Genomic DNA, 144,179 nt, shown 5'->3' with positions numbered 1-144,179 from the left:
CCGAGTCTATGTATACAGTACCCGTGCTGAGATTTGATTATCTGCATCTGGTATTCTCGTTCGAGCAGAGGAGAACGAGCCACACAAATCTTGTCACCAGTAAGAGCACCTGCTGACGCCGCCCGCCCGGTCGCCGTCGTCGCTCGCTCCGCCCGACCGCCATCGCCGCTCGCCCTTGTGCCCGCGCGCCACAGCCGCTCAGACTGGCTGCCTGCTCGGCGCTCGCGCCGCTCGTCGCGGTCTCGCCGCTCGGCTGGGATGAGGAGGCGGGAGGGCGCGTCCCAGGAGGATGAGGAGGCAGAGGGAGATGGGCGCGTGGCCATGGAAGGGTCGTTGTCGGCCTGCGGGAGTTTCTCTCGACGCTGGCACACAGATGTTTGCGTACATGTGTAGGAAAAGGGATACTGAAGCAACTCAGGAGTGCGTACATGTGTTCTTGTAGCAGAGAAATATAATTGTTTGAGATTGTTGTGTTAGCAGTTTAGGGATCAGGATTGTAGTTTCCACAGATTCCATACTCACATAATGAAGAGCTTTGTTAATGAACCGTGCAAGGAGAGATCAATAGCTACAGATTTTTGAACGAAGTAGATAGGCTCAATACGATACCGTCCAGAATCCATGCACGCGACGGCGAGATCGGCGGCACGCTGCCTATAGGTGATCAGCGGGACGTCGAGAAGATCGGCGGCACGGGACGTTGAGAAGATCGGCGGCATGCGACGTCTAAGCCATCTGCGGCACTCTGTGTCGGGGTATTCTCGGTGGCCGGTGTGATCTCGTATCAATTAGTATTAGTTAGAACGTGGATAGTACGTGTATAGAATCAGGGGTAGTTTAGTCTTTTTGTGCTTATAAATGGAAAAGGAAAAAGGAAAATCACTAAAAGGAGGTAAGTGGCATGGTAATCAAGGAGCCAACGAGCAGAATGGCAATTTTGCGAAGCCAATCTTGAAAGTGGCAATTTAGAGAAGCCACATATTCAAAGTGGCAAATACCCAATTTTCTCCCTGATAGCGGGGACCCACCGGACGGACCACCGTATTTCACGAAAAAAACGTTTCCCCCTAACTGCTGGGACCCACCAGCTACATATTCGCACGCAAGGAAGTGCCTGACAGTCGGGACCCACCTGGTCGAAGCGTACGTAGCGTTGTCATTCTAGTCGCGAGCGTGTACGTACATACTAGTCGATGTAGAGGCGTGCACGTGTCGTAGTAGAGGTGCGCACGTAGCATGTACACGTACGTACATCGTCCAGGGTGCAAGAAAGTAAATACGGACACGTACGTACATACGGGCGGGGTCTCGAACATCTGCTCGCGCGTACGTACGGCCAGGGCTCGTGTACATGGCTGGGTCGGAACGGAGAAACAACGTTGTCGTCGTGTTCATGGGGAGCCAACCGGCTGGGTCAAAACGGAATGCGTCGTCGTGTTCATCAGGAGGGCTTGGACAGAAGAGCCGATGGAAACAAGGCATGGCGTACCGCAGAACGGAGGAAACGGCCTTGTTTTCGACCGGCCACATTCGAAACAGGATCCTGTTCATCGGGAGGGGTCTGGCGTACCGCAAAATGGAGGAAATGGACCTCCTACGATCGAAACGGGGGTCCTATTGATCGGGAGGGGTGTGGCGTACCGCAAAACAGAGGAAACGGACTTGTGTTGGAGCGCTACGGTCGAAATGGGGGTCATGTTCATCGGGAGGGGTGTGGTGTACCGCAAAACGAGACTCCACGGGATACTGTTCATATCCACCGTTGACCCCCTCCAGCCTCCATGCGCTACTGTTCATCCACCGTCGACCTCCTCCGGCCTCCACCCGCGACTGTTCATCCACGGGCTCATGTTCATCCAGCCTCCACCGCGCGCTACTCCACCGGCTACTGTTCCACCAGCCCTCTCCACGGGCTCCTATTAAACCACCCCTCCACGGGCTACTGTTCATCCAGCCCTCCACCGTCCACTGTTCATCCTTCCCTCCACGGGGTCCTGTTCATCCAGCCCCAACCGGCTCGATCGATCGGGGTCATGTTCATCCAGAGGCAACACCACGGGGTCCTGTTCATTCACCCCCATCGGGAACTGTTCATCCAACCCCCCTCACTATTCATCCAGAGGCAGCATCGACCGGCTTCAGTTAGCAGTAGTAGCGAAGGAATCGCCAGATCGGGTTCAGTTAATAGCCATCGATCGATCGCTCGGGTTCAGTAACATGTAGCCTGCAGTGCAATCGCTCGGGTTCAGTTAGAGCCCAACGCCTCGCACCCACGTGCGTGCGTGTACGAGAGAAACGCGCATCGCTCGGCCCCGACCACCCACCGTAACCGGGAACACCCCAATATTTTCCTCGCCCTCGCTTCTACCACGGTTTTTTCCATCATGGACGGCCCAAAGAATGTCATGCAGCTGCGTCTCCGGCGCGCCTAGGACGAAAAGCCCATTTTGTGTCATGATTTTTTGTCATAGAAGTAGGACCCCACCACGTCTACGATGATACCGTGTTTTGTCACAATTATTGCCATAGAAGTTTCATAAGTATGACACAAAAAAATTTCGTTCAGCCCAAAATGTCACGGATGTGTCTTTTTTTGGTAGTGGATGTTATGATAAGAGAGACTTTGTTGCTAGGAAACACAGTAAAGAAAGAGAACCATGGGTTCAGAAACCCATGCCCTTTCCTCTGAAGCCATCCAAGAAAAAGGATGATGAGGATTTTGAGCGCTTTGGTGAAATGATTACACCTATCTTTTTGCATATGTGTTTGACTGATATGCTTAAAATGCCTCCTTATGCTAAGTACATGAAAGATATTGTTACTAATAAAAGAAAGATGCCAGAAGCTTAAATTTCCATTCTGCTTGCTAATTATACTTTTAAGGGTGGAATACCAAAGAAACTTGGAGATCCCGGAGTACCAACTATACTATGCTCCATTAAAAGAAACTATGTTAAAACTTCTTTATGTGATCTTGGAGCCGGTGTTAGTGTTATGCCTTTCTCTTTATATCGTAGAATTGAATTGAATAAGTTGACACCTACTGAAATTTCTTTGCAAATGGCTGATAAATCAACTGCTATAGGCATCGGTATTTGTGAGGATGTGCCTTTTGTGGTTGCAAACGTTACTACCTTAACGGACTTTGTTATTCTTGACATTCCCGAGGACGACAGTATGTCGATCATCCTTGGTAGACCCTTTTTGAATACTACAGGGGGTGTTATTGATTGCAACAAAGGTAATGTCACTTTTCATGTTAATGGTAATGAGCACACGGTACACTTTCCGAAGAAACAACCTCAAGTTCATATATCAATTCTATTGAAAAAATCAACTATCACTATTGGAGGTTTTGAATTTTCTCTTCCTACTTCCAAAAAGAAATATGATATTCTTGTTGTTGGGGACGTGCATATCCCGGTTGACGTAACCTAGTGTTATTCGAAAATTCTCTGGTTTCATGTGAAAGAACATGCGGTGCCCCCATGTTTGGTTTTGGTAATTGATGACAATCTCGATGGACTAATGGTTGCCTTGAGTTATATTTGAAGGTTTTGTCCATAGGCTTTTCTTGGAGTACATGTGTTGGTTTCAAGGAGAGTTTGTGTCGACCAAGGTGTTATTCAAGGAATTATCCAAAGATTGGTCATGTGAGAGTCGAGCTTATTGCAAGCATGTCTTGAAGAAGAAGATTGTGTGATCATTCATGTCTACCTTCAAGACATCATCCAAATGAAGAGAATTGGAAAGGTTCAAGGTTGATCAAGACTAAGTCAAGAGTGAATCAAGTTGATCAACTCACAAAGCGCAGAAGATGTACCGAGAGGGATCAAGTGATCCCGTGGTATGGTAAGCATTGTCAATTACGCTTTGTGTACTAACCCATGGTCTTCGTGAGAGTTCTGTGTGGGGTTAGGTTGTCGTGTGTAAGTTCAAGTGATGCATCACGAAGAGATCAAGTGCTTGAAGCTTGCCGTCCATTGTGGTGACAATGGACTTGTGAAGATGTGCAGAAGAGTTTCTCACCCATAGTGGAGTATGGGGGAGCAATCTACTAGTCTTCACCAAGCCAACGCAATCAAGAAAGGTGGTCCAACTTGAGGAAGTCAAGATCGACATCATCTAGCTCAAGTGGACTATGTGCAAGACAAAGGTTTGCCCTTGATAGGTTTTCTATTTTACCGGTCTCATAGTGGTAGTTGGGAGACCGGGTTATAGGATCGATTGTCGTACTATCAAGGGGGCTCTCGATGAGTAGCCTGATCGTATCGTTCATAGAGAGCTCAAACCATTGGATCCTTGCATCATCTTTATTGGTTCTTGTTTGGTTCTTCTCTTTGTGAGTTTTGGAGCTTATGGTCATATTGTTGACAAGCTCGAGTTCATCGAAAACGGAGTTCACTTGCATCTTCTATGATGTTTTCGATGTTGGAGGTTTTGCCGGTTCTTCTCGGTTGGAGGTTTCACTCCTCCTTTTGTCGTTGTTTTGATGCTACTCATCGTCTTGTATCCAACAAGCTTGAGTTTGCTCAATTTGGAGCTCATATGCAGAAGTTATGGCAGTTCTGGTTTTCCGTGGAGTTTACTTGCTTTCGTGGAAGTGGCATAAGGATGGCGCCAGCGGTAGTGCCGCTGGGCCGGAGCGGCAGTACCACTTATCGCCACAAGCGGTAGTACTGCCCATGGCCATAAGCGGTAGTACGGCTCCGGTTCCGCGCTGGTACCGCCTCGACTCGAGACATGGTTTTCTCGTGTTGGGTTAGCGACAGTAGGAGCGGTAGTACCGCTCATGTGCGGTAGTACCGCGGCTACCACCACCCCTAGTGCCGCTCAATGGCCCTCCTCTCTGTTCCTTCTCCCTGTGCTCATGGTAGGCATTGTGCGCGGTCCCAGCGGTAGTACCGCCGGGCTGGAGCGGCAGTACCGCTTATCGCCACAAGCGGTAGTACCGCTGTCCCAAGCGGCAGTACCGCTGCGGCCAACGGTAGTACCGCTGGCTCCAGCGGTAGTGCCGCTCATATGGCTCCGCCTCACACTCTGTTTCGCTCCGCTCTCCGTGTTCTACCTCCCGGGCGGTAGTACCGCTCCCCTGAGCGGTAGTACCGCTCATGCGCGGACTGAGCACATAACGGTTGGATTTGGGAGCTCCTATAAAAGGGGTCTTCTTCCCATTCAACCTTATCCTTTGAGCTCGTGTTCTTCCCCCATTGTTGACCTTCTTCGAGCTTGCTAACTCTCAATCCCTCCATGGATTCTTGCTAGTTTTTGAGGGAAAAGAGAGAGGAGATCTAGATCCACATTTCCACCAATCACTTTCTCCTCTATGTGAGGGGAACCCCTTGGATCTAGATCTTGGAGTTCTTGGTGTTCTCTTTCTTGTTCTTCCTCTCATTTTCCTCCCTAGCATTAGTTGCTTCAGTGGGATTTGAGAGAGAAGGACTTGGGCACTCCATGTGCCCTTGCCATTGCATTTGGTGCATCGGTTTGAGTTCTCCACGTGATACGAGGAAGTTACAAGTTGAGAAGCTTATTACTCTTGGGTGCTTGGTACCCTTGAGCTTGTTCCTCTTGGGTGCTTGGGCACCCTAGACGGTTGTTGGTGTTCGGAGCTCAATCATTGTGGTGCAAAGCTCCTGGCAAGCGTCGGGGTCTCCAATTAGGTTGTGGAGATCGCCCCGAGCAATTTGACAGGTACCGATGACCGCCCCCAAGGGTTGCCAAAGTGTACGGGTTCGGTGACCGCCCCCAAGGGTTTCCATTTGTACGGGTTCAGTGACCGCCCTCAAGGGTCCCTTAGTGGAATCACGGCATCTTGCATTGTGCGAGGGCGTGAGGAGATTACGGTGGCCCTAGTGGCTTCTTGGGGAGCATTGTGCCTCCACACCGCTCCAAACGGAGATTAGCATCCGCAAGGGTGTGAACTTCAGGATACATCGTCGTCTCCGCGTGCCTCGGTTATCTCTTACCCGAGCCCTTTACTTGAGCACTTTACTTTGTGATAGCCATATTTTTCTTCGTCATATATCTTGCTATCTCATAGTTGCTTATCTTGCTTAGCATTAGTTGTTGGTGCACATAGGTGAGTCTAGTTTATTTAGGTTTTGTGCTTGACAAATTAACCACTAGGTTTATTCCGCATTTGTTCAAGCCTAAATCGTAATTATTTTAAAATGCCTATTCACCCCCCTCTAGGTGACATCCACGATCTTCCATCATGTCATTCGGAAGAAGTTTGTTGATAAGACTTGATCAACCTTATTAATGAATTCTTTTTGATGAGCATGAGATGGATGAATTTAGAAAGCACAACTCATTGTACCCATTGATACGTCTCCAACGTATCTATAATTTTTGATTGTTCCATGCTGTTATATTATCATTCTTGGATGTTTTACAATCATTTTATAGTCATTTTATATCATTTTTTGGTACTAACCTACTGACATAGTGCCAAGTGCCAGTTACTGTTCTCTACATGTTTTTTACATCATAGGTAATCAATATCAAACGGAGTTCAAACGCAATGAAACTTTTTTGTGGATTTTTTTGGACCAGAAGACATCCAATGGGCCGGAGAAGCACCTGGGGGTGCTCTGAGGGGAGCACAACCCACCAAGGCGCGCCCTGGTGGGTTGTGCCCACCTCGGGTCCCCCCGGACCGCCTCTTTGCTCTATGAATACCCAATATTCCAAAAACCCTAGGTGAGTCGATGAAAATCAATTCCAGCCGCTGTAGAGTCCAGAACCACCAGATCCAATCTAGACACCATCACGAAGGGGTTCACCACTTCCATTGGTGCCTCTCCGATGATGCGTGAGTAGTTCTTTGTGAAGGAAATATGCCCTAGAGGCAATAATAAAGTTATTATTTATTTCCTTATTTCATGATAAATGTATATTATTCATGCTAGAATTGTATTAATCGGAAACTTAGTACATGTGTGAATACATAAACAAATAGAGTGTCACTAGTTTGCCTCTACTTGACTAGCTCGTTGAACCAATGATGGTTATGTTTCCTAACCATAGACATGAGTTGTCATTTGATTAACGGGGTCACATCATTAGATAATGATGTGATTGAGTTGACCCATCCGTTAGCTTATCACGATGATCGTTTAGTTTGTTGCTATTGCTTTCTTCATGACTTATACATGTTCCTATGACTATGAGATTATGCAACTCTCGAGTACTGGAGGAACACTTTGTGTGGTACCAAACGTCACAACATAACTGGGTGATTATAAAGGTGCTCTACAGGTGTCTCCGATGGTACTTGTTGAGTTGGCATAGATCGAGATTAGGATTTGTCACTCCAATTGTCAGAGACGTATCTATGGGCCCTCTTAGTAATCCACATCACTATAAGCCTTGCAAGCATTGTGACTAATGAGTTAGTTGCGGGATGATGCATTACAGAACGAGTAAAGAGACTTGCCGGTAACGAGATTGAACTAGGTATAAGGATACCGACGATCGAATCTCAGGCAAGTAACATACCGATGACAAAGGGAACAACGTATGTTGTTATGCGGTTTGACCGATAAAGATCTTCATAGAATATGTAGGAGCCAATATGAGCATCCAGGCTCCGCTATTAGTTATTGACCGGAGACGTGTCTTGGTCATGTCTACATAGTTCTCGAACCCGTAGGGTCCGCACGCTTAACGTTCGATGACGATTGGTATTATGAGTTTATGTGTTTTGATGTACCGAAGGTAGTTCGGAGTCCCAGATGAGATGGGGGACATGAAGAGGAGTCTCAAAATGGTCGAGACATAACGATCGATATATTGGACGACTATATTCGGACATCGGAAAGGTTCCGAGTGGTTCGAGTATTTTTCGGAGTACCGGGGAGTTACGGGAATACGGGGAAAGAAGTATTGGGCCCCATGGGCCAAGTGGTGGAAGAGAGGAGGTAGGACAAGGCAGGGCGTGCGCCCCCCTAGCCCAAACCGAATTGGACTAGGGGGCGTCCCCCCTTTCCTCCTTTCCTCCCTCTCCTTCCTTCTCCCTCCCTTCCTCTTGGTGGACTCCTACTAGGACTTGGAGTCCTAGTAGGACTCCACACTTGGGCGCGCCTCGAGGGCCGGCCGGCCTGCCCTCCTCTCCTCCTTTATATACTGAGGCAAGGGACACCCCATGGACACACAAGTTGATCAGTTGATCTTTTAGCCGTGTGCAGTGCCCCCCTCCACCATAATCCACCTCGGTCATATCGTAGCGGTGCTTAGGCGAAGCCCTGCGTTGGTAGCATCATCATCACCGTCATCATGTCGTCGTGCTGACAGAACTCTCCCTCGAAGCTCTACTGGATCGGAATTCGTGGGACGTCACTGAGCTGAACGTGTGCTGAACTCGGAGGTGCCGTACGTTCGGTACTTGGATCGATCAGATCGTGAAGATGTACGACTACATCAACCGCGTTCTCATAACGCTTCCGCTTACGGTCTATGAGGGTACGTGGACGACATTCTCCCCTCTCGTTGCTGCATGTGCGTAGGATTTTTTTTGAAATTACTACGTTCCCCAACATTTTGTAGACCTTCGGGTCCATAGTTAGTAGCTAGATGGCTTCCTCTCTCTCGTTTGATTCTCAATACAATGGTCTTTTGGAGATCCATATGATGTAACTCTTTTTGTGGTGTGTTTGTTGGGATCGGATGAACTTTGAGTTTATGATCAGATCTATCTCTTTTTATCCATGAAAGTTATTTGAGTTTCTTTGATCTCTTGTGTGCATGATTGCTTATAGCCACGTATTTCTTCTCCGATATTTGGGATTTGTTGGGCCAACTTGATCTATTTATCTTGCAATGGGAAGAGGTGCTTTGTAGTGGGTTCAATCTTACAGTGCTTGATCCTAGTGACATAAGGGGAACCGACACGTATGTAACGTTCCTACTAAGGATAAAATGATGTGGGTCTATTTGTACATAAATAGATCTTGTCTACATCATGTCATTGTTCTTATCGCATTACTCCATTTCTCCATGAACTTAATACACTAGATGCATGCTGGATAGCGGTCGATGTGTGGAGTAATATTAGTAGATGCAGGTAGGAGTCGGTCTACTAATCTTGGACGTGATGCCTATATAATGATCATTATCTGGATATCGTCATGATTGTTTGAAGTTTTATCAATTGCCCAATAGTAATTTGTTTACCCACCGTTTGCTATTTTTCTCGAGAGAAGCCACTAGTGAAACCTACGGCCCCCGGGTCTCCTTCTCATATCATTTGCCTTTGCGATCTATGTTCCTTTGCTTTTATTTTCAGATCTCTTAAACCAAAAATACAAAAATACCTTTCTGCAATTTATTCTCATTTATTTTATCTCGCGTTCCCGTGATCCAATCTATCATATTTTTATCACGTCCGTTTGCCAATTTCTAGCGCCGTTACCCGAAAGGGATTGACAACCCCTTTAATACGCCGGGTTGTGAGTATTTATTATTTGTGTGCAGGTGCTATTTACGTAGTGTTGCTTGGTTCTCCTACTGATTCGATAACCTTGGTTTCATCACTGAGGGAAATACCTATCATCGTTGTGCTGCATCATCCCTTCCTCTTTGGGGAAATACCGACATAGCTTCAAGTCGCATCACCCATCTTTTACTTTCTGTTAATTAGTTTAAATAAAGAAAAAATAGTATTTTCTGAATTATCCGTGCAATAAAAAAATGTCCCAAAAATAAAAGTTCTCCAAATGCCCTGGAAATTCAGTATGATTTTTTATGTAATATTTTAGAATTTCTGGCACTTAGAACACACCAGGGGGCATCATCAGCTAGCCACAAGGGTGGAGGGTGCTTCCACCCCCTGGGGCGCACCTCCCGACCTTGTGGGCCCCACATGCCCCCCTCCACTTATTCCAGCACCCATTCACTCCTTCTTCCTTCAGAAAAAATCACTCCATAGCTCAAACTCGTATTCTTGCTCATCTTGCTGCCATTTTTTATCACCTTGCTCAAAGCCCCATTCACAAAACTGCTTTGGGGGATTGTTCTTTGGTATGTGACTCCTCCAATGGTCCAATTAGTTTTTGTTCTAGTGTTTTATTTATTGCAAATTCTTGCTGCCTTGGTGACCCTGTTCTTGAGCTTGCATGTCAAATTTATATGGTCCAAAGTAGTTTTGATGCATGATATAGCCTCTAGGAACTTGTAGGAGTAGTTGCTATCAATCTTGTTGAGTTTGGTTCACTTTTATTTTGAGTCACTAAAAATTTCAGAAATTTTTTAGAGGAAGAAAAATGTCCAGGAAAATGTATCAAGGCGGTTCTTCGAGGAAACAAGGACCAAGGCATGCGATTCGTGAGCAGGACCTTGAACCACCAAGGGAAGCTCAAGTGAAGCCGTGTGAACGGTCGTCAGATGAATTTATGGTTGTGCAGGTTTCAAGGACGAATTCTATGCGTACATACTGAATGCTGGCCTCAAGGACTTCTTATCGGACAAGTGCCTACAATCTTATTATCTCACTGGTTCCTTCGTGCGGAGGTTTGGCTTTTTCTCCAAGCGTAATACTCATACTGTCCTGTTTGATCTTCATAATGAATCTTATACCATGGACCTAGAAAATTTTTGTGATGCATGCAAAATCCCACAATGGGGCAGTCTTAGTGAGCCTCATAAATCTGAATATGATGATTTCCTTGCTAGCATCACTGTTGGAGAAACTAGAAATATTACACAAGCAACCGTACATTATTTTGCTCTCTTTATCGGTAGGTGTATTAATGGTAAACATGAGCGTTGTCACATTTGTGTTCCAGATCTTAGTGTCCTCAAGTGTGCAGTGTTAGGTGATAAGCGATATAACTTGGGGGCCATTATTGCTAGAAGGCTACATCTTAATGCTAAAGATGGAGATTTATTTGGTGGGATTTATGCAACTCGTTTAGCTAACTATTTGGGTGTACCTATTAGGGGTTATGATATTGAGTTGCCACCTGCTTTTCTGGATTATGAGGCTATGATATGCTACCTATTTCTTAAGAGGAACGAACAGATCCTCCAGTACCGACCAATCTTTGATAGACGGCGCGCCGTCCTTGTTACTCTTCCTGCTCCTGCTCTTTTCAACTTTCAGGCAAATGGGCGATATTTTATAACTAGAGAGGAAGCAAACGAGTATGAGAGAACAACAGAGGCTGCTCATCTCCATGCTGCAGCATTTCAGGCAGTGGCTGACGCGTCTCAGTACAACCCCGACTACAACTTTGGATATCCGCCAGGCCAGTCGTGGGCTTAGACCAACTTAGGCCAAAAGTCTAAGCTTGGGGGAGTATGTATTTCTCACCGACATTACATTCATGTTCACACACTCATTCCAATTGTTGTTGCTCATACTCTTTCATTGTATTATCTATGCTAGTTTATTTCTCTTTCCCGCTTTCTTCTTGTGTGTTTGAAAAACCTTAAGAAAACCAAAAAAATTAGTTGTAGTTAGTATACTTTCTATGCATGCTTAGTAGTAAAAATTAAAAGAAAACCCAAAAAGATTTCCTGTTCTTGTTTTGCTTGTTGGGAGCTTTCCCGTGTAAATAGTTTTTCTTATTCTTGTTTTGCTTTCTTCAAAAAAATAAAAACTCTAAAAATATTTCAGTGTGTTTCTTTGAATTTTTTTATTTTTCTTTTGGGGTCGAGAGGAGAAGACCACGATGGACATGTTGAGTGGCTCTCACATGCATTATTGTTGATCTAACAAAGAGCCCATATTATCTTGTCTTCTCCTTTGAATAAATGTTTGCAGATTCCAGCTTAGTATGATGCCCTTACACTATTATTATTATCCACACAGTTCGGTCGTGCAAGTGAAAGACAATAATGACGATATATGATGAAATGGTCGAGATGAGGAAAAGCTAGTATGAACTCGACCTATTTTGTTTTCGTAAATATGATTAGCTCATCGTTCCTGATTCAGCCTATTATGAATGAAACATGTTTGCAATAACAATTAGAGATTATAGTTACTCATTTCATGCTTAATTTGCTACGAGTTTATAATGGTTTACCTTGCGTGCCAACATGGAAATTAAAATGGTTGTGATGTAGTATGATAGGATGGTATCCTCCTTTGAATGATTCGAGTGGCTTGACTTGGCACATGTTCACGCATGTAGTTGAAACAAAATCAACATAGCCTCCATGATATTTAAGTTTATGGTGATTTATATCCTACTCATGCTTGCACTAAATATTGGTTAATCTCAATGCATGTTTATGACCATTGTCGCTCTCTAGTTGGTCGCTTCCCAGTCTCTTTCTAGCCTTCACTTGTACTAAGCGGGAATACTGCTTGTGCATCCACTTCCATAAACCAAAAGTCGTTCCATATGAGTCCACCATACCTTCCTATATACGGTATTTACTTGCCGTTCCAAGTAATTTGCATGTGCCAAACTCTAAATTTTCAAATGATAATCTGTTTTGTATGCTCGAATCGCTCGTGTACCAACTAGGGTTGTTAATATCTTCCATGCTAGGTGGGTTATTCTCACGATGAGTGGACTCTGCTCATCATTCACGAGAAAATGGCTGGTAACCGGGATGCTCAGTCCCATGCTCAAAGCAAACCAACTCAAAATAATGGCAAACAAAACTCCCCCGGGACTATTGTTAGTTGGACGGTACCTGTTGTTTCGGACCAGCCGTGGAGTCTGCTTGTTGTTGGTGGGGGAGTATAAACTTTACCATTCTGTTTGGGAACCGCCTATAATGTATGTAGCATGGAAGATACCGAGATCTCTTAGTTGTTATGTTGACAATGATAGCATGCCGCTCAAAATATTATTTACCTCTATTTTAAAACTCGAGCTCTGGCACCTCTGTAAATCCATGCTTCCCTCTGAGAATGGCATATCTATTTACTTTTATGTTGAGTCATCATCCTCTTATAAAATGCACTAGTTAGAGAGCACCACTATCATTTGTATGCATTTTTATTAATTTATATTGAGTATGACTGTGACTGGATCACTTTTATCATGAATTACAATGTCTAGTCATTGATCTTCAGGGGTGCTCTACACCTATGTTTTGCGGTCTCAAAAAGGGCTAGCGAGATACCATCTTGTTATATCATATCATGATTGTTTTGAGAAAGTGTTGTCATTTGAGATTTATTATTATTGCTTGCTAGTTGATTATGTCATTGATATGAGTAAATGTGAGACCTAAATGTTATTGTGAATATGGTTAGTTCATAATCTTTGCTGAAAACTTGAATGCTGGCTTTACATATTTGCAACAACAAGATCAAACAGAGTTCGTAAAAGTTTTTCTATATCACTTTTAGTTTGTCAACTGGATTGCTTGAGGACAAGCAATGGGTTAAGCTTGGGGGAGTTGATACGTCTCCATCATATCTACTTTTCCAAACTCTTTTGCCCTTGGTTTGGACTTTAACTTGCATGATTTGAATGGAACTAACCTGAACTGACGCTGTTTTCAGCAGAATTGCCATGGTGTTATTTTTGTGCTGAATAAAAAGTTCTCGGAATGACCTGAAACTTCACGGAGATAACTTTTGGAATTAATAAAAAATATTGGCGAACGAATCAAGTGAAGGGGTCCCACACCCTGGTCACAAGGGTGGGGCGCGCCCTCCGACCTTGTGGGACCCCTGGACCTCCACCGATCTCAACTCCAACTCCATATATTCACTTTCGAGAAGAAAAAATCAGAGAGGAGGATTCATCGCGTTTTATGATATGGAGCCACCGCCAAGCCCTGTTCTTCCTTGGGAGGGAAGATCTGGAGTCCGTTTGGGGCTCCAGAGAGGGGAACCCGTCGTCATCGTCATCATCAACCATCCTCCATCACCAATTTCATGATGCTCACTGCCATGCGTGAGTAATTCCATCGTAGGCTTGCTGGACCGTGATGGGTTGGATGAGATTTACCATGTAATCGAGTTAGTTTTGTTAGGGTTTGATCTCTCGTATCCACTATGTTCTAAGATTGATGTTGACATGACTTTGCTATGCTTAATGCTTGTCACTAGGGCCCGAGTGCCACAATTTCAGATCTGAACCTATTATATTTCATGAATATATTTGTGTCCTTGATCCTATCTTGCAAGTTATAGTCACCTACTACGTGTTATAATCCGGCAACCCTGGAGTGACTATAGTCGGGACCACTCCCGGTGATGTCCGTAGTTTGAGGAGTTCATGTATTCACTAAGTATTAATGCTTTGGTCCGGTACTCTACTAAAAGGAGGCCTTAATATCTCTTATTTTCCAATATGACCCCACTACCATGGGAGGGTAGGACAAAAGATGTGATGCAAGTTCTTTTCCATAAGCACGTATAACTATATTCAGAATACATGCATACATTATATTGATGAATTGGGGCTAGTTCTGTCTCATCCTATGTTATAATTGTTGCATAATAAATACCATCTGACATAATTATCCATCATTGATCCATTGCCTATGAGTTCGTCTCATATCGATCTTTGTTCCGTTACTTTTCCGTTGCCATTGTTACGATTGCTGCAAAACTGCTATTGTTATTTTTGCCACTGTTACCATTACTTTCATATTAATTTGCTACTAAAAATTTGCTGCAGATATTAAGTCTTTTAGGTGTGGTTGAATTGACAACTTAGCAGCTAATACTTGAGAATATTCTTTGGCTCCCTTTGTGTCGAATCAATAAATTTGGGTTGAATACTCTACCCTCAAAAACTGTTGTGATCCTCTATACTTGTGGGTTATCACGATGTAGCAGCGCCGGCATGAGTCGAGGATGGCACGCCCACAACAACAAGCAGGGACGACATCGCAGCGTCAGCAGAGGCCGGGGACAAGAGACACCCAATCCGCGGCGGGGACCCAAGCCCTCCGTCCACCAGGCCAGGGGCATGACTTGAAGCAGCACGCGCTGCGTCCAGGGCGGACAATGTCACCACGCCGTGCGGGGGAGGCCGGGAGCTCGGCAGAGAGTGCATGCTCGATTGTGCCATCTTTGATGCTGCCGCATTCGATGTTGGCGGGAGTCCAGAGCGGGACAGGCGGCCACCAGCTACCGGGATCCATTGTGGGAACTTTTAAAAAATTGCATAATAATATATTACTAGTATAATCAGGGTTTTTTTTTAAAAAGAACCTTGATAAGTATCACACGTGTGACACGAACACATGACAACTCCGAACTTTTTTATGACAAATTTGTGACACGAGGTGGCAAGATTCAGTTTTTTTATTTGTTTTTTTACTTCAGATGACAATGTTAATTTAAAAAACAGTAAGATTGGATTGCTTAGTGTTACACATGTGACACTTATTCTTTGGATTAGAAAATGTCACTTCGCCTTAGATTTAGAGAGACGACCGTGGAATAATATACTGGATAATATACTGACTGACGCGTCCACATCACAAGACAGAGACAAGCCGATCAGAGCCAGCGTTAGGCCAACTCCATCGTACGACCCCAAACGGACGTACGTTTTGTCTGAATTTCGTCCGCTTGGAATGGCAATGGGGATGAAAACGGACATGTGTGTCCGGTTTGGGTTCGAGGTACCCATCGCGGCAGAGGGACCCCAACTTGTCCGTCTCAAGTACGCTCACCATGCCCCGGGCCCTGGCCACGCGCCTGCCGCTCCAGAGCCTGCGCCGCCTCGCCTGTCGCCGCCACTAACACCGTCTCACCGGCAGCAGCAGCACCCAACACTGCCCGCTCGCCGTGCCGCGTCCCGGCACCGGCCGCCGCGCGCTCGCCCCGTGCGCCCGCAGCGCTCGCGAGCTCCCGCGCCCGCGCACTGCCCAGCCTGCCTCGTCGCCCCCTGCGTGCGCGCCCGCGACCTGGCCGCCCCGCCGCCCGTCGCCCCCTGCGCGCGTCGCTCGGCCGCACCCGCGCCCGTCGCCTTGCACCGCCGCGCCCCGGCCCCACCCGCAGCGCTCCGCCTCGCCCCGCCTGCAGCAGCTTGCACCGCGCCCTTCGCCTCGCACTGCCGCGCCCCGGCACCGGTGACTGCGAGCTTGGCCAACCGCGCGCCCGCGCCCTCCGCCCCGTGCCCCCGCACCCTCTGCTGCAGCTCGCCCGCTTGCCTGCGCACCCGCTCGCCTGCGCGCTCGCTCGCCGCTGCCCGTGTACGCGCGCCCGCTCGCCCTCTGCTCTGCGCGCTCGCTGCCCGCTGCCCGCGCCCGCTTGCCCTCTGCCCTGCGCGCTCGCCCTGCGCGCCGCCCGCGCCCGCTCGCCTGCGCGCTCGCCCGCGCCCTGCACATGCTCGCCGGCCGCGGCGGCGGGGCCTCAACGACGGCGAGGCGGCCGGCCGATGGGGCGCCACCGCGCCGCGTGCTCCTCGGCGGCCACGGCTGTTTTGCCTCGTCGTGGTGTGCAGGGCGTGGTAGGCCAGGAAGAGAAAAAAGAGGAGAGAGAAAGGGATGGGTGGGTGGGTGTGTGGGCCAATGACAGCGGGCCAGGGTCACATGCAAAAGGACATGCCCCGGACGAGGACGACCCAGAGAGCGTCCGCTCGTGTCCGTTTCAGACCCAAAACCAGCCCAACTTTAGCCCCAGGATGGGGTGAAGCGGACAGAAAACGGGCGTCTTTTTAGAATGGGGTCGCGCGCTGGGTCGTCTGATATGTCCCTTTTACCTCAAACAGACAGGGCCGAGGGTCGCGCGGTGGAGTTGGCCTTACGTTTAAGCTGATTCGACCGTCCTCTGACGCCAGAATACATTTCCCCGAGAAAACAAACTCGATCAACTCTGCATGAAACATCCGGCATCTTTGATCTGACGCCTTGTAAATCTTTAAATAGCCGTCAGAACACGCTGACGTGCTCGCCGCCGATCTTCAACTGCCGCACCCTACGCAGGCTCGAACGTTGTTAAAGAAAACGCCAGATGTTGAGTAGGGCATTTTGAAGACCGAGCTTCATGGAGCTTTTTATTTAAAAAAATCAAAATTCACAAATTTCAGTTTAAAAATTATGAAAAAAAATTAGACATGTATGCAAGGATGTAAAGTGTATGTGTGAATTTTTTTAGAATGAAATACCTTGAATTGCGAGCTGCACAAAAAAACAAAATCATGGACTTTAAAGATGAACAGTACGTATGCTAAAAAGCCTCAGATTTGTTTTTTTTGTGTAGCTCACATTTTATTGTATTTCAAACTAAAAATTTGCACACATGTACATTATGTATCTAGGTATATGTGTATTTATTTTCAGAATTTTTTAAAACTGAAAAGTTTGAATTTTGAAGTTCTCAAATAAAGACATCCATGGAGCTCGGTCTCCGTTTGGCATTTTCGCCGGATGTTCTCATGTTCGGTATACACACGACGTGCTAGTACTGCTTTTTTTGCTCCCTGCACTGCATACGATCGGTTTCGGTACGTTCTTGGTTTTATTATATGCAAACCACGTATGTACTACTCCTTCCGTTCTGATTTAATTGTCGTGATTTTAGTTCAAATTACATACGTGCATGGGAATCGCTGCACGCTAGTCTAGGAAGAGGACATTGTGGCGCAAATGCATCCTCGTGCTCATGCAAAAATGTGTCTTGAAATAAGAGACACCCACATGCCTCGCGAGTCACGAGCACCGGTTGCCGGCTACAACGAAGTGTAGGGCAGTCCGATGATGGACGATGTGCGTGCGGCCGACAGGAGCACGGTGCACGGCCCCGTAATTCAACCCCGGCGCAGGAGAGGGAGCCCGCCACCGCCAGGGTTGTCCCACGTAAAGCGTACGTGCTGGCATGCATTGACATCGGCATGCATGCATGCATGCGTCTCGCCGCCCGTACGTGCGAAATCAACAGCCCGCGGATGCATTCACATCATCACGTCCTCCCTTCTACTCAAGATAGCTACCGTCGTGAGCACACGTACCGAAGAAGTTTAAGGATACAAATTTCAGAAATTTATAATCCGCAGAAACAGGCATGGTAGAAAGTAGGATGTATCTTACATTACAGGAATGTGAAAAAAAATGCAATAAGACTTCGCAAAGCCAACGAAATTTAATTTTCAGCACGGGCCAAAGTCGCGCCGCCGTTGATTGTCAAAGCAGAGCCATTTGACATTGTATTCTATGGTCGAAAAGCCGGCACGCTAAGGTCTAACTGAGCCGAGTCAATGTCCCCAAGGATAATCCATCATCATAGAAGCCTTGTGTAGATCAGAGATTTCGGAGCCGAATCATCTCCCTGAACAAAAAATGTGCTACATTTGCAACGACGGCGAAGAGAACGCCTTAGCGATGGGGGAGAAGCACGAACCACAAAAGAATGGTATGTTGCGTCAAGGAGAAACCCAGGGAGAGAAAAGAAGGCCATAACTTGTGCCACAAAAAAAATACTTGGGAACATTATCTCAACCCGCCAAAGCTGGTGTTCTGTTGGCTGCCCGCAACACCACCACCACAAAAAGCAGGAAGAAGAAGATCATTACCTTGGCACCAACATGAAGACACATGAAGCACCTGCACAGATCTCGAAGGATCTGAGACGAGTAGACAACGCCGCCCAGATCCAACACTGATCGCGGAGAGCCGCCGTTTCGATGGAGATAGTTCAGATCTTTTTTTGAATTAACTTGACTTTCTTTTGCACTAGTATATAAATTTTCACAAATAAAAAAAACAGTGTTGGCTTCAGGGCAATTTTTTTTTGCTATTGTAAGTCACTATTGACACTATTTTGAGCGATTTTTTATAAAAGTGAAAGGTTTTCTTATTTTTGTTGATTTTTTTACAAGAACGATAGAAGGTCAAGTTTATTTTAAAAAAATAATTTAGAATTATTTGAATTTTTAATGTTCAGTCTGTTTCCACATATAAGGTGTACATACACCCAGGAACCAAGCATAATTTAGAATTATTTGAATTATTCTCTTATGCTCTCGGTAAGAAAGTCTAACATATATGTAGGTCGACAGCGTAGAGTGATATGTGACAAAAGTGGTCATATCTTTCGTCCAAAATTTGCACCTCGACATTTACTCCCACAATTTAGATAGTATATTGAATTTCAGGATGCACCCTAATCAGACCATTTGCATCGCACACCATGACACCAAGGACATTTTTTTTATGTGACCACCAACTTCTCTGAAACACTGCTTCAAGACATGCGCAACTTACATTATTCTCCGCGAGCCAAATTAGACTTTTTCACAGATCAAACAAGCACTGCATCAAAGACCTATCATGCTGCCTTAATAATATTAATAACTCGAACAAGTTACAAAGAATGAAGCATTGCTCCTCCTTCTTCTTTTTTACTGGGAATTTTTTATACGTTTATATATGTCCCTCAACTGTTAAAGGGGAAAGGAGAGCATTGATATTCCTAGACCTACTGCAATTGCTGGTTTGCTAGTACCGGAAGAAGCGCTGCTGCATTTGCATTGGTAATGATGGGAGCAACAGGAGCAGTACGATGCATACATCTCCTGCATTTATTCATGAAACGAATCCACCTGCACGATTAGTTGCACGTTGCATCGCCGGCACTGTATCGTGGAAGCGCCAATACTGCGATAGACTGCTACTGTTCCAACTTGTTGCAATACATGGATCATCAGTCTCCACGGAGCCATGGTTTTAATTTTTACTAACTGGCCATGTATTCGCCTAATATCAGGGATCACGTTCAACAACCTCTATAGTGGTTTTACTATGAACAATTTTTACACCAGCAGAGCATTCTCCCCGGGCGGATCCCAATTGGAATCCGGGCCATCTTCTCCCCCATCGTCAATCCGGTAAATGTGCAGGCCAGCAGCACGCTCCGGCCACTGTTCCTCGCAGATTCACGAAGGTAAAAACGAACACACATCTACCCTACCCTACCCTACCCTACCCTACCCTCATCAGAAGGCTGAGGCTCAAGTGTTTTCTTCATTTCCCACACGTACCCAGGCTTCTCCTTGACCCTGATGTGCACACGGACGGATGACGGGCAGGACCAACTGTCAAGCGTACACACCGGCCCCGACGGCCCTTTTCCGCCCCTGCAAGAGGCCCTCTTTTCAGATCCGTGCCGTGCCGTGCCGTTCCTGGTACCCCCTACTCGCTATTAGTACCAGTAGTAGTAATTAGCAGCGCCTAATCAAGCTTGCCATCCTTTCTGGTGCGCTTCTTATATCTTGCTCCCCTCTCGCTTCTCCCACATTTGGGTTTCGCTCACCGTGGCCGTCCGCTCCGCTCTGCTCCGAGGAGAGTCTACCGCTCCCAGCTGCTTCACTGACCCTCCAGTGATCGATCTCCTACTCCAAGGTAGGTAGGCGGCCAACCTCAGCCGGAGGAGCGGAAATGGCCGGAGGCTTCTGGTTCTTGGCTGGTCGGAGCGGGGAATTGCGTTGATTTTGCACCTCTTTGGCCGCAGGGGAGAGGAGGAGGAGCAATGGGGGAGAGCGAGTACCGGTGCTGGGAGGAGCTTCTGCCGGACGCGCTGGGGCTCGTCTTCCGCAACCTGCCGCTGCAGGAGGTGCTGACGGTGGTGCCGCGGGTGTGCAAGTCCTGGGGGCGCGTCGTGGCCGGGCCCTACTGCTGGCAGGAGATCGACATCGAGGAGTGGAGCCAGCAGCGGCACAGCCGCCCGGACCACCTCGTCCGCATGCTCGACCTGCTCCTCCGCCGCAGCTCCGGCGCCTGCCGCCGCATCTGCGTCTCCGGCCTCCCCTGCGACCCGCTCTTCTCCTTCATCGGCGACCAGTAAGCATCAAGCATCTCACTCGCTCGCCCACCATCGCGGGCGCTCTGAGGGCTCACGAATTTTGTTTGCTTGGCTAGCGCGCGCGCTCTGAGGACGCTGGAGATCCCGCGGAGCGAGATCAGCGACGCCGTGGTGGAGGCGGTGGCGCCGGGGCTGCCCAACCTCACGTTCCTGGACGTCAGCAGCTGCACCAAGATCGGCGCGCGCGCGCTCGAGGCGTTCGGCCGCCACTGCCGGTCCCTGGCGGCGCTCCGGCGCGTGATGCACCCGATCGACGTGGCCGGGCGCAACGCGTGCGGGCAGCACGACGAGGCCCGCGCCATCGCGCGCACCATGCCGGCGCTCCGCCACCTGGAGGTTGGCTACATGCTGGTCACCACGGAGGCCATCCTGGAGGTGCTCTCCCGGTGCCGGGGCCTGGAGTTCGTCGACCTGCGCGGCTGCTGGGCCGTCGACGAGGCGCTGCTGCGGGAGCGCCACCCGCGGCTCAGCGTCCTCGGCCCGGGCGTCGACGACTGCTTCGAGAACAGCTACTGGGAGGAGTGCTCCGACGACGACGACGACGACGTCTACTCGTGGGAGCTCATGGACGACGACGAGTACTACGGCGTGGTCGGCAGCGACGACGACGACGAGGCGGTGTGGGGCGACGGGCCGGGCCTCGTGGAGAACCTCGAGGTGCGGTTCTACGGCGGCGGCTTCAGCGAGAGCTACGCTGGCTTCGACTGGCCAGCGTCGCCGTGACAGTCACACTCCCGGCCGTTCGTGCTCACCTTGACCGCAAAAGAAGTCAAGCATCTTTCTCGTTCTCGACGTTCCTACGGTCGTTGGCGTTCAGATATGCGTTTGTGTGCGTGCCAGTAGTAATCCGTGTGTGTGTGTGATGTAAACTTAATCTGGTGTCATGTTCAAAAAAACTTAATCTGATGTTTACTACGTACATGAAGCAAATCAAGATGGTGTTTACATGTACCAGCGTCAGTGTCAGTGTCAATGTCATTCTACCCTGGTGTACATTATTTGGCACGGGGAGCCAGTCTGCGACGTTGGTTGGAGCTTTGTGGTGTACCTTTTATTTATTCATTCATGTGGCGCGGTACAGACATGGACGGACGTACCGGCTTCTCCATGCACGCTCCTCGTCATGCATCCATCCATCTATCGGACGGGACGTGCAGCGACGTGCCGCAGCGGCGCCGAGACGGGCACCACGTCGCTCTGGTTTACAGTTTCACTTCATAGAAATTCCAGAAGATAGGATCCTTATAGAATTTTTTTCTTTAAAACCCTTTGATTTATAGAAATGAATTCCTATTCCTACATAGGATTGATTCCTATCCTTCACATTTCATAGGAAAATAAAAAAAAGACTAGACTTAATGAAAAAAATTTAGTGTCAATCAAATGACATCTTGTTTCCTATTCCTACTCATAAGATTTGAGATACATGTTATCTCATTTCCTACAAAATTTCTATTCCTATAATAATCCTATCCTATGAACCAAAAGAGGCCTACATGTCAACGCAACGTATGGTCAGTATGGTTAAAAGAGGCTCGGCTTTAAGGCCGGCCGGACCACGGTGACCACCGGAGCCAGATTTCGTCGAGATTTCGGGGTCCAAAATCACGGTGCCATCTTTTCAGAAAAGGGCGCAAGATCAATCAGCTTGGCGCTTGCAGCGCTCCCCCAATCAGTCAATCCTCACGCAGCAGACAGAGCATCAAACTTGGAGCTGCACGGCAAGGTTAGATTCTGCTTGGGCGGTAGCGACGGTGTCTGCAGCGAGCTTATTTACTGTAGCATCTGCGACGAGGCATGGTCGCTGGTCAGGTCTAGATGGATGGCGATACAACACCTCCGGCTCTGCCCACAAATATTCGATGCTCTGAGCTGCGATCCTCTGCTAACTTTGAGACGGTTTTTCTGAACCTGTACGATTCATTAGAAACAGCAGCCGAGATATGGCGCCGTGCCATGGCTACGAGACGATCTTTCTTGATCAGGGTGGCCTCGACAGACAGAAGGGATGAAGGAAGGGATAAACACTACTCTTTTGGCTGGCACTAATCGACAGCGAGCACCGGCATTAGGGATTGTTAATGCGATCCTCTGAACGGGATGTCTGTCCGCGGGCGCTCTCAGGCCACGTTCCCTATCACTTTCGGCTCTTTTCCATGCGCCCTCGCGCTCAGCTCAGCTGACCTCGTTTTGTCCCCTTGCTTTCTACCGCCAACTTTGCGAGATTCTTTCGTCGGAACTTGCGCTTGACAAATTCCGCTGGTCGCCCGAGCCTATCCGTCGCCCTGCCGGCCGCCGCTTCGGTAACACAAGCTAGCAGAGAGAGACCAGCGTAGCCAACCGGGACGGCCATGCCCATGCCCGTCACTGTAACCGACGAGGAACTTGGCGAGGCCGGCAATGGAGAAGACACCACCGGCGATAGATGGGTGATGCATGCATGCACACGGCGGCGACAACGGCGCCGTGTGTTGCGGATCCGGGGGAGCACGTAGCAGCGATGCAAACGGCGGCGGCACCGCCGCTGTTGCCTTTGCTTCGCTCTGCCAGTCAGTCGGGACCGTTGCGCAATCTGCAGGCCAGATTGGATCTAACCTACTACTACTGTGCTCATGGACCGCTGGCGATGGCGGGGACAAAGGCCTCGCCTGAAACAGAAGCGGCGGCACAGGAAGATTCCGGGCGGAGTCATGTGCTCCGACTGACCGCCGCAGCGGGCCGGCGTGACGCGGGCAGAGCCAGCCAGAAGATATGCTGTCTCTAGAGTCTTCAAGAATCGTAGTGTTTTCGTGCTGAATTTTGTGACCATCAGGAGCATTTAGGGGCGTGTTTGCCCAACCAGACCCACGTAGAAGGAAAACTGTCTGTTTAGCTGGCTGCATACACTGTTGGGTGGGCCTGCATGGCACGATGTTTAAAGTACTTCTTGACCTAACTTCCTGAAAACGATTGAATCGGCAATTTCTCTAGAGTCAGGCCCGAGCGGTGCACGTGGTTGGCGGCTGCACATGCGCAGCCACGCTCGAGAAGCTGCGTCTCTTCCCGAAGCGTCGGCAGTTATTAGCCTCACCGCCCCTCACCGCTCCCTCTTCCCACTCTCCCTCAGTCTCCCAACTCTCACCGGCGGCGGTGGATCGAAGGAGAGCAAGAAGACCACCGGACTCCATCACCGGCGAGCGGATCTTCACCTGGCCCGCGGCAATGGCGGTAAGCACTTTTCTGTTCGTCATGTACTACTTTCCCGTGTTCGATCCGGCGGTAGATTCGATCCACGATGGAGAGGGGAATGGGGAATAGAGGTAGATAAGCATGACAGTTCATAATAGTTCATACGAGTTCATACTAGTTCATGCAAGATCAGAACAGAGGTAGATTTGGATGGAGCTGAAGGGCGATTGAGGGATTGGGGGCACACAACAGACACTGGCTAACAGCGTCGGCAGTCACCGGCGTGCGGAGTGGCGGGTCGAGTGTCTGGCCTTTATCTTCTTGTCCATCGCCGCTGTGCGGCGGGTGGTCGTCGCTCTCGGAGGAGTCGAGGTCCATCTGCCAAGTACGACGGCCTCGCTCTGGCGCTCTCACTGGCATCTGCATCGGTTCTTCCTCCTCCTTAGGCTCCCCATCGATGACCACCGGCGGCACGATTGCCGTCTCCCAGTACACTGGGCCCTGCAGTGATCAGGAGCCCAGTAGTTCTTGTACTTGGACCACCTCTTCCTCTATTTAGCATCGTCGGAGACGGCCTTATTCATGGCCCAGCGAATGATGTCGACTGCCATCGCGTCCTTCGTTGGGTTAGGAATCAGCATCTTCAACTCTTGTGCAGTGGCCCTAATGAGCACTGCATCAGATTCCTTCTGCATGTCAGGCATGGAGCCGAAGTTCGAGCACACCTCCATGATGCTCTTGAAGGAAATATGCCCTAGAGGCAATAATAAAGTAGTTATTTATATTTCATTGTATTATAATAAATGTTTATTATTCATGCTAGAATTGTATTAACCGGAAACTCAGTACATATGTGAATACATAGACAAACAGAATGTCACTAGTATGCCTCTATTTGACTAGCTCGTTGAATCAATGATGGTTATGTTTCCTAACCATAGACATAATTGGCCTCTGCGGTTATGTTTCCAAACCGCAGAGGCCACAATTGGCCCAACCACGTCGCTCTAGCCGATCAGCGGTCCAAATCCTATCTTGCAACGCCAGCCAAGTGAAAATTTTGAATTTCAGGGGCCCTCACACCTTCCAGACCACGAAGTCCATTGGTGTGACGCCCGGATATTTAAGCTACAGTAAACCTCTACTAATGATGCCATGTCACCTCGATTACTGTTACTAATCTCGTGTTAGTTCAAAAAAACGATTCAAATTCAAATTCAAAATATGGCAAACAAAAGTTTTCAAACATTAAAACTAAAATGTTCGGAGTAAGCCAAATAATGCATAGTTAATTATGGTGGAGAAACCACACTTTTATAAAATGCTTAAATACTCTAAAATGAATAAAACAACGGCAAAACTATAATTTAAATGCTCTTAGAATAATAAGCAAATGCAAACTATTTAATGAATGTACCAACTTAATTATGGTAGTAGCCTAATTATAAATACTAATTTATGTACTAACATTATATTTTATAAAACTAAAAAGAAAACAGAAAGCAAAGAAAAGGTAAAAGAAAAATAGAAATGGAGAAAACCCCCTAGGCCTTAGCCACCGGCCGGCCCAGGTGGTCTAGCCTAGCCCACTTTCCCGCAGTCGTCCCCTTCCCCCTGTTCACCCGACCGAGGCGCGCGGTCGCCGCTCGACCACCTCGCCACACCGCGTCTCGTCGTCGCGGCGATAAGGCCGAGCCCCCTAGCCTCGTCAGCTTCCCCTCACCCCGAGCAGATATTTCCTTCCACTCCCCTGCTCACTCTTCCCCCTCCATCGAGCTCCCTCTCAATTTGGAGCTCGCCCGCCCGAGCCCGACGCCAACGCGTCGTCGATGCCGTGCTCCGGGGCCTCACCGAGCTGCGATGCGGCATCCAGGAGGACCGCCACACTCGTCTCCGTCCTTCTCGAGTGCCAGGATGAGCCGGACCGGCTCCGAAGCTCCGCCCCGACCTCGTCTTCGACCTCGGTGCCCCGAGCTAGCCGATGTCGATCCACTCCGCCCCGACTCCCTCCGGCTTCCCCGAGACCTCCTCGCGCTCCGCTGTGAGCTTCCCGTCATTTTCCTCTCCCCCCCTTGAATTTCCCCTGTAGTAGGCCGATCCACCCCCGCGCCCGGTGTCCCGACGAGCTCGCGGCCGCGGCCCCGTTGCTGTGCGCCCGCCGCGCTATGGCCCTCCTGCTCGCGCTCGCTGCACCCATGGACGCGGTCCCACTCGATCCGTACGCGCCTAGCCGCGTAGTCCCAGCCGCCGCGCGCACGCTCCTGCTCGCTGCTCGCGCCTGCTCCTACTGCCGCCTCCCGCTGCTTCTTCTACGGCCGCCACCGGCTGCGGTTTGCCTCGCACCGCGTGGCCCGCGCCTCTGCCGACCGCCGCCGTCCGCCCGCTGACCCGCCGCTCCTTGTCGAGGCCACCACAGCCGGACCTCCACCCGTAGTCGTCGCTGCCGCTGCTTGTTCTGCTGCTGCTGCAACTGCTTGCCTCGCCGGCGCCAGCTTCCGCGAGCTCCTGCTCGTCGCTCCCTGTGGCCGTGCACTCACGCAACGGTCTACCCCGTCTGCCGCTCACCGCGCCGGCCGTGCCGCGCTCCTGACCCACTCCCGCATGCCCCCGCCGTCCCGTTGCGCCCGTCGCCGCCTGCGCGTGTCGCCGCCGCGCCTCTCCCGTCGACGCCTGTGCGTGCCGCCGACGTGCCTCGCCCGTCCGCCACTCCCTCTGGCCGCTGCTGCCGCGCAGCCTGAGCCCCGCTTCTGCAGTTGCCGGCGCCCACCGCTACCTCCAGCAGCGGTTGCCCGGCATGGTCGCCGGCGCCTCGTCGGGTGCGCCCCGACTCTACGGCCTCGCCCATAGCCCGTTTGTCGCGCCCGTTTGGCCCTATGGGCCAATGACTAGTGGGGCCCGCCCCCTATTAAAACAAAAGAAAATTTATTTTAAATAAAGTTAACAATTAGTAAAAATAATTAATTAATAATTTAATTAATTAATTCTTAGTTAACTATCTTAATCACACTGCCATGCGGGTCCCACCAGACCAGTTGACTGGTCAACCGTGGACCAGTCAACTGCTGAGTCAGTGGTTGACTGGACCCACTAGTTAGCCTCACTGGTGCACTACACCGGGTGCACCTAGCATTTCACTCTTATTTTTGAATTATAATTAAAATCCAGAAAATTGTTTAAAACTTTGAAAAATCATATAAAATAAACCGTAACTCGGATGAAAAAACTTTGTACATGAAAGTTGCTTAGAACGACGAGACTAATCCGGATACGCAACCCGTTCGTCCGCCACACACCCCTAGCATAGCGAACACGCAACTTTCCCCTCCAATTCATTTGTCCGAAAACGCAAAACTCCGGGGATACTTTCCCGGATGTTTCCCCCCTTCGTCGGTATCACCTCATACCGCGTTAGGGCATACCTACCACCGTGTATTGCCTCATTATGTTTTGAGATTCTTTGTTTGCATTATATTTATTGTTTCTTTCCCCTCTTCTCTCGCTAGACACCGAGACCAACGCCGCTGTTACCCGGTACGAATATGGTGTTGACGACCCCTCTCTTGCCGGAGCAACCAGGCAAGCCCCCCTTGATCACCAGATATCGCCTATTCCTCTCTACTGCTTGCATTAGAGTAGTGTAGCATGTTACTGCTTTCGATTTATCCTATTCTACCGCATAGCCTATCATTGTTGCTACAATTGTTACCCTTACCTGCTATCCTACTCTTAGTATAGGATGCTAGTGCTCCATCAGTGGTCCTACACTCTTGTCCGTCTGCCATGCTATACTACTGGGTCGTGATCACTCGGGAGGTGATCACGGGCATACACTATATACTTTATACTGTTACATTATTTATGATACTGTTCGGAGATGGGGGCTGAAGGGGCAGGTGACTCCATCCCGGTAGAGGTGGGCCTGGGTTCCCGACGGCCCCCGACTGTTACTTTGAGGCGGAGCGACAGGGCAGGTTGAGACCTGTTGGGGAACGTTGCAGAAAACAAAAATTTTCCTACGGTTTCACCAAGATCCATCTATGAGTTCATCTAGCAACGAGTGATCGGATTGCATCTACATACCTTTGTAGATCACGCACGGAAGCGTTCAAAGAACGGGGATGAGGAAGTCGTACTCGACGTGATCCAAATCACTGGAGATCCTAGCGCCGAACGGACGACACCTCCGTGTTCAACACACGTACGGTCAGTGTGATGTCTCCTCCTTCTTGATCCAGCAAGGGGGGAGGAGAGGTTGATGAAGATCCAGCAGCACGACGGCATGGTGGTGGATGCAGGGCATCACCGCAGCAGGGCTTCGCCGTTAGACTGCGAGAGGGAGAGGTGTAGCAGGGGAGAGGGAGGCGCCAAGACACAAGGGTGCGACTGCCCCTCCCTCCCCCCCCTTTATATAGGCCCCCTATGGGGGGCGCCGGCCCTAGGAGATGGGAACTCCTAGGGGGGCGGCGGCCAAGGGGTGGAGTGCCCCCCAAGCCAGGTGGGGCGCCCCCCTCCCTATGGTTCCCAACCCTAGGCGCATGGGATGGGCCTAGGGGGGCGCACCAGCCCACTATGGGCTGGTTCCCCTCCCCACTTTGACCCATGGGGCCCTACGGGATGGGTGGCCCCACCCGGTGGACCCCCGGGACCCTTCCGGTGGTCCCGGTACAATACCGGTGACCCCCGAAACTATCCCGATGGCCGAAACTGCACTTCCTATATATAATTCTTCACCTCCGGACCATTCCGGAACTCCTCGTGACGTCCAGGATCTCATCCGGGACTCCAAACAACTTTTGGGTTACTGCATATTCATATCTCTACAACCCTAGCGTCACCGAACCTTAAGTGTGTAGACCCTACGGGTTCGGGAGACATGTAGACATGACCGAGACGGCTCTCCGGTCAATAACCAACAGCGAGATCTGGATACCCATGTTGGCTCCCACATGCTCCTCGATAATCTCGTCGGATGAACCACGATGTCGAGGATTCAAGCAACCCCGTATACAATTCCCTTTGTCAATCGGTACGTTACTTGCCCGAGATTCGATCGTCGGTATCCCAATACCTCGTTCAATCTCGTTACCGGCAAGTCACTTTACTCGTACCGTAATGCATGATCCCGTGACTAGACACTTAGTCAGTTTGAGCTCATTATGATGATGCATTACCGAGTGGGCCCAGAGATACCTCTCCGTCATACGGAGTGACAAATCCCAGTCTTGATCCGTGTCAACCCAACAGACACTTTCGGAGATACCCGTAGTACACCTTTATAGTCACCCAGTTACGTTGTGACGTTTGGTATACCCAGAGCACTCCTACGGTATCCGGGAGTTACACGATCTCATGGTCTAAGGAAAAGATACTTGACATTGGAAAAACTTTGGCAAACGAACTATACGATCTTGTGCTATGTTTAGGATTGGGTCTTGTCCATCACATCATTCTCCTAATGATGTGATCCCATTATCAATGACATCCTTATGTCCATAGCCAGGAAACCATGACTATCTGTTGATCAACGAGCTAGTCAACTAGAGGCTCACTAGGGACTCATTGTGGTCTATGTATTCACACATGTATTACGATTTCCGAATAATACTATTAGAGCATGAACAATAGACAATTATCATGAACAAGGAAATATAATAATCATTTTTTTATTGCCTCTAGGGCATATTTCCAACAGTCTCCCACTTGCACTAGAGTCAATCATCTAGTTACATTGTGATGAATCGAACACCCATGGAATTCTGGTGTTGATCATGTTTTGCTCTAGGGAGAGGTTTAGTCAGTGGATCTGCTACATTCAGGTCCGTATGTACTTTACAAATCTCTATGTCTCCATTTTGAACACTTTCACGAATGGAGTTGAAGCGACGCTTGATATGCCTGGTCTTCCTGTGAAACCTGGGCTCTTTGGCAAGGGCAATAGCTCCAGTGTTGTCACAGAAGAGAGTCATCGGGCCGACGCATTGGGTATGACTCCTAGGTCGGTAATGAACTCCTTCACCCAGACTGCTTCGTGTGCTGCCTCCGAGGCTGCCATGTACTCTGCTTCACATGTAGATCCCGGCACAATGCTTTGCTTGCAACTACACCAGCTTACTGCCCCACCATTCAAAATATACACGTATCCGGTTTGTGACTTAGAGTCATCCAGATCTGTGTCGAAGCTAGCGTCGACGTAACCCTTTACGACGAGCTCTTCATCACCTCCATAAACGAGAAACATTTCCTTAGTCCTTTTCAGGTACTTCAGGATATTCTTGACCGCTGTCCAGTGTTCCTTGCCGGGATTACTTTGGTACCTACCTACCAAACTTACGGCAAGGTTTACATCAGGTCTGGTACACAACATGGCATACATAATAGAACCTATGGCTGAGGCATAGGGGATGACACTCATCTCTTCTATATCTTCTGCCGTGGTCGGACATTGAGCTGAGCTCAATTTCACACCCTGCAACACAGGCAAGAACCCCTTCTTTGACTGATCCATATTGAACTTCTTCAATATCTTATCAAGGTATGTGCTTTGTGAAAGACCTATGAGGCGTCTTGATCTATCTCTATAGATCTTGATGCCTAATATATAAGCAGCTTCTCCAAGGTCCTTCATTGAAAAACTCTTATTCAAGTAGGCCTTAATGCTGTCCAAAAGCTCTATATCATTTCCCATCATAAGTATGTCATCCACATATAATATGAGAAATGCTACAGAGCTCCCACTCACTTTCTTGTAAACGCAGGCTTCTCCATAAGTCAGCATAAACCCAAACGCTTTGATCATCTCATCAAAGCGAATGTTCCAACTCCGAGATGCTTGCACCAGCCCATAAATCGAGTGTTGGAGCTTGCACACCTTGTCAGCATTCTTAGGATCGACAAAACCTTCCGGCTGCATCATATACAGTTCTTCCTTAAGATGACCGTTAAGGAATGCTGTTTTGACGTCCATTTGCCATATCTCATAATCATAGTATGCGGCAATAGCTAACATGATTCGGACGGACTTCAGCTTTGCTACGAGAGAGAATGTCTCATCGTAGTCAACCCCTTGAACTTGTCGATAACCCTTAGCGACAAGCCTAGCTTTATAGATGGTCACATTACCATCCGCTCTGTCTTCTTCTTAAAGATCCATTTATTTTCTATGGCTCGCCGATCATCGGGCAAGTCAGTCAAAGTCCATACTTCATTTTCATACATGGATCCTATCTCGGATTTCATGGCTTCCAGCCATTTGTCGGAATCCGGGCCCGCCATCGCTTCTTCATAGTTCGAAGGTTCACTGTTGTCTAACAACATGATTTCCAAGACAGGGTTGCCGTACCACTCTGGCGCGGAACGTGTCCTTGTGTACCTTCAAAGTTCAGTAGGAGCTTGATCAGAAGTATCTTGAGCATCATCATTAACTTCCTCTCTAATTGGTGCAGGCACCACAGGAACATTTTCCTGAGTTGCGCCACTTTCCGGTTCAAGAGGTAATACTTCATCAAGTTCTACTTTCCTCCCACTTACTTCTTTCGAGAGAAACTCCTTCTCTAGAAAGGATCCATTCTTGGCAACAAAGATCTTGCCTTCGGATCTGAGGTAGAAGGTATACCCAATAGTTTCTTTAGGGTATCCTATGAAGACGCATTTTTCTGACTTGGGTTCGAGCTTTTCAGGTTGAAGTTTCTTGACATAAGCATCGCATCCCCAAACTTTTAGAAACGACAGCTTAGGCTTCTTCCCAAACCATAATTCATACGGTGTCGTCTCAACGGATTTCGATGGAGCCCTATTTAAAGTGAATGCGGCAGTCTCTAAAGCATAGCCCCAAAATGACAGCGGTAAATCGATAAGAGACATCATAGATCACACCATATCCAATAGAGTGCGATTACGATGTTCGGACACACCATTACGCTGAGGTGTTCCAGGCGGCGCGAGTTGTGAAACTATTCCACATTTTCTTAAGTGTGTACCAAATTCGTGACTCAAGTATTCTCCTCCATGATCTGATCGCAAAAACTTGATTTTTCTGTCACGTTGATTCTCAACCTCACTCTGAAATTCCTTGAACTTTTCAAAGGTTTCAGACTTGTGTTTCATTAAGTAGATATACCCATATCTACTCAAGTCATCAGTGAGGGTGAGAACATAACGATAGCCACCACGAGCCTCAACACTCATTGGATCGCACACATCAGTATGTATGATTTCCAATAGGTTGGTTGCTCGCTCCATTGTTCCTGAGAGCGGAGTCTTGGTCATCTTACCCATGAGGCATGGTTCGCACGTGTCAAATGATTCGTAATCAAGAGACTCTAAAAGTCCATCAGCATGGAGCTTCTTCATGCGTTTGACACCTATGTGACCAAGACGACAGTGCCACAAGTATGTGGGACTATCATTATCAACCTTGCATCTTTTGGTATTCACACTATGAATATGTGTAGCATTACGCTCGAGATTCATTATGAATAAACCATTCACCATAGGAGCATGACCATAAAACATATCTCTCATATAAATAGAACAACCATTATTCTCGGATTTAAATGAGTAGCCATCTCGTATTAAACGAGATCCTGATACAATGTTCATGCTCAAACTTGGCACCAAATAACAATTATTGAGGTTCAAAACTAATCCCGTAGGTAAATGTAGAGGTAGTGTGCCGACGGCGATCACATCGACCTTGGAACCATTCCCGACGCACATCGTCACCTCGTCCTTCGCCAGTCTCCGTTTATTCCGCAGCTCCTGCTTTGAGTTACAAATGTGAGCAACTGCACCGGTATCAAATACCCAGGAGCTACTACGAGTGCTGGTAAGGTACACATCAATTACATGTATATCACATATACCTTTCGTTTTGTCGGCCTTCTTGTCCGCTAAGTATTTGGGGCAGTTCCGCTTCCAGTGACCACTTCCCTTGCAATAAAAACACTCAGTCTTGGGCTTGGGTCCATTCTTTGGCTTCTTCCCGGCAGCTTGCTTACCGGGCGCGGCAACTCCCTTGCCGTCCTTCTTGAAGTTCTTCTTACCCTTGCCTTTCTTGAACTTAGTGGTTTTATTCACCATCAACACTTGATGGTCCTTTTTGACTTCTACCTCTGCTGATTTCAGCATTGCAAATACTTCAGGAATGGTCTTTTCCATCCCCTGCATATTGAAGTTCATCACAAAGCTCTTGTAGCTTGGTGGAAGCGACTGGAGGATTCTGTCAATGACCACGTCATCCGGGAGATTAACTCCCAGCTGAGTCAAGCGGTTATGTAACCCAGACATAGTGAGTATGTGCTCACTGACAGAACTATTTTCCTCCATCTTACAGCTGAAGAACTTGTCGGAGACTTCACATCTCTCGACCCGGGCATGAGCTTGGAAAACCATTTCAGCTCTTCGAACATCGCATATGCTCCGTGTCGCTCAAAACACTTTTGGAGCCCCGGTTCTAAGCTGTAAAGCATGCCGCACTGAACGAGGGAGTAATCATCAGCACGTGTCTGCCAAGTGTTCATAACGTCTTGGTTCTGTGGGACGGGTGCGTCACCTAGCGGTGCTAGTAGGACATAATCTTTCTTGGCAGCTATGAGGATGATCCTCAGGTTCCGGACCCAGTCCGTATAGTTGCTGCCATCGTCTTTCAGCTTGGTTTTCTCTAGGAACACGTTGAAGTTGAGGACAATGTTGGCCATTTGACCTACAAGACATATTGTAAAGATTTTAGACTAAGTTCATGATAATTAAGTTCATCTAATCCAATTATATAATGAACTCCCACTTAGATAGACATCCCTCCAGTCATCTAAGTATAACATGATCCGAGTTAACTAGGCCGTGTCCGATCATCATGTGAGATGGACTAGTCAACATCGGTGAACATCTTCATGTTGATCATATCTTCTATACGACTCATGCTCGACCTTTCGGTCTTCTGTATTCTGAGGCCATGTCTGTACATGCTAGGCTCGTCAAGTCAACCTAAGTGTTTGCATGTGTAAAACTGTCTTACACCCGTTGTATGTGAACGTTGGAATCTATCACACCCGATCATCACGTGGTGCTTCGAAACAACGAACTGTCGCAACGGTGCACAGTTAGGGGGAACACTTTCTTGAAATTATTATGAGGGATCATCTTATTTACTACCGCCGTTCTAAGTAAACAAGATGCAAAAACATGATAAACATCACATGCAATCAAATAATAATAGTGACATGATATGGCCAATATCACATAGCTCCTTTGATCTCCATCTTGGGGCTCCATGATCATCTTGTCACCGGCATGACACCATGATCTCCATCATCGTGTCTCCATGAAGTTGCTCGCCAACTATTACTTCTACTACTATGGCTAACGCGTTTAGCAATAAAGTAAAGTAATTTATATGGCGTTTCTCAATGACACGCAGGTCATACAAAAAATAAAGACAACTCCTATGGCTCTTGCCGGTTGTCATACTCATCGACATGCAAGTCGTGATTCCTATTACAAGAACATGATCTCATACATCACATATATATCATTCATCATTCATCACAATTTTGGCCATATCACATCACAAATCACTTGCTGCAAAAACAAGTTAGACGTCCTCTAATTGTTGTTGCAAGTTTTACGTGGCTGCAAAAGGGTTCTAGCAAGAACGTTTTCTTACCTACGTAATAGCCACAACGTGATTTGTCAACTTCTATTTACCCTTCATAAGGACCCTTTTCATCGAATCCGCTCCAACTAAAGTGGGAGAGACAGACACCCGCTAGCCACCTTATGCAACTAGTGCATGTCAGTCGGTGGAACCAGTCTCATGTAAGCATACGTGTAAGGTCGGTCCGGGACGCTTCATCCCACAATACCGCTGAAGCAAGATAAGACTAGTAGCGGCAAGAAAGTTTACAACATCTACGCCCACAACAAATTGTGTTCTACTCGTGCAAGGAGAACTACGCATAGACCTAGCTCAGGATGCTTTCCCGGATGTTTCCCCCCTTCGTCGGTATCACCTCATACCGCGTTAGGGCATACCTAGCATCGTGTATTGCCTCATTATGTTTTGAGATTCTTTGTTTGCATTATATTTATTGTTTCTTTCCCATCTTCTCTCGCTAGACACCGAGACCAACACCGCTGTTACCCAGTACGACTACGGTGTTGACGACCCCTCTCTTGCCGGAGCAACCACGGAAGCCCCCCCTTGATCACCAGATATCGCCTATTCCTCTCTACTGCTTGCATTAGAGTAGTGTAGCATGTTACTGCTTTCGATTTATCCTATTCTACCGCATAGCCTGTCATTGTTGCTACAATTGTTACCCTTACCTGCTATCCTACTCTTAGTATAGGACGCTAGTGCTCCATCAGTGGTCCTACACTCTTGTCCGTCTGCCATGCTATACTACTGGGTCGTGATCACTCGGGAGGTGATCACGGGCATACACTATATACTTTATACTGTTACATTACTTATGATACTTTTTGGAGATGGGGGCTGAAGGGGCAGGTGGCTCCATCCCGGTAGAGGTGGGCCTGGGTTCCCGATGGCCCCCGACTGTTACTTTGAGGCGGAGCGACAGGGCAGGTTGAGACCTGTTGGGGAACATTGCAGAAAAAAAAATTCCTACGGTTTCACCAAGATCCATCTATGAGTTCATCTAGCAACGAGTGATCGGATTGCATCTACATACCTTTGTAGATCACGCGCGGAAGCGTTCAAAGAACGGGGATGAGGAAGTCGTACTCGACGTGATCCAAATCACCAGAGATCCTAGCGCCGAACGGACGGCACCTCCGTGTTCAACACACGTACGGTCAGTGTGACGTCTCCTCCTTCTTGATCCAGCAAGGGGGGAGGAGAGGTTGATGAAGATCCAGCAGCACGACGGCGTGGTGGTGGATGCAGGGCGTCACCGCAGCAGGGCTTCGCCGTTAGACTGCGAGAGGGAGAGGTGTAGCAGGGGAGAGGGAGGCGCCAAGACACAAGGGTGCGGCTGCCCCTCCCTCCCCCCCTTTATATAGGCCCCCTATGGGGGCGCCGGCCCTAGAAGATGGGAACTCCTAGGGGGGCGGCGGCCAAGGGGTGGAGTGCCCCCCAAGCCAGCTGGGGCGCCCCCCTCCCTAGGGTTCCCAACCCTGGGCGCATGGGATGGGCCTAGGGGGGCGCACCAGCCCACTATGGGCTGGTTCCCCTCCCCACTTTGGCCCATGGGGCCCTCCGGGATGGGTGGCCCACCCGGTGGACCCCCGGGACCCTTCCGGTGGTCCCGATACAATACCGGTGACCCCCGAAACTATCCCGATGGCCGAAACTGCACTTCCTATATATAATTCTTCACCTCCGGACCATTCCGGAACTCCTCGTGACGTCCAGGATATCATCCGGGACTCCGAACAACTTTCGGGTTACTGCATATTCATATCTCTACAACCCTAGCATCACCGAACCTTAAGTGTGTAGACCCTACGGGTTCGGGAGACATGTAGACATGACCGAGACGGCTCTCCAGTCAATAACCAACAGCGGGATCTGGATACCCATGTTGGCTCCCACATGCTCCTCGATAATCTCATCGGATGAACCACGATGTCGAGGATTCAAGCAACCCCGTATACAATTCCCTTTGTCAATCGGTATGTTACTTGCCCGAGATTCAATCGTCGGTATCCCAATACCTCGTTCAATCTCGTTACCGGCAAGTCACTTTACTCGTACCGTAATGCATGATCCCATGACCAGACACTTGGTCACTTTGAGCTCATTATGATGATGCATTACCGAGTGGGCCCAGAGATACCTCTCCGTCATACGGAGTGACAAATCCCAGTCTTGATCCGTGTCAACCCAACAGACACTTTCGGAGATACCCGTGGTACACCTTTATAGTCACCTAGTTACATTGTGACGTTTGGTATACCCAGAGCACTCCTACGGTATCCGAGAGTTACATGATCTCATGGTCTAAGGAAAAGATACTTGACATTAGAAAAACTTTGGCAAATGAACTATACGATCTTGTGCTATGTTTAGGATTGGGTCTTGTCCATCACATCATTCTCCTAATGATGTGATCCCGTTATCAATGACATCCTTATGTCCATAGCCAGGAAACCATGACTATCTGTTGATCAACGAGCTAGTCAACTAGAGGCTCACTAGGGACTCATTGTGGTCTATGTATTCACACATGTATTACGATTTCCGGATAATACAATTAGAGCATGAATAATAGACAATTATCATGAACAAGGAAATATAATAATCATTTTATTATTGCCTCTAGGGCATATTTCCAACAAGACCACCTAGGAGAGAGGTGGGCCTGGCCCTAGTCGGCGTTCGCGGATACTTAACACGTTTAACGAGATCTTGGTATTTGATCTGAGTCTGGCCACTGGCCTATACGCACTAACCATCTACGCGGGGACAGTTATGGGCACTCGACGTCGTGGTATCAGCCGAAGCGTTCGTGACGTCAGCGACTGAGCGGCGCGCGCCGGGTTGGACTGGAATGCCTGCTCCTGTATAAGGGAGGCTAGGTTTGCTCACCGGCCGCGTACGCAACGTGCAGGTGTGCAATGGGCCCAGACCCCTGCGCCATAGGATTTAGACCGGCATGCTGACCTCTCTGTTGTGCCTAGGTAGGGCTACAACGTGTTGATCTTCCGAGGCCGGGCATGACCCAGGAAAGTGTGTCCGGCCAAATGGGATCGAGCGTGTTAGGTTATGTGGTGCACCCCTGCAGGGAAGTTAATCTATTCGAATAGCCGTGATCTTCGGTAACAGGACGACTTGGAGTTGTACCTTGACCCTATGACAACTAGAACCGGATACTTAATAAAAACACACCCTTCCAAGTGCCAGATACACCCGGTGGTCGCTCTCTAACAGGGCGACGAGGAGAGGACCGCCGGGTAGGATTATGCTACACGTTGCTACTTGGTGAACTTACCATCTACTCTCTTCTCCTGCTGCAAGATGGAGGTTACCAGAAGTGTAGTATTTGATAGGACTAGCTATCCCCCTCTTATTCCGGCATTCTGCAGTTCAGTCCACATATGATATCCTTATTCCATTTGGTACCAATGCATACATATGTAGTGTAGCTCCTTGCTTGCGAGTACTTTGGATGAGTACTCATGGTTGCTTTGCTCCCTCTTTTCCCCCTTTCTGTACCCGATTGTTGTGACCAGACGTTGGAGCCCAGGAGCCAGGCGCCACCGTCGACGACTACTACTACTCGGGAGGTGCCTACTACTACGTGCAGCCCGCTGACGACGACCAGGAGTAGTTTAGGAGGATCCCAGGCAGGAGGCATGCGCCTCTTTTGATCTGTATCCCAGTTTGTGCTAGCCTTCTTAAGGCAAACTTGTTTAACTTATGTCTGTACTCAGATATTATTGCTTCCGCTGACTCGTCTATGATCGAGCTCTTGTATTCGAGCCCTCGAGGCCCCTGGCTTGTAATATGATGCTTGTATGACTTATTTTATTTGTAGAGTTGTGTTGTGATATCTTCCCATGAGTCCCTAATCTTGATCGCACACATTTGCGTGTATGATTAGTGTACGATTGAATCGGGGGCATCACAATTGGGGAGAGCGTCAAACCAAGGAATTGGGCCTTGTACGCGGTCGACGCCAAGTAAAGACCATCCGTAGAGTGTTTCCATATGATGTCATCTTCGGTGTGCTCATGGAACTGGAAGTCATGAATGAGCATCCAAAGAGTAAAAAATTCACGGACGTGGTGGCCAGTGATAACGGTGTCTCGACTGATCTTCAACATCCAAGCGTTCCCCTTGAGAGCGTCCCGCACCTTGCAGTTCTTTCTCCTTGAGGCGTCAAAAATGAGAGGCACAATTTCCTTGGGCTTGCGACCAAGTAACCAAGGTGAGTCTCAAAAAGGCGTTTTGGCTTCATTGCCGATGATGATAGTAGTGGAGGCGTAGAAGAAGTCGCGGTCCTCCTCAGTGCAAGGGTTTCCTAGACCCACCCATAGTTTGCTCGGCTCCTTCCATTCATACCAAAGCCATCTCAGCCGCAAGGCACGGGCAAAGTTATTGGTGTTGAGGACACCCAGGCCTCCATAGCTTGTAGGTCGACATACCACATCCCAGTTGACTTTGCATTTTGCATCGGTAGTTTTGTCTGAGCCAGACCAGAGAAAAGCCCGCTCAATCTTGTTGAGGTTGTTGAGGGAGCCTTGCGGGACAATGAGTGGGGTGATGGAGTACACGACCTGGGAGGTGATGACCGACCGAACTAGGGCCGTGCGCCCAATGGTGGTGATATTTTCCCGTCCCAGGTGACCAATTTTCCGGTCGCCTTGTCCTCAAGGTATTGGAAGTCAACTTTCCTCAGCTACCACACTCAAAGCGGAAGATCCAAATATTTGATTGGGAAGGACACCCTTGATGCCGGAATACTATGGAGGATGCGCGTTAAGTCAAGGTTTGCACACCGAATGGGCACCACTGAGCTTTTATGGAAATTAGTGCAGAGACCCGTCACATCACCAAATCCCTTTAAGATGGCCGCTAGGTTGTCAACATCTCTCTTTATTGGTGCCAAAAAATGGCGGCATCATCGGCGTATAGGGAGGTTCTAACCATGGCACCTCGCCCTCGGATCTTATGAAGGATACCCTTACGTGTTGCCGGTTCAAGGATCTTGTGCAGTGGGTCAATTGCAAGGACAAACAGAAGCGGCGAAATAGGGTCTCCTTGGCGAAACCCACGTCCATGCCTGATGGGGGAACCAGGCAGGCCGTTGAGGAGGAACCGCGAGGATGAAGAGTAGAGCAACGCAGCAATCCAATTCCGAAATTTATCTGGAAACCCCATGCGCTGCATTAGGTCCAACACATATTCCCATCTGACGGAGTCGAAGGCCTTTTCGGTGTCAAGCTTGAACAAGAGGGCCAGAGTCTTGCACTTGTGTAGACGGCGAGCGAAGTTCCGAACATACATGAAATTATCATGAATGCTCCTTGTGTTGGAGATCAGGGTGTCCATGTGTGGCGCAAGACGCAGAGATAAAATCTTGGCGATGGCATGAATGAGGCTAATGGACCTATAATCGGAGATGCCCTCGGCACCCTCCTTCTATAATCGGAGATGCTATCATGACGCCTAATGGGCCTATAATCGGAGATGCTATCATGACGCCTATTTTCTGCAACAATAATAATTTTGACTATGCATGGCGAGAGCAACTAGTTAACGAGCGCTCCTTCGGGAGCCTCGCAACGATCAGCGCCACTTGGCACACTCTCAGCCATTCGCCATGTGTCATGCTCTGGGCGCTTCCTTCAGATTTGTTTTTTTTTCGCACGCGTTTTCGGCTTTTTAAATGGTTTTTTTCTAGGTTTTTTTACGTATTGGTTTTCCACCGGTCTTCCTAAACTTTTCAACAAAAAAATTGAAAAAAAAAATTCACGCGAAAAAACACGTTTTTTTCCTTTCGTGAGAGGCACGGTTTTGCTTCCACGAGAGGCACGATTTTGCTTTCGCGAGAATCATGACCGTGCCTCTCGAAAACGAAAAATACACGTTTTCTGTTTTTTTTCTTTCGCAAGAGTCACGGTTTTGCTTCTACAAGAGGCACGATGTGCTTTCGCGAGAGTCACGGTCGTGCCTCTCGGAAACGAAAAAAACGCATTTTTTTCTTTCGCGAGAGTCACGGTTTTGCTTCCGCGAGAGGCATCGTTGTGCTTTCGCGAGAGCCACGGCCATGCCTCTCGGAAAGGAAAAAAATGCATTTTCTATTATTTTGTTCTTTCGTGAGAGTCACGGTTTTGCTTTCGCAAGAGTCACAGTTATGTTTTCACGAGAGTCACGGCCGTGCCTCCTCGGAAACGAAAAAAATGCACGTTTTCTTTTTCTTTTTTCCTTCCGCGAGAGTCACGGTTTTTGTTTCCGCGAAAGGCACGGTTGTGATTTCGTGAGAGGCATGGGCATGCCTCTTTCGAAAAGGGAAAAAACCTGTGCTCTCAGTTTGGTTTTTTCATGAAAAAAAGTTCGTCAAAACCTATCAACATGGGATCTAGGTTTGAAGATCTCGACATGAGGAATCCAATGGTGAAAGCGGTTCGAAATTTGGACGCACGGTTTGAGAGATAAAACGTTTTGAATAAACAGATCTATGAAAAAAAGAAAAACTCCCAGGTTGCGACAAGTGGCGCGCTGCATGGGCGTCACTTGTCGCAACCATTGGAATTGGAGTGATCTTTGCAACGGGTACTCCTCAATTAGTGATTTCGATGCATGGCGATGCTTCTATGCTTTGAGCGACAGAGTCCTTCGAAAGTACTCACTCTGTAAATGCTTTTATATTTCTTTACGAAGAGAGTATGTCTGCATGTAGTGATATTTGCCCGAACTGTGATAAAGCGACTTTATTTTACCAGTCCACTGAAAGAAATTTAGTCACGTGCCGCCAGTTCAATACAATTATACTTTGTGTATTCAAGAAGAAGAAGAACAGTTTATCTGATGCCACAGAAAGATCTTTGGCCACTATCAACGTCTTTCTCGCATCGGTTCTCCATCGGAGATGGTCATCACATTGAAGTGGAGCAAACTTACAAGCTCAAGGAAGAAAATAGGCATTATTGCAGGCAGCTGAAACACCCTACCAGTGCCGAATATCGACTAACAAATCTAAAAGTTGTTCCTGTGACAATGGAAGCCGGGCCTTAAGATACTTGTGCATATACCTCCATTCGTCTACATGTTCTATAGCAGACATAGGCCAACCAAACCTGGTTAGCGCCTCTGGCAGTCCTCCACAGGCTTGAGCCATCTGCGCATGATACGAAACTCAGTTAAGTCAAGTTGGTTCACAAAGCAAGCAACACTACCAGAATAACCTTATATGCCTACGGCCTTATCTATGCCGACGGCTGCCGTAGGCATATATGGAGCTATGCCGACGGCCTGGCGAACACCGTCGGCATAGAAAAGCCGTCGGCATAGCTCCAGCTATGCCTACGGCAGCCGTAGGCATAGTAAGGTCGTCGGCATACATCGATCTATGCCTATGGCAGCCGTAGGCATAGATAGGCCGTCGGCAAAGAGGTGGCCCGGGGACAGACGGCGGGCTGACACCGTCAAGTCTATGCCGACGGCCCTAACGGCGGTCGTCGGCATAAATATCATCTGTTTTTTTACTAGGAGCTACCACGTGGCAGAGCTATGCCGACGGCAAAGCCGTAGGCATAGTTTTCCATCTATGCCTACGGCAAGGCCATAGGCATAGCCCTGCCACGTGGCGCCTCCTGGTAGCCCCGAAAACTATGCCTACGGCATGGCCGTAGGCATAGATATCATCTGTTTTTTATTTTAAATTATTATTATTTTTTAAAAGTTAAAATTTGAATAATTTAAATCTAACTTTTCTAAAAAGTTAAACATACACAAATTTTACGTCGACTTGGGGTAGAATTTTCCATAGATTATGAATATACATTTTGTTTTTGTTTTTGAGTATGTTAGAAATGTGACCTCGTGTACTTTTGCATATAGGTCCTTATACTTTTGGGGGTACATTGGACCAGTTGACCAGGGTTATTGATACTTGGATCGATTTTGACAAATTTTATATGGTTTTTTTATCCAGTGGCGTAGATCTCCGAGTCAACTGGTCCAGGGTTACGCCGGTCGGGGCCTTTTGGGGGGTAGCAATGCCACGAGAGCATTGCCCCGGGTCCTCATACACGTCTTAAGGTGTGGTGGCATGTATGAAGAGGCAATACGCGGCTCCAGTGTGTGCCCCCCCCTAACGGATGGCAATGAAATCGAAGTAATCCCTCTGCGGTTTTGGCGTTGCATGAAATATTTCTAAACACTCGGAGTGTGATCAATTCATGAAATTTTTACACAGTGTAGACACATGTGATATAATAGGTGTGGCAATTTCTTAAATTTTTTAAAGATGCAAGAGTATGTGAAAAAAAACCCACTATGGATTGTTCTTCGCGTGTCTATGAGTGTGGTCAGGGGCCTTCGGGGGCTAGCTATGCCACCAAATATTGCGCTGGGTCCTCTTACATGTCTAGAAGTGTGGTGTCAGGTGCAAACACCCGTCATGCAGCTCTGGAGTGTGACCCCCTTCACAAAACCGGACACGTTCTCTCTCGATAACTAGATACTACCTTGGAGATGGTGTAGTTTACAAGCGGCCTCTAGTCAGGCTTCTGTGAAACATGCTCAAACTTTTACCACACCCTACAAGGGCCATATGACTACACCATGCCATGCCTCGAGGATTTCCGGCATCATATGATTTCCCGTGGATTTTAACGGCTAGATTCGGCATGCCGCTGAGGTACATTCACCCTACAGTGGTGGGGCCTGCCCCTCCTTTGGTTGCACCAGGCCTACACATACCGCAAAGACATCATATATGATTTGACAAACCACTTCTGGACATCATTTTAGGTGGCTGCCGTGCAGATCTGCAATTTCCCGCATTTAAACCCTATGGATGCAGTAAATGTGTCAAATATTGCAGGTGGGCTCGAAAAATGCCATGTACTGGCACGTGTCATGCAATGGCCCCCTTTGAGAGCACGAGAAGTTTCAAGGTCAACGGAGCAACGGACAACACACTTTCTTCACAAACCAGACACATTCTCTCTCGATAGCTAGATACTACCTCCGAGATGGTGCAGTTTCAAGCGACTTCCAGTCAGGCTTCTACGAAACGTGTTAAAACTTTCACCGTACCCTACAAGGGCCATATGATGACACTGTGCCAGGTCCCAAGGATTTCCGGCATCGTATGATTTTTGGTCGATTTTAACAGCTGGATCCGGCATGGCGCGGAGGTACATTCGCCTCCCGGTGGTGGGGCATGCCTCTCCTTGGGTTGTACTAGGCCTACACATACCGCAAAGACATCATATATGATTTGACAAACCATTTCTGGACATCATTTCAGGTGGCCGCCGTGTAGATATGCAATTCCCGCATTGAAACCCTACGGATGCAGTAAATGTCTCAAATATTGCAGACAGGCCCGAAAAATGCCATGTACTGACACGTGTCATGCAGTTGCCCCCTTTGAGAGCACGAGCAGTTTCGAGGTCAACGGAGCAATGGGCAACGCACTTCCTTCATAAACTGGACACGTTCTCTCTCGATAGCCAGATACTACCTCGGAGATGGTGCAGTTTACAAGCGACCTCTGGTCAGACTTCTACGAAACGCGCTAAAATTTTCATCACAGCCTACAAGGTCCATATGACGACACCGTGCCAGGTCCCGAGGATTTCCGGCATTGTATGACTTTTGGTCGATTTTAACGGCTGGATCCGGCATGCCGCCGAGGTACATTCGCCCCCCGGTGGTGGGGCATGTCCCTCCTTTGGTGTTGTCGTTCGATGGTGAGGGACGTCGCACGTGTCATCATCGACGGTGACGGGGAAAGCCGAAGAGATGTTCCGTGCGACTGTGCGTAGGTCCCCGTCCGGACTCATAGTCGTCATACCGAACGCACCATTCCCCGATCCATTCCCTCCCCACCTCACCAGACCATCTCCTCCTCGCCGCCCTTCTCTCCCCTCATGGATCGTCGACGGTCGGTGCAAGATGGTAGAAAAAATTAGAAGAAAAACAAAGGGAAAACACAATTGTATGAGCTTCGTTTCTATTGGTGGAAACTTTGTGCCACGGACCGATGACGTGGCGCATATCCATCCATCTATCCATCTGGCTGTCCACCCCACGACCATCCATCCATCCATCTAGAGAAAAGGAGAAAAAAGAAAAAGAAAAAAGAGCCCACCCAACCCCTACCTCGCTCTCTCCCCACGAACCTCTCTGTCTCTCGCGACTCCTCTCTCCCCCACGAGCCTCTCTCCCTCGCCGCCGCCACCACCCACGCCGGCCAGTTCCGGCGAGCTCCGGCGGCGCACAGCACGCCCCCGAGCTCCCCTAGGTCCGCTCCACCTCCCCCTCCGTCCAGAATCGGCGCTCCCGCCCTCCACCGTCCCCGTGGCTAGCTAGGGTTTCGGCCGCCACCCCTAACATCGCCAGGATCAGCCAGATCCGGTGACGGCGAGGCCAGAGCTCGACGGATCCATTACCGGCGTGTCGCAGGTATGTCCTTCCCCTCTTTCCTCGCCCGGATCCACCCTCCCCACCTCACCTTCTCCTTTCCTTCCCTTGTTGCAGGTCACCTTGGCGCGGTCTGGACGACGACGATGGCAGGAGGGCACCGTCCTTCCTACTGGCGCACCTAGCTGGCGGCCCTGTCCTGCTCGAGGAGGCGGGCTGCCTAGCTCAAGCACGGCCACGACGGCCCACCTCGGCAGGTAGCACCTCCATCTCCTCCGCCTCCTTCCTCTGCTCACTACTGCTGCTGCTAAGTAGAGGAATATGTGATGCAAATCCTCTTGTGTGAAGGAATTCTAGAGGGATTTGTATGAAGAAGTCCTTTATTTATTTATTTGTCTAGTTAGTACCAAACAGAGAGAGAAGATGAGTTTAGAATCCTGGTTCTTTAGTTAGATAGTACCAATAGGGATTGGTTAATTTTGCTGCTACAACTCGAACGGAGATGATGAGCGAGGTGGAGTACAAGGTGATGAAAGTTGACGCAACGCTGAGCCAAACCCACTCCTTGCCGAAGCAACCTAGCTGTGGTTCTCTTAAGTCACGAAGCTGGATATATCCTTCACCGGTAGCTAGTTTGATCTATCCTGATGGACAAGCTAACATACATAGCAGTAGTTGCTTTTTTTATCATTCCCCCACCGGCCAGAGCACAACGTACACACACAGAGAGAGGAAATCTCTAGTTAGCTTTTTTTAGTTTGTCCTCTAATTAGCAGAAACTACTCATTCTTACTCCCCGCAGGTGGCTGGCAGTATCATCCTTGATCTATATTTTTTGGATGGTTAGTCAAAGAGCATGTGATTAATAAATTAGTGGAAGTGCAGGTTACTTTGTTGTTTCCCCTAGATCTGTTCTGACGAACATGCATATGCATCACACTAATCTGCTTCATCATAATTATTAAATCCAAGCATGTAAGTCGCTATAGCATTTGCACATCAATCCAGATATGTTTCATTACTCCAGTTTCTACCTTTAGTTTTATATATGGGCTATCTACTACACAATTTAATTACTCTGCATATTTTGTATTACCTGAACATGGATAAATTGCATGTAAAATTTTGGTTCCCATAGATCTCTCGGTTGAGTCAAGGACTCTAGGTAGCAATTTTTTCTATCTCAATTTCATTTGCTATAGTCAGTTACTATTTCGCATTAATATGTTCAGATTCCCAGTTATGATTAATTGATCATATGTACCTTTGGATCTTCCAAAACAATCAACATTTTATCTGCGCTATTTTCTTTCACATTTGCCCTTTTGTTCATATCTATAGATCTATTTATATATATTCTTTTTTTGTTTCTGCCAAGCCACATATGCATCAATTTGAATGAACTTAAATTTGATCCTTTGTTCTATTTATATATATTATTTTTTTGTTTCTGCCAACCCACATATGCATCAATTTGAATGAACTTAAATCTGATCCTTTGTTTGGTATTACCTACATATAAATTGATTATCCATCTCTTCTTTGATGCACAGGTAGGTACCGCTTATGTACTGGAGCCTTGATCTTAATTTTTCTTCATTGGTAATAATATCATCTCTCAAGAAGTCCTTTACAGATATATGTAGTACAGCGGGTCATTATTTATTTGTTGCTGTGATGTCAAGCTCTGTTTTCTTTATTATGACAAGTTGCAAAATTAGTAGTGGGAAGTAAACTTTTGTTAACTTGTTGGCTGAACCAATGGAACTACTGTTATATTTGATTTGTTGCTCAACTAGTGCTGCAATGATGGAACCGATGATTGTGCATGGTGCATCCATCCATTCTATCGGAGTGGCTGTGTTTTTTTCTTCTTGTGCTAAGATTGATAGCATCACATATCCTATTATTTTGTTTCTCCAGTAGAGCCTTGTGAGTTGATGTGTCTGCCACCGTCCTCGAATGGTTGTGCAATAATAATGGTCCTAGCTAATTACTAGTATGTGCTGTTGCTAAAACAACTTGCTCCTCATTTAGCAACAACAACAACAACCACGCTTTGGTTCCCCAAAATTCAGATGGCACTTGCATCTCTACATACACACACATATGAATATGCACCTCGGTTTGGTTCAGTTTGCATGTTTACATTTGCTTATCTTGGTGGCACTTGCATTAATGGTGTGTTCTGCCCTTGTAGATGTCCTTGGAGAAGATGGCCATTGGAGTGTAGGGGAGGAACAACCTTGTCTTGCTCAAGGAGGAGGACCACCCGATCTCGACGACGGCACGGCAACAGGTAGCACTCGCCTCCCTCCCAAGGTGAAGGTCTGATCCGCCTGTTTACATGGTCTGCTCTTGTCTTATGCATGTGAGGGGAGAAGAAAGCCATTGGACTGAATTATATTTGCATGTGAGGGGAGCGGTCTTTTTGGTAGATGCAGAGTATAGATTCACAAAATTCACCACATGAGCGTACTACCTATATCCAAATTCTGGATAGCACTTGCATCTTTTGTATGTACACATGAAAAAGCATGACGTTTTGCTTCAGTTTGTATGTGTCCAATTGTTTTTTTACTTTGACTGAAACTATCTATCTTGGTGGCACTTGCATCTCCTGTACATACATACATATGAATCAGCACCACACTTCTCTTCAGTTTGTATGTGTCATTTTTTTTGGTTGAACTTTGACTGAAACCAACTGGATGGCACCTCAATTTGTACATGCACATGAATCAAACACCACCTTGGTTTAGTTTTGTATGTGTCCTTTTGTTTTTACTTTGACTAAAACCAACTCGATGAAACTTGCATCTTCTGTATATACATATGAGTCAGCACCACACTTCTCTTCAGTTTGTATGTGTCAATTTTTTGGTTGAACTTTGACTGAAACCAACTGGATGGCACCTCAATCTGTACATGCACATGAATCAACACCACTTTCATTTAGTTTTGTATGTGTCAATTTGTTTTTACTTTGACTAAAACCAACTCAATGGCACTTGCATCTTCTGTATATACATATGAATCAGCAGCACCACACTCTGGTTCAGTTTATATGCATCAATTTTTTGGTTTTACTTTGACTGAAAATTTATATGAGTAAGTATCATCAGTCACAAACAGAGACCAATTTCTTTCTCTTTGGAGCTCAATTTCTTTCTCTTTGGAGCTTGCCTTGAACAACTCATGCTTGATAGATACACCCAAAACTGGAGCATCTTCATGAAAGGCAATAATTTTCTGCCTTTTTAGTTGGATGCCCCTGTTCTAGGCGGGTTTCTTTTGGTAAATTCAGTGTATAGATTACATATTCATCCTCATATGTAGGATCTTCGGTTTGTTATACTGACTGTATGCCACCTCCATCGTTGCAGCCTTGTCTCCCCCACCAATGCCCCTCGGCCTCCTCTAATGCTGCTGTGGAGTCTTAGAATGGGAATGTTATGTACATAAAAAATATTCTATGGTCTGTGTTTGCAAATCCATGGTTGTTGAATCATGTCTGTATAAGCATTTGTAAATAGCTAGCCTTTTTGGCTAATCTTTTTTTTCGTTCTGGTGAGCAAGTATGCCGACGGCAATGCCGTAGGCATAGATGGCCCTCGTGATACCAGAAGCTGCCATGTGGTGTGTATGCCTACGGCAAAGCCGTCGGCATAGTTTTGCATCTATGCCTACGGCTAAGCCGTCGGCATAGCCTGCACCAGGAGCTACCAGAATGCGCCATGTGGCAGGGCTATGCCTATGGCTTAGCTGTAGGCATAGGTTTGAAGCTATGCCTACGGCTAAGCCGTCGGCATAGCCCTGCCACGTGGCGTCTCTTGTATGGGCAGCACTTGACGGCGGCAACAGCAATCACCGTTAGGCACGAAGCATTGCCGGCATAGATGTACGGACGCCGTCGGCATAGGCATCTATGCCGACGGCCATTCTATGCCGACAGGGACCTGGGGTACGCCGACGCATATGTTGCCGACGGCCTTATGCCGACGGGAGCCGTCGGCATAGGCCTATGCCGACGGGTATCAGGGCTATGCCGACGGCCTGGACCGTCGGCATAGGGGCTCAGTGTGGTAGTGCAAGAAGCAACTTCTATGAAAGTTGAAAGGAGCAGCTGAAGCGCTGCAACGATAAAGGAAGGATTTGCATGCATGATGAATCTACGTTACGTATTGTACATCTTTGGCAAGCGACCGAATCCGAGAATCTTGGAGGATTTTATCCCCAACGCAGTCTCTGAAGAGGCCCCACGCGTCGTCTTCCCCCATGCACCCGACCTCGACGACGTTGTCCGCGGCGCACCCCATGAGGGCGCACACGTCCGGGCTCCTCGTGGCCCCGACCACCTTCTGGCGCCGCCCGCCCTTCCCGAGCGGCGTCGGCAGTCGGCAGGCCGACCGCCGCCAGGTCGACGGGCGCCTCCAGCGGCCCGTCGATCAGCAGCAGGAAGCTTTTGCGCGAGAGTTCCGCGCGGATGAGGCAGGCCCGGCTCCGGTCGTCCGCCGACGACATCACGCCGGTCACCGACCACCCGCTGCCCACGTCCAAATAGAACACGCGGTCGAAGAGGGCGTGGTACGGGCTGGGCTGCCGGAGCGGCGTGAGGAGCGATGTCTTGCCGGCGCCCCGCCGGCCCCAGATCCCCAGCCGGTCGTCGCCGGGGAGGTCGCTCTCGAGGAAGTCGTGCATTCTGGTGAGGTGGCTGTACACGCCTCGCAGGTGGCGGCAGGCCGAGCGCAGCCGGTCGAGCCTCGCCGGACGGCCGTGGGCGCGCGCCGCCGCCTCCTCGAGCTTCGCGATGGCACCCTTGAACTTGATCATGTGGATGTGGTAGATGATCTTGATTAGGAGCCACATGGTGATGCGTACGTACGGGGTTCGACGATCGCGCACGAGAGAACCCCACGCAGCGAGAATCGACTCGACTAGCTATTGCGTACTACAACCTCAGAATATGTAGAATTCGTATCAGGAGGGGATCGTGTCCAACACGAACATGGCTTCAACTTCAACTTGTATCGCACATGACTTGAATTGCTCCTGAAGCCATGGTGAGTCGAACGCGTGGACGATCTGCCATATTAGGCGCTACTAGCCTGAAGAACTGAAGAGGGGAGAAATTCAGTCAAAATCACTCAGAGTAGCACACTTTGTGGGATGATTGCGAGGAATTTACGACGAATTAGGATATGCACTTAGGCCAACCAAAACATGTCGGCTAGGGTTTATAGGCTTTATAGGCTTGCATTTTTTAGAAAGTAAAAAGTAAAAAGTGCCCCAGTGCTGTTCTCGGATTTCAAACAGAGATAGGAAGACTAACATTAGCTGCGATGGAGGGCTGCAGTGCTTCGAGGCAGCTCAACGAAGCAGTAAGTTGCCGTTAGATGCAGATCCAACAGCCGGGAATGTTTGGTTTCTTCAGCTAAGCAGAACGGAGTGTCGATTTCTTCAGAGATCAAAGCGGTTGGGGCCTGACATATGCTATACTTCAGATTCAGAGGGTTATAGGCTCATCGCATACAGGTAAAGAATCACATTTTCTTTTAAATTTTGACATCAGAACATGGCATCATAACTTCATTCGGGCCAACATAATAACCACGACAGACAACACGACTACCAAGTACAGCAAACCAACTTCACCACATGACTGAATGCATACTGCAAGCCCACAGTACAACAGAGCTTAAGATGACACGATAGGGGCATTCGACCGTCGTCAGATTATGCCTACCAGTCAAACAATGTAACTGAAACAGCGGCAGCTAGATTATTCCGCAGTATGGCTACTGGCATTGCGTTGAGCTTCATGGAAGCCTCGTCCCCTCAGAAGTACGGCCTGTAGCGTGTCGGCCGGCGGAATCTGGGAACTCTCCTGAAAATAGCACAAAAAGATAAGATATCTGTTAGAACAGGCCATACAATTGAACATCCACGTTTTGCAAAAGCTGCGGAACTCACCCATATCCGTACGGTGGGAAATACGGTGCCCCGTATGATCTATAAGGGTAGGCATGGTAGGGATTGAATCCGCGTGGAGGACGCTGCTTCATCCCAGGGACGTTAGTCCTCTTTGGTGACACCTGTTGGGCACAACAGAATGAAGGTTGATTTTAAATTCAAAGACATTATTAAAGAGAGGTGGTACTGGAAACTCAATGTCTGAATGAAAAGCTGTTAATATGTCTGCACCTTGATCTGGCGACCATGCAACTCAGATTCATTCAGATTAAGAGCCTCCTGAACGGCTTCTTGTTCTAGAAATTCCACATAAGCAAAGCCTTTTGGCTGTCCAAACTTGTCGGTCAAGATTGTCACTCTGTTGACGGTTCCACAAGCTTGGAAATGCTGCTGTACTTCCTCTGGTGTACATGCATAATCAACCTGCAGTACATGATAATATCAGAAAAACAAATCTCAACTGGATGGAGATGAAAGATTAAAAAAATAGATTATTCAGCTAAGAATTTACTGACACAACAAGATTCTACTAGATACTGTGTCTACTTTGCACTTGAAGGGTAATCATATAGTTATAAACAGCTGCTTACAGCTGTATACTCCCTCCGTCCGGAAATACCTGCTGGAGAAATGGACGTAGATATTTCCGGACGGAGGAAGTATTAGTTAATGACGAATATAGATGGTCTTTGGCTTACTACACAAGCTCAAGATTAAAACAAATGCAAATGACATTGTAACCGAGGGAAGGTTAAATTAATATACAGCCAGAGAAAACTATCGCTGATATAGAGATTAGTCGATAATATTCAAGATCTAAATGGTTATTCCTCAAAAGTCAAAATTGAAGGTACAACAGAAACCTCGCTACCGTAAGTAGCGGTATCCAATAGGAACAATGAATGAGATTACATAATCCATAGGGAAGTAGATGAGAAGTCATTCAGTATGATTCGCAAGGAACATTTGTGGGACTATGCTTTTGTTGGGGGGTGGGGGGTGGGGTGGATGATAGTTAACAATCTGAGAACGGTAAAAGTAAAAGTCATGCATTGCATGACACATGGAGAAGTTGTAATTTACGGAACACATGTGAAGAAAAGCTTGAAAGCCTGCTAACAGCATAAACTTGCGTGTGGAAGATGCAACTTCTATATTCTTTTGCTCCCTACAGTCTATAATGCAAGCATTTCAAGAAAAGCAGTTCAAGAAAAGTTCTGTTAGTATCAACGTTTGGTTAATCTTCTATATAACTATACTCCCTTCAAGAATCTTAAGGTAGGAAGTACCTCAACAGCATTTAGTTAAAGTAAAGTTTTGTCTTCTGCAATTCCATATATAAACCCAGCTCTGTGGGAAGTACAGAATGTTGGGCAACTTTACTTGCATTTAGAGTTACATGTAATCCTCGTAAACCGTTAGAAACACTTTTATGCTAACGCAGAAGCAGACATCACGTTTAGAGAAAGATCAACGATAGACCATAAAGAGAGCGAAAAGGAGCAGCATGAATATGGGTTTTGGTAGCACATGGACAGTTCTGAAGTGAAAAGAGGGAGAGGAGCGATAAGCAAGCGCACATTCAGAGTGAGCAAAAGAACGGTCAACATAAGGCTCCATTCTGATGATACACTTACATGTCATACCTATCCACCGTTCAGGTGATTCTCACTGTACGAGTTGTTTAGAATCACACCACATCACACGCAGGTCCAAGTCTCAAGCGCCAAGAGCAGCAGATTTCTAGACTTCCTTTCTGTCTTCAGGGAGGTAACTTATCCTATACTATGTAAACTCGTTTTTCTTTTTTCTGCTTTTTTCTATCCATTTTTCCAGGATATATTTCTTCTTTTTTCCAGGGATTTTTCTCTTAATCTACTAATATATACTAAAACACGAGATGGTACTGAACCATCGGAAAGTTCTTGATATCAAAAGCCTACCCCTGCGACCATCATGTTGTGCAATTAATGCACCAGAGCATTAGAACAGGGGGACATTCCAATATAAAAACAATAGTATACATTTTCTGAGATTTTAGCATACTAGCAAATGATGGTGACAAAGGTTAACACTAATCTAAACAACACTGCAAAACTGCAAATGGAAATTATCCTTTGCTATGAGGAACGGCATTAAGCATGAACTACAATTAAGAGCAATAGCATATCAAAGAGTTATGAATTAGCTATATATTGCCTGCTGACAGCAACGGTAGGCAGGAACAGAGCAATTTCAGGATCCACTCCATATTATGCATTGAACATTTGAACATAAGAGAAGTGGAGAATAAATCAGACCTTTTGGCGTAAGTATCCCTTATCTAAGTTAAGTGCACCAAAGACATTTTCGACTAACTAGCAGTCAGTACCCAATATCTAATGAAGTCCATATATCCACACTTTTTATGCTACATAGCCAACAACTATACGAATACCTTGGCAACACAAGTGTACATCTATCATAATACAGACCCAACATTTGGCATGTGTGCGGCCACCAGCCATGCATGTGTGAGAGAGAGATTAGGAAATCTTACATTTCCAACATAAACAGAGCGGGCATCAACCTGTTCTTTTGCCTCAGCTGTAGACGCATTGGCATCTCCTCCTACAGAAGAAAATAGGTAAGTGCATAAGACAACTGGTAGCACGTAAAAGATGAGGCACCAAAACACTGATAAAAATAAATCACATTGTGTTAGAAAACTTTGCTGTAAGCACCAACGGATCCATCACAAATAAAAAGGCAGTAAACACTAAATCAAATGTCTAAAGCTCATCCAGATATATATTTAATGAGAAAATGTCCAAAATTAGCCCAAAAAGCAAGCATATGCATAACCATGGAAAATCATTTTGAAAGACAGCCATAACATTTATCCCACACTCGCTTGTTTTTACCACAAGACACGAATAAGTATTCATGCCAAAACAAAGATTAATACAAGGCATGCAACACAATCATGCCACTACTTCAACTACATAAGCAAGAAACCACGAGGCATATCTTCATTGCACAGACCTAAATTTACTGTTGGTGATATTATGAAAATATGAAGTAATCAGTACAAGGAGCAGAAAGATTGGAGAAGAGTGAGTATTATAGAGAGAGAAAAGAACAAGGGTCCCAATATGATATAAAATACTGAAAAATAAGGGAGGAACTCTGAAATATGGCGGCAGTTTAAAATTGAAACATTAGCACAAAATTATTCTTGAAGTGCATATCCTGGACATAGTCATATAGAAGAACCAGATCTCTAGGGCCTATGCCGGGATTACAAACAGCAAACCAGTCAACAAAAGTTCAGATTCATGTAACTCAATAGTGGTGCAGAAGGAACTTAAAACATACTGCTCGCGTGTGGTTACAAACTACACAACTCGGCACTATGTGCAGAAGGCACAATTCATCCGATTTATTTTACCACTCAACACTATAAAATGGGCCATAAAGTTACAAACAACACCTACAATAGCTGCAATTTCAGTGTAAACAAAAACAGTAATCTGGTCAGATTTATGAGTACCAATCTCATATTCATCAAATTGCCTGACAGCCTACTGCGCGTGGGATTACAAGACCATCACGAGGCATCCCCAAATAGATCAAAAGCGGCTAGAAGCAACCTAAGCAAATCGCAACAAGTACAAGGAGGCGCATCTAGAAAGACAACCTTGCATCTCCTTGGCGACCTTGGCCTGCATGTCGCGCAGGGCGGCGGCCTCCTCCTCCATCTCCTTGAGCCTACGCTTCATCTCGTCGAGCTCCTGCAGCGGGCGAGAAAGCGCGCGGTCAGAACTAAACTAGGTTTAGGGTTTAGCGCGCAGACAGGGAGCCGAGGGATGGGGATGGGGGTGGGGGCAGGGGTGGACCTTCGCTGCGTCGTCTCCGGCGGCGGCCATGTCGACGTCGGCGCCTTCCATGTCGCCGTCCACGGGGATCTCCTGGCCGTACACCTCGTGCTCCTCCTCGTCCATGGCCGTCTCTCCCCGATCTAAACCCAATTCGGTGGATTTTTTTTTTTTTGGAGTTGATCCGGTTCGGTGGATTTGGGGTCGGAAGCGAAGATGGAGCGGGTGGGCTCGGTCGGTACTCCGCGTATGCTTCAGTTGGGCTTATGGGCCTCGTACTATCATCGCTGCTCTTGGGTTTTGGGCTTATAATGGACTATACGCCCGTTGGGCCTGGGCCTGGGCCTTGTAGGTGGGTCCAGACATCGCGGGGAAAGGTGCCGGACGCATTCCCGTGCCTTCTGGACTGTTCGGAGCGCAGCTGCGCGGCGGGGCATTCGCGAAGCTTCTAAATCCTTCCCCAAGCCACATCGCGGATATAAATCTCCACAGTCCCCGGCGATCCGCGTCGTGCTCATCGCAGTAAAATCCAGAAACATCCGACGAACACAGGCAGGGAGAGAAGGGAGAGCGTGGACAATGGCATCACGGGTGGTGTTCTCCAACAGGATCCCGCTGGTGCGCGCCATGGAGAACCTCCTGGCCGCGTCCTCCGGGTCGGCTCTCAGGCCGGCTGCCGTCGCCGGCGGCGTCCGCGGGTACAACGCCGGCGCGCCCCTCCGGAGCTACGACCGGGACGAGGCGGTCGAGCGCAGCCCCCGCAGCGGCGCGCGCGAGCGCGACGTCGGCGTGCCCAGCTTCTTCTCAGGTAGTCGTCATTCCGCACAATGCTTGTCACTCCAACGCGTTGGATTCATCTCTCCGCTGCGCGATCTGAACCAGATTCCAACTCCGGCAGCGTGCGTGACAGAGTTTTGTGCTGACTGTTCTTGTGCAGATGTGTTCCGTGACCCGTTCAGCGCGCCGCAGAGCCTGGGCCGGCTGCTGAGCATGCTGGACGACGTGGCGGCGGCGTCCCCCGACGGCGCGGCGCGGGCGGCGCCGCTCCGGCGCGGGTGGAACGCGAGGGAGGACGCGGACGCGCTGCGGCTGAGGGTGGACATGCCGGGGCTGGGCAAGGAGCACGTGAAGGTGTGGGCGGAGCAGAACAGCCTGGTGATCAAGGGCGAGGGCGAGAAGGAATCGGACCGGGAGGGCGCCGACGCGCCGAGGTACAGCGGCCGGCTCGAGCTCGCCGGGGACGTGTACCGGATGGACCAGATCAAGGCCGAGATGAAGAACGGCGTGCTCCGGGTGGTCGTGCCCAAGGTCAAGGAGGAGGAGCGCAAGGACGTCTTCGAGGTCAAAGTGGACTAGGCACTAGGCAGGATCACGCCAAGTTTCGCGTCACGGAATAGCCGAGTCGTCTCGTGTGAGCCGAGTAATAATAACTAAAAATAACTCAAGCTTTTTTGTTTGTCGTGTTGGGTCTGGATGTTTTGGTCTCGTGTTAAGTGCCTGTACGAGTATGAATCGATCAAACAATAGATCCGTTTTTCTTGGTCTTTCTTCTGAAGCAAATTTTACATATCGTATAAGAGGGCCACGGCCCGAGAATATAGAGCACGACGCAAATGATTTCAAATCCCTGAAATACTTTCTCTCAACCGTGATGCGGACGGCTGGCGTTTGTTGCCGTTATCCACCATTGTGCAAAAACCTTCCTTCCCATTCCCTCACGTCAGCCGGCCGCCTCCGGCCCAACCTGCGCCGGCGGCGGCGCCAATTTCGGTGGCCACCGCGACATACCCATCGGAGCAGCGACATGAGAAGGAGAAGGACTAGGCATGTGAGGTCAAGGTGCTCGCCGGCAGTGACCGACATGGTCGCCGCTCTTGACCTGCATCCTCGCGAAACTGTGGCGCGAGCAATAACTACCGTCCTCCGCGGTGTGACCGCAAAAGGAGCAACAATAACAGCGAATGAACGATAAGGATGCCCTCCGTCTCAACCGCGCACGAGCAAAGCAGTGTTGTTAGAAGTAGCAGCAAACGAATCGATTGATTCGTAGCCATAAACGATGATAACCTTATATTCTGTAAATTACCATCTCGTAATTTTTGAAAATTATAAGACTTACACAACCATATTTATAGAATTGCACATTGACCATCAGGTAGTTGGTCAGGTGGCAGCAGAACTTACACATCATACTGGAAGGGCTAGTTCAGGGATGCCATCGGTGAAAACTGCACGTCAATGGGTAGGGAAAAGGTTGTACACTCTCGTCAGCGTGGTAGTTCACGCACGGCCGCGGAGTTCCATACTCTTGTCGACATAGTTGCACACGTGCCTCCTTGGAGTTGCACACTCTTATCGACATGTCCCATAGTCTCATCGGTATTATTGCACACCCGTAGTTACGGAGTTGCATACTTTCGTCTCCATTGTTGCACACGCAAGACCGCGGAGTTGCACGCTCTCGTAAACATAGTGGCATATGTGTGTCCGCGAAGTTGCACACTCTTGTCTGCACAGTGGCACACGTCCGGCTGCGAGAGATGCTCATGTACATCGGTGGGGTTGCACACTCTCGTCGGTATAGTCGCACATGCGTGGCCGGAGTTTCACACTCTTATCCGCATAATTGCACACACACGGCTGCCAAAGGTGCTTACGGACAGTTGCGGGGTTACACAATCTCGTTCGCATAGTTGCACATGGCAGCGGCAGAGTTGCACATTCTTGTCGGCATAGTCGCACATGCGTGGCTGCGAAGTTGCATACTCTCGTCTGCATGGTCGCACACGCACGGCTACAGGAGGGGCTCAAGGACGGTTGCGGAGTTGCACAGTCACGCCACAGAGTTGCATGCTCATGCCGTGGAATTGCACGCGTTCATCTACATATTCGCACATGCACGACCACAAAGTTGCACACTCTCGTCGCCATAGTTGCACATAGGTGGCCACGGAGGTGCACACTCTCATCTGCATAGTCGCACACGCATGGGGTGCAGGAGATGCTCACGCACAGGTGCGGGAGATACTCACGCACGACTGTCAAGTTGAAGATTCTCCTTGTGTAGTCCCACATGCGTGGTCACGAGGGGTGCACACTCTGGCCTGCATAGTCGCACGCGCATGGCTACGGGAGGTGCTCATGCACGACCGTGGAGTTGCACACTCTCATCTGTATAGTCACATAGTTGCACACGCACAACCGCGAAGTTGCACACTCTCATCGGCGTAATCGCACGCCGCGGAGTTGAAGACCCTAGTCCGCAGTCGCACACATACTGTTGTGGCAGGTGCTCACACACGGATGTGGAGTTGCACACTCTCGCCTGCAGAATCGTACATGTGTGACCACGGAGTTGCACAATCTCGTCCGCATAGCCGCACATGAATTCATGTGGGAGGTGCTCACGCCCAGCCTTAGAGTTGCACACTCCAGTTCAACATAGTCGCACATGCATGGTCACAGAGTTAGCCGGGGCACCGGGTAAAATTGCATATTTCATTGTTAGAGAGTAGTATGGGGCGATGTTTTTAGTGAAAATTGCATGTCCACAGTTAGAGGAAAAAGTTGCATATCGACTGACAACTAGTTGCACATCGACAACTAAACAGTTGCACCAAACGGAGACTAAATTGCACACATAAAAGTTCGTCAAAACATACCAATACGGGATATAGTTTGAAGAGCACGCCGCGAGAGTTCCAACAATGAAAACGAATCTTAATTCCAGCGCGTGGTTTAAAAGTTATGACTTTTACACGAATGCTTTTGTAATACTTTTCTGTTACATGATACTTTTTCTAATATATGGATCAAAATTGTTTTTTATATCAATTAGAGGGGACGATAAATTACCCTTTATAGATTAGGGGATCAAAAATTTCTATTTTAGGCCGGCCGCTCGCGAAAGGCCAGCGAGCAGCCGGCCGCTACCTAGACTCGTCCTTTGACCTTTAGATTGATCCAAACATGGGGATTTCTACCTGGCGGCGCCTGGCTTGCTCTGCAGGCTCCCGCACCCTGCGCATGCCCTATATGTATGTCACTGTCGTCTATCGTTTGAACCTGCCGCCGGCGACCTCGAGCACGCATGTGGGAGCAACTTCAACAGGCGATAATGCGCCACCGCCATAGTGCAAGGCCAGCCATCAAGCTGGTGCCAAAGCCTCCGGCCGCCGCCACTCGAGAAGAGGAGGCTCGGGCACCGCTTGGCGTCCGATGGTGCGTCCATGACGGTGCAGCTCCTTACGGAGGCTCGTCACAGTCTACGGGTGCCCCAGCGTAGCACTGTTGGCTCGCGCGCCGGCGATGACCATGGCCGTCTAAACCCGACTTGAAGACAGTGTGCATGCGCACCTTAGGCTCCAGCCGTTCGGCCCCCCAGGGCGCCTAAATAGAGTGGCCTGGGGGCGTGCCGGCGCTAGTTCGGCCCCTGGGGGCGACCTAGCTCCCAGTCACGCCCCCAAGCGCCGGCCCCAGGATGCGGGAAATTTGAACTAGGTCGTTCCCGCTCATAAAAGACGCCACAAATCCGGCGATCGGACATAGTCTGACGTTACAAAAAACAGAGCGCCGCACGCCGCAAGTTCGCGTGCGTAACGAATCACTCGGTGGGGTCGGCTCCAGGCGTTGGCGGAGTCGGCATGCGCGGGCTCGGCGGTGTCGGAGCTGCTTCGATGCTGGGCTGTGTCGGCGCGGCTTCGGTACTGCTGGGCGGCGATGTAGAGGCGTCGTTCGGGCTTGGCGTCTGTGTGGCCGTGGGCGCGGGAGCTGGCGTTGTCGGCGTCGTTAGTGTCGCCGAGGTGCGAGAAGGGCAACGGTCCACGGCGGAGATGGGGCGTCGGTGTGGACGCGTAGGCGGGCAGCGAGTAGTTGTATGGAGGGTACTGCACGCCGACGAAGGCGGGCGAGGGTGTGCGCGTCGCGGGGTGGCCATGGGGGAAGGTCACGTTTGGGTTGAACCCACCGTGCGCGTCGCCGTCGGCGTAGCCGGGCGACGACGATCCCCATGGAGATCCGACGCCTTGCTGTCCTCAGGGCGCGTACTGGGCGTGGCTGACGACGGGTGGATTCATCATCCCCGCGTTGTCGATCGATGAGGAGGACGCCGCCGCGCGCGCCGCGTTGTCGCGGGCCTTCTTGGCGATGGCCCTGTTCCGCCGGTCGGCGGTGACTGCGTCGCGTCGCTGAACTTCCACCCTCCACTCGACGTTCGACATGCCCGGTGGTTTCAATGGCGGCGCCCTCGGCTTCCTCTGCTTCGGCTGGGCCACGGTGCCAGTCGTGGTTGCCGCCGCGCGCGGCATGGCGTACTTCTTCGGCGGCATGGCGGCGACTGGAAAGCCAGCGAGAGGGGGTTTGGCGGAAGAAAGGGAGGGAATGGCGGGAGGAAGGCAAGCGAGCAGGAGGGATGCGAGGGAAAAGCGTCAAGAAACGGCGGGAAAAGGCCCTCGGGTCGCCGCCAGGGCGGACCCACGCGCCTTTTTCGCTTGTGCCGGCTCCCCAAGCGCCCCCCAGGGCGCCGGGTTCGGCCTGGGTCCGCCGGCACCAGTTTTAGTCCGAGCCGGCGAAAAACAGGCTTCTGGGAACGCGACTGGGCCGTTTTTTTGGCGCCGGCACGGCAAAAACGCCTGGGAAGGGCCTGTTGGGGGTGCAGCTGGAGCTGCCCTTAGCGGGGACAGGGCTGCAGAAGCGGCAGTAGCGACCCCGACCATCTCGTCAACGTCGTTGTTCCGTCATGGCACGACAATGTCTGCAGATGGAAGCCGGCAGCGTCCATCTCCACGGGGTTGCAGTTTGCTTCTGGTCCAGGGCACACAACCACCATGTTCGGTCCAGCACATCGCAGCACGCGCATAGCCAAACGTTGGCGCGCTCGCGACCGAGGTAGGCAGCATGCATGCCTTCTCGAACTCCGCCACCGCGGCCAAGCTGTTCGACGAAATGCCTAGTCGCTGTTGTGTTAGACAAGATGCACGTAGAAGATAGCTTCAAACCTAAGGAGCTGATTGATTCCGGTCGGATACGTACTCAACACACTCGAACATGTAGGTCCGATCTTATTGCAACAAGAGCTAGTTTCACGTGGAGCAATTGCTCCTTCGACATGCCGCTCTCCAGCTCACCTTCTGTCGCCACCCGGTGTGAGTAGCGGCACACTCCAAGCCGAACGACGACGGCCAGCGGGGCCAACGGTGAACAAGCGGCGCACCCGTAGTCCGCGCCTCCATGGAGAACCTGCGCGTGGTGTCGGTCGAGAGGAGCGCAGGGAGGCGGCGGCGGGGAGAGTAGCTGGATCAGCGGTGTCGGCAGGCTTCGAAGGCATGCACAACCCCATCCTACGTGTCTGTCTTTAATTTGCAATCCCGCCATCCCAGGGTGCCACGTCAGCAATTCCAGTTCTAAATGGGTGTAAGGGTGATTACAACCGGGATCGAAAACTTTAGGGTATGGACTTCAGGGATTTAGACGTCGGGATTCATTTGCGTCGTGCTCTACGTCCTCAGAGTTTAAAACAGACTTCACTCTCACAAATACCGCGTCAATCCCCAACAAACGACCCCTCACAAATACCGCACTAACGGACAACATTTTGGGAAGCAATGCCCATGATGCCCTGGCCCTCCTGCAACACGTCAGAGCTCGATTCGCTTCCAATCCGGTCGTCCACGTGGAGTTCTTCGGCCTCCTCACGCGCTTCAGCAAGGGAAAGGGGCCATGCCGACCTCGTCCAGCACTTCGATGCCTACAACCCATTTTTAGTGGCCCAGGCCAGCATGAAGTCGAGTCAGCCCGTGAAGATGTGACGACACGGCCCAAGAGGGAGCGCCGTCGGCCGGTCGTTCTCAATGCCGACGGTATTGAGCCCATGCAGTTCATCGAGCGAGTGAGGCTGGCGGGCGACAGGCTCTACGACAGGGTCCTCGTGTTGCTCTTTCACGTGCAGATGGAGGAGGCACTCGACGCGAACGAGATCTACAAGATGGCATGGGAGGTTTTCGGCTCCACGTACAACAATCTCCTCCGCGGTTTCACCGAGTATCTTCTGACTGGGCACGACTTTCTGAGGCGTCGCATGATGAAGGAGACGTTGGAAGAGCATCGTGCTCCCGCAGCAAAGCGTAAGGCCCCTGCCGTCGCAGCGGCCATGAACCCAGTCGGCGACGGGCACAAGAAGAAACCTCGCATCGACGAACGGAAGATGACGGACCGACACGCCTCCCCTCTTGTCATCGACACCTCAAAGAGCGACAAGTTCTCTGGGTGTAGGAAGGCATGGGAGTTTGAGACCACATACTCGAAGCTGGTGGTCGACTAAGACGCACAAAGAAAGCACTAGAAGAAGAACCGCTGGGACACCACGGACGGCCACACAAATTTGAGGAACTCTACCCTCGTCGTGAGTGCCAGGGGGTTCTCCAGAAGATGTACGACGACATGTTTGGAGCGATGCAAGAGGCACTCAAGGACGACGTGCGCACGGAGCTGGCGCTAAAGACGATACTACGCAGGATGAGGAAGCTAGAGCATGTGGCATTGAAGATGGCGATGGAGCGGTGGGATCCCGCCCGAGTGAAGGACCGGGTGTACAGGTGTTGGGTTTCGTAGTAATTTCAAAAAAATTCCTACGCACACGCAAGATCATGGTGATGCATAGCAACGAGAGGGAAGAGTGTGATCTACGTACCCTTGTAGACCGACAGCGGAAGCGTTGTGACAACGCGGTTGATGTAGTCGTACGTCTTCACGATCCGACCGATCCAAACACCGTTACTCCGGCACCTCCGAGTTCTTGGCACACGTTCAGCTCGATGACGATCCCCGGGCTCCGATCCAGCAAAGCGTCGGGGAGGAGTTCCGTCAGCACGACGGCATGGTGACGATCTTGATGTACTACTGTCGCGGGGCTTCGCCTAAGCACCACTACAATATTATCAAGGACTATGGTGGCTGGGGGCGCCGCACACGGCTAAGAATAAGATCACGTGGATCAACTTGTATGTCTCTGGGGTGCCCCTGCCTCCGTATATAAAGGACTAAAGGGGGGGTGCGGCCGGCCTAGGAGAGGCGCGCCAGGAGAGTCCTACTCCCTCTGGGAGTAGGATTCCCCCCCCCCCAATCCTAGTTGGAATAGGATTCGCGGAGGGGGGGAAAAGAGAGAGAGGGGCCGGCCCCCTCTCCTTGTCCTATTCGGACCAAGGGAGGGGAGGGGCACGCGGCTCATGTTGGGCTGCCTCTTCTCTTTTCCACTAGGGCCCACTATGGCCCATATAGCTCCCGGGGGGTTCCGGTAACCTCCCGGTACTCCGGTAAAATTCCGATTTCACCCGGAACACTTCCGATATCCAAACATAGGCTTCCAATATATCAATCTTTATGTCTCGACCATTTCGAGACTCCTCGTCATGTCCGTGATCACATCCGGGACTCCGAACAAACTTCGATACATCAAAATGCATTAACTCACAATATAATTGTCATCGTAACCTTAAGCGTGCGGACCCTACGGTTCGAGAACAATGTAGACATGACCGAGACATGTCTCCGGTCAATAACCAATAGCGGAACCTGGATGCTCATATTGGCTCCTACATATTCTATGAAGATCTTTATCGGTCAGACTGCATAGCAACATACGTTGTTCCCTTTGTCATCGGTATGTTACTTGCCCGAGATTCGATCGTCGGTATTCCAATACCTAGTTCAATCTCGTTACCGGCAAGTCTCTTTACTCGTTCTGTAATACATCATCTCACAACTAACTCATTAGTTGCAATGCTTGCAAGGCTTATGTGATGTGCATTACCGAGAGGGCCCAGAGATACCTCTCCGACAATCGGAGTGACAAATCCTAATCTTGAAACACGCCAACCCAACATGTACCTTTGGAGACACCTGTAGAGCTCCTTTATAATCACCCAGTTACGTTGTGACGTTTGGTAGCACACAAAGTGTTCCTCTGGCAAACGGGAGTTGCATAATCTCATAGTCATAGGAACATGTATAAGTCATGAAGAAAGCAATAGCAACATACTAAACGATCGGGTGCTAAGCTAATGGAATGGGTCATGTCAATCAGATCATTCAACTAATGATGTGATCCCGTTAATCAAATAACAACTCTTTGTCCATGGTTAGGAAACATAACCATCTTTGATTAATGAGCTAGTCAAGTAGAGGCATACTAGTGACACTCTGTTTGTCTATGTATTCACACATGTATTATGTTTCCGGTTAATACAATTCTAGCATGAATAATAAACTTTTATCATGAAATAAGGAAATAAATAATAACTTTATTATTGCCTCTAGGGCATATTTCCTTCAGTCTCCCACTTGCACTAGAGTCAATAATCTAGTTCACATCGCCATGTGATTTAATAGCAATAGTTCACATCACCATGTGATTAACACCCATAGTCCACATCGATATGTGACCAACACCCAAAGGGTTTACTAGAGTCAGTAATCTAGTTCACATCGCTATGTGATTAACACCCTAAGAGTACTAAGGTGTGATCATGTTTTGCTTGTGAGATAATTTTAGTCACCGGGTCTGTTATATTCAGATCCATAAGTATTTTGTAAATATTTTATGTCAACAATGCTCTGCACGGAGCTACTCTAGCTAATTGCTCCCACTTTCAATATGTATCTAGATTGAGACTTAGATTCATCTAGATTAGTGTCAAAACTTGCATCGGTGTAACCCTTTACGACGAACCTTTTTTCACTTCCATAACCGAGAAACATATCCTTATCCCACTAAGGATAATTTTGACCGCTGTCCAGTGATCTACTCCTAGATCACTATTGTACTCCCTTGCCAAACTCAGTGGTAGGGTATACAATAGATCTGGTACACAGCATGGCATACTTTATAGAACCTATGACCAAGGCATAGGGAATGACATTCATTCTCTTTCTATCTTCTGCCGTGGTCGGGCTTTGAGTCTTACTCAATTTCACACCTTGTAACATAGGCAAGAAACTCTTTCTTTGACTGTTCCATTTTGAACTACTTCAAAATCTTGTCAAGGTATGTATTTATTGAAAAACCTTATCAAGCGTCTTGATCTATCTCTATAGATCTTGATGCTCAATATGTAAGCAACTTCACCGAGGTCTTTCTTTGAAAAACTCCTTTCAAACACTCCTTTATGCTTTGCAGAATAATTCTACATTATTTCCGATCAACAATATGTCATTCACATATACTTATCAGAAATGCTGTAGTGCTCCCACTCACTTTCTTGTAAATACAGGCTTCACCGCAAGTCTATATAAAACTATATGCTTTGATCAACTTATCAAAGCGTATATTCCAACTCTGAGATGCTTACACCAGTCCATAGATGGATCGCTGGAGTTTGCATATTTTGTTAACACCTTTAGGATTGACAAAAACTTCTGGTTGCATCATATACAACTCTTCTTTAATAAATCCATTAAGGAATGCAGTTTTGTTTATCCATTTGCCAGATTTCATAAAATGCGGCAATTGCTAACATGATTCGGACAGACTTAAGCATAGATACGAGTGAGAAACTCTCATCGTAGTCAACACCTTGAACTTGTCGAAAACCTTTTGCGACAATTCTAGCTTTGTAGATAGTAACACTACTATCAGTGTCCGTCTTCCTCTTGAAGATCCATTTATTATCAATGGCTTGCCGATCATCGGGCAAGTCCACCAAAGTCCACACTTTGTTCTCATACATGGATCCTATCTCAGATTTCATGGCATCAAGCCATTTATCGGAATCTGGGCTCATCATCGCTTCCTCATAGTTCGTAGGTTCGTCATGGTCAAGTAACGTGAAGAAATATGCCCTAGAGGCAATAATAAAGTTATTATTTATTTCCTTAATCATGATAAATGTTTATTATTCATGCTAGAATTGTATTAACCGGAAACATAATACATGTGTGAATACATAGACAAACAAAGTGTCACTAGTATGCCTCTACTTGACTAGCTCGTTAATCAAAGATGGTTATGTTTCCTAACCATGAACAATGAGTTGTTATTTGATTAACGAGGTCACATCATTAGTTGAATGATCTGATTGACATGACCCATTCCATTAGCTTAGCACACGATCGTTTAGTATGTTGCTATTGCTTTCTTCATGACTTATACATGTTCCTATGACTATGAGATTATGCAACTCCCGTTTGCCGGAGGAACACTTTGGGTGCTACCAAACGTCACAACGTAACTGGGTGATTATAAAGGAGCATTACAGGTGTCTCCAAAGGTAGATGTTGGGTTGGCGTAATTTCGAGATTAGGATTTGTCACTCCGATTGTCGGAGAGGTATCTCTGGGCCCTCTCGGTAATGCACATCACATAAGACTTGCAAGCATTGCAACTAAGATGTTAGTTGTGAGAAGATGTATTACGGAACGAGTAAAGAGACTTGCCGGTAACGAGATTGAACTAGGTATTGGATACCGACGATCGAATCTCGGGCAAGTAACATACCGATGACAAAGGGAACAACGTATGTTGTTATGCGGTCTGACCGATAAAGATCTTCGTAGAATATGTAGGAGCCAATATGGGCATCCAGGTCCCGCTATTGGTTATTGACCGGAGACGTGTCTCGGTCATGTCTACATTGTTCTCGAACCCGTAGGGTCCGCACGCTTAAGGTTACGATGACAGTTATATTATGAGTTTATGCATTTTGATGTACCGAAGGTTGTTCGGAGTCCCGGATGTGATCACGGACATGACGAGGAGTCTCGAAATGGTCGAGACGTAAAGATTGATATATTGGAAGCCTATGTTTGGATATCGGAAGTGTTCCGGGTGAAATCGGGATTTTACCGGAGTACCGGGAGGGTTACCGGAACCCCCCGGGAGCTATATGGGCCATAGTGGGCCTTGGTGGAAAAGAGAAGAGGCTGCCCTAGATGGGCTGTGCGCCTCCCCCTTCTCCTAGTCCTATTAGGACTAGGAGAGGTGGCCGGCCCCCTCCTCCTCTTTTCCCCCTCCGCGAATCCTATTCCGACTAGGATTGGGGGGGGGGGAATCCTACTCCTAGAGGGAGTAGGACTCTCCTGCGCCCTCCTCCTTGGCCGGCCAGCCTCCCCCCTCTACTCCTTTATATACGGAGGCAGGGGGCACCTCTAGACACACAAGTTGATCCACGTGATCTATTCCTTAGCCGTGTGCGGTGCCCCCTGCCACCATATACCTCGATAATACTGTAGCGGAGTTTAGGCGAAGCCCTGCTGCTGTAGTACATCAAGATCGTCACCACGCCGTCGTGCTGACGGAACTCTTCCCCGACACTTTGCTGGATCGGAGTCCGGGGATCGTCATCGAGCTGAACGTGTGCTCGAACTCGGAGGTGCCGTAGTTTCGGTGCTTGATCGGTTGGATCGTGAAGACGTACGACTACTTCCTCTACGTCGTGTCATCGCTTCCGCAGTCGGTCTGCGTTGGGTACGTAGACAACACTCTCCCCTCGTTGCTATGCATCACATGATCTTGCGTGTGCGTAGGAAATTTTTTGAAATTACTACGAAACCCAACAGTGGCATCCGAGCCTAGGTTATTTATGTTGATGTTATATGCATGAGTAGAACACAAGTGAGTTGTGGACGATACAAGTCATACTGCCTACCAGCATGTCATACTTTGGTTCGGCGGTATTGTTGGACGAGACGACCCGGACCAACCTTACGCGTACGCTTACGCGAGACCGGTTCCCTCGACGTGCTTTGCACAGAGATGGCTTGCGGGCGACTGTCTCTCCAACTTTAGTTGAACCAAGTATGGCTACGCCCGGTCCTTGCGAAGGTTAAAACGGAGTCTATATTGACAAACTATCGTTGTGGTTTTGATGCGTAGGTGAGATTGGTTCTTACTTAAGCCCGTAGCAGCCACGTAAAACTTGCAACAACAAAGTAGAGGACGTCTAACTTGTTTTTGCAGGGCATGTTGTGATGTGATATGGTCAAGACATGATGCTGAATTTTATTGTATGAGATGATCATGTTTTGTAACCGAGTTATCGGCAACTGGCAGGAGCCATATGGTTGTCGCTTTATTGTATGCAATGCAATCGCGATGTAATGCTTTACTTTATCACTAAACGGTAGTGTATAGTCGTGGAAGCATAAGATTGGCGAGACGACAACGATGCTACGATGGAGATCAAGGTGTCGCGCCGGTGACGATGGTGATCATGACGGTGCTTCGGAGATGGAGATCACAAGCACAAGATGATGATGGCCATATCATATCACTTATATTGATTGCATGTGATGTTTATCTTTTATGCATCTTATCTTGCTTTGATTGACGGTAGCATTATAAGATGATCTCTCACTAAATTATCAAGAAGTGTTCTCCCTGAGTATGCACCGTTGCGAAAGTTCTTCGTGCTGAGACACCACGTGATGATCGGGTGTGATAGGCTCTACGTTCAAATACAACGGGTGCAAAACAGTTGCGCACGCAGAATACTCAGGTTATACTTGACGAGCCAAGCATATACAGATATGGCCTCGGAACACGGAGACCGAAAGGTCGAGCGTGAATCATATAGTAGATATGATCAACATAATGATGTTCACCGATGAAACTACTCCATCTCACGTGATGATCGGACATGGTTTAGTTGATTTGGATCACGTGATCACTTAGAGGATTAGAGGGATGTCTATCTAAGTGGGAGTTCTTAAGTAATATGATTAATTGAACTTAAATTTATCATGAACTTAGTACCTGATAGTATCTTGCTTGTTTATGTTTGATTGTAGATAGATGGCTCGTGCTGTTGTTCCGTTGAATTTTAATGCGTTCCTTGAGAAAGCAAAGTTGAAAGATGATGGTAGCAATTACACGGACTGGGTCCGTAACTTGAGGATTATCCTCATTGCTGCACAGAAGAATTACGTCCTGGAAGCACCGCTGGGTGCCAGGCCTGCTGCTGGAGCAACGCCAGATGTTATGAACGTCTGGCAGAGCAAAGCTGATGACTACTCGATAGTTCAGTGTGCCATGCTTTACGGCTTAGAATCGGGACTTCAACGACGTTTTGAACGTCATGGAGCATATGAGATGTTCCAGGAGTTGAAGTTAATATTTCAAGCAAATGCCCGGATTGAGAGATATGAAGTCTCCAATAAGTTCTATAGCTGCAAGATGGAGGAGAACAGTTCTGTCAGTGAGCATATACTCAAAATGTCTGGGTATAATAATCACTTGATTCAATTGGGAGTTAATCTTCCAGATGATTGCGTCATTGACAGAATTCTCCAATCACTGCCACCAAGCTACAAGAGCTTCGTGATGAACTATAATATGCAAGGGATGAACAAGACTATTCCCGAGCTCTTCGCGATGCTGAAAGCTGCGGAGGTAGAAATCAAGAAAGAGCATCAAGTGTTGATGGTCAACAAGACCACTAGTTTCAAGAAAAAGGGCAAAGGAAAGAAGAAGGGGAACTTCAAGAAGAACAGCAAGCCAGTTGCTGCTCAAGAGAAGAAACCCAAGTCTGGACCTAAGCCTGAAACTGAGTGCTTCTACTGCAAGCAGACTGGTCACTGGAAGCGGAACTGCCCCAAGTATTTGGCGGATAAGAAGGATGGCAAAGTGAACAAAGGTATATGTGATATACATGTTATTGATGTGTACCTTACTAATGCTCGCAGTAGCACCTGGGTATTTGATACTGGTTCTGTTGCTAATATTTGCAACTCGAAACAGGGGCTACGGATTAAGCGAAGATTGGCTAAGGACGAGGTGACGATGCGCGTGGGAAATGGTTCCAAAGTCGATGTGATCGCGGTCGGCACGCTACCTCTACATCTACCTTCGGGATTAGTATTTAGACCTAAATAATTGTTATTTGGTGCCAGCGTTGAGCATGAACATTATATCTGGATCTTGTTTAATGCGAGACGGTTATTCATTTAAATCAGAGAATAATGGTTGTTCTATTTATATGAGTAATATCTTTATGGTCATGCACCCTTGAAGAGTGGTCTATTCTTATTGAATCTCGATAGTAGTAATACACATATTCATAATGTTGAAGCCAAAAGATGCAGAGTTGATAATGAAAGTGCAACTTATTTGTGGCACTGTCGTTTAGGTCATATCGGTGTAAAGCGCATGAAGAAACTCCATACTGATGGACTTTTGGAACCACTTGATTATGAATCACTTGGTACTTGCGAACCGTGCCTCATGGGCAAGATGACTAAAACACCGTTCTCCGGTACTATGGAGAGAGCAACAGATTTGTTGGAAATCATACATACAGATGTATGTGGTCCGATGAATATTGAGGCTCGTGGCGGATATCGTTATTTTCTCACCTTCACAGATGATTAAGCAGATATGGGTATATCTACTTAATGAAACATAAGTCTGAAACATTTGAAAAGTTCAAAGAATTTCAGAGTGAAGTTGAAAATCATCGTAACAAGAAAATAAAGTTTCTACGATCTGATCGTGGAGGAGAATATTTGAGTTACGAGTTTGGTGTACATTTGAAAAATTGGAATAGTTTCGCAACTCACGCCACCCGGAACACCACAGCGTAATGGTGTGTCCGAACGTCGTAATCGTACTTTACTGATATGGTGCGATCTATGATGTCTCTTACTGATTTACCGCTATCGTTTTGGGGTTTGCTCTAGAGACGGCCGCATTCACGTTAAATAGGGCACCATCAAAATCCGTTGAGACGACGCCTTATGAACTGTGGTTTGGCAAGAAACCAAAGTTGTCGTTTCTTAAGTTTGGGGCTGCGATGCTTATGTGAAAAAGCTTCAACCTGATAAGCTCGAACCCAAATCGGAGAAATGTGTCTTCATAGGATATCCAAAGGAAACTATTGGATACACCTTCTATCACAGATCCGAAGGCAAGACTTTTGTTGCTAAATTCGGAAACTTTCTTGAGAAGGAGTTTCTCTCGAAAGAAGTGAGTGGGAGGAAAGTAGAACTTGACGAGGTAACTGTACCTACTCCCTTGTTGGAAAGTAGTACATCACAGAAAATTGTTTCTGCGACACCTACACCAATAAGTGAGGAAGTTAATGATAATGATCATGAAACTTCAGAACAAGATACTACTGAACCTCGTAGATCAACCAGAGTAAGATCCGCACCAGAGTGGTACGGTAATCCAGTTCTGGAAGTCATGCTACTAGATCATGATGAACCTACGAACTATGAAGAAGCGATGGTGAGCCCAGATTCCGCAAAGTGGCTTGAAGCCATGAAATCTGAGATGGGATCCATGTATGAGAACAAAGTATGGACTTTGGTTGACTTGCCCGATGATCGGCAAGCAATTGAGAATAAATGGATCTTCAAGAGAGACTGACGCTGATGGTAATGTTACTGTCTACAAAGCTCGACTTGTCGCAAAAGGTTTTCGACAAGTTCAAGGGATTGACTACGATGAGACCTTCTCACCCGTAGCGATGCTTAAGTCTGTCCGAATCATGTTAGCAATTGCCGCATTTTATGATTATGAAATTTGGCAGATGGATGTCAAAACTGCATTCCTGAATGGATTTCTGGAAGAAGAGTTGTATATGATGCAACCAGAAGGTTTTGTCGATCCAAAGGGAGCTAACAAAGTGTGCAAGCTCCAGCGATCCATTTATGGACTGGTGCAAGCCTCTCGGAGTTGGAATAAACTTGATAGTGTGATCAAAGCATTTGGTTTTATACAGACTTGGAGAAGCCTGTATTTACAAGAAAGTGAGTGGGAGCTCTGTAGCATTTCTGATATTATATGTGGATGACATATTGATTGGAAATGATATAGAATTTCTGGATAGCATAAAGGGATACTTGAAAAAGTTTTTTCAATGAAAGACCTCGGTGAAGCTGCTTACATATTAGGCATTAAGATCTATAGAGATAGATCAAGACGCTTAATTGGACTTTCACAAAGCACATACCTTGACAAAATTTTGAAGAAAGTTCAAAATGGATCAAGCAAAGAAAGGGTTCTTGCCTGTGTTACAAGGTGTGAAATTGAGTAAGACTCAATGCCCGACCACTGCAGAAGGTAGAGAGAATATGAAAGATGTTCCCTATGCATCAGCCATAGGATCTATCATGTATGCAATGCTGTGTACCAGACCTGATGTGTGCCTTGCTATAAGTTTAGCAGGGAGGTACCAAAGTAATCCAGGAATGGATCACTGGACAGCGGTCAAGAACATCCTGAAATACCTGAAAAGGACTAAGGATATGTTTCTCGTATATGGAGGTGACAAAGAGCTCACCGTAAAAGGTTACGTTGATGCAAGCTTTGACACTGATCCGGACGATTCTAAATCGCAAACCGGATACGTGTTTACATTAAACGGTGGAGCTGTCAGTTGGTGCAGTTCTAAACAAAGCGTCGTAGCGGGATCTACATGTGAAGCGGAGTACATAGCTGCTTCGGAAGCAGCGAACGAAGGAGTCTGGATGAAGGAGTTCATATCCGATCTAGGTGTCATACCTAGTGCATCGGGTCCAATGAAAATCTTTTGTGACAATACTGGTGCAATTGCCTTGGCAAAGGAATCCAGATTTCACAAAAGGACCAAACACATCAAGAGACGCTTCAACTCCATCCGGGATCTAGTCCAGGTGGGAGACATAGAGATTTGCAAGATACATACGGATCTGAATGTTGCAGACCCGTTGACTAAGCCTCTTCCACGAGCAAAACATGATCAGCACCAAAGCTCCATGGGTGTTAGATTCATTACAGTGTAATCTAGATTATTGACTCTAGTGCAAGTGGGAGACTGAAGGAAATATGCCCTAGAGGCAATAATAAAGTTATTATTTATTTCCTTATAATCATGATAAATGTTTATTATTCATGCTAGAATTGTATTAACCGGAAACATAATACATGTGTGAATACATAGACAAACAAAGTGTCACTAGTATGCCTCTACTTGACTAGCTCGTTAATCAAAGATGGTTATGTTTCCTAACCATGAACAATGAGTTGTTATTTGATTAACGAGGTCACATCATTAGTTGAATGATCTGATTGACATGACCCATTCCATTAGCTTAGCACCCGATCGTTTAGTATGTTGCTATTGCTTTCTTCATGACTTATACATGTTCCTATGACTATGAGATTATGCAACTCCCGTTTGCCGGAGGAACACTTTGGGTGCTACCAAACGTCACAACGTTACTGGGTGATTATAAAGGAGCATTACAGGTGTCTCAAGTAGATGTTGGGTTGGCGTATTTCGAGATTAGGATTTGTCACTCCGATTGTCGGAGAGGTATCTCTGGGCCCTCTCGGTAATACACATCACATAAGCCTTGCAAGCATTACAACTAATATGTTAGTTGTGAGATGATGTATTACGGAACGAGTAAAGAGACTTGCCGGTAACGAGATTGAACTAGGTATTGGATACCGACGATCGAATCTCGGGCAAGTAACATACCGATGACAAAGGGAACAACGTATGTTGTTATGCGGTCTGACCGATAAAGATCTTCGTAGAATATGTAGGAGCCAATATGGGCATCCAGGTCCCGCTATTGGTTATTGAACCGGAGACGTGTCTCGGTCATGTCTACATTGTTCTCGAACCCGTAGGGTCCGCACGCTTAAGGTTACGATGACAGTTATATTATGAGTTTATGCATTTTGATGTACCGAAGGTTGTTCGGAGTCCCGGATGTGATCACGGACATGACGAGGAGTCTCGAAATGGTCGAGACGTAAAGATTGATATATTGGAAGCCTATGTTTGGATATCGGAAGTGTTCCGGGTGAAATCGGGATTTTACCGGAGTACCGGGAGGTTACCGGAACCCCCCGGGAGCTATATGGGCCCATAGTGGGCCTTGTGGAAAAGAGAAGAGGGCTGCCCTAGATGGGCTGCGCGCCTCCCCCTTCTCCTAGTCCTATTAGGACTAGGAGAGGTGGCCGGCCCCCTCCTCCTCTTTTCCCCCTCCGCGAATCCTATTCCGACTAGGATTGGGGGGGGAATCCTACTCCTAGAGGGAGTAGGACTCTCCTGCGCCTCCTCCTTGGCCGGCCAGCCTCCCCCCTCTACTCCTTTATATACGGAGGCAGGGGCACCTCTAGACACACAAGTTGATCCACGTGATCTATTCCTTAGCCGTGTGCGGTGCCCCCTGCCACCATATACCTCGATAATACTGTAGCGGAGTTTAGGCGAAGCCCTGCTGCTGTAGTACATCAAGATCGTCACCACGCCGTCGTGCTGACGGAACTCTTCCCCGACACTTTGCTGGATCGGAGTCCGGGGATCGTCATCGAGCTGAACGTGTGCTCGAACTCGGAGGTGCCGTAGTTTCGGTGCTTGATCGGTTGGATCGTGAAGACGTAACGACTACTTCCTCTACGTCGTGTCATCGCTTCCGCAGTCGGTCTGCGTTGGGTACGTAGACAACACTCTACCCCTCGTTGCTATGCATCACATGATCTTGCGTGTGCGTAGGAAAATTTTTGAAATTACTACGAAACCCAACAACATGACCTCTAGAATAGGAATACCGTACCACTCTGGTGCGGATCTCACTCTGGTTTACCTACGAGATTCGATAGTAACTTGATCTGAAGTTACATGATCATCATCATTAGCTTCCTCACTAATTGGTGTAGTAGTCACAGGAACAGGTTTCTGTGATGAACTACTTTCCAATAAGGGCGCAGGTACAGTTACCTCATCAAGTTCTACTTTCCTCCCACTCACTTCTTTCGAGAGAAACTCCTTCTCCAGAAAGTTTCCGAATTTAGCAACAAAAGTCTTGCCTTCGGATCTGTGATAGAAGGTGTACCCAACAGTAACTTTTTTTTGGGTATCCTATGAAGACACACTTTTCCGATTTGGGTTTGAGCTTATCAGGATGAAACTTTTTCACATAAGCATTGCAACCCCAAACTTTGAGAAACGACAACTTTGGTTTCTTGCCAAACCACAGTTCATACGATGTCGTCTCAACAGATTTAGATGGTGCCCTTTTAACGTGAATGCAGCTGTCTCTAATGCATAACCCCAAAACGATAGTGGTAGATCGGTAAGAGACATCATAGATTGCACTATATCCAATAAAGTACGGTTATGACGTTCGGACACACCATTATGCTGTGGTGTTTCAGGTGGCATGAGTTTGTGAAACTATTCCACATTGTTTTAATTGAAGACCAAACTCGTAACTCAAATGTTTGTCTCCGCAATCAGATCGTAGAAACTTTATTTTCTTGTCACGATGATTTTCCACTTCACTCTGAAATTCTTTGAACTTTTCAAATGTTTTAGACTTATGTTTCATCAAGTAGATATACCCATATCTGCTCAAATCATCTGTGAAGTTCAGAAAATAACGATACTTGCCGTGAGCCTTAACACTCATCGGACCGCATACATCAGTATGTATTATTTCCAATAAGTCAGTTGCTCGCTCCGGAGAATGGAATCTTAGTCATCTTGCCCATGAGGCATGGTTCGCAAGCATCAAGTGATTCATGATCAAGTGATTTCAAAATCCCATCAGCATGGAGTTTCTTCATGCGCTTTACACCAATATGACCTAAACGGCAGTGCCACAAATAAGTTGCACTATCATTATTAACTTTGCATCTTTTGGTTTCAATATTATGATTATGTGTATCACTACGTCGAGATCCAACGAACTATTTTCATTGGGTGTGTAACCATATAAGGTTTTATTCATGTAAACAGAACGACAATTTATTCTCTTACTCAAATGAATAACCGTATTACAATAAAAATGATCAAATCATATTCATGCTCAACGCAAACACCAAATAACACTTATTCAGGTTCAACACTAATCCCGAAAGTATAGGGAGTGTGCGATGATGATCATATCAATCTTGGAACCACTTCCAACACACATCGTCACTTCACCCTCAACTAGTCTTTATTCTACACCTTCCGTTTTGAGTTACTAATCTTAGCAACTGAACTAGTATCAAATACTGAGGGGTTGCTATAAACACTAGTAAAGTACACATCAATAACATGTATATTAAAATATACTTATGTTCACTTTGCCATCCTTCTTATCTGCCAATCACTTGGGGTAGTTCCGCTTCCAGTGACCAGTCCCTTTGCAGTAGAAGCACTTAGTCTCAGGCTTAGGATCAGACTTGGGCTTCTTCACTTGAGCAGCAACTTGCTTGCTGTTCTTTTTGAAGTTCCCCTTCTTCCCTCTGCCCTTTTCTTGAAACTAGTGGTCTTGTCTACCATCAACACTTGATATTTTTCTCGATTTCTACCTTCATCAATTTCCGCATTACGAAGAGCTTGGGAATCGTTTCCGTTATCCCTTGCATATCATAGTTCATTACGAAGTTCTACTAACTTGGTGATGGTGACTAGAGAATTCTGTCAATCACTATCTTATCTGGAAGATTAACTCCCACTTGATTCAAGTGATTGTAGTACTCAGACAATCTGGGCACATGCTCACTAGTTGAGCGATTCTCCTCCATCTTTTAGCTATAGAACTTGTTGGATACTTCATATCTCTCAACTCGGGTATTTGCTTGAAATATTAACTTCAACTCCTGGAACATCTCATATTTTCCATGACGTTCAAAACGTCTTTGAAGTCCCGATTCTAAGCCATTAAGCATGGTGCACTAAACTATCAAGTAGTCATCATATTGAGCTAGCCCAACGTTCATAACGCCTGCATCTGCTCCTGCAATAGGTCTGTCACCTATCGGTGCATCAAGGACATAATTCTTCTATGCAGCAATGAGGATAAACCTCAGATCACGGATCCAATCCGCATCATTGCTACTAACATTTTTCAACACAATTTTCTCTAGGAACATATCAAAATAAACACAGGGAAGCAACAACGCGAGCTATTGATCTACAACATAATTTGCAAAATACTACCAGGACTAAGTTCATGATAAATTTAAGTTCAATTAATCATATTACTTAAGAACTCCCACTTAGATAGACATCCCTCTAATCCTCTAAGTGATCACGTGATCCAAATCAACTAAACCATGTCCGATCATCACGTGAGATGGAGCAGTTTCATTGGTGAACATCACTATGTTGATCATATCTACTATATGATTCACGCTCGACCTTTAGGTCTCCGTGTTCCGAGGCCATATCTGTATATGCTTGACTCGTCAAGTATAACCTGAGTATTCCGCGTGTGCAACTGTTTTGCACCCGTTGTATTTGAACGTAGAGCCTATCACACCCGATCATCACGTGGTGTCTCAGCATGAAGAACTTTTGCAACGGTGCATACTCAGGGAGAACACTTCTTGATAATTAGTGAGAGATCATCTTAAAATGCTACCGTCAAACTAAGCAAAATAAGATGTATAAAAGATAAACATCATATGCAATCAAAATATGTGACATGATATGGCCATCATCATCTTGCGCCTTTGATCTCCATCTCCAAAGTACTGTCATGATCTCTATCGTCACCGGCATGACACCATGATCTCCATTATCTTGATCTATATCAATGTGTCGTCACACGGTCGTCTCGCCAACTATTGCTCTTGCAACTATTGCTATCGCATAGCGATAAAGTAAAGCACTTATTTGGCGCTTGCATCTTATGCAATAAAGAGACAACCATAAGGCTTTTGCCAGTTGCCGATAACTTCAACAAAACATGATCATCTCATACAACAACTTATATCTCATCACGTTTTGACCATATCACATCATAACATGCCCTGCAAAAAACAAGTTAGACGTCCTCTACTTTGTTGTTGCAAGTTTTACGTGGCTGCTACGAGCTTAAGCAAGAACCAATCTTACCTACGCATCAAAACCACAACGATAGTTTGTCAAGTTGGTGTTGTTTTAACCTTCGCAAGGACCGGGCGTAGCCACACTTGGTTCAACTAAAGTTGGAGAAACTGACACCCGCCAGCCACCTGTGTGCAAAGCACGGCGGTAGAACCAGTCTCGCGTAAGCGTACGCGTAATGTCGGTCCGGGCCGCTTCATCCAACAATACCGCCGAACCAAAGTATGACATGCTGGTAAGCAGTATGACTTATATCGCCCACAACTCACTTGTGTTCTACTCGTGCATATAACATCAAACCATAAAAACCTAGGCTCTGATACCACTGTTGGGTTTCGTAGTAATTTCAAAAAATTTCCTACGCACACGCAAGATCATGGTGATGCATAGCAACGAGAGGGAAGAGTGTGATCTACGTACCCTTGTAGATCGACAGCGGAAGCGTTGTGACAACGCGGTTGATGTAGTCGTACGTCTTCACGATCCGACCGATCCAAGCACCGTTACTCCGGCACCTCCGAGTTCTTGGCACACGTTCAGCTCGATGACGATCCCCGGGCTCCGATCCAGCAAAGCGTCGGGGAGGAGTTCCGTCAGCACAACGGCATGGTGACGATCTTGATGTACTACTGTCGCAGGGCATCGCCTAAACACCACTACAATATTATCGAGGACTATGGTGGCTGGGGGCGCCGCACACGGCTAAGAATAGGATCACGTGGATCAACTTGTATGTCTCTGGGGTGCCCCTGCCTCCGTATATAAAGGACTAAAGGGGGGGGGTGCGGCCGGCCTAGGAGAGGCGCGCCAGGAGAGTCCTACTCCCTCTGGGAGTAGGATTCCCCCCCCCCCAATCCTAGTTGGAATAGGATTCGCGGAGGGGGGGAAAAGAGAGAGAGGGGCCGGCCCCCTCTCCTTGTCCTATTCGGACCAAGGGAGGGGAGGGGCACGCGGCTCATGTTGGGCTGCCTCTTCTCTTTTCCACTAGGGCCCACTATGGCCCATATAGCTCCCGGGGGGTTCCGGTAACCTCCCGGTACTCCGGTAAAATTCCGATTTCACCCGGAACACTTCCGATATCCAAACATAGGCTTCCAATATATCAATCTTTATGTCTCGACCATTCCGAGACTCCTCGTCATGTCCGTGATCACATCCGGGACTCCGAACAAACTTTGGTACATCAAAATGCATTAACTCACAATATAACTGTCATCGTAACCTTAAGCGTGCGGACCCTACGGTTCGAGAACAATGTAGACATGACCGAGACATGTCTCCGGTCAATAACCAATAGCGGAACCTGGATGCTCATATTGGCTCCTACATATTCTACAAAGATGTTTATCGGTCAGACCGCATAACAACATACGTTGTTCCCTTTGTCATCGGTATGTTACTTGCCCGAGATTCGATCGTCGGTATTCCAATACCTAGTTCAATCTCGTTACCAGCAAGTCTCTTTACTCGTTCTGTAATACATCATCTCACAACTAACTCATTAGTTGCAATGCTTGCAAGGCTTATGTGATGTGCATTACCGAGAGGGCCCAGAGATACCTCTCCGACAATCGGAGTGACAAATCCTAATCTCGAAATACGCCAACCCAACGTGTACCTTTGGAGACACCTGTAGAGCTCCTTTATAATCACCCAGTTACGTTGTGACGTTTGGTAGCACACAAAGTGTTCCTCTGGCAAACGGGAGTTGCATAATCTCATAGTCATAGGAACATGTATAAGTCATGAAGAAAGCAATAGCAACATACTAAACGATCGGGTGCTAAGCTAATGGAATGGGTCATGTCAATCAGATCATTCAACTAATGATGTGATCCCGTTAATCAAATAACAACTCTTTGTCCATGGTTAGGAAACATAACCATCTTTGATTAATGAGCTAGTCAAGTAGAGGCATACTAGTGACACTCTGTTTGTCTATGTATTCACACATGTATTATGTTTCCGGTTAATACAATTCTAGCATGAATAATAAACTTTTATCATGAAATAAGAAAATAAATAATAACTTTATTATTGCCTCTAGGGCATATTTCCTTCAACAAGTGTGTCGTAGATCGGGTGGTGGACCTAAAGAAAGAGCAAACGGATGGGGGCACGCGATCAATTGTGGTGGCGCGTGAGCATCTCCGGCCGACATGTGGCATGATGGAGCATGAGAAGATCGGTGCACTTGTCTTGTCTGTCGAAGTGGTCTACGGTGTTGAAGTATACGAGAGGAAAAGTATACCATAGGGGATGGCGCGCTCCGCCGCGCCGGGCCATAGGCGTGTACTTTTTAGGCGAATTTAGGGGAGCCTGGAGTAGTGTCGTTGATGGGGTATAAGGGCCATGTATCTACACGGGCTAACTTTTTTTTTCCTATCACATGCTAAGGGTTCCTTTAATTCAAAGGAATTCTATCGGATTGTTTCGAGGATTGAAATCCTTACTAAATTTTCCTTGGTTGGTCATTTGATTCATTGGATTGGATCATATGGGAATTTTTCCGTATGAAATCTTTTGTACTACATTTCATAGAAAAATCTAACATCCACTCCAACCTTTTTTTACAATTTTTTTGTTTTTCTATGCCCTTAAACGCTCCTTACGGATCCTATAAGATTCAAGTGAACGTGCTCCAATCCTATACTTTTTCTATTCTGGCATTTTCAAAAATCCTATGAATCAAAGAGGCCCTAAGTTATGCGCAAATGCTAGGTATCACCCCCTGCGGTCGTTTCTTCCCTTTTATGTGTTTCACTGTCATCTTTTGGGTTTTTTAAATTTGAAATATGTGGGCATTTTTTCAAGTTAATGAATATTTTCAAATTTTTGTGCACATTTTTAATAATAAAGGAACCGACAAAACAAAAATAAAGTAAAAAAAGGAAAAAAAACTCCACAAGCTTGGGCTAGCTCGTGGGGACTGCGCCTGCGGTCTCTCACCACAGGCTAGACTCATGTAGGTAAGACGTGTGAGCTACTGCGATCCTTAAGGATCGCAAGTGGCACTGCATACCATCAATGCAGAGTATGTGGTTTGAGGTGTTAACGCGTGGGGAGGGGGCGCGTATTGGTTTTGTGTTGTTCGGGGTGTTGGTGTGCCCATATGTCGTTGTTGCATGAAGTTTTGTTTTGTGTTGTGGGACGGTGTGATACCTTAGTGCTGGCAAGTTGTACAATGGTGGCCTCAGTATGTCCGGTGTTCCCTATGTTCCTCTATTGTGTGAGTTAGTGATGGACCTAGAATCTCAATACCGAGGTGTTACGGCTCATACTTCTGAAAAAGTACATAACTATGCTCAATTCTATCAACTGCCCAAAGTAATTTGTTTACCCAGTGTTGCTTTGATTTCAAGAGAGAAACCACTAGTGAACATATGGCCCTCGGGTCCATTGTCCATCAATACTATACTAAGAATCCTATAATTTCTTTATTTGCTCTCTTCTATTTACTTTTTACTTTTTATTTGCTTTGCCTATCGCTGTCAGTTTTAGTCTTACAACTGGCAAGAACAAGGGGAGTGACGACCCCCTTGCCTTTGTTGGATGCAAGCAATTGCTTTGTGTGTGTGCAAGTATTGTCTATGTTGCTGGTGTGGTGCGTTCTACTGCTTCGATAAATCTTGGTTCTTAACTAAGAGAAATACTATCTGCTAGTATATTGCTTCACCTTCCTCTTCGGGGAAATCCAACAACTCCATCATGAGTAGCAAATGCCCTGCCGCCTCCCATGCCCTATTCGTCCTTCGAGGACTCCGCGACCTGTCCGTCGTAGGTGGATGTGAGGTCCATGATGGAAATGGAGGGGTTGTCACTCTCGTCGTCCCACATGCGCTTCCAAACAGTGTTCGTCAGCACCTAGGACGCGCAACTAACGGTGTTCTGGTCCGCGATCACCTGCACAACCTGCACCGCCTCCGCGTCTGCGCCCAGCTGCGTCGCCTATGCGGCGCAAGCGGCCTCATAGAGCCATTCGCCAGCCGGTGCCGCTCGAGGAGAATCAGGTTGTACCGCTGCTCCTCCTGCGCGTGTCAAAACAACGACATAGGTGTCGGCGCAGGCTGCTCCTCCGCCATGGCGTCATCGAAGTGCGCCTGCGCCTGCTCCATGGTCAAGCCGACATGCATCGGCATGGGCTCCGGCGCTAAGTCGTTGTCAGAGCCTGTCTCCATCGTGGGATCGTCGTCGAAGACCTCGGAGGAGCCGGTCGGCATGCCAGCCTCGATCTGCCTGGCACGACAGCTCTACCAGGCGGCCACAAGGGACGGCGACCTCATGCTTCATCTTCGTCGATAGGCTCTCCCACAGAGCGTTCCTGCTGGCGGTCATGGCGGATGTGATGCACGGGAGGAAGATGTGGAGCGGGTAGGGTTGTGTGTGATGTTCACGGGGTGTGTCCGCCTTTAAATAGTGGATGCCGGTGAGGCCAAGCGTCCGGGTGTGTAAATTCACAGGCACTGGAGTTGGTTTCTCGGTCGGTAGTATGTTGAATGGGGGCAGACGAAGGGACCGACATTGGATGGACATGGTAGATATCCATCCGCCCCGTCCACTAAACATCTCTCCAACATTGAACAGGCGTGTAGACCAGGAATGCGGCGCGGGTGGCGCCCTCGGCCGGCAAGTCACTTCAATATTGGCGCCAACGAGCGGTCATGTCCGTTTTGGACGGGCGTCAATGCGGAGCGGACGCTCTAGAGCGGTGTGAATGCGGGCAGCTGGCTTCGGGTTGGAAAGCGCGCGAGGGCGCGAGAGGGGTTTTTGGTCGGCCAGATTAGTCAGACACGGGCGTGGCAGAGATCCGGATGCTACGAGTTGTTCCCACGATTTAATCCATGATGATCTCACGGTGGGAGATGGCGCTAAAACGCCTTTTTGGGACTTCCCGTGGCTTCTTGGACGCAAACCCAAGGATATTGCACCTCTCATCTTTGCAGCCTTGGCAAAAAAAAACTGGAAGGTTCGTGAGGCCCTCAAGGGGAACGCTTGGATCCTCAAGATCAGGCACGTCGCGATTGTCTCCGCCGCCCACATTCAGGAATTTTTCACTCTATGGATGCTCCTAAATGATTTTCACCTTCATGAGCAAACCGAAGATACCATCGTCTGGAAGCACGCGAACGACGGGGTATACACGACGGCCAGCGTACCAGGCTCAATTCCTAGGCTTGACTTTTCCCCCTTGGATCGCATGGTTTGGAAGGCATGGGCACTTTCAAAGGTCAATTTTTTTGCATGATTGGCATTGCAAGATAGGATTTAGATCGCCGATCGTTTAGAGAGGCGATTGGCTAAATTGTGGCCTCTGCAAGCTTTGCAATAGGGAACAAGAAACGGGTGCCCACCTTTTCTTCAAGTGCCGCTATACGATTCGGCTATGGAAGTCTCTCATTGAGTTGCTTGGTCTCGCGCACATGGATACGTCCGACTGGCACATGGACGAATCTGTCTTCGAATGGCGGGACAAGAAAACCGACAACCGTAACCCCAACCGGTAAGTTTTGGTTTCTCTCACCATGCTTGTCTCGTGGACCATTTGGAATAAAAGGAACACTCAGGTGTTCCGTCATAAGAGTGCGCCACCGACCATCCTACTCGCCGCCATCGTCGACGAGGCCAAGCTTTGGGTGACCGTCGGTGCAAAAAAATTAGGGAATATTTTCGCGGGCGAGTAATTGTCATGCCGTACCTGTGGGTGTGTTGTAAAACTCTAAACTCTATTCTCTCCTTATTTAATAGATGCGGCAAATCTTATACCGCCGTTTCGAAAAAAATAATTACAGACCGTATCCACTCCTGTCACGGATTCAGGGCTGAACACGATCACGACACGAAACGGCCACGGCGTGTAACGAAGCGCCCCTGATCCATCCGTGAAGTCCGAAACCCTTTCTTTTTCTTCTCTTTTCTTTCTATAAGTGACGAGAACGTCAAATCTGAAACCCCACCCGTCCGGTCCGCACTACAGAGAAATAACCCGCGCCGCCGGCCGAGACGATCGAGGCCGAGGGAGCCGCCGCCATGGAGCAGCTGCTGGAGAGCTTTCCGCAGCCCGCGGTGTACGACGCCCTATCCCTCCTGGAGCAGGTCAAAGCATGCTTCGCGCCCGATCCGGACGTCACCGCGGAGTTCCTCGACCTCTTCGCGCGCTTCAGCAGGCGCGAGATCGTCGACATCCCCGCCGTCGTGGCCAGGGCGTACGCGCTCCTCCAGGGCCATCCCGATCTCATCCAGCGTTTCGACACCTACAACCCCTTTCTCCGCCGTCCTGCTCAGCACGAAGCCGAGCCCGTCCGCGATGATCCGCCCAAGCGGCCTAAGAGGGAGCGCCGCCACCCGGCGGCCGCCTCCGTCGACGCCGACTGTGCCGGGGCCATGCGGTTCCTCGAGCGGGTGAAGCTGGCGGACGCCGGGCTCTACGACAGGGTCCTCGCGCTGCTCTTCCACGTGAGGGCGGAGGTCAAGCTCGACGCGAATCAAATCTACGACCAGGCCCGGAAGATTTTCGGGTCGGCGCACGGCCATCTCCTCCGCGGTTTCACGGAGTACCTTCCGACGGGGCGTGACTTTCTGAGGCGTCGCGCGCCCAAGAAGGAGCCGCCGGAAGAGCACCGTGCTCCTGCACCCAAGCGCAAGGCCCCCGCTGCCGGAACGGCCACGATCCGAGTCGACGCCGCGTGCAAGAAGAAACCCCGCGTCGACGAACGGAAGACGACCAACCAGCGCGCCTCCTCGGCCGTCGATGCCCCCAAGAGCGGCGACAAATTCTCCAAGTTTAGGGAGGCGTGGGAGTTCGAGACCACGTACACCAAGCTGGTTGTCACCATAAGACGCACCAAGAAAGCACTAGAAGAACTCAGGCCAAAGCCAAAGAAGAAATCACGGGAAGAAGCCGAGCCGGCGAAGGAACCGCCGGAGGAAGTCAAGCCGTCGCCGGGCCACCACGTGCGGCCGCGTACGTTCGAGGAACTCTACCCCAGCCGCGAGTGCCGGGAGGTTCTCCAGGAGATGTACGGCGACATGTTGGCGCCGATGCGGGAGGCGCTCGAGGACGGCGCGCGCACAGAGCTGGCTCTGAAGACGATCAAGCGCAGGCTGAAGAAGCTGGAGGAGGTGGCCGTGAAGATCGCGAGGGAGCGGCGGGATCCCGCCCGCGTTGAGCGCCGAATGGCAGAGCTTGCCATAGATCAAGTGGTGCTTCTTCGGGGTCAGGCGGAAAGAGCAGCGGCACGCAATCCTGATGGCCCGTGCGAGACCAAGATTGACATGGACCAAGATTGACGGTGAGCAGTGTGGCGTGATGTAGCTTCGGGAAATCGATGCTCTTGTGTGTTGAAGAGGATCATTGAGTGGATAGAGGTGTGTGCCAAGAAAACAAAAAATGAGTGCTCCAAAATTCGTTCTTTTAAGTTCAGAATTTTGTTTTTTTGTACATACCTCTACGGATGTCTTTTCAAGGTGAAATTTTGCACCATGTTAGAACATTTGTTGAAGTTCATTAAAAAACAGTTTTTTACTATTTTTTTCTTTCTAAATTTACTGTTTATGTGGATGTATTTGAGCTCGGGAGAAGATAATCCATGTCCTTTTCCAAGTCTTAATGTAAGAAAACAACTTTTCAAGCATTTCTTTTGTCAAACACATAAATCTCTTTAGACTACTCTTGGTTCTTGTGAATCATCCCAAAATTCATGCTCACAAAAAAATTACACAAAAAACAAGTCCTAGGATTATTCTGATATTTTTTACGCAATTATATTCATTGAGTCAGATCCCCGCAAACCGTTTATGTATTAATAAATTCCATTTTTACTATTTTCCAGTCTATTGAAAATTGATTTCGCTCCCGTTCGATTTGTTACCCCCGAATCTTGGCGCTCGTCTCGTGGGTTTTTATTTTCTTTGATAGCAACAATCAGGGGGAATTTCCTCTGAATCTGCATATTGCTTTTATGTATCAGGTTATACAGATTTGGTTATTTCAGACTTAGGTCATAGTGCTCTTTTTGGTTTCCTTGAATTTTTCAAATTCATGGTTTTGCAGGGTGAATTTTTTGTTGCAGATTCATAATTTTTTCAGTCGTTCATTCTTTGATTTCTTTCTTCGGTGTTTAAGATGCTCAGTTCAATTAGTTTTTCTCTCTTCGGTTTTATTCTTCTCGTAATTATTTAAATTTTCCCAGTCAGTTTCATTATGTGGGTTCCAGTTTCAGTCCTATTTGTTCCTCATCATCTCGGTTTTAGTTTCAGTCTTTTCCTCTCTTTTTTCCTCATTGTCTCATTTTCAGTGCAGATGTATATTCATTATTTCATTTTGAGGTTTTTCTCTTTCTAGCAGTCAGGCATTCAACGGCACTTTACCGTTTTCTTTTGTTTCAGATTTTTTATATTTAACTCTCTCTTTCAGTATTCAGTGTTCATCCAATCCTTTTTCCATTCATAGTTTCTCAGTATTAATTGTCTTCAGTGTTCACACTCTCTTTCTTCAGTATCAAAACAAGGTGATGTTTGCCCTAGGAAATTCTTCCATCACTGCACATGATTTGATTTCATTGTCCTACGTGAGCATTTTACCTAAATAAAATGGAAACGACGTGAGCATTTGTTTTTGCGTTGCAGAATATCCACAAGGAGATCAGGATCAACATCCCCACGAGACAACTGGTTGCACTAATGGCCAAAGCCCATTATCCCATTTCATTCCAACAACCAAAGGAACCACACCTCGTTGTTTTCTGTGGTCTCTAGGTCGTTTTTATGTGTGTTGCCTGTGGACCAACCCTAGTGGATGTTGTTTGTCAAAGTCTATATCCGAGCCCGCATCTCTAGTTATATTGTTGGAACATTCAGTTATTTTATGAATTTTTTCACTTGTGCTTTTTTTTGGAAGTATGCCAATTGCATCAATACTATCAGTGTGATTGCTTCATCTATGTGTGGAAGTGGTATCTGAAATACCTGTACTTCATCCGAGTGCTTCATGGCGGCCACAACTCACAAGATGAAGCTTTTCTAATTATGCAGCCCCTTTTCTTGTGCCAGGGATATCAGACAGTGTATGTGTTTTGATGCAGCAGATACTGGAGTAGATTGCTTGCACCTTGCACCAGCTAGCAACCGGTAATCCGCTAGTTGGGACAATAATGGAGAATGAAACCATTTTTTTATTTGGGTGGTTAAACATTAAGGCCTCTTTTGGTTCATAGGATAGAATTATAATAAGAATAGAAACTTTGTAGAAAATGAGATGACATGTATATCAAATCCTCTGAGTAGGAATAGGAAACGAGATGTCATTTGGTTGACATCAAAGGAATTTTTCCATTGAGTCTAGGCTCATTTTTATTTTCCTATGAAATGTGGAGGATAGGAACCATTCCTATGTAGGAATAGGAATCCATTCCTATGAACCAAAGGGCTCTAAAGAAAAAAAATCCTATAAGAATTCTATCCTCTAAAATTTCTATGAAATTCCTTCAAACCAAAGGAGGCCTAAACATTGACTGTTCCACGGAAGGAAAACAGACAGATGAAAACATGTACAGGGACGGAGTCGACGTGTCACGCTAGTGTTGGACAAAAATTTAACCGAGGCTTTTTTTATTTTTTGCAAAAGAAAATTTTAACCGATGCTGAATTCGAAATTCAGTCAATTGTTCATTAGACAGTCCAATAAACACATCATCAAGGCGTGAAAGAGCTGCATCACACTTCGCCAAACGAATAAATCTCCCAAAGTTCATGCCCGCAAATAAAAATTACCCACGAAACAAGCCTAAAGTTTAATCCGATGACCGATAAAAAGAACTTCGGCGGAGACTTTTTATCGCACAATTACATTCAATTGATTCGAATCAAAACTAAAAAACGTCCATATGTCTCCTTTCACAAAAAAAACATAGCAAGGTCTGAAATATAGCTGCATTGCACCACACATAATACTATATCCCGGCTTTATTCGGCGGACCAGAATATTGCGTGCGTGCGTGCTACTCCCCTCGTACCCAAAATTTTCCTATTCCGAAGAAAGCGGCTTCTGCTCGGCGTGCCGAGCCCACCAGCAACCATCTTTCTTCCTCGCCTTCCTTCTTTCTCCCCCGCCACTTCTCCGGGGAGACAAAAGAGACCTCGCTCGATCTCCCGAGCCGTGCCCCCCACCCCGCCTCCACGCGACGCCGAGAAGCTTCCGGAGCCAGCCGGACTCGTCCGCCCCCACCGCCCCCGCCCCCGACCCGCCCCGAACCCTCACCCGCCGCACCCCCCTCCTCCCGGCCGGCGCGGCGCCGCGGCTAGGCCGAGGCGGAGGGCGGCGAGATGTGGGTCTTCTACCTGATATCGCTGCCCCTGACGCTGGGCATGGTCGTCGTCACGCTGCGCTACTTCGCCGGCCCCGGCGTGCCGCGCTACGTCCAGGCCACCGTCGGCTACGCCTGGTTCTGCTCCCTCTCCGTCATCATCCTCGTCCCCGCCGACATCTGGACGGTCAGATCTCTCATCCCTCTACATCACCCGCCCCCTAGATTTCGATCCTCGTAGTTGCCTGTGATCCCCTCCGGTTCCGGTGTCGGTGCCTCGGCGCGCTGAGATCCGCCCCGGGCTGAGCTAATTGCGTGCTCTGGTTTTGCGCCAATTGGGGTGAATTGGGGTATTAGGACATGAATTTTGATTGGGAAGCTGTTAGTGCGTGGAGTTTCGGGTGCTTGAGGGGAGAACGCGTGGTGAATCGTACATTTGAGTTGCTGCTTCTGGTCCCGGAATGAGGTCTAGGTGACAGGGTATTAGGTTCACCCCTGCGTCAATCAGAGATGCCATCTGTCCAGGAGTACTAATTGGTTAGTTCATAGTTCTAAGAAATGCAGCATAAACAACATGGCCGAGCTAAATTGGCACCATATGTTTAGTGTATAGGGCCTGCTTGACTCTAATTAGCTTCTGAGAAGTCTCTACACTATTTTACTCTTTGTGGCTAATTGCCGTAGCAATGTTCCATTGTCTTGCCTTGGTCCCCTTCGATAAACTTTTTCTGCTGTTTGTGCTGGTACTTGCCGATTAAGTCATCAGTCCACACATGACATTCACGGATTCACCATTATGTTAGATTCATAGGAATGTAGGACACAAGGTGGAAAAAAAATTGTCCTCTCTAGTTGACGGCTTACATGACTTTAGCAAGGGAGCATTCAGCTGCAACAAGCAGTAACTGTTAGCTCAAGGGAACTGAGAACGAAACGATAAGATGGAATGTTAACCAGGCATCAAAATCACACATTTATTCAGATTACATAGTCCAGCTTCACATGTGTCTTCAGTCTGAATGAATGCTATAGAAGAAGTATAGCTGCAAATAGTCCGAGCGTGGACTTGGTTACCTCCACAAAGCATAGAGATCAGGTGCAGGCGAAGTGTCTATAAATAAGGTTTAATATTTTGCTAGAAAGAATCCTAGGTCAGATACATTAGCATGCCTTGAATATTTTGTAGATACATGCTCCACTGATGCCATGCTTATTAGGGTATGGGCCACTCCCTCCCTCTACTGCTTCACATACATGTTGTTGGTGTATTCATCTGTATGAGCAAAGCCGTGCCCAAATGGAACAATCCTGCCCTCTTTATTTAAATGGGTTTTAAGCACAAGCGAACAAATGTTAAAAAGTTAAAAATAGAATATGTCAACATATACATAAGCCAATAAATAGTGCAGGCCATTTATGGCAAACTTTATCCTTGCACTGTGCTGTCAAATGATCTTCACTTATTCGGTCTAAACTCTTACATCACCTCACTTGCAGACATTAACTGGCTTTGATAAAGGTGGAATTGGCTTCTTTTGGGGCTGGTCTTATTGGAGCACATTTATCCTAACATGGTATGAAACTATCATCATCAACATGTCTTCCATTGCTTTCTGCCATGGTTAATGTTCCTGATTGTCAGTGGCATCTAGGACTGACTACTGTTGGTGCACATGCCCTAGCATAATAGATGTTTCTTACAGTAAAATGTCAGCTTTACTTTCCAAATTCAATTTTTTTTTGGATCCTGCTTCATCAGTCCCCAGATCAGTGATTTAGCAACGTATTATTTGCATACCAATGCAACTGTTTCAGCTTCAGCTGAACTTACTAGGTCTGTAGGGGCAGCCCGGTGCATGTAGCTCCCGCTTGCGCAGGTTCCGGGAAGGGTCCAACCACTTTGGGTCTTCATGCCCTCTCTTATGTGCCTGACACTTTCTTACTGTTTGGTTTCAAGGCATTTAAGGTTTTGATGTTACTATAAGGTTGCTTACTTGCTCACTCTATTTCTAGTAGAACAGATAATAACCTAGTTCTTTTCAGCTTTTCAGGGTACTACTTTAGTTATCAATTCATATATTAATTTCTCATGGGATGCAGTAAATTTTATCCTTGTCATTTTCATTGGCACTTTTATCGCTAACACAAGGCTTGTGTCTATGTCCCTAAACAGGGCTGTAGTTCCTACTATTCAAGGCTATGAAGATGCTGGAGATTTCACTGTTAGAGAAAGGCTAAAAACTAGTATTCACATGAACCTGCTCTTTTATTCAATTGTGGGAGCTATTGGCCTCTTTGGACTCATACTGCTTTTAGTCATGCATAGAGCTTGGTATGTTTTAATCTCCACTTGAGCTTCCATGCTCCACGAGTCACCTGATATGTGAATAACCTTGTGTAATATCTTGATATTTTTTTACATTTTAGTTAAGTCATTTCAGCTCTTTCTTTATGGTTGTCGTTCAATAACTTATGGAATATTTTACGGAAACATTTTTGATATTTCAATATTGAACAAGCTACATGTTTAGGATGGTCAGCTTTGATTGGTAAAGAAACATGATGTAATCATTACTACTGCAAAATACTACTCCCTCCGTCCCATAATATAAGATCGTTTTTGACACTACACTAGTGTAGTGTCAAAAACGATCTTATATTATGGGACGAAGGGACTACATCCATTGGCCATTGCACTATTCGTTTGTGTTGCCTTGAGTTCTGCCGAACTAGTTTTCTCAAAATGGCTGCCACTTAAACTTCTGTGATGTGCAGTCTTGACTCTTGACCTGAAGTAAATATTTTTGACAGGGATGGAGGTCTTGTGGGCTTTTTAATGGCTTGCTCAAATACCTTTGGACTGGTGACTGGTGCTTTTCTTCTTGGTTTTGGATTGAGTGAAATTCCAAGAAACATTTGGAAAAACGCAGACTGGACTCACCGCCAAAAAGTACTTTCTCATAGAGTTGCCAAGATGGCCGTGAAGCTTGATAATGCTCATCAAGAGTATTCAAATTCAATTGTTGTAAGTACATTTCTAAATCGTTAATAATACCCATACTCGTTGCCAACTTGCCGTTTGCTGAAGTATTGTTCCTTTTCCAGGTTGCTCAAGCCACTTCAAATCAAATGTCAAAGCGTGATCTCTTAAGACCTTATATGGATATTATTGACCGAATGGTTGCTCAAATGGTACCAAAGCAATTATTAGTACTATTTGCAGTTGAATTTAAAACACTGCGATAAAGATGGTAACTTGTGATTGTATGCATGTTTCAGCTACGGGATGACCCATCTTTTAAGCCTTCTGGTGGCAGATTAGGCGAAAATGATATGGACTATGATACAGATGATAAAACAATGGCCACTCTCCGACGTCAGCTTAGGATGGCCCATGAGGAGTATTATCGGTGTAAAAGGTATTGTGGAATAAACCAACGGGGAACAGTATTACTCTTTGTGTATCTCTTAGTAATATCTGGTACTCCCTCTAAAGAAATATAAGAGCGTTTAGATCACCAAAACGCTCTTATATTTCTTTACGGAGGGAGTACATAACTAATGCAGTTTGTTTGTATGGAAACTGGAAGGGTAATAAGGGGTTGGTTCGCAGCCTAAGATTTCCTAAGTTGGCAAAATTCTTGAGTTAGTTAAGTATGCTGAGTTAGGCGGGTGTTTAGCCCACGTTACATCTTAAGCTGAATTCTATATGAATCAAGATTGTATGGTCGATGATTGTGGGTACTGGGTAGAATGCTAGATGCCTGGGACCATGTTACTATTGTTCCTTTCTCTTTTCCCTCAGCTGGGCCCGAAGCGTCATAAATTCCAGATGTGTGGCAAGATTTCTGTAGGCATGCCAAAGTGTTGTACTTGGAATTCTAGTTTGTAGAGAAACAACGTTCCTGGTGTTCTGCTGTCCCTTTTTAACTGATAATATTAACTTTAGTTTTTGTTATTGTACAGTGAATATATGACTTATGTCATGGAAGCTCTCGATCTAGAGGACACTATTAAAAATTATGAACATCGTGATGCAAATGGATGGTGAGTTTGTTAATTCTTTGGTTAAATGTTATCTCCAGAGTATTTTAATCTTGACAAAATAGCCCTTGCAACTTCACTAAACTTTTCTGTAGGTACTGTAATGCATCTTTTTTGCCTCATTCAATTATATTTCATGATATTGTATTTTGGCGAACCTTCTCTTGTTGTAATGCTGCACAAAGCTACGATAACTTGACAGTTCTGTTCAATAAATGATGTCAAGTGATATGCCATATCATTATGATGGAGGTTTTATTAACCTGGTTAAACAGAAAACAGATAAACTGTGTACAAACAGGATTGTTGATAGTTCCACAAATGGCTTGATTAGTATGTTAGCATATATTCCCTCCGTTCCTAAATATAAGTCTTTGTAGAGATTCCACTATGAACCACATGCGGATGTATATAGATGTATTTTAGAGTGTAGATTCACTCATTTTGCTCCGTATGTAGTCCATAGTGAAATCTCTACAAAGATTTATACTCCCTCCGTCCGGAAATACTTGTCACCAAAATGGATAAAAGGGGATGTATCTAGATGTATTTTAGTTCTAGATACATCTCTTTTTATCCATTTAGATGACAAGTATTTTCGGACAGAGGGAGTATTTAGGAACGGAGGGAGTATATGCGTGATGTGTGGTACTGGCGAAGAATAGTTGATTGGTGGGCTGAATAATCTCAATTGCCATTATGGATGTGTGTGCATGTCTACACGAGCTATAAAATATGCCTCAGTAATTTGTTTGCAAAACCTCGATTAATATGTACTGCAAACTTGTTATACTCGTCTGAAACCTTGTGATGTATCCAACCACAACCATTATTGATTTAGTTTCTTTTTGTCTAAACAGGAAATATGTATCGAGTTTTAGGGAGAGTCGGTCAGGCACACTGGGATCCCTTTTGGACACTATGGGTAATCCTTCTGACCTTTACCAACTATTTTAATTAGTTTTTGTCTTTATCTATTACTCAGTGAGAATGGCTTAACATCAGTTTCTAGACGAAAGTCTAAATTCCAGGCCCACATATTATTCTTAGTACGTTTGAGTTACTGCCTTATGGCTTGCTCAATAATTGATGGAACTGACTCAGTGATACTTTCTTGCATTATCAGAGTTCATTTGGCGTTGTATACTGAGAAAGCAGCTTCAAAAAGCACTGGCTGTTATTCTCGGCTGCATGTCAGCTGCTATACTGTTGGCTGAAGCTACTTTGCTGCCAGGTGGTGTTGATTTATCACTTTTTTCCATTCTTGTAAAATCCGTCGGAAAGCAGGAGGTTCTAGTCCAGGTAAGAAATTGCGTGCTTCATTAAAAACTAAAATAAATGTATCACATGTTCAGTTTACAGGGAAGTTGTTACTTATGGGCTCTTGCTTTCTGCAATGTGTACTATATTGTGTTATTGGTGATAGCTTTGTAGTTTGTTTGCACACCAATCATGTGCATCCGTCATCCATTTGTTATTTAAACACATGCAGACGTACAAGTCACTATAGTTGTGACTCAGTATATCAGGCCTTGCTATTCTTTTGCTCGGTTGACATTAGTTATATTTTATGCAGTATAAAATTTATATCTTAGTCAATGGAATGCCCTTGTCTGGGTCACCTAGCTGTACATTCATTGTGTAGCGTCAGCCTTATTCTGCATGATCTTACATACTTCCTATTTGTTTACAGGTTGCTGCATTTGTCCCTTTGATGTATATGTGTATATGCACATACTATTCGCTATTTCAGATTGGGATGTTAATGTTTTATTCTCTGACTCCACGGCAAACAAGTTCTGTCAGTTTGCTTATGATCTGTTCGTAAGTTCATACTGTTCTGCTTTTTTATGTTTTGTGTGCTTCCTGTCCAATTCGTTCAACTCATTCTGGGCTGTGCACCGAATGCTATTTTGCAGGATGGTTGCAAGATATGCACCTCCCATTTCTTATAATTTCCTGAATCTCATTCGCCTTGGTGGTAATGTTAAAACTACTTTTGAGAAGGTAATAGTTGGACAGTTTCTTCGTGTTATTTATGCTATGTGCTTCTGTTTCGTGAGGATGATATAGTTGACATTTGAAGATGGAATGCTTCCCAGTTTTTCAGTTTTGTTACACTGCTTATTGTTCACCAGATAAATAACACCTAGTTTATCTCTGAACGGACCATATGTTGGCATGTTGCAGAGAATGGGGAACATAGATGATGCAGTTCCTTTCTTTGGAAGACGCTTCAACAGGATCTACCCACTAATTATGGTTGTTTATACACTACTTGTTGCTAGTAACTTCTTTGGACGTGTGATTGACTATTTTGGAAGCTGGAAAATGTTTAAGTTCCAGCGTGAAGAAGAACATATGGATGGTTTTGATCCGTCTGGAATTATTATTCTGCAAAAAGGTTAGGACCGATTTGTGTGTGGGCATATCCTTCATTCTCTTTAGTATATCAGCATAGATTTTTCTATGGTGTATCTTTCATTTCTCAGTAGTGCATTGTTGTGTTCTTTTGTTTGCTTCTTTAGCTGCTTGTCCCTTCAGCTTTCACAGTTCCGCATGGATTTCAGTTTTCTTGTTTCCGCAGATGAAAGCATGTGTGATGCTGTTGCGAATGAACATATTGGGCTATCCGGCTTACAATAGAAATCTGATGATTTATCTGATCATTATTATAGAATCTTTTGTATATTCATTGCAAATTGTTGTGGAATGCTGTCTTTGTTATTTTCAAAAACATGTTCCGCCTAAGCGAAGTTTACTTTCTTTGCAGAGAGATCTTGGATTGAGCAAGGATATAAAGTTGGCGAGCAGGTTATTCCATTGGCAAGATTCAATGGCGCGATTACAGATGTTGAATCTGGAAAGGTACCATTGATGTTGTAGCATAATTACCATATTTTCCCAATCTTAGTAGTTATATGTCTATGTTCTGTTTGAAAGGTTTAGTCTTTTTATCTCCTTGTTATGTCATACACAGATTGAAGATACAGTGGAGATGAAAGCCGGGACAACTTCTTCGAGAGTTGATGGAAGAGCCGGTCAATCAAAATATATTCACAACAGGGAAATGATTTCCACCAAGTATTCATCTGTTAGAGATCAGAGTCGGCAGGCAACAAAGCCAGTGAAAAAGGAAACAGTGTCAGCATCTGTATCTCTGCTTGGAGAAGGGAATTCTGAAAATCGCTCGGCTGCTGGAATCTCCCAAACATGGGCTTCAATGAAGAATGGTTTTCAGAACTTCAAAGCGAATATGGGTGCCAAGAAGTTCACTCCTTTGCGCCAGGATCCAGGATTTGCTCCTCATTCGAACGCCTCCTCGCCCGAATCTCTCGATGACATCTTCCAAAGGATAAAACAGCGCCCTGCAGAATCACCCGTAGATTACCTTGACGATGACGACGACGATGACAATACCGGAGACATGGATCCTCCGTTTGCAGGATCGAGAAGATAGGCCGTGTTTTCCCCCTTAGAAGTTAGAACATTGAACTCTGGGAATCAAAAGGATTTGGTAGCATTAGATGCAGAATAGAAGATACAGGATGTATAGATCAGATGATGGTTTTGGTGTGCTTCGAGGAAGCTCAGAGACGCCCTTGCCCATCTGGAAAGGTGCAGACGTGAATGAAAGCACGTGACATGATGACACAGGCCCTGCAGAAAGGACAGCGGATTCTCCCCAACAAGAGATCATGGGAGCGTGACCGTATCACACTTTTCTGCTTTACACACATTGCGGGAGTAGGCACTGCTGACGTGTTATTTTACTTGTTATTAAATGTTGAAATCTGTATTGAACATAAACGAATTCATACTCGAAGCTGACGAGTGTAGGCTGTAAAGTTGGTATGCATTATGTGATGTGCGTTGAAAACATGCGGCCGATACTAAATGGAAAAAAAATTGAAGGTCACAAGTCTCTTGTGTGGGCGAACATCTGACTTTATATTACAGTATTTTGCCGTATATCTTCACCATCTGAACATCTGAGTTTAGTTTACCACTAGGTGCTTGCAATGGGCTACGGAGGTAACTAACACCAGTTATAAATATTCAGTGAAAGTCAAGTTATGGAAGTAACGGATGAGAACCAAGTAAAATTGTTGTCTGGAAGTTTTTTTTGAGAGGGGGGGGGGGGGGGGTGTTATATTATGGAGCCGAGGGAGTACAATACAATATGATGGGGAAGGTGTTCGACAAATAGTAAAAAATTCAAGGTCAAAATTAATTTCAGTTGCAGGGTATCAACAAAAGTATATTATTATTATTTTTTGCGAAAAAACTTCTGATATGTTCATCTTTAAATATGGCAGTACAACGAACACTAGAAATAATAAAAATTACATCCAGATTCATAAACCAGCTAGCGACGACTACAAGCACTGAAATGAGCCGAAGGCACGCCACTGTCATCGCCCTCCATTGCCGGAGTCGGGCATAACTTGTTGTAGTAGACAATCGCGAAGTCGTCGTGCTAAGGCCCCATAGGACCAACGCACCAGAACAACAACCGCCGCCGATAAAGAATAGCGTAGATAGGAAGGATCCAATCCAAAGACACACGAATAAAGACGAACAGCGACGAGATCCGAGCAAATCCACCGAAGATAGATCTGCCAGAGACACACCTCCACACGCCCACCAATGATGCTAGACGCATCGCCGAAACAGGGGCTAGGCGGGGAGACTTTTATTCCATCTTCAGAGAGCCGCCGCTGTCTCGCCTTTCTAAGCAGGATACAAACCCTAACAAAACTGAAACGAACGACTAAAATCAGAGCCTTCCCGCCGGCCCTTGCCAGGATCCACCGTGCCCCTATGACCCTAGGGCCACCAGAGACGAGGCGGACCCGCGGTGGCGCTGGCGAGAGGCAGGAACATTAGCTTTTTTTGGAGGAGGAGGCGACAGCTGTTTATCATCACGTACGAAAAAGTAAATTAAATCAACAATATATATTTGGCTTCCTATTACCTTATAAGATGAATATAGTCCAAACTTCAAGTTCAATATGTGTATAGCACATAACCTTTCTAACGTAAATTAAAATTTGAGAGTTTTGGCGAACTTCCAAACGAAAGCACCATGCACCTTGAGTTCTGTTAAGAATAATTAACCCGTCATTAATTATGGGATAATCCCCACTCTTCCCGCACGGGCAGTTCCAACCGATGGAGCAGTTTTCTCCCTAGAGCGTTGCAACCTTTGGAGCCAACCTTTCAGGAATAGTCGCCCCCTTTGAGACGCCTGTTGAGATTGTATATAAACTCATATCATCTATCAATAAAGGGTCACTTGATTCTCTACCGCTTGTCTCTTGATTACATTTAACACGTTATCAGCACGCTCTTCGGCGAGAGCAATTCCGACGAGAAGACAAGGAGAACAGGGAAAAGGTGAGAAACGGAACCATGCCTCGAGTTCCGATGTCCCTGTTTCTTCGCCTTCTTCGCGCCGATGGCCGTGGCCGCTGCTTCCAGCATCATGTGCGCGACCTCCGCCGTTTCCGGCGTGGAGGTTGGAACCAGCGCCGCCAGGACCTCCGTCACAACCACCGGAACGGCGTGGAGCCGTCGAACCAGCCCGTGCAGCCATCTGCACCTCTGCAGCCCGATGTGCCCGCCTGACTTCTGGCCGGTCCGGTTGCACCAAGGCTCGAGGCCGATGGGGGCATCGACCAGGCGCTGGCGGCGGGTGCTCGGTGCATGGCTGGGTACTATGCCCCCTGCATCAGTACGACTTCCCCGTCATGGATCCGCCGCTGCAGCCTCCGACCCCAGCGGTTGTTGAAGCAGAAGCCGGCGCGCCGCTCCAGAGGTTGCCGACGGTCGCGCGTGTCCCGGGCGACGCTGCCGCGCTGCCGCGCCTGCCGTCCCCGACTCCGTCGAACGGCCACTCCGGCCGCTCCGGCTCACGGAGCCCCGCGGCACTCGGGCTCGCGAACGGCATCGCGTCCGGCCCCCTCGCCCTCGTGCTGCGCCCGCCCGCGCCCGTCCGCGCCGAGGCCTCGCCCTCGCGCGCTGCGCCCGCCTGCGCCTCGCCGTGGCCGCGCCGCTTTAAGGCCTGCATCTCACCAGTGAGGATTCTCCAATGGTGACGCCCGCGAGAGCGACCACATGGCGCTGTTCCCCACCCCGCGGATTCGTCGGCGCGGTCCGCGGTGGCCAACATTGTGGTGTCCCTCCGGCATGGCTCGAACCATCCAGGCGGTGGTTCTGTGAAGCAAATGGGAAGCAAATCGATTGATGTGTGCCCACGTAGGTAATCACGATGGAGAACCTTATCTCTTCGTCTCTTTACACTAAGGTCCCTGCAGTTACTAGAATTAGCAAAACAGGCTGATTCAGTGGTCCAGGCTAATATTTGCACATCATCCTTCAATTTCGGGGGTTTCGCAAATTGGTCCTGTTAACAGTGCTATTTACTAGCGTTGATCTGTTTTGACCCTGTTATTTCCAGTATTTGTCTTAAATACGGTGTTTCTGTAGAGTACCTTGTATTCCAGAACGTGATGTAATATATTTCCATGTTTCTTACACGTTGAGATTCATTACATCTATTATTTGCAATTGAGATTTGTTTTTATCTCTTGCAAAGATAAATTTAGTTCCTCTGGAGTACTGATTTGCAATTGAGATTTTTCTTCTCTCGCAAAACAATCTCATTGTGATTGAGATTAATTTTCTCTCGCAAAATATTAATTCACTTTGTTGAATTATCTTGCAACTTGATACAACATCATCTCATTTAATTTGAGGTCTATACAATTCAAGTTTTTCACTTGAGGATCAAGTTTGCAACATCATTATTATCCACTACATTAGTAGTGTATATCTGTAGTGTACCTTGTACTTTAGAATAAACTATGATGTAATATATTTCCATGTTATTCTACATGTTGAAATTACTTACATCTACTATTTGCAATTGAGATTTTCAATTTCTTGCAAAATAAAAATCAATTCATCTTATTGAGCCTTTTTGGCTTAATACGAGCAAGAATTGATAGGCAAAATTCTTAGTGATCTCTTCAAATTGATGTATTGGGATCACAAGGTAGTGTGTAGATCTACTGCTCTGTAGATTATCACCACTACTTTTTAAGCCAACATTTCGTCATATTTGACATTATGATTGCTCAACATTATGATCTCCCTTGCATTTTATTAGGTTATGACATGAGGTACTAGAAGTATGTACTGATTTCATCAGGTTATACTCTCTAGTGCTGAGAGATGGACCCCAAAATTTATTTTGGGAAGTATCTACAAGGTGTCATGCTTAACGATTTGAAGTTCACACTAAATGTTTCAAGCTAACTCCTTGAAATATCCATTAATTTTGCAAATTCATTACAACACTAACCATGATGGTCTTTAATTTACTGATAGTAAATTAATTATCTCTGGTAACCGATGGCTAGAGAATTTGAGGCATTCGTCCTCAATGGCCACCACTGCCCTATCCGGGCCATGGATATCATGATCGCTCTTGTGTCCCGTGGGATATTGTGTGGAATCCTGGATTTACCTCTGGTCAGGATCACACCGCTAACAGAGAAATGGTGTCTTATATATCATAAGGCATTAGATTCAGATCTCGGCATCTGATTATTTTGTATCAGCAATTCCTGGGATACAATGAACCTCAAGGGCAAAGGTTTGAATCTTACTTCAACCTTCAATCCGACATCACCAGCTGTGACGGGACCCTATGGGCACAGAGAATGTGATGGTTGAATATGCCTCAACCGACATGTTTGGACTATGAATAGTCTTTCAATCTCCTGAGTGGTCAATATAATTAATGTCCAATTACGATGTTGTAACAACAACATAAGTATTGTTGTCATCATATATTGTATATCACAATATGTTATATCAGCACTTTGATACAAATTCATTTGTATGTATTCTATATATCCGACAGTGATTTTCTTGAGAATCTTCATGTATATATATAGATTTCTACGGGAGTCAATCCAATTAAAAATGATATGTGCCTTGTGGACATATGCACCACAAACTCTATACTCAGGGAAGTCCAATGTTTCCACTCTCATTGAGAGAAAGGAGATATTTTAAAATCGCTAGATGCGATGAGGTATTTGTTGGATCAACTCGAGTCATATTTACTATCCCTGTGGGTACTCGAGTAACGTCGAGATGCTTCATTGCTTCCCAAGTTTAACTCGTACCCTACTAAGCTATAGATATATTCATCAAAATGGTTTCCATAGCGAAACTTATGCTGACAAGAAAGAGAAATAACTTTTTTTTACCATATGCAACGGATATGGCAAGCACATTCTCTATGTATCATCTGGATTGTACTACACATACGACACAACCCATAGCACATGTTGCGTACAAGATAGTTTTCCAAAGTGTCTTGTACATGAAAAACTTGGCATACTCAACTTGGTCATCGAGACATCGGGTTGAAACCGAAACTATCAGCAATTCCAATAGTTTATGATTATTATGATGCTAAATTCTAATAGCATTTGGATTTTATGTGCACTACAAGTGACACAGGGAAGCTAATTTTAAGGCCCACACACCTTATAGTCTACGCTGAACCACTCAGACTCCTTGGATGCATCAAGTCAAGGTAAGTGGCTCTTCCCATCCATTGACTAGACTATTCAGGTATTCTATGGTTCTAAAAGACATATCTACATGATGGTCTTAAGTGTGTGCTTTATTCACACAAAACCATTGGCTCATTATCCTGACATCGATTTCAAGCAAATCGAATGGATAACATTGCAAAATTCTCCTTGAGTGCCTTCTCTATGGCCCTTGGATTGAAGTTTAGCAATTTGTCCTAATGTCTAGACTCAAAATGGTTTGGTAGAATCCTATCCAAAGAGTTAAGCTCATTGCATTATCTTTACTTTGGAATTGCAACTTACCAACTTTACGTTGGAGTCATGCAGTTTTACACACTCATGATAGAACTGTATAATATTATTCCCCTCTATTTTTGATATGTGGATATCTACCAAGTATTTCCTATCTGCGGTAATTCGGTTGCATACCGATATCACCACCCGACATACATCATTGGCCCCTCAACATATAGTTGGGATCTATGTGAGGAATATTTCCACGCATTAGGGGGAGATTTCAAGTACCATAAAGAATGCCAGGAAATTAGTGGAATGTTCAACACATTTCTGCCTCAAATCCACATAGTCAAAAATCTGAACCATGCGTTCAAAAGATTTGCAACTCATTGCAAATAACCTGCCACATTCATCTACAATCCTGAAAAATATGTCGGAAAGAGTGGAGGTACCAACCCACTCAACTCCCCGTTCAAAGCAACATGGGGAGAAGTACGACAATAGTACATCAGGATTCAGCTTCTCGCAAGTAAGGATATCAAGGCCTGTAAATCAGTAAATGCAAGTCAACTTCACGTTGACAGACATCTAATGGGTAGTATACACCCAGTGGACGGAAAACCTCCACCAACCTAGGTCATAGTGCACACAATGACTGGGACATCGGAATACCCGACTCAATCGCATTGGGAAATTGCGAGCAGTCACTATGGGTAACGATATTTCCATCAACTATATATTGATATATAGATTCTGGAGAATCATATTACCGGAAGTCTACAATTGTCGACATACATTTCTCAACTAGATTGAAAAACTTTTCAAGTGATTCAGATCCAATGACCATGGCCATGGCAAAGTGTGAGCAACACTCGGACTGAACTCAAGTAAAGGGTATAATCTAGGTAGAAATGATCTTGCTCAACAATCGTAAGGTATTCATAAGCAATATCTACACTAGTTTTCTTCTGGAAACAGAATTGAGAACAACGAGGTGGTGAAACAAAGAGCAAGTATTGTAGCACAAGGGTTCACGCAGATACCCAACTATTCTCTAGAGGTGGAATGTCTTTCCGATAACTTTATCATTGGCAGTACAAAATCATCTATCTCTGCAGTTGATAGATGCAGTGATTACATATCCATGTGGATCACTAGATTCAGACATATATGATTGATTCCCGATGGAATCTCAATTCTGAATCAAAATACAAAATGCAACATATATTGTGTAAAATCAGTAAGTCACCATACGACTTATTGTTGTCGGTACATTTGGTACGACCGACGTAGTGAGTTCCTTATTCACAAGGATTACTCCTACAATGATGATTATCCATGTTTGTGGGTCTACAATGATGACACATGTAATCATCTAAATGACGAAGTTTAAAATGAAGGATTTGGGTAAACCAAAATACCGCTCGTTACTACGCTTGAGCACCTTCATTCATACATTATGGTATACTATGTTGTCTATATCCAAATATATTGGAGAAATTCATTGTGGACAAATCTTATCCATCCATAACTCTCATGGTAGTTCATTCTCTAGACATAGAGAAAGATCTATATAGACCAAGAGATGATGGAAATGAGATATTGGGACTGAATGTTCCATAATGCAATTGGATCCACCAAACACAACTGGTTGGTACTCAAGAATATCTTTCGATATCTCCAAGGCATTAAACATCTTGTCCTGGTTTTTCAGTTTCATAAAAATGTGAACACCGATATCATTGGATACATCGATCAGATCCCCACTATGTCAGATCGTAGACAAGTTTAGTCTTCCTACTACGTGTGGTAGCCCTCTCATGAAGAGTCTTCAAAACAAACCTCGTGGCTACATCCACCAACCATTATCTCAAAGATAATGTTGCTTGTGTTGCCCGGATGCAAACAGATTACATAATAAGCAATATCCCTATATTGCATATCTTGCAAGTCCAATCATGTGACTGAGTTGTTTACCAAGTCTCTACCAACTTCTACATGCCATAAATACGTTCATGAAATTGGTATGTGATGTCTTTGGAATTTGCAAGAATCGGGGGAGTATCTTCCTGAATTGTTCATGTTAAATGCATCATATTATACTCTTTTTCCTTTCATGAGTTTACTATACAGGTTCTCATAAAGGTTTTTAATGAGGTAATATCAACATGAGATCATATGTCATACTTTTCGTTTTCCCCACCGGGTTTTTTAGAAAAGTATACACGACATATTTATTGTCCTCTAAACTCTATGGGTTTTCTCGTATTGAGTTAAAAGAGACAATAACCATTATATGTTGCATCATTTTCTCCTTATTTTTTCCATTGGGTTTAAAGGAGTTTTAGCAACATATCAAACACTATACTCCTCACAATTTTTCCCACAGGGTTTTTGGAGAACTTAATCAAGGTGATGGATCCTTATGCAGTCAAGCGGTGATTAGGGGGAGTGTTAAGAATAATTAACCCATCATTAATTATGGGATAATCCCCACTCTTCCCGCACGGGCAGTTCCAACCGATGGAGCAGTTTTCTCCCTAGAGCGTTGCAACCTTTGGAGCCAACCTTTCAGGAATAGTCGCCCCCTTTGGAGACGCCTGTTGAGATTGTATATAAACTCATATCATCTATCAATAAAGGGTCACTTGATTCTCTATCGCTTGTCTCTTGATTACATTTAACAATTTCTACCTGATACTTTCTCCTCAACCCTCTTGTTTGTGGAGTTGTGAGGAGTGCATGATTTCTCGTTCAACACATTTTACATATGACATAGCTCCCGCTCCTATACGTCCGACAACGCCCGCTCACCCCTCATTTTTTTCACGTCCACAACCGTCTCCTTCATTCAAACCTCCAAATCCATAAAATCACATGCATCGTGAATCAACATAACATAGCTAAATTGAACACATATCATAGGGTCCGATAGCATGAGACGTAGCAAGTTCATCTACAACCGGACGTAAACAAGTTCACAATATAAAGATAGTTGGACCAACTAGCTATGATCTACGACAAACATGACTAATAAGCATAGATAGTAGGCATCAAAGTTCACCACTTCCTCATCGGGCCCTCCCTGTTGGCGTCTCTCGAGCGAAGGAAGTAGGCACCAAAGTCCTTGCAGTACGCATTAGTGGCCGGAGGGGTGTCATCGTCATTGGAGGTGCTCGAGGATGAGGAGAGCAAGCCGTTTGGACTCCTCGATGCCTAGCCGCAATGCCTTGGCATTTTTGCTGCTGCGGAGGCGGGTGCCCATCTCGGTCGTGGTCAACGATCGGCGAATGGCATTACGGACGAGCTCCTCCACCAAGTCGGAGGGCAGGGCAACGATGCGGAACTGCACGACCTGCAGTCCGACAGGCAAGATCCGACCCGGACCGCTTGTCTCTCCCGACAATTTTTCCGTACCTCCGACTCCATGAGCCGCGACCGTGGGCTCAATGATACCGGCATGAGCAACCAACGTTGCCCAAGAGGAGTAGGGGCCGGAGGTGACGGGTGCCACTGCTCGCACCGCTGCCTCACCAGGGAGGGCACGAACCGTGACAGGCCGGTGCGGTCGGGTGCGGAGCTTGAGCTGCCACCCCTGTCCATCTATGCCTGGTGGAGGGAAACAAGGATGGCAAGCTCCTCGTCCGACTCTGTCACGAGGGCGTCCCAATCGATGTGGTCAGCTTTAGACGAGGAGCCGCTGCCGGATCCTTCCATGGTTATGACGGACGACGCGAGGGAAGGGGAGCGGACGGGGAAAGGAATAGACGAGGAGAGGAAAGTAAAAGCTGAATGGGCGGGAAGAGTGTTTAGGATTTGGTCCAAGAAGATGTTACACTGGTCGATATAACGTGGCGGCTGTGTCCGACCGCCTCACATTAGCGGTGCCAGATAATTTGGATATTTAAGTTGTGTTTTAGGTATTCGGCTTGGTGGCTAATTTTGGTTCGAAAGTGTTTGGGCAGACGACATTAGGGGAGGGGGCGGCTACAAATGTTCCTATTGGGATCTTTTTTGCTTACCATGTGATTTTTTTTAGAACACAATGACGCATACACTCATATATACATGCATACACTCACCCTTATAAACATGACACACACATACTATCTCTGTGAGCATCTCCGAGAGACTGAGCCGACATGTTATTTTAAGATTGACGAAGTCACCACAAACACCTTGTAGTCGACGAGAACGTCTCCTTCCACTGAACGCGCATCGCCGGAAATCTTAAAATAAATTCAGAATAATACAAGCACCATGACTTAAACTCTTGCGTACTGAGGTCTATTTGTGTGAATACGGTGCATGAGGTGGGTCTAGAATTTGTGTAATCGTATAGCTAGAATATCGAAAAATAACTTCGTCATACACCAAATCAAACCTTAACACAAGTCATGTTAATTTTTTGAAATTATGTACAGATCATGGATCTAATCAACTGTAAAGGTTCGCTGTCCAGAGTCAAAGGACCGAAACCAAAACCAAGAAATGGTCACGCACAAGAGACAGAACTAGCTAGATTTGACGAAACAACTTAGAATATGATCCACTTCGTGGCATCGGCGCTGCTCGCGTCGGCGGCCTTCGTCGTCCTGGAATGCACGAGCGAGCACCCATCGACGGCCTTCTTGCCCCCGGTCGCCGCGCGCAGCAGCTTCGCCCAGAAGCCTGTCGCCGGCCTCTCCCTCCTCCTTCTCATCACCAGCACCACCTCGTCGCCGTCCACGGCCACCACCCGCTCGTGGCGCATCAGCAGCGACGGCCTCGCGGCGCGCTTGATCTCCCGGTGGAACCCGGGGCTCGCGGACCCCGACGACGCGCCGGTGGACGCCTCCGTGGACGACGCCTCCGAGTCCGAGTCCGAGTCCGAGCAGCAGGAGGAGGCCGCCTCCCGCGCGAGGACGGACGGCAGCGTCGCCGAGGGCGAGAGGCGGGACAGGCGCTCCCGCAGGCAGAGCGGGCACACCCCCGGCTCCCCCTGCCGCCGGTGCCGCCTGCACCGCGCGCCGTCGGCCTTGCCCAGCTTCTTGCCCATCACCCTCTGTGCCGCGCCAATAGGATGCTCAGGTGGAGAAGTAGTTGTCGTCGTTGCTTGTGCGTCTGGGCGTGTGGCGGTCTGAGCAGGGGTATATACGTGGGTCGCGCGGGGAGTTTCGTGGATGCTGCGCGGGAACCGTGGTGGAGTTGCGATGCGATCGGGACGGGAATGGGCTGGCTGGCTGGCCATGGCGTACGGACGGACGGAGCTTAGCTGGGTCCGGGCTGGCGGCGCGTGCGCGAGGGAGGGCCGGGCTGTTCCTCGCACCGGCAGCGGCAGCCATGCACGGCTTTGTTTTCTGTTCCTTTTTACTTTTGATTTTGAGCATTGTGCCTTTATCTTCGTTGTAAAAAATGAGTCTTTTTGGAAGCTTCCGGCCCGGGATGTGGGACTGCACGAGGGGGATATTCATTCGTATCCTTGGGTTTCACCGCGGGGAATTTTCGCTCCATTCTTCTCCCCTGTTGCTGGGCTGCTTTCGTTGAAATTATTTGGGTGTTTCGTCAGTGGCGGAACTAAGAATATTTGTGCACCGCAAAACCATGATGTCGATGGTTGAGTGTGTTCGTGCGCTGTTGCACTTGCACTGCACCTGCCAGCAGCAACCCGAAGAAACCGCCGGCGATAGAGACGCACAGTTCGCCCGGTTCAAAAAAAAGATAGAGACGCACAGTAGCTAGGAACATATGGAACGGACTCGATGTCGATGGATTGAGCTGTGTTGTTTATTACTCCATCTATAAACTAATATAAAAGCATTTAGATCATGAAAGTAGTGATCTAAACATTTTTATATTAATTTACACAGGGAGTAATTTATAGTTTCAAACCTTGAAAAATACTAGCACTACAGTTTTTTCTTTGCGGAAACGCGTAAGACCATGTATTATACATCACATGTCCTTATAAACATACCCTTACATAAGAAAAAAAAAGAAAGAATAAAAATACATTTAAAATCTTGAGGGTGCCGAACTCTTCTTACGTTTGCATCCATTGACAGTATGTCATCAGCATAGCTCGATGCTGCATCTGGGCCTTCGCCTCGGGGGAGCAAATATTTTTAAACCGAAGAGCTTGTAGAAGCAACAGCCGATAGGTTGTCAAATGCAGACTAGTAGACGCCGGTGGCAACAATCTGCCAAGTAAACCGTCTCCTCAAAGAAGAAGAAAAGCCTCGATAAGAGCATGTAGAAACCCCAAAGATCGCGAATACCACAAAAGCCGCCCGAGTCCAGGCAGATCCACCAGAAACCTAATCCGACCGAATCCTGAAAGACCCGCCAAAGACACATCTTCCCATGCCTTCTGCCAGCGAAAAACACATCAGCGGAACGGGGATATGGCGGGGAGAACATTATTCCTACCCTGTTCGCTACCAAGATTCCGCATTTCTATGCAGACCCGGATTCGCAACATGCCAGTTATCCGGTATTTAAAAGGTTGCATTGTGGCAACATTGTCGCTTCATCGCCTCGCACCAAAGACGAAGAGTTCCTTAAGAAAATCTGAAAAAAGTCACGCATGTCGCTGTAGGGATATGATCTCAAGCTTGCCGTCATCTAGAACCGTGCATAGGCCAGACCAAATGAACCTCTCCGCGCTGGATCCTCTGGCCAGCGCGGGCTTCACCAATGCCACTGTCGTGCACCCGCCGACTAAGGCCACCACTCGAGCACACACCTCCTTCGCCGTCCCACAACAACCTTCTAGCACCTCCATAGCGGGCCCCCTCGATCTAGACCTCCTTGCCACCGCCGCCTCGCCTATCATTGTAGTAGTACATTACATTTTACCTTGCTTTTGCTTTTTTTTAAACATCAGTACAGACACAAGCGCTCGTATACACGCGCATACACTTACCCTTATGAATGCACACACGCACACCCTATCCTTATGAGCATCTCTGAAAGACTGAGCCGGCATATTATCTTGAGATTTACGAAGTCATAGTAGGCGTCTCGTCGTTGACGGGAACGTCTCCTCCCACTGAATGCGTATCGCCGGAAATCTTGAAATAAATCCAGGAATAAATGCGAGCATCAGGATTTGAATCTTGATGGGTTGGGGATATCACAATTCCTCTAACCATTCAATTATAGGTTGGTTCGCTTTTATATTACAGGGCGTCGGAGACAGCGAGCGGCGGCAAATGTTCAAATTCGACCTGATCAAGTCATATGATGTTTCCTGTGGAATTGGTCTCTGTCAGCAGAGTACGTGCCACGGACCGCACACACGATTTGACAGCTTCCCTGGTTCATTGGAGGAGATCCTTTTCGGTTTCCTTTGTTTTGCCTTAGCTAGGCTGGACCGAGCGCCCAAAGAGAACCACCAAAGCTGCGCCGTCGGTCCAGGTTACATGCATGGACATGCCACATGCGAGCGCGCGAGACCAAAGTTCGTTTGCGCCTCCAACTAGTCTCTTTCCCCCCTCGTTCGCTTGCAAGGACAACAAATTTCACACCTCCTGGTTATAAATTTGGTCCCCCGTCCATCCACGGCACAGAGGAACCAGTCCGCGAACACGAATACGGGAGCCGGCCATCCAACACTACCTGTGTATAAATTAAAATCGCATTTGAACAGATTAGATGAAAATTCATGCAAACCCGACGGGATTCATCAAAGTTCGGTTATAAAAAAACACAAATCGTCCTTACATAGCACACAAATAACTGTAGTACAACAATAGTTTAAATTCAATGAGATTAACCGGATATGCACCAAGTTTTTTCATGATCAGATCATGTCATACCACACATACTGCCCCTTCAACCTAATCCCACAATGTATGTACCTAAATGGTCGCCTCCCTATCCCATGGTACATCGCGGCAACGTGTATAGCCTACATAATGTGTAGAGCAACATTGAGTGATGAATGATTCAACTGACAAGTTGAGCAAGAAAAAGCAAAACTTATGATCTCCTGCGCTGCCGCGCGCAATGGCCACTTTGCCTCTAGCCTAGCAACCGCGTCATAAAACTTGGTGATGGTGGTGTGGATCGGTACTATCGATACGATATTGACCTCACATTGCGTTGTTGCATGATGTGCATGTCGTAGGGCGCAATGTGCTTTCGCGCGTGAAACGAATCATGCACGCGCTGCAAGAAGATCCCCTTTTTGTGCGTGTCCACGAAATCCGCGGATACGGCCAACCACGCATCGCGCAACAACTCATCCTCTATGGTCGAGTACCCCGCCATCCTTCTTATACTCTAAAAAAAGACACGGCGTTCGAAAATTAGCTCAATGGCATTTGACCGAATATCTATCGGGCATGGTGTCTGTCATGGACGTCGTCGATAGGGGAGGATGATTGTACTTGGCTATGGACGGCTCCTGGGTGCATGACGTCGTCGTAAAAGTTGAGCAGATGCGTTGGTGCTGGTTGCAGGGGTCCGATAATGTGTGTGTAGAGGCCGGAGAGGTACAACAACATCGTCGAAGGAGGGTGAGGATGCAAAGTAGGGGGGGGGGGGGGGGGGGGGGGGGGGGGGGGAGGATTGTAAGAAAATGGGACTGGAAGGGGGAATTTAGTGGGCCGTGGGTGTCGGAGTCCTACGTGGGCTGGACTCCCGCAAAGCCTCATGCTTTCAATTTGCGGGAAAACGTGCGTCCGGACCGCTCGGCGAACTGATACAGGCCTGCATTGGATGACAGAACACGTTCGGACTAGGTGGTCTAGAGGTATGTGGGCAGTTTGAAGATCGGCGTTGGAGATGCCCTGATAGGTTAAAAATGAGGGTGCAATATTTCTACTGAAGTTGGTGGGGTAAAAAGGAGAGTGCAATATTTGTACTGAAGTTGTTGGGGGTAAAAAAGAGAGTGCAATATTTCTACTGAAGTTGGTGGTCAGCGGTGGTTTGGCCTCACAGTTGCAGGCTTGCAGCTCGCACCGCCACGCACGCATCACTATCTAGCCTTGGATCGAATCGACTGGCATAGCAGTCAGCGCGTACGGACGGCGCGGTGCCTTGCCCGCAAGCTGGCGGTGGGTCGAACGGCCGTACGGCGTCGACGACCGCGGAGCCACTCCCGTGTTTAAATACTGTTTGCTACTCGGTGACGCTGCCGCGTCGGTGCCGCCGTGGTGGCGCATTCGTCTACGAGTTCGGCAACGCGTCTACAACTTGCTTACATCGAGTCACACTCACGCCAATGTGATCGGTCTCGCCATGTCAGTGTCCAACTGTCAAAGCCTCCTGGAACGCCGTGTCGCCGACGAGCAGGTTTTCTATGTGCTGCCCATGTTCACATAGCCTTGCCCATTGACGCTCGTTTGAGATTTTCTCTAGATTTATTTAAAAGAAAAACTCCAATGCCTAGTTTTGCCCCCCCCCCCCCTCTTCCCTTTTTGAACTATACAAAAATCTATATTGATCAAGCACTATCATTTAACCTCTCAAAGTACTATCCATAATCGCCAGATGGTTTGTTGATGTTACCATCGTTATTACTATTAGTCGCCCACCCGTGTCGATGAGGAACACGAGTATAACAAATTTAGGATCGCACAAAACGTAACATCACCAACCGTTGCTGGTGCAGAGCACCCCCATGAACATCACCATGGACTCTACACCAACACCCCAAGTGCCAAGAGGCCGGATGACTAGAGCACGCGCACACATCATCAAAATCGAGGTGAATTCACTCCTCTTCGAACTCCATATGCATTTGAGTGAGACATGGCTACTACCTCAAGCCAGAATGCTATGCATGGTTAGGTGTGAAAAGCATGAAGGACGTGAGGCACAATGGAGACCGGGACGGAGGCACGGAGCGCAAGGACAAAGGCTGGAAGACAAGAGCAACCAAAGAAAATCTTCCAAACCGGACTATTGCAGTTGCTCTCTTCTCTCTATTCCTTGTATCTCCTCTTTAAGGAACAAAAACCCTAGTGGAAAAAGGATTCCACTTGGATCTTCAAGGCCTCCTTCAGGAGAAGGATTCCCCAAGTGAATCACCAAGACCTTCATCAACCCTAGTGGATTTGGAGAAGACTACCCTCAAGACCTCATCCTCCTTTGTGGGAGTGGAAAGAACTACCCTAGCTACTTATCTTGCTCTAGATATTTATGGATCTTGTGTATCTTGTGTGGATTTATGGACAAAGAGCATGTGTTATCGAATCTTGTCTTTGAGTGTTTGTCCCCTTTGATTCTTGAGTGTTCCTCTTGGTCAACCTATAAGTTGTGAAAGATTGGGCAACCTAGGGCATGGCCCCTACATCAACTGCCCAAGTGTCAGGATACAAATTTAATTGATATCACAAGTAAATATAAAAGCACCTCCAAAATATAATACAATACATAGCGAAATAAAATAAAACTGACTAAGATATTTACATCACCATGTATGACAAATTTCCTTAAACCCACCATTAACTTCAAGATGAAACAAATGTATTGTTGTCACCTTTCACATGCATACATATGCTAGTGTACTATCGTATTTCTTCATAATACTCGCATTCTATTCACACCGAGGAAGAGAACATCAAGTATCACATGCACCTCTATACCCATGTACTATTGTGAAAGGTTGTTGGGATCAGGTTCTCCATCATGCTTGTAGTGATCATTACTTCGAAGAATTTCTGCACGCCGCAATTGATTGACACGATGAAGCCGCCTTCAAGTAGGACACATAACATGGACTGGAAGTAGCTTTTGCCGCCCAAATAGTTGCTCGTGACGCCTAAGCTGGCATGGCCGATGGAGCGTAATCATCCATGCCCTCCTAAGACAGTTGGAAGCAATAGTAGTTTGGCCCCGACAGTGAAGGCATGGGCGAACGTGGCCACTTCTAGCACATGTAGCTTCTTCCCTCTATCTTTATGCACGTAGACGACCAACATTCTATGATGGCAATAGTGTAGACTCCGGCAACAAGAGCTGAAACGCTACATAGGAACATCGCTTGGAAATTGAGCGGAGAGCTTAGTCTGACCATGATGGAGGAGACCGTCATATGGGGTAGAGCTAGTCTTAACATTTTGGCGGCCCTACTGCAAATTTACAATTTACATGTGATTATATGATACAAATGATGATTATAAGGTACATGTATGGAACGTCAAATAACTATTGAAAAAACTAGTATGGTGTTGTGCATGGGAGGGGGGCAAGTGTCCCCCTAATATAAGGTATTAGTTATCCATTAGAAAATCATCTTTTATTTAGTGTTAATGTCATGTTCTGCAAAAGACATTTTCAATAATGTATTTGTTGGCATGGTCTAGGATCATCTCTGTCACGCGATCGTGGATGGCGCTCTGCCTAGCCACTGTGCACGCACCTCACCCACAAATTGCTCCTTAGATGTTGGAAAAATTTATGATGGTTGGCCTGTATGAATGTGAGTTACTTAGGGCATCTCCAAGGCCAAGACGCAAATATCTCCGACATATGTCCGGACGTGGTCCATGGACATGATGCGGGCGGAAGCCATCCAATGCTAATCACAAAGTATCTGGTTGGGAGGGGAAAACATAAGTGGGGACTATGCATTTGATAGGATATTTATGGTTTAGTGTCCCATTGGAAGGAGAGAGGAGAGGGGGCCCATGCATGTGAGGTTAGGGACCATGCATGTGATTGGTCAACTGCATGTCCGGCCTTTGACAAACCCCATCCCCCACTTTGTTTCTTGCATACCGAAATCCGTAATCCAAACTGCTAAGAGGACATACAGAGGTCCCTGTTGGATGACAAAAATGATCCAGACACTTATGATTCAGACATATAGTGAAGGTTTGAGGTATGTCCTGAAGATGCCCTCATTACATGCATGTGCTTTGATCGCGTGAAACAGTGGATGCCTCACGCATGCGCGGACATGGTTTTATAGGATTTTTTGTCCAAAAGGACCCCCTGCCGAACTCTATTGCCAAAAAGGACTACCTGCAGATAAAATTGTCAAAAGGACCCCATCACTAGTGGCGGCAGGCGCGGCAGGCGACACGTGGCACCTGCCGCCACTCCAGGAGGCGGCTGGCCCTGCCGCCATGGCAGGAGGCGGCCGCGCGGGTCACATCGGTTTTCCGCACAGTGGCGTAGCTGGGACGGAACGGGCCAGGAGTGGTGGGCCGTGCCGCCATCGGGCGAGGCGGCGATCGCTACGACTGCCGCTCCCTGGCTGACAGCCCCTGCCGCGCGCGGCCCGAGACGTGGGCCACACCGCCACCGCAGGAGGCGGCATCTCTATTGCTTTGCACGTGCGACACCTTTCCTGTTGCAGACGGCGCCCATTCCCATGCGCGTGGACAATGATGAATTTGACGGGAGGGAATCACTCCGGCTTTCTTCAGCGGATGCGACGGCACTGCAGGAATCACTCACTCACTGCGGGAATCCGAGGCTGCAGGAACCTGTTGTGCCGACACTACAGGGATCCTCTTCCTTTTATATAGTATACATCTGCTCCGTGCGCAAGCACACTGTCTCTGGCCTCCTCTTCTACGTTCTGAGTGTGTAAGAACAGAGAGAAAGATAAACTCAGTAGGCACTTTCACTCATGATCTAGGGCGATTTAGAGTTGGATTTTGAATATGGTGAAGTTGAAGAAAAGATAGAAGAAGGTAAGGTCTACCCATTTTTGTTGGTTTCGTTTGCATGCATGATGTTTTTACTTTTTTTATTTAGTTCATAACTATGTGTTCTCTGTTGTGTTAGGCATTATTTCATCACTTTTTGGAGTCATCTAGAGCTTCAGGAGTAGGATTTGCCTGGCAAAGTGAAGTACGAAGTTAAAGATCAAGGTATGAGCTTTGCAATACATTGATTTTTTTGTGCATGCAGGGTGGTAATTAGTTAGTATTTTAGCTTGTCATTAGCTATGCGATGTTAGTGCTTAGAGGTTAGAAACAATTTCAAACGACAGATGTTGCATTTATACTATTTTCTTTAGAAGAGTAGGTTCAAGATGTTGTATCAATGTTAGTTGCGTCCATTAGTATTGACATGCGAGAAGATCTTTTTTTTTGAAATAAACCATTAGCTTTATTAATTGCAAATAACAGTTACATCGTCCATAAGAAAAGGTACAATTTCATCCATGGGCTCCTCAAAATAGTCATTTGTCACGGAAATTTTTGCTAATCTGGCTAGTTCATGAGCCACCTTATTTGCCTCCCTATTACAATGTTCAAACCTAGTAAGAGGAAAATCACATGCCAAAAAATAGCAATCATCGAAAACCGCCGCCGCTGCTCCCGCTGATTGTCCTCCATTCTTCATTGTGTTGATGACTTCAATATTGTCTGAGTTGACATGAAGGCGATTACATCCCGCCCTCTGTGCAAGTAATAAACCAAACCTTAGGGCCAAAATTTCCGTTGTCAGAACATACACACACCAGTCAAACTTCCAGTTTCTGCCAGCAATAAATCTTCCTTTATCATCTCTGAGAACAGCCCCAGCTGTACCACTAAGCTGATCATGATCAAACGAAGCATCAACATTCAGCTTAACAAGTCCCACATGAGGTTTGCTCCATCCTCCTTTTTTAATAGATGCATTAGGGGAATGGGCATTTACATAGTTTGTTGTTATTGCCCTAATCCCCATGGAGGATTGTTGTGCGTTTTGAGCCTTACCTTCATGAACCAGCCTACGTCTATCCCACCATAAATACCAAGCGGTTATATCTATTAGTTCACGTACATTCTGGATTCCTAGAGTAGCTATTTCATTATCTGGCTTCAGAAGTAAAAATTCTAGGATTGCTTCTCCTGCCCTATCAATAACACATGCTTCTTTAATCACCCTGCCCATCCCCAGTTTGTTCCAAACCTCTTTTGCCTTCTGACAGAGGAACAATACGTGTTTCGTGTCTTCCGGTTCATTCGTGCATGAGGGGCATATAGGCGAGACCTTCATGTGTCTATTGGCCAGTGTAACACGACATGGGAGGGTACCATGCAATGTACGCCAAATAAAGATTTTTACCTTTGCCGGACAAGACAATTTCCAAATCTTCTCCCAAATAGGGTTGACATTGATTCTACCCATGCCGTTTATATACTGCAATTTCTTTCCATGTTGTTGGTTCCATTCCTCCAAATAGGCAGATCGAACAGTGAACAAACCATTTCTCGTAAAACTCCACGCAATGAAGTCTTCCATGGTATGCATAGGAAGGGGAATTGCGAGGACTCTTTGAGCATCAATCGGCCACAAAGTTTGTCTCACCAAGTCTTCATCCCAACAATTCATAACTGGATCAATGAGATCAGCTACCTTTGACAAAAGTTGCCCTCTTCTAGGGGTGATAATTTTCCTATCCGTACTGTGAGGAATCCATGCATCTCTCCAAATATCAATTTTTTGACCATTTCCAACTCGCCAAATATAACCATTTTTCAGTGAGTTAACTCCCGCCATAATGCTTTGCCAAGTAAAGGACGAACCCTTCTTTAAACTTGCACTCATCAAGTCGCCATCAGGGAAATACTTAGTTCTCAAAATAGTGGCACATAAAGACTCCGGTTTATCAATAAGACGCCATGCTTGTTTGGCTAACAAAGCCAAATTGAAACAATGTATATCTCGAAAGCCCATGCCTCCTTGGTTTTTTGGTACACACATCTTCCACCATGCCATCCAGTGCATTCTTTTCTGATTGTCCTCGTCACCCCACCAAAAATGCGACATCGCGTCAATGATTCCTTTACAATTTTTTTTAGGAATTTTAAAGACGGACATAGCATAGGCAGGTATAGCTTGAACAACAGATTTGAGCAAAACTTCTTTCCCTCCAGATGATAGCAGTTTTTCCTTCCATCCATTAATTCCCATAATAACTCGGTCAATCAGGAATTGAAAACAATCACTTTTATCCATGCCCACATTGGCAGGAAAACCCAAATATTTATCATTTAAGGCTTCAGTCATAATGTTCAGAATTGTACAAATTTGTGCCTTATCTTCTACTTTTGTGTTTGGACTAAAAAATATGCTAGATTTTTCAACACTAACCATCTGTCCTGAGGCGGAACAGTAAGAATCCAAAACTGATTTCAACGCCTCTGCATTCATAGCATTTGCTCGCATAAGTATCAAAGAGTCATCCGCAAAGAGAAGATTGGAAATGGGTGGAGCATCTCTGCATACCTTTATGCCTGAAATACTTCCATTCTCCTCTGCTTTCGCTAAAAGGGCAGTAAGACCCTCTATGCATAATAAGAATAAGTAGGGAGAGAGGGGGTCTCCCTACCTCAATCCTCTAGTGGGTTTAAAACTCTCAGTTTCCTCGGCATTAAAACGAACTCGATACTCCACAGAAGAAACACATTGCATAATTAAATTCACCCGTTTCTTATCAAATCCCAATTTTAACATAATTTCCTTTAAAAAGATCCATTCCACTCTATCGTATGCCTTGTGCATGTCCAATTTGATGGCACATAGACCCTCTTTACCGGCCCTCTTTTTCTTTATTGTATGAAAACACTCGTAAGCCACTAATATATTATCCATGATCATTCTTCCAGGCACAAAGGCGCTCTGAGTTGGGCTGATAATATCTGTTAGGATTATCTTCAAACGGGAAGCAATCATCTTTGAAATTACCTTATATACCACGTTGCACAAGCTAATTGGTCTAAATTGAGTTACCTTTTCTGGGGCATTAACCTTTGGGATCATTACAATCGCAGTGTCATTCCATCCCTCTGGAATGGAGCAAGTATTCACCGCCTTGAGAACCTCTTCAATCAAATCATCTCCCAACATAGGCCAGAATCTTTTATAAAAAATAGCATGAAGGCCATCAGGACCTGGCGCTTTTAAATCCCCAATATCAAATAGGGCTTTTTGAACTTCCTCGGCCGTATAAGGGGCCAGATGAGCAATATTCATTTCTTCAGTTATTTTCCTTGGGATAAGCGAAAGAACGTCCTGGTTCGGTTGGGTTACTTTCGAGGTAAACGGATTCGAAAAGTACCTCTTAATATGATCTTTCATCTCCGTCCCTTGCACCCACACACCATTTTCATCAAGTAATCTTTTAATCTGATTTCTTCTCTTTCTGGCCGTTGCCGCATTGTGGAAAAATGTGGTGTTACGATCACCATGCAGCAACCAATTTGCACGTCCACGTTGTAGCCAATAAATCTCCTCTTGTTCCAAAATGTTTTCAATAAGGACAAGGATTTCCTTTTGTCGCGCTTGGGTATCCACATTAATAGGACCCCTTCGCAATTTTTCCAACTCTTTTTTAAGTTTATTAATTCTTCTTCTTGGTCCTTTAAGAGTGTCACGATCCCAAATATGCAAGTCCGCCTTCACCGCCCTTGTACGTTGCGCAAGATTTGGTCCAATACCCAAACTATTCGCTTTTTCCCAAGCTGTACGTACAATTTCTCCCACTGTCTCTTCTTTTAGCCATCTGGCTTCGAATTGTTTCGTTCGCCCCCGTGATTGATTGAATATATTCCCATCATAATATTCCGTGTCCAAAACTAGAGGGCGATGGTCAGAGTGCACGTGCTCTTCATTTATGACTGCAGCACGAGGAAATTTATTTGCCCAGTCCACATTACAAACTGCCCGGTCAAGTCTCTCCCTAACTTCGCCTCTCCTCCAGGTGAAGAGATCACCAAAATAACCCATATCGCCCAGCCCACATCCTCCTAGACAGTTACGAAAATCTCGCATCATTGCATTTGGTCTCGCGTTACCACCCTCTTTCTCAGAGGAAAATAAAATCTCATTAAAATCCCCCAAAATAACCCAAGGGTGATTGCCCTTATTATGTAAATTGCAAATATCATCCCAAGACAAATTACGGTCACTCCAATTCGGATGACCATAAAAACCCGTAAACCGCCATTGTACATTTTCCTCATTCATAAACAAAACATCAATGAAATTAGCGGACACATAGTTCAAAACAACTTTATTCATCTCATTATAAAATAAAACAAGGCCACCGGCCCGACCATTGCTCTCAACTACAAACATCGACTCAAAACTTAGAAAACTACGCAGCTCATCAGCTTTACATTTATTCAAATGAGACTCTGAAATAAAAATCAAATCCGCCTTGATGCGCCCTTGCAAATCCAAGAGCTCGCGAACTGCCGTGGGGGAGAGCATGCCACAGCAGTTCCAGCCTAGGATTTTCATTTGGCTCGGCGGACCTCCTCTCCGGAGGCCGCCGATGTGACATCATCTCCAACTGACTCCCTCCTCTACTCTGCAGAAGCTTCGTCTTTTCCCTCTGTTTCCTTAGTCACATGTGTAATGACCCCATACCCATCTAGCACTGTTTCCACTCTACCCATACATACTCGCTTGGAAGAAACATCACCATACAACATTCTCTCATAGCTATCCATGTCTCTCTCAAACGAAAACTCAACTTCACTTCCTGTAGGTGGAGCGCCAAAAGGGTTTGTTCTTTTTTTACCTATACTTTTCTTACGCGCATCTTCTAAGCACACGTTACCTTCCTTCTTCTTACCTTGCCTACCCTTCCTGTTTACCCTGGGCTGCATGGGATTCTTTTCTGCGCTAAACACAAAAGCACTAGCATCTTTGGCCTTTGCTGCAGCAAGCCTGGCTGCCACTGCCCCGGATAGGGCCTCCAGTACACCCGGCTTGAAAAGCATGTGATTTGCCTCCACAGCAGTTGGAGATATGTTGATCTGGCTCGTCTCTCCCAGCCTTCGTAACCCCTGGCTCTCATGCCCAGCCGGGTGCTGCTCGTGACCAGCAGCCAGCGTCCTGGAGGGAGATGAATCCTCCAACAGCCTCATATCCTGGCCCTCCTGGCCAGACAGCGCACCTGACAGGGTAGAACACCTTGCCGCAAATGAAGGAAATATGCCCTAGAGGCAATAATAAAGTTATTATTTATTTCCTTATATCATGATAAATGTTTATTATTCATGCTAGAATTGTATTAACTGGAAACATAATACATGTGTGAATACATAGACAAACAAAGTGTCACTAGTATGCCTCTACTTGACTAGCTCGTTAATCAAAGATGGTTACGTTTCCTAACCATGAACAAGGAGTTGTTATTTGATTAACGGGATCACATCATTAGGTGAATGATCTGATTGACATGACCCATTCCATTAGCTTAGCACCCGATCATTTAGTATGTTGCTATTGCTTTCTTCATGACTTATACATGTTCCTATGACTATGAGATTATGCAACCCCCGTTTGCCGGAGGAACACTTTGTGTGCTACCAAACGTCACAACGTAAATGAGTGATTATAAAGGTGCTCTATAGGTGTCTCCAAAGGTACATGTTGGGTTGGCGTATTTCGAGATTAGGATTTGTCACTCCGATTGTCGGAGAGGTATCTCTGGGCCCTCTCGGTAATACACATCACATAAGCCTTGCAAGCATTGCAACTAATGAGTTAGTTGCGAGATGATGTATTACGGAATGAGTAAAGAGACTTGCCGTTAACGAGATTGAACTAGGTATGGGATACCGATGATCGAATCTCGGGCAAGTAACATACCGATGACAAAGGGAACAACGTATGTTGTTATGCGGTCTGACCGATAAAGATCTTCGTAGAATATGTAGGAGCCAATATGAGCATCCAGGTTCCGCTATTGGTTATTGACCGGAGACGTGTCTCGGTCATGTCTACATTGTTCTCGAACCCGTAGGGTCCGCACGCTTAAGGTTTCGATGACAGTTATATTATGAGTTTATGAGTTTTGATGTACTGAAGTTAGTTTGGAGTCCCGGATGTGATCAGGGACATGACGAGGAGTCTCGAAATGGTCGAGACATAAAGATTGATATATTGGACGGCTATATTCGGACACCGGAAGTGTTCCGGATGATTTCGGAGAAAACCGGAGAGCCGGAGGGTTACCGGAACCCCCCGGGAGAAGTAATGGGCCATATGGGCCTTAGTGGAGAGAGAGAGGGGCAGCCAAAGGTGGGCCGCGCGCCTCCTCCCCCTGGTCCGAATTGGACTAGGAGAGGGGGGCGGCGCCCCCCTTTCCCTCTCCCTCCCCACTTCTTTCCCCCTCCTAGTAGGAGTCCTACTCCTACTAGGAGGACTCCTCCTTGGCGCGCCTATAGGGCCGGCCGGCCTCCTCCCCTTGCTCCTTTATATACGGGGGCAGGGGGCACCCCTAGAGACACAAGTTGATCCATGTGATCATATTCTTAGCCGTGTGCGGTGCCCCCTTCCACCATAGTCCTCGATAATATTGTAGCGGTGCTTAGGCGGAGCCCTGCGACAGTAGTGCATCAAGATCGTCACCACGCCGTGGTGCTGACGGAACTCTTCCCCGACACTTTGCTGGATCGGAGTCCGGGGATCGTCATCGAGCTGAACGTGTGCTAGAACTCGGAGGTGCCATAGTTTCGGTGCTTGATTGGTTGGGCCGTGGAGACGTACGACTACATCAACCAAACGCTTCCGTTGTCGATCTACAAGGGTACGTAGATCACACTCTCCCCCTCTCATTGCTATGCATCACCATGATCTTGCGTGTGCGTAGGAATTTTTTTGAAATTACTACGTTTCCCAACAGTGGCATCAGAGCCTAGGTTTTATATGTTGATGTTATATGCACGAGTAGAACACAAGTGAGTTGTGGGTGATATAAGTCATACTGCTTACCAGCATGTCATACTTTGGTTCGGCGGTATTGTTGGACGAAGCGGCCCGGACCGACATTACGCGTACGTTTACGCGAGACCGGTTCTCCCGACGTGCTTTGCACATAGGTGGCTTGCGGGTGACAGTTTCTCCAACTTTAGTTGAACCGAGTGTGGCTACGCCCGGTCCTTGCGAAGGTTAAAACAACACCAACTTGACAAACTATCGTTGTGGTTTTGATGCGTAGGTAAGATTGGTTCTTGCTTAAGCCCGTAGCAGCCACGTAAAACTTGCAACAACAAAGTAGAGGACGTCTAACTTGTTTTTGCAGGGCATGTTGTGATGTGATATGGTCAAGACATGATGCTAAATTTTATTGTATGAGATGATCATGTTTTGTAACCGAGTTATCGGCAACTGGCAGGAGCCATATGGTTGTCGCTTTATTGTATGCAATGCAATCGCGCTGTAATGCTTTACTTTATCACTAAGCGGTAGCGATAGTCGTGGAAGCATAAGATTGGCGAGACGACAACGATGCTACGATGGAGATCAAAGTGTCGCACCGGTGGCGATGGTGATCACGACGGTACTTCGAAGATGGAGATCACAAGCACAAGATGATGATGGCCATATCATATCACTTATATTGATTGCATGTGATGTTTATCTTTTATGCATCTTATCTTGCTTTGATTGACGGTAGCATTATAAGATTATCTCTCACTAATTATCAAGAAGTGTTCTCCCTGAGTATGCACCGTTGCGAAAGTTCTTCGTGCTGAGACACCACGTGATGATCGGGTGTGATAGGCTCTATGTTCAAATACAATGGGTGCAAAACAGTTGCACACGCGGAATACTCAGGTTATACTTGACGAGCCAAGCATATACAGATATGGCCTCGGAACACGGAGACCGAAAGGTCGAGCGTGAACCATATAGTAGATATGATCAACATAGTGATGTTCACCAATGAAACTACTCCATCTCACGTGATGATCGGACATGGTTTAGTTGATTTGGATCACGTAATCACTTAGAGGATTAGAGGGATGTCTATCTAAGTGGGAGTTCTTTAAGTAAATTAATTGAACCTAAATTTATCATGAAACTTAGTACCTGATAGTATCTTGCTTGTTTATGCTTGATTGTAGATAGATGGCTCGTGCTGTTGTTCCGTTGAATTTTAATGCGTTCCTTGAGAAAGCAAAGTTGAAAGATGATGGTAGCAATTACACGGACTGGGTCCGTAACTTGAGGATTATCCTCATTGCTGCACAGAAGAATTACGTCCTGGAAGCACCGCTGGGTGCCAGGCCTGCTGCTGGAGCAACGCCAGATGTTATGAACGTCTGGCAGAGCAAAGCTGATGACTACTCGATAGTTCAGTGTGCCATGCTTTACGGCTTAGAATCGGGACTTCAACGACGTTTTGAACGTCATGGAGCATATGAGATGTTCCAGGAGTTGAAGTTGATATTTCAAGCAAATGCCCGGATTGAGAGATATGAAGTCTCCAATAAGTTCTATAGCTGCAAGATGGAGGAGAACAGTTCTGTCAGTGAGCATATACTCAAAATGTCTGGGTATAATAATCACTTGATTCAATTGGGAGTTAATCTTCCAGATGATTGCGTCATTGACAGAATTCTCCAATCACTGCCACCAAGCTACAAGAGCTTCGTGATGAACTATAATATGCAAGGGATGAACAAGACTATTCCCGAGCTCTTCGCGATGCTGAAAGCTGCGGAGGTAGAAATCAAGAAAGAGCATCAAGTGTTGATGGTCAACAAGACCACTAGTTTCAAGAAAAAGGGCAAAGGAAAGAAGAAGGGGAACTTCAAGAAGAACAGCAAGCCAGTTGCTGCTCAAGAGAAGAAACCCAAGTCTGGACCTAAGCCTGAAACTGAGTGCTTCTACTGCAAGCAGACTGGTCACTGGAAGCGGAACTGCCCCAAGTATTTGGCGGATAAGAAGGATGGCAAAGTGAACAAAGGTATATGTGATATACATGTTATTGATGTGTACCTTACTAATGCTCGCAGTAGCACCTGGGTATTTGATACTGGTTCTGTTGCTAATATTTGCAACTCGAAACAGGGGCTACGGATTAAGCGAAGATTGGCTAAGGACGAGGTGACGATGCGCGTGGGAAACGGTTCCAAAGTCGATGTGATCGCGGTCGGCACGCTACCTCTACATCTACCTTCGGGATTAATATTAGACCTAAATAATTGTTATTTGGTGCCAGCGTTGAGCATGAACATTATATCTGGATCTTGTTTAATGCGAGACGGTTATTCATTTAAATCAGAGAATAATGGTTGTTCTATTTATATGAGTAATATCTTTTATGGTCATGCACCCTTGAAGAGTGGTCTATTCTTATTGAATCTCGATAGTAGTAATACACATATTCATAATGTTGAAGCCAAAAGATGCAGAGTTGATAATGAAAGTGCAACTTATTTGTGGCACTGTCGTTTAGGTCATATCGGTATAAAGCGCATGAAGAAACTCCATACTGATGGACTTTTGGAACCACTTGATTATGAATCACTTGGTACTTGCGAACCGTGCCTCATGGGCAAGATGACTAAAACACCGTTCTCCGGTACTATGGAGGGAGCAACAGATTTGTTGGAAATCATACATACAGATGTATGTGGTCCGATGAATATTGAGGCTCGTGGCGGATATCGTTATTTTCTCACCTTCACAGATGACTTAAGCAGATATGGGTATATCTACTTAATGAAACATAAGTCTGAAACGTTTGAAAAGTTCAAAGAATTTCAGAGTGAAGTTGAAAATCATCGTAACAAGAAAATAAAGTTTCTACGATCTGATCGTGGAGGAGAATATTTGAGTTACGAGTTTGGTGTACATTTGAAAAATTGTGGAATAAGTTTCGCAACTCACGCCACCCGGAACACCACAGCGTAATGGTGTGTCCGAACGTCGTAATCGTACTTTACTAGATATGGTGCGATCTATGATGTCTCTTACTGATTTACCGCTATCGTTTTGGGGTTATGCTTTGGAGACGGCCGCATTCACGTTAAATAGGGCACCATCAAAATCCGTTGAGACGACGCCTTATGAACTATGGTTTAGCAAGAAACCAAAGTTGTCGTTTCTGAAATTTTGGGGCTGCGATGCTTATGTGAAAAAGCTTCAACCTGATAAGCTCGAACCCAAATCAGAGAAATGTGTCTTCATAGGATATCCAAAGGAGACTATTGGATACACCTTCTATCACAGATCCGAAGGCAAGACTTTTGTTGCTAAATTCAGAAACTTTCTGGAGAAGGAGTTTCTCTCGAAAGAAGTGAGTGGGAGGAAAGTAGAACTTGACGAGGTAACTGTACCTACTCCCTTATTGGAAAGTAGTACATCACAGAAACCTGTTTCTGTGACACCTACACCAGTTAGTGAGGAAGCTAATGATGATGATCATGAAACTTCAGAACAAGATACTACTGAACCTCGTAGATCAACCAGAGTGAGATCCGCGCCAGAGTGGTACGGTAATCCTGTTCTGGAAGTCATGCTACTAGATCATGATGAACCTACGAACTATGAAGAAGCGATGGTGAGCCCAGATTCCGCAAAGTGGCTTGAAGCCATGAAATCTGAGATGGGATCCATGTATGAGAACAAAGTATGGACTTTGGTTGACTTGCCCGATGATCGGCAAGCAATTGAGAATAAATGGATCTTCAAGAAGAAGACTGACGCTGACGGTAATATTACTGTCTACAAAGCTCGACTTGTCGCAAAAGGTTTTCGGCAAGTTCAAGGGATTGACTACGATGAGACCTTCTCACCCGTAGCGATGCTTAAGTCCGTCCGAATCATGTTAGCGATTGCCGCATTTTATGATTATAAAATTTGGCAGATGGATGTCAAAACTGCATTCCTGAATGGATTTCTGGAAGAAGAGTTGTATATGATGCAACCGTAAGGTTTTGTCGATCCAAAGGGAGCTAACAAAGTGTGCAAGCTCCAGCGATCCATTTATGGACTGGTGCAAGCCTCTCGGAGTTGGAATAAACGTTTTGATAGTGTGATCAAAGCATTTGGTTTTATACAGACTTTCGGAGAAGCCTGTATTTACAAGAAAGTTAGTGGGAGCTCTGTAGCATTTCTGATATTATATGTGGATGACATATTGCTAATTGGAAATGATATAGAATTTCTGGATAGCATAAAGGGATACTTGAATAAGAGTTTTTCAATGAAAGACCTCGGTGAAGCTGCTTACATATTAGGCATTAAGATCTATAGAGATAGATCAAGACGCTTAATTGGACTTTCACAAAGCACATACCTTGACAAAGTTTTGAAGAAGTTCAAAATGGATCAAGCAAAGAAAGGGTTCTTGCCTGTGTTACAAGGTGTGAAATTGAGTAAGACTCAATGCCCGACCACTGCAGAAGATAGAGAGAATATGAAAGATGTTCCCTATGCTTCAGCCATAGGCTCTATCATGTATGCAATGCTGTGTACCAGACCTGATGTGTGCCTTGCCAGAAGTCTAGCAGGGAGGTACCAAAGTGATCCTGGAGTGGATCACTGGACAGCGGTCAAGAACATCCTGAAATACCTGAAAAGGACTAAGCATATGTTTCTCATATATGGAGGTAACAAAGAGCTCATCATAAAAGGTTACGTTGATGCAAGCTTTGACACTGATCCGGACGATTCTAAATCGCAAACCGGATACGTGTTTACATTAAACGGTGGAGCTGTCAGTTGGTGCAGTTCTAAACAAAGCGTCGTAGCGGGATCTACATGTGAAGTGGAGTACATAGCTGCTTCGGAAGCAGCAAATGAAGGAGTCTGGATGAAGGAGTTCATATCCGATCTAGGTGTCATACCTAGTGCATCGGGTCCAATGAAAATCTTTTGTGACAATACTGGTGCAATTGCCTTGGCAAAGGAATCCAGATTTCACAAGAGAACCAAGCACATCAAGAGACGCTTCAATTCCATCCGGGATCTAGTCCAGGTGGGAGACATAGAGATTTGCAAGATACATACGGATCTGAATGTTGCAGACCCGTTGACTAAGCCTCTTCCACGAGCAAAACATGATCAGCACCAAGGCTCCATGGGTGTTAGAATCATTACTGTGTAATCTAGATTATTGACTCTAGTGCAAGTGGGAGACTGAAGGAAATATGCCCTAGAGGCAATAATAAATTTATTATTTATTTCCTTATATCATGATAAATGTTTATTATTCATGCTAGAATTGTATTAACCGGAAACATAATACATGTGTGAATACATAGACAAACAAAGTGTCACTAGTATGCCTCTACTTGACTAGCTCGTTAATCAAAGATGGTTATGTTTCCTAACCATGATCAAGGAGTTGTTATTTGATTAACGGGATCACATCATTAGGTGAATGATATGATTGACATGACCCATTCCATTAGCTTAGCACCCGATCGTTTAGTATGTTGCTATTGCTTTCTTCATGACTTATACATGTTCCTATGACTATGAGATTATGCAACTCCCGTTTGTCGGAGGAACACTTTGTGTGCTACCAAACGTCACAACGTAAATGGGTGATTATAAAGGTGCTCTACAGGTGTCTCCAAAGGTACATGTTGGGTTGGCGTATTTCGAGATTAGGATTTGTCACTCCGATTGTCGGAGAGGTATCTCTGGGCCCTCTCGGTAATACACATCACATAAGCCTTGCAAGCCTTGCAACTAATGAGTTAGTTGCGAGATGATGTATTACGGAACGAGTAAAGAGACTTGCCGGTAACGAGATTGAACTAGGTATGGGATACCGACGATCGAATCTCGGGCAAGTAACATACCGATGACAAAGGGAACAACGTATGTTGTTATGCGGTCTGACCGATAAAGATCTTCATAGAATATGTAGGAGCCAATATGAGCATCCAGGTTCCGCTATTGGTTATTGACCGGAGACGTGTCTCGGTCATGTCTACATTGTTCTCGAACCCGTAGGGTTCGCACGCTTAAGGTTTCGATGACAGTTATATTATGAGTTTATGAGTTTTGATGTACCGAAGTTAGTTCGGAGTCCCGGATGTGATCACGGACATGACGAGGAGTCTCGAAATGGTCGAGACATAAAGATTGATATATTGGACGGCTATATTCGGACACCGGATGTGTTCCGGGTGATTTCGGAGAAAACCGAAGAGCCGGAGGGTTACCGGAACCCCCCCGGGAGAAGTAATGGGCCATATGGGCCTTAGTGGAGAGAGAGAGGGGTAGCCAAAGGTGGGCCGCGCACCTCCTCCCCCTGGTCCGAATTGGACTAGGAGAGGGGGGCGGCGCCCCCCTTTCCCTCTCCCTCCCCACTTCTTTCCCCCTCCTAGTAGGAGTCCTACTCCTACTAGGAGGAGGACTCCTCCTTGGTGCGCCTATAGGGCCGGCCGGCCCCCTCCCCTTGCTCCTTTATATACGGGGGCAGGGGGCACCCCTAGAGACACAAGTTGATCCACATGATCATATTCTTAGCCGTGTGCGGTGCCCCCTTCCACCATAGTCCTCGATAATATTGTAGCGGTGCTTAGGCGAAGCCCTGCGACAGTAGTGCATCAAGATCGTCACCACGCCGTCGTGCTGACGGAACTCTTCCCCGACACTTTGCTGGATCGGAGTCCGGGGATCGTCATCGAGCTGAACATGTGCTAGAACTCGGAGGTGCCGTAGTTTCGGTGCTTGATCAGTCGGGCCGTGGAGACGTACGACTACATCAACCAAACGCTTCCGTTGTCGATCTACAAGGGTACGTAGATCACACTCTCCCCCTCTCGTTGCTATGCATCACCATGATCTTGCGTGTGCGTAGGAATTTTTTTGAAATTACTACGTTCCCCAACAGCAAACCCCTGGCCCTCCTGTCCAGCGGGGTAAACAGCAGCCTCCAGCGCCTAAGGTGTGCTAGCGCCCCCCATCTGCAGGAGGGCCGGCCCTCCTGGCCTTTCTGCACACCTGGACGGGTGTACTCGTTTGCCACCAGCCCAAGACCCTCCTGGCCTAGGCTAGTAGGGGTAGTCGAGGCCGCCATCCGATCCTCCTGATCGGAAGCAGCGCCATGAGGAACCATCAGAGGAGCCCTCGGAGCACGGTCCTCCTGACCAAGCATGGGCCCCCCTGGGTTGGTCCCCCGATCAGCATGGTTGTCGTCGTCGTGGACGCCGCAGCATCCTTGTCCACCACCGTGAGGTCCCTCACAGCTTTAGTCACCTTTACCACCATGCTCTCTGAAGACTTGGAGGTGTTGCTGCTTCTGGAGCTAGCGAACATGAGAGCTTTTTTACCTGACACTTGATCTTTCCAGTATGCTTCTACACTAAGGTTTTTTGGAAACCTAGCTACTCTTTTCTCTTTTGGAATACCACAGTAACGCTCAGACGTATGACCTACAAGCCCACAACATTCACAATACAAATGTAATTTCTCATATCTAACATCATATGTCTCTATCTCTTTACTACCCAACGGAGTGAACTCTACTGATTTCTTGAGAGGTTCATGAAGTGGAATTTTCACACGAGCCCTCAAGTACTTTTCTACGATCATGTGGTTCCGGTGGGAGACCTTGATCACCTCACCAATTTGATCCCCTAGTTTCCAGCCCATATCTTCAATTTTTAGCTCAAAAGGAAGATCACGAACCTGGTCCCAGATGGCCATCACACCCAGGTCAACATCCGTCGGGTTACCCTTGCCATTGAACTCAGCAAGGATGATTCCATCCCGCTTATAGTGCCATGGCTGGGCCTTCAAAACGAAGCAGCGATCCGATTCGGTGGTGAAGTTGAGGATGAACCTCCCATCATCGCTGTCCACCTCTTGAATTGTGATCCCTCCTTGCCGCTTCCATGCCGTAGCACGGAGTTCATCGACGATGATCTGAGGGTGCACTTGGAAGGGCGACAACAATCACCCCACCACCAGTGACCCACTGACCGCCTTCCTCGCTGCCTCCAAATGAATGATCAGAGGGGAGCCATCACCCCTAGGGCGTCTCGCCTCCGCCTTCCCCTTGGAAACAGGGGTCCGAGGCAGAGCACGATCAGCACCCTCAGAAGGGATCTTTGGTGTGCTAAGCCCCCCAGCCGTAGCCATCCCTCCTCCCGAGCCTTGTCCCAACTCCCCCTCCCTCTCCCCACCCCTCTCTCGATCAACCTCCATCATACCAGAGGGCAGGCACAAGTGGACAGGAAAACTCTCTATCTCTCTGGTACGAACTGAACAGCAAGGGCAATCCCTCCCTTCGCTGAAATAGCTCTCCCTTTCTCCCAAAAACGCAACAAACCGGACAAAAATGATGCACTTAACTAACACTAATTGATCTTGAATGAGCAGTTTCCAAAATAAAGGCCCTCTAATTTCGCCCTTTCCCTTAACTGAGCACGAATCATCACTCCCCTGATTTCCTACTCTCTCCTTGGTAATGATCAAAGATATCCTGCCCCAAATCCCCGGGTCAATTGAAAAACTTTCCAAAGAACTCATAATCCCACTTGAGTTCCTTTTCAACATATGGAACTCGTACACCCAATTGAAATCCTCCAGTACATAATTAATACCATTAATGAAAAATAAAAGTTTTTGATGAGATTGTTTCCTAAAAACACTGACTGGAATTCCTCTCATGCTAACAACAGTAACAAAATTAATACCACAACTGGGCAAATCCGCTCCCTGAATCACTATCCCCTGATCCCTCTCACTGTCTCCTAAAACACATGATGGGCGTACCCAACTTACAGGAGGAGCATACAGCTCCGCTATAGCAGGTTCAGCTAATTCCAATTTTTCAATCCCTGTCAAATCCGCGGCGGCCTTAATCTCGCCAGACCAGATCGAGCCTTCCCCATATGACTTGGAACGAATCTCACCTGCCAAAACTAAGGAGATCTCCATAGCTCTTCTCCTCGACAGTGCCACGCACCGCTCCTGATTCTTCGCCCGATTGATGATTCGCCTTGATTTCTCTCGCAAAACTTCCCAGTCGCGCACACTGAAGAGGCTTCCCTCTAGGCCCTCTCTAGGAGGGGATCCCCCTTTCTTCGGCTTGGTCGCCGGTGTCAGGTCCGCCATCTCACCCGCCCGCTTCCTCCGTCGCCGCCATATCGCCTCTGTGATCGCGGGAGCCCCCAGGGGTGTTTTTGCAAAAACTTATTTTGAGGGCCAAATGTATTGGGGCACGCGCACATGCGAGAAGATCTTAATACGGTAATTAAGAAAAAAATTGATATGTTATGTCATGTGGTATGTTTATTAATAAGTATATAGTTAGGAAACCGTAGGTCTACTTTGTTATGTCGCAATAATCTAAATGTTCTATGTTAAGATTACGTGCTAATGTACTTAATGATGTATGTAATTAGGTAAAATAATTCATCTTAGTAGCAAACAAGGAGGAGATGATGTGATTGAAGAAATTGTGTTTCCATCTTCGCCGTCCCTTTTGAGGTGATGACGACATACATGCAAGTGCTATTTTCATACTTTTGATAGCAGAAAGAAAAACCCGTGTGTAATATTGATGTTCATGTGATAATAGGTTGACTCCGTTCATATAATACTGGTGACGGATATTTATTCGAACTATTTTGATGCTTAATTGCATTCACAAGCACATCCATATTGGAGATGAGATATAAATGACGCCGTAATTTTGTAGAAAACCAGTTTTTACTAATAGTCGTTTTTCCAAAAGCTCAGTTTTTGCATGTTACGAGAACCAGTTTAGGATATTTTTGGGGTAGTTAGAGAAAAGCAAACAGAGTCTAAGCAAACAACCCCGGAAAGTCTAAGCAAATGATTATAAAAACAAACCGAATATTTGTAATGAAAACACGGTTATTATTTTAGTCATATGATATGTAAATGTTGTCATCGTACTACTACTAAATGTTTAGTTACTAATTGTTTGAAATGTAAACATGTATGTTGGTTAGGTACTATGGAAAATTTAGTAGTGTACTATGGAAACGTCTTAAGCGACGATCCTTTCGGGATGGATGTGTCCTTGTGCGAGTCGACTACAGTTGTAGTGAGAGACATGGTCAACGTGGGTTACGCAGCAGTCAGAAGGTGCATCCGAGCGGTGTTTGGCCCAGGGATGCAGGGATGCAGGGGGAAAATGACAATGAAGGCCTTCGTCGTTGATGGAGGAAATGATGGGAAAGTTGCCCGTTGGGGTTTGCGGCCTGTCACAGGTGATCAGTCATGGGGGCCGTACATGAGGTTTGCAAGCAAACCCAATAACTCAATGTATGGTCAGCCGATGGTGTATGTGGAGTTCATTTCAGTCACTGATGTTGCCGGATGCAGTAGCAGGGGTGGTGAGGTCGAGTTGGCCATCACATCAGCCCCTAGCGTCGGCCCATCGGAACCGACGGGCGGCCAGCCTGTGTATGACACATGATATTGGTCTGCGGCCGTTGACATGAGCGAACACGGGGAAGGATTACTGGAGGCGCTAGATGATGATGATCATTCTTCTACGTCTTTGGACTCAAGCGAAGAAGAAGATGTTCCTCCTCAGAGGGGGGTCGCGACGGCACTGCAACCTGGGTTTTTACAGGATATGAGCATCTCCAATGAATTTCACTCTATTTCTGGCCTAGGAGCGGGGATCCTGGAGGTTGGGTAGGTTTTCCCAGACAAGAAGTCTGCTTACGAAGCAATAGATAGCTATGCAATCGCCCTCCACCGCCAGCATAGAGTGAAGCAATCTGGTAAAAGAGATTTGAAGGTCATATGCATCCACTCCGCGAATGGTTTTCGCGGAAGAGTTCTCGCTAGACTGAAGCCTGGATATGTCAGTCATGGCATATCACAAAAATAGTGGAGCATAGCTGTGAGCAAACTGGGACTCTTTCAAATCACTGCAATGTGACAACAAGATATGTGGCACAGACGATGAAAACGATTGTGCAGGGAATTCTCAACATTAGTGTTAGGGCTTTGCAAAAAGATGCAGAAGATCAAATTGCCTTCCCTGTCAGCTAACAAGGCTAGGTGTGCGAAGAAAAATATATTCAAGAACTTGTATGGAACCTATGAGGAGGCCTATTCTTATGCCCCCAGAATGCTTCATCAGATAGCAAGTGCTAATAGGAGGACTCAAGTTTGGCGGAGAGAGCGTCCAAACCCAATGAACCCGGGTGAGCTAATCCTGGACCGCTTATCCTGGGCATTCGCCTAGACTATACAAGCCTTCAGGCACTATCGCCCTGTATTATCAGCTGATGATACCTTTCTCACTGGAAAGTACAAGGGCACACTATTGGTAGTGATTGCAGTGGATGCAAATAATCAGCTTCTTCCTATTGCATATGCACTGGTCGAGAGCGAGAACGAAGATAGATGGTTGTGGTTCCTGAGCTGCGTGAAGATGGGTGTCGTGAAAGAGCGTGAAGGTGTTTGCATCATCTCTGATCGCAACACTGGATTATTAAGCGCTCTTGACATAATTAAGGCGTCGGAAGAAGAGTGGGGCTGGCCCGATCTAGAGGGAAGGTGGTGCATGAGGCATTTGGCAGCAAACTTTTACTCCAAATTCAAAAACAAGGATTGGTTCAAGTTATTCAAGAGGATGTGAATGCAAAAAAACTGAAGCCAAAATGAATGCGATCTGGGCAGGTATCAATGGTGAGATCGACCGCGCGGCCTTGCCGCAGAGAGAAAACTGGAGGGGTCATAGGATGCCCATAAATTTGAGCCAGTGGATCAGCGAGAATTGCCCTCATTTGTACAAGTGGGCGCAGGCTCACGACACCGGGGCTCGGTATGGAATAATGACCAGCAACATGTCAAAGGTGTACAATGGTGTTCTTAAAGGGGTGCGAGCACTGCCTATCACAACCCAAATTGAAGAAACTTGGAACCGGACCCTGTCATACTTTGCATACAGGGTCACCGTCGCCAATGCACAAGTTGAATTGAACAAGCCATGGTCCGAGAAGATGCAAAGACATCTGTGCGAGAAAGCAAAGAAGTCCCAAAGTCATGGCTGTAGGAAAGTGGACGCACTTAGGAATAAGTGGGAGGTCAATGTTCGAGCCAAGTACGTTAAGGGTCACCACAGAGGATCAAAAAAGCAAGCTATCACCCTCGGCCCAACGTCCTGTGAGTGCACTTGTAACAAGCCCAAGCTTGAGGGCTACCCTTGCAGTCATGTGCTCTGGGCGGCTGCTGATCAAAAAAATAGTGTCGAGCCATACATATCGCCCTACTTCAACATGTACAATCTGTACAACACTTGGAATGGTGAGTTCTGGGCCTGGGGCATTGATATGAACTACAAAATCCTGTGGCCAGATGGGCCAAAATGGGTTCCTGAAAGTGCTAGCTATCGACTAGATGGGGGTGAATAGGCAATTTTTATGAAAGTCTTCAAAACATGGAAGTTTCGAAGACAAACGATAGAAATGAACCTATTAACATGCAGCGGAAGGTAGACTACACTAGGCAAGCCATAGTCAAGTATTCAATGAAGTGAAAGCACGAAGACTATTAGCAGCTAGGCAGTATGGATCAGGATGGAAGATAGTATGAAGACAATCAGAACAAGTAGTCACACAGTGAAGTCAAACAGATAATGCAAGCAGGCAATGACTTCACGAAGACAAACTGTAAGTAAAGAGAAGGAAGAGATAGAACTAGTTGCTTGGTGAAGACAAAGGATTTGTTGGACCAGTTCGAGTTGCTGTGACAACTGTACGTCTGGTTAGGGAGGCTGAGATTCAACTCAGAAGACCACGTCTTCACCTTATTCCCCTTGAGCTAAGGACACTTAGTCCCTGCCCAATCACTTTGGTAAGTCTTCAAGGTATACTTCCAAACCTTCACAGACTTCGTTCACCAGCAATCCACAATGACCCTTGGATGCTCAGAACGCGACACTTAACCGGCTGGAGGATTCACAGTCCTCAAGTGTAACAAGTCTTCATATCACACGGACAAAAAGACTTCAGTGATGCCAAACACTCTTTGGGCTCTGGGTGTTTTGGGCTTTGTCCTCGCAAGGATATCTCTCTCAAATGCTTCGGAGGTGGGTTGCTCTCAAACAACAAAAGCCGTGCACTAACTCTGAGCAGCCACCAATTTATGGTGTAGGGGGTGAGCTATTTATAGCCACTAGGCAACCCGACCTAATTTGTCCGAAATGACCCTGGGTCACTAAGGAACTGACACGTGTTCCAATGGTCAGATTTCAAACACACGTGGCAGCTTGACTTGGGCTACAAGTAAAGCTGACTCATCCAGCTCTGGATAAGATTTGCTCTCATTGTCTTCGCTTGAAGACATAGGATTTGGTTGAGCATCACTTTAGTCACTCTGACTTTGTTCACTTGGACCCCACTTAACAGTACGGTGGTTCCTAAGACTCAACAAAGAAGGAAATGAAACTACGAAACAACTATGTCTTCGCGCTCCAAAGACTTCATGCGATGTCTTCTCATGTCATAGTCTTCAATGTGAATATCTTCACATACCACCATTATCTTCAATGTCTTCACACATTTTTAGGGGTCATCTCCGGTAGGTAAACCAAATCAATGAGGGACTACTACCTGTGTTATCCTGCAATTCTCACAAACACATTAGTCCCTCAACCAGGTTTGTCGTCAATACTCCAAAACCAACTAGGGGTGGCACTAGATGCACTTACAATCTCCCCCTTTTGGTGATTGATGACAAACTGGTTGAAGTTTTCAATGGGGATATTGTAAAGGATTAAGATATTATCATCATATGTAGCAAAATGCTCCCCCTGAAGATGTGCATATATGTATTTTGCTTTTGGAATGCAAATGCACATGGCAGGTTGTACTTGTGGAGGCAATTCATCATGCATGATAAGAAATAACGAAGATAATGACATGCATAATGAAAAATGGACGTTTTCAATATGACTTCGTGCGGGATTTATCGTTGCACATGCGGAATTTATTATCGCATCACATAGATGACAGAAAAAGTAGCTGACGACCATCAAGTTTAAGTGTTACAACTCAAAGAACCCAAATGTATCAAAAGCGAGAGTTGTAAACACTTGGCAAAAAGTATAGCAACCACCCATAGGGACCCGCTTGAAGACTATCAACTCATATGCTTCTGCTCCTTTTGTCAGAAAGGACCAAAAAGGTTTGAAGACATAGAGCTTCTAGTCGTTCCCATGAGGAGTAGGTGGTGAAGTAGTAGGGTCGTCGTTGAGGTTTGGTGGTGCAGAAGAACTTGGTGCAGTGTCGATACGCGCCGAAGTTGGAGGTGGTGAAGTAGCATCATCTTGGTTATCAATGACTCTGGCATTAACAGTTGCAGCTGAGGAGGAATAGTTAGAGTCTTCAAGTGAGGGAGTCCGACGCAAGACAACATTCCTTGGAGGAGCTGAGTCAAACTTGAATCTTTCGGTGAAGTCATCATCTTGAAGATCAGATCAGCACTGAGCAATGTCAAACTCTTCCACGACCTCCGACAGGTTTCATGATTGACAAAGGCATTCTTGATGGCAAGGTTGCGAATGTGATTTACATCCACCAAGAGGTTTTGCATTTGACACTTGAGCCAGTCGTGATGCTTATCCTGTTTTTGATGCAAGGCGACGAGACGAGAAAAAGCAAATTTGATTAATGCTACTTCTATTAGTTTGGAACAATTGGAAAAGTCTAAAAACGAAACCCTTTATTTTGAAAAACAAAGGGCAATGAATCAGGTCCGACAGCGGGTTTTCCAACAGGCCGTACAAGGAGCTCTAGGAACTCTGAATAGTTAGCTCTCGGTCATTGAGAACACGAGATCGCTTCCGAGACCTTTGAGCAATAGTGCTTTTAGTGGCTTCAGTATGGGCATGGTGAGGTGCACGTGTATTGCCAGCCAAAGGATAAACCCCGAGTGATGGCTTGAACTCCTTCAATGGGCTGGGTGAAGCTTTGGTGATCAGCATTGTGAAGATAAATTGGCTCCTTGGCAGGCTCTGGGTATATGGCTTCAACTGACATATCAACCTCTGGCAAAAATATCAGATGGTTGCATGTAGAAGGCTGATAGGTGACAGCTGAATGAAGCTTGATAAGGCGCATTACCCATGGAGCGTAGAATTTCAGACCAAAGAGGTCAGAGCCAGATGCAGCCAATTGCCTGATAAAGAAGTCTTGAGCATTGAAGCTGATGCCATTGAAGATATAAAAGACCAATGTCTTCATAGCTCCTTCAAGCTTCGCTGCAGAAGAATGTCCCTTGATGGGCCATAGAGTTCGCCTTATGATATGATAGATCGTACGGGGCAGATACTCTAGGTCTTCAACAAAGAATTCTCTTGGGTATTCAGTGTCGCATGGTAGAGGCTTCATCATGCTCAGCATTTGGCTCATGTTGGGCTATGGCTTGTGAAAAATGCTCTCCAAGGCATTGCGATGAAGTTGACAACCAGGTTCGAAGAGTTCACGTGGAGTGGGCAGGCCTGTGAGCTCAATGATATCCAGAGCTTTGGCTTCGTGGTGTGTATTGCCTGTCATCCACTCAAGGATCCAAGTCTTCGGATCCCTGTTGTAGCCGCGAATGTGGAGGGTAGCATAGAATTGTAGCAAAAGCTCTTCATTCCAATGCTCTTTATCAGTCACAAAGTTCAGGAGACCAGCATCACGGAAATAGTCAAGAGCTTCTTCTAAGCAGGGCAGTCCAGCAATAGCTTCACTGTCTAGACGCATATGGGGAAAGATGCACCCTTGATCATAGAGAACACAGGAATAGTAACTGCGCTGCTGATAGCTCCAGAACCGATCAGATGAAATTCTTGGCTTGGAGTAGGGGTTCTTGGCACTATCAAAGAAAGTGTTGTGTGCAATGAAGCCATTTGCATTGAAAGATCCTGGTGAAGTTGCAGTACCTGAAAACCTTGGCAGCCTTGGCTTCGGCTTTTGGACCTGAGGCATGTGCTCTACATGATAGTCAAATTGCGGACTGGCAGCAGGTGGAGGAACCAGAATGGGCCATCTGACAGTAACCAACTGACCACGATCAAATGCTTGCTCGATGGTGTGTGGCCTTGGAGGCGGTACAGGAGCAGTGGCAGTGGCTTTAACTTCAGGCTGCAGATTTGCATCAGGTGCAGCATTGGCTTCAGGTGCATTCACTTCTGGCACCACATTAGCTTCAGGCGCCACATTAGCTTCGGCCATGACAATGTTATTGGCTTCAGTTGAGTTGTTTGTGTCCGCCTCAGTATTGTCAGCCTCCACTTGAGTAGTTGGAGGGTCGGACACGTTCTCCTCGAGAAAAACTTCAGGGTTGGACGGGGGTGTAGCAACACGTTCTTCTTCTTCTCTTGGTTCTTCTTGTTCATCAGCTGATACAGTCGGAATGTGTTCAGCAGCATTGGCTTCAGACTCTGAGATGTTCGCAGTTGGAGATGCTTCAGGAAACACTTGTCGTGAGACTGAGTGGTGGTGCTCTTCTCCTTCTGGAACACTCAAAAGAGTGACTTGTGGCCTCGGTCCTTTGCGAAGCCTGCGAAATGCTGGCGACGCTTGTGGAGATGGAGTTTTCTGGGCCACAAAGTCTTCATCATCAAGCACCGGAGTGGTGACTTGAGTTGGGGGAGTACGTGGTGTCGGTGTCAAAACCGACGGATCTCGGGTAGGGGGTCCCGAACTGTGCGTCTAGGCGGATGGTAATAGGAGACGGGGACACGATGTTTTTACCTAGGTTTGGGCCCTCTCGATGGAGGTAAAACCCTACTCCTGCTTGATTGATCTTGATGATATGAGTATTACAAGAGTTGATCTACCACGAGATCGAAGAGGCTAAACCCTAGAAGCTAGCCTATGGTATGATTGTTGTTGTTGTTCCTACGGACTAAACCCTCCGGTTTATATAGACACCGGAGGGGGCTAGGGTTACACAGAGTCAGTTACAAGGAAGGAGATCTACATATCCGTAATGCCAAGCTTGCCTTCCATGCCAAGGAGAGTCCCATCCGGACACGGGACGAAGTCTTCAATCTTGTATCTTCATAGTCCAATAGTCCGGCCAAAGGATATAGTCCGGCTGTCCGGATACCACCTAATCCAGGACTCCCTTAGTAGCCCCTAAACCAGGCTTCAATGACGATGAGTCCGGTGCGCAGATTGTCTTCGGCATTGCAAGGCGGGTTCCTCCTCCGAATACTTCATAGAAGATTTTGAACACGAGGATCGTGTCCGACTCTGCAAAACAAGTTCCACATACAACCATAGAGAGAATAATATTTTCACAAATCTAATCCGCCGATGCATTCCGTAGTGTGACATCACACCACAGCCAGGTCACCATTCGAATCGTTTTTCACAACCAACCTCAGCGTGTTTCGCGAGGCGGTTTCCTTGGCACGTCTTGTCGAAGCAGATATCGTGTCCCCTTATTACGGGATTCCCATAAATACGGATGTGGGTAACCCAACCGCGCCATCAATTACGGTGCTTGGGGGATAAGCGAGTTTTACCAGGCTGGTGGGGGCGCATAGTTTCGTCCGCCCTTATAAAGGGATAAGGGTTCACCTTTTTCTGCCCACGCCTTCTTCCTCCTTGCTCATCCATTCTCGCACACTTGAGCTCCAGCGCCCAAGTCCACATCCTTCTCCTCAACCCTCTCCAAACATGTCCGAAGCGGGAGGCAAGTGGATGATCTCCTCCGTTACGGAGGGAGACATCAAAAAGCTGCACGGGGCCGGATACTTAGCCGCGGATATTGCGCACCGGCTGCCAGCCGCGGGGCAGATCGTCCCTACCCCGGAACCTTACGAAAGGGTGGTTTTCCTCACCCACTTCGTCCACTGACTGGGGTTTCCCCTCCATCCATTCGTCCGCGGCCTTATGTTCTATTATGGGCTGGACTTCCATGATCTAGCTCCGAATTTCATCCTCAACATCTCGGCGTTCATCGTCGTGTGCGAGGCTTTCCTCCGCGTGCGGCCCCACTTCGGCCTGTGGCTGAAGACCTTCAATGTCAAACCGAAGGTAGTGGGCGGCCAACAAGCGGAATGCGGCGGAACCATGCTGGGCAAAATGCCCAACATTACATGGCTCGAAGGCTCCTTCGTGGAGACCATAAAGGGGTGTCAATCGGGGTGGTTCTACATCACCAAGCCACGCGACACCAACTGGGTGGCGACCCCCGAGTTTCGATCCGAAATCCCCATGCGACTCACTTCCTGGAAAGAGAAGGGCCTGTCCTGGGATTCATCGGTGGAGCTGGACGGACTCCAGAAGTGTATCCGGAACATGATAAGCAAGAAACTCAAGCTTGTCAACATAGTCCAGGTCATGCTCTTCCGTCAGATCCTCCCGTGTCAACGACGGGCTTTCAACTTATGGGAGTTCGACCCGGCCCAACACCAGACTCTATGCGAGCTTTTCGACACGACGCATAAGGATGCCTGGAAGGTGCTGTTCAAGGGCGCTGAGGTCCCCCTCCCCTTACCGAAGACCACGGGCTAAGCGCAACGCGCCCTGTGAATCTGGTAAGTTCTGCACACCTCGTAAGGTATTTATTTTCCATAGTTTAACCATGTGCGGGGTCTGAGCTCCCATGCCTTTGACAGGACTGGGTGGAGACATCGGAGCAGATTGACTGTCCGGCCCCTCTGCCCGTAGACCCTGCAGACGCTCTCCTGACGGAGATGCGGACTCCGGCTCCTTATGAGGTGCCGGAGAAGAAGATCAAGAAGAAGGCCACAGGATTCTTCTTGACGGGGGAGACTTGAGGGTGATCAGCCCAAGAATCATCCTGAGCGATTGGCATCAAAGGACGACCAATGCTGATGAGCTCGATGTTCGTGAGAACAGGCGATGATACCATGTTGTGCTCGATCTGAGGAAGGACTTCATCATCTTCTACATTGTCTTGGGGACCAATGTCTTCACCTGCGGTGGGGTCGACAGCTGGATCTTCTTCAGCTTCAGGAGCCTCTGTGGTAGCAGGCTCGTGAACAATTAACTGACGCTCTTGGTGTTCGGATGCAGGACGAGCAACAGAGATTGGCTCGACGATAAGGGGCTCCGTGGTAGCAGCCCGATCTTTCTTCTTTGTTTTCCTCTTCTTGGCCCGAGGAGCGTCATCAGTGGCATTCTTGCTCTTGCGTTTTCTGGCTTCAGCCTCAGCTGCCCTTGTCTTCTTCAGTTCTGAAGCAGCTATGGGGACCTTAGGCTTCGAGCCTGTCATGCTGGCAGGGAAGACAATGCTTGGCGCTTCCTATATTGATGCTTCAGCTTGGGCCACAACAGGCTTCTTCTTCTTCTTGGCAGCCATTCCGGGGTCGATGCCAGGGCGCCCCAGTGCCTTACGCTTCTCAGCCTCATTGTGTGCTTGCACACTTTTCTCAGCAAAATATTTCATTCTCTCTCTTGTACCTTTAGCTTCATGGCGTTTCTGGTGAAACCGCTCCTTGAGCTCATGCAACATCTGCTTGAAGCTTTGAACATTTGCCACGCTGAGATTTGCCATGTTTCTCTTGAACTTAGTTTTCTCATGATCAATCTTGTTCTTCAGTTCAACTATCTTCTGAGCCAAGGCCAACTCAGTAGCAATGGCACTATGGAAAGAGACACCGATGACAATTGGAAGCTCAAGGTCATCGAGGTTGATGCTGGGGTTCTCAAACCATTCATCAATGAAATTATTCAAGATATCCACGTCAAAAAGGGGTAGATCATTGAAGATCTCCGCCTCTTCCTTGCTCTTTATGAGCATCTCAAGAGCATCATCACCAAGATCGTCGTCGCTGGACAGATCAATGGTGGCTTCTTCATTTCGCAAGATATCAGCTGGGGTCAGTTCTTGTCCGGAGCGCTGGATGGGCTTCATCTGCTTTGAAGACTTTTCATCTTCTTGGAGATGCGAGAAAGATCTTCAGACTGCACACTTGATTCAGGTGGTGCAGTGGCCAGTGGCTTCGGATGCGAAGCTTTGGGTGCAGCCGAGGGCTTTGAAGCCTTTGGTTTCTTCTGCTTCTGTGGCTTGGGAGGAGTAGACGCTTCATCAGAATCAGCGTCATCTGTAGAGTGCTCCACGGCTGCCCCCTGAACAGCAATGTGTGTGATGAGACCTTTGAGCTTGTAGAAGGGCCCGATAATATTGGGTTCAACATCACGGGTGCCATCATCCCGAGGAGCAAATGGACCTGGGTTGAAGTCTAATCCAAGCGATTTCTTGTTCTCTTGATCTTCACCCTTCCTTTTTACATTTTATCCTTTGGCAAGCACAATATGTTGGAAAGATCCTGGTATATATGGCTAATTGGATGTGAGTTTTCATGAACTATTACTGTTGACATTACCCTTGAGGTAAAACATTGGGAGGCAAAACTATAAGCCCCTATCTTTCTCTGTGTCCGATTGAAACTCCATACCCATAAGTATTGCGTGAGTGTCAGTAATTGTGAAAGATTGTATGATAGTTGAGTATGTGGACTTGCTGATAAGCTCTTATACATTGACTCTTTCCTATGTTATGATAAATTGCAATTGCTTCAATGACTGAGGTTGTAGTTTGTTAGTTTTCAATGAAGTTTACGATTCATACTTGATATTGTGATTGAATTATTAGTCTAGCATAAGAGATTATATGACAAGAATTATATAAGTTGCTGTTCTAAGAATGATCATGATGACCTCATGTCCGTATTTTATTTTTATCGACACCTCTATCTCTAAACATGTGGACATATTTTTCGATTTCGGCTTTTCGCTTGAGGACAAGCGAGGTCAAGCTTGGGGGAGTTGATACGTCCATTTTGCATCATGCTTTTATATCGATATTTATTGCATTATGGGCTGTTATTACACATTATGCCACAATACTTATGCCTATTCTCTCTTATTTTACAAGGTTTACATAAAGAGGGAGAATGCCGACAGCTGGGATTCTGTGCTGGAAAAGGAGCAAATATTAGAGACCTATTCTGCACAGCTCCAAAAGTCCTGAAACTTCACGGAAGATGTTTTCCAAATATATAAAAAATACTCAGCGGAAGAAACTCACCGGGGGGCCACACCCTGCCCACGAGGGTGGGGGCACGCCCTACCCCCCAGGGCGCGTCCCCTACCCTCGTGGGCCCCCTGGTGGCCCTCCGGTGACCATCTTCTGCTATATGGAGTCTTTCGATGGGAAAAAAATCATAAGCCATCTTGTTGGACGAAACTCTGCCGCCACGAGGCGGAACCTTGGCGGAACCAATCTAGGGCTCTGGCGGAGCTGTTCTGCCGGGGAAACTTCCCTCCCGGAGGGGGAAATCATCGCCATCATCATCACCAATGCTCCTCTCATCGGGAGATGGCATCTCCATCAACATCTTCATCAGCACCATCTCATCTCAAAACCCATCTCTTGTATCCAATTCTTGTCTCCAAGTCCGGGGTTGGTGCTAGTAGGTTGCTAGTAGTGTTAATTACTCCTTGTAGTTGATGCTAGTTGGTTTAATTGGTGGAAGATCATATGTTCAGATCCTATATGCATATTAATACCCCTCTGATTATGAACATGTTTATGCTTTGTGAGTAGTTACTTTTGTTCCTGAGGACATGGGAGAAGTCTTGCTATTAGTAGTCATGTGAATTTGGTATTTGTTCGATATTTTGATGAGATGTATGTTGTCTCTCCTCTAGTGGTGTTATGTGAACGTCGACTACATGACACTTCACCATTTTTGGGCCTAGAGGAAGGCATTGGGGAGTAATAAGTAGATGATGGGTTGCTAGAGTGACAGAAGCTTAAACCCTAGTTTATGCGTTGCTTCGTAAGGGGCTGATTTGGATCCATATGTTTCATGCTATGGTTAGGTTTACCTTAATACTTTTGTTGTAGTTGCGGATGCTTGCAATAGAGGTTAATCATAAGTGGGATGCTTGTCCAAGTAAGGGCAGCACCCAAGCACCGGTCCACCCACGTACCAAATTATCAATGTACCGAACGCGAATCATATGAACGTGATGAAAACTAGCTTAGTGATTTTCTTGATGAACAAATTGCTATAGCTAGAGAAATTGAAAATATTGAATCTGACGATACTGATGAAAGTGATGATGAAGAATCACTTGTTATTCCTAAGGGTTATGTTTTTGATAAAGAAGCTTCTTTCGCTATTTTAGCTTGCAAAAATAGAAATGAACTCAAAAGGTTATTAGCTAAATGGAGTAAGCAATCTCTAAATGCTAGAATGAAACCTAACCCTGCCTTTGCTACTTCACCTATCTGTGTTACTGATAAGGATTATGAATTCTCTGTTGATCCTGATATAATTACTTTGGTTCAATCTGATCCTTTTCATGGTTATTAATCTGAAACTGTTGTGGCACATCTTACTAAGTTGAATGATATAGCCACCCTGTTCACTAAAGATGAGAGAACTCGTTACTTTGACATCCTCAAAATATTTCCGTTCTCATTAAAGGGTGATGCTAAGATATGGTTTAATTCTCTTGATCTTGGTTGTGTGCGTAGTCCCCAGGATATGATTTATTACTTCTCTGCTAAATATTTCCCTGCTCATAAGAAACAAGCTGCCTTAAGGATATATAATTTTGTGCAAATTGAAGAAGAGAGTCTCCCACAAGCTTGGGGGAGGCTTCTCCAATTACTTAATTCTTTGCCTGATCATCCTCTTAAGAAAAATGAAATACTTGATATCTTTTATAATGGACTAACCGATGCCTCCAGAGATTACCTGGATAGTTGTGCTGGTTCCGTTTTCAGGGAAAGAACATCGGATGAAGCTAAAATTTTATTGAACAATGTGTTGACAAATGAAAATACTTGGACACCTCCGGAGCCAATTCCTGAGCCTATTCCTAAACCAACTCCGAAGAAGAGGGGTATTCTATTTCTCAGTCCTGAAGATATGCAAGAGGCAAAGAAATCTATGAAAGAAAAATGTATTAAAGCTGAAGATGTTAAGAATTTACCTCCTATTGAAGAAATACATGGTCTTAATTTACTGCCTGTTGAAGAAACATATAATCCAAATCCTTCTCCTATTGAAGAAACTCATGGTCTCGATAACCCGACACAGGTAGTAAAGGTAAATTCTCTCTATATATATGATAAAGCTGAAATCCCATTAACTAAGTTTGCTAGCCCATACTTAGATGAGTTTGATAAATTTATGTCTAAGCAAGAAGATTTTAATGCTTATTTTGGTAGACAATTGAAATACAATTCAAATATGCTTGAACACTTGGGTGATTATATGGCTAATGTTAAAAGTGAACTTAAACTTATTAGTAAACATGCTTCTATGGTTACCACTCAAGTAGAACAAGTACTTAAAGATCAAAATGACTTGCTCAATGAATTGAATAATAATAATAATGATAATGATGTTAGAGTGGCTACTAGAACTGGTAGAATGACTCAGGAACCTTTGTATCCTGATGGCCACACTAAGAGAATTGAGCAAGATTCCTAGAGAAATAAAATAGATGCACCTAGTCCTTCTAAAAAGAAGAAAAAGAAAAATGATAGGACTTTGCATGCTTCTAGTGATCCTATTGTTGAAACACCTGAGAATCCAAATGATATTTCTATTTCTGATGCTGAAACACAATCTGGTAACGAACCTGAAACTAGTGGTAATGTTAATGATAATGTTCATAATGATGCTCAACCTAGTAATGATAATGATGTAGAAATTGAACCTGTTGTTGATCTTGATAACCCACAATCAAAGAATCAA

General features: G+C 46.7%; 6 protein-coding genes, 1 long non-coding RNA gene and 1 pseudogene across 8 annotated transcripts; 5 read left to right on the top strand and 3 right to left on the bottom strand.

Annotated features, from left to right (window-relative positions):
* Nucleotides 1–20,089: 20,089 nt before the first annotated feature.
* LOC125514713 (F-box protein FBW2-like) lies at nucleotides 20,090–21,765 on the top strand. The gene is made up of 2 exons (XM_048680058.1): nucleotides 20,090–20,709; nucleotides 20,788–21,765. Exons 1-2 carry the CDS (start codon nucleotides 20,399–20,401, stop codon nucleotides 21,452–21,454), a joined length of 978 nt encoding a protein of 325 aa, XP_048536015.1. The 5' UTR covers nucleotides 20,090–20,398; the 3' UTR covers nucleotides 21,455–21,765.
* Nucleotides 21,766–41,529: 19,764 nt separating this feature from the next.
* Nucleotides 41,530–50,033, bottom strand: LOC125516893 (annotated as a pseudogene).
* LOC125512568 lies at nucleotides 45,047–48,516 on the top strand. Its single transcript, XR_007285431.1, has 4 exons — nucleotides 45,047–45,214; nucleotides 46,511–46,559; nucleotides 47,158–47,256; nucleotides 48,344–48,516. It is a non-coding gene; the product is annotated as an uncharacterized LOC125512568 (long non-coding RNA).
* A 454-nt stretch (nucleotides 50,034–50,487) lies between the features above and the next one.
* Nucleotides 50,488–54,984, bottom strand: LOC125514712 (polyadenylate-binding protein 2-like). The gene is made up of 6 exons (XM_048680057.1): nucleotides 54,809–54,984; nucleotides 54,610–54,703; nucleotides 53,470–53,540; nucleotides 51,162–51,353; nucleotides 50,931–51,052; nucleotides 50,488–50,844 (listed from the first exon to the last, which is right to left on the bottom strand). Exons 1-6 carry the CDS (start codon nucleotides 54,911–54,913, stop codon nucleotides 50,796–50,798), a joined length of 633 nt encoding a protein of 210 aa, XP_048536014.1. The 5' UTR covers nucleotides 54,914–54,984; the 3' UTR covers nucleotides 50,488–50,795.
* A 306-nt stretch (nucleotides 54,985–55,290) lies between these two features.
* Nucleotides 55,291–56,331, top strand: LOC125514711 (24.1 kDa heat shock protein, mitochondrial-like). Its single transcript, XM_048680055.1, has 2 exons — nucleotides 55,291–55,595; nucleotides 55,725–56,331. Exons 1-2 carry the CDS (start codon nucleotides 55,367–55,369, stop codon nucleotides 56,141–56,143), a joined length of 648 nt encoding a protein of 215 aa, XP_048536012.1. The 5' UTR covers nucleotides 55,291–55,366; the 3' UTR covers nucleotides 56,144–56,331.
* Nucleotides 56,332–83,304: 26,973 nt separating this feature from the next.
* Nucleotides 83,305–86,530, top strand: LOC125514710. 2 transcript variants are annotated; one of them, XM_048680054.1, is made up of 2 exons: nucleotides 83,305–84,884; nucleotides 86,221–86,530. In XM_048680054.1, the coding sequence occupies exon 1, from the start codon at nucleotides 83,623–83,625 to the stop codon at nucleotides 84,880–84,882; it is 1,260 nt and encodes a 419-aa protein (XP_048536011.1). In that variant the 5' UTR covers nucleotides 83,305–83,622; the 3' UTR covers nucleotides 84,883–84,884; nucleotides 86,221–86,530. The 2 variants fall into 2 exon arrangements, 1 of the variants encoding a protein (XP_048536011.1); XR_007286587.1 differs by having other exon boundaries at nucleotides 83,306–84,960.
* A 1,109-nt stretch (nucleotides 86,531–87,639) lies between these two features.
* LOC125514709 (LMBR1 domain-containing protein 2 homolog A-like) lies at nucleotides 87,640–95,862 on the top strand. Its single transcript, XM_048680053.1, has 14 exons — nucleotides 87,640–88,083; nucleotides 89,394–89,470; nucleotides 90,070–90,228; nucleotides 90,708–90,921; nucleotides 91,002–91,088; nucleotides 91,176–91,315; nucleotides 91,863–91,943; nucleotides 92,801–92,865; nucleotides 93,067–93,242; nucleotides 93,634–93,764; nucleotides 93,860–93,947; nucleotides 94,131–94,344; nucleotides 94,714–94,808; nucleotides 94,921–95,862. Exons 1-14 carry the CDS (start codon nucleotides 87,916–87,918, stop codon nucleotides 95,398–95,400), a joined length of 2,175 nt encoding a protein of 724 aa, XP_048536010.1. The 5' UTR covers nucleotides 87,640–87,915; the 3' UTR covers nucleotides 95,401–95,862.
* Nucleotides 95,863–105,175: 9,313 nt separating this feature from the next.
* On the bottom strand, nucleotides 105,176–106,040 carry LOC125512567. The gene has a single exon (XM_048677662.1). It carries the CDS (start codon nucleotides 106,023–106,025, stop codon nucleotides 105,333–105,335), a length of 693 nt encoding a protein of 230 aa, XP_048533619.1. The 5' UTR covers nucleotides 106,026–106,040; the 3' UTR covers nucleotides 105,176–105,332.
* Between the last annotated feature and the right edge of the window lie 38,139 nt (nucleotides 106,041–144,179).

This window comes from Triticum urartu, chromosome 6 (genome assembly GCF_003073215.2).
Source record: "Triticum urartu cultivar G1812 chromosome 6, Tu2.1, whole genome shotgun sequence".
NCBI lineage: Eukaryota > Viridiplantae > Streptophyta > Magnoliopsida > Poales > Poaceae > Triticum > Triticum urartu.
This window is presented reverse-complemented; position numbering and strand designations above follow the sequence as displayed.

Excerpts from the sequence above, each read along its gene's own strand:
- LOC125514711 (XM_048680055.1), top strand. The coding sequence starts at position 55,367 with ATGGCATCACGGGTGGTGTTCTCCAACAGGATCCCGCTGGTGCGCGCC. Across the intron at positions 55,596-55,724 it reads CGTGCCCAGCTTCTTCTCAG|ATGTGTTCCGTGACCCGTTC; the intron begins GTAGTCGTCATT and ends GTTCTTGTGCAG.
- LOC125514712 (XM_048680057.1), bottom strand. The coding sequence starts at position 54,913 with ATGGACGAGGAGGAGCACGAGGTGTACGGCCAGGAGATCCCCGTGGAC. Across the intron at positions 54,704-54,808 it reads CCGGAGACGACGCAGCGAAG|GAGCTCGACGAGATGAAGCG; the intron begins GTCCACCCCTGC and ends CGCCCGCTGCAG. Across the intron at positions 50,845-50,930 it reads TTCCCACCGTACGGATATGG|GAGAGTTCCCAGATTCCGCC; the intron begins GTGAGTTCCGCA and ends TGCTATTTTCAG.
- LOC125514710 (XM_048680054.1), top strand. The coding sequence starts at position 83,623 with ATGGAGCAGCTGCTGGAGAGCTTTCCGCAGCCCGCGGTGTACGACGCC.
- LOC125514709 (XM_048680053.1), top strand. The coding sequence starts at position 87,916 with ATGTGGGTCTTCTACCTGATATCGCTGCCCCTGACGCTGGGCATGGTC. Across the intron at positions 93,243-93,633 it reads AGCAGGAGGTTCTAGTCCAG|GTTGCTGCATTTGTCCCTTT; the intron begins GTAAGAAATTGC and ends ATTTGTTTACAG. Across the intron at positions 93,948-94,130 it reads TTAAAACTACTTTTGAGAAG|AGAATGGGGAACATAGATGA; the intron begins GTAATAGTTGGA and ends GGCATGTTGCAG.
- LOC125514713 (XM_048680058.1), top strand. The coding sequence starts at position 20,399 with ATGGGGGAGAGCGAGTACCGGTGCTGGGAGGAGCTTCTGCCGGACGCG. Across the intron at positions 20,710-20,787 it reads TTCTCCTTCATCGGCGACCA|CGCGCGCGCTCTGAGGACGC; the intron begins GTAAGCATCAAG and ends TTGCTTGGCTAG.
- LOC125512567 (XM_048677662.1), bottom strand. The coding sequence starts at position 106,025 with ATGGCCAGCCAGCCAGCCCATTCCCGTCCCGATCGCATCGCAACTCCA.